This window comes from Gobio gobio, assembly GCF_949357685.1.
Source record: "Gobio gobio genome assembly, chromosome: 22".
Taxonomy (NCBI): Eukaryota; Metazoa; Chordata; class Actinopteri; order Cypriniformes; family Gobionidae; genus Gobio; species Gobio gobio.
In genome coordinates this window covers 31,000,005-31,144,183 of record NC_137118.1, presented here as the reverse complement: position 1 = coordinate 31,144,183, position 144,179 = coordinate 31,000,005, and positions in this window count along the sequence as shown.

Sequence of the window (144,179 nt, the reverse complement as noted above, 5' to 3'; positions counted from 1 at the left end):
CCATATGTGCACAATATTTCAAGTCTTTCAAAGCTATATGATGAAATGAATGTTGTACATTAATACAAAAAAACGTCTGAAACTAATGGTGAACACTGTTAGTTCATTGATATCACTCCCACCATATTCGAGGACCATTTTCTCTGATGAAAGACTTATATGTATACATATGTAATTTTAATTACATTTTTTATTTTCTATTTTAATTTTGGATATATACAGTGCATCCAGAAAGTATTCACAGCTCTTCACTTTTTCCACTTTTTGTTATGTTACAGCCTTATTACATGGGGGGGGGGGGGGGGGGCAAGTATTGCTGCTCAATACTTTGTTGAAGTTAGTCCATATTGATAGGATAGCATCTTGCAGTTGATGGAGATTTGTGGGATGTACATCCAGGGCACAAAGCTCCCATTCCACCACATCCCAAAGATGCTCTATTGGGTTGAGATCTGGTGACTGTGGGGGCCATTTTAGTACAGTGAACTCATTGTCATGTTCAAGAAACCAATTTGAAATGATTCGAGCTTTGTGACATGGTGCATTATCCTGCTGGAAGTAGCCATCAGAGGATGGGTACATGGTGGTCATAAAGGGATGGACATGGTCAGAAACAATGCTCAGGTAGGCCGTGGCATTTAAACGATGCCCAATTGGCACTAAGGGGCCTAATGTGTGCCAAGAAAACATCCCCCACACCATTACACCACCACCACCAGCCTGCACAGTGGTAACAAGGCATGATGGATCCATGTTCTCATTCTGTTTGTAACGCCAAATTCTGACTCTACCATCTGAATGTCTCAACAGAAATCGAGACTCATCAGACCAGGCAACATTTTTCCAGTCTTCAACTGTCCAATTTTGGTGAGCTCGTGCAAATTGTAGCCTCTTTTTCCTATTTGTAGTGGAGATTAGTGGTACCCGGTGGGGTCTTCTGCTGTTGTAGCCCATCCGCCTCAAGGTTGTGCGTGTTGTGGCTTTACAAATGGTTTGCTGCATACCTCGGTTGTAACGAGTGGTTATTTCAGTCAAAGTTGCTCTTCTATCAGCTTGAATCAGTCGGCCCATTCTCCTCTGACCTCTAGCATCAACAAGGCATTTTCGTCCACAGGACTGCCGCATACTGGATGTTTTTCCCTTTTCACACCATTCTTTGTAAACCCTAGAAATGGTTGTGCGTGAAAATCCCAGTAACTGAGCAGATTGTGAAATACTCAGACCGGCCCGTCTGGCACCAACAACCATGCCACGCTCAAAATTGCTTAAATAACCTTTCTTTCCCATTCTGACATTCAGTTTGGAGTTCAGGAGATTGTTTTGACCAGGACCACACCCCTAAATGCATTGAAGCAACTGCCATGTGATTGGTTGATTAGTTAATTGCATTAATGAGAAATTGAACAGGTGTTCCTAATAATCCTTTAGGTGAGTGTATATATATGAACACAGTGGCAAGAAAAAGTATGTGAACCACTTGCACAATCTGTGAAAATGTGAATAAACTTAACTACATGAAAGAGTTATTTTTTATTTAGTACTGCCTAGGGGGGTATTCGAGAAAGCAGGTTTTGTGACATACCTGGGTATGTTTAAGAGTAAGTAAGCTGATAACCTCATCTTTTGGTTCCAAAAACAAAGGTAACTTTCAAGGTATGTAAGTAGCCATAGCAACTCACTCTCTAAACATAACCTGCTCCGGAGCAGGTTATGTTCCAGGGTTAGTTTGCTTAAGAGGTATTCAGATGCGTTTTATATAATTAATATAGTTATTAATATAACCAAATTTGTTTCAGTTATATAATATACAAAATTATCTATTAATTCTAAAGAATTAGAATAAAACATTATAACAAGATAATGTTTAAATGTTAATTCAATTAAAATATATTTATTATTTATTTATTGTCATCTCACACATGGATCTGCATTCAATTAATTAGCATCACACAAACAATATAATCCTTATGCTCAGAGAATCAAGATTACTTATTAAATGAAGACATTGAAAAAATGATTGCTTAACCACCAAATAGGTGGCGATGTACACTAAGTAGGTTATGTAAATCGCCATTAAACAAAAGAAGAAGACGAAGTAGAATGGCACGCTATTTCTTAGCATCTGTTTCCATGGTGAATCATCGATTCGTCGCTCTGTTGAGAATGTCTTGTGTGTTAACCGGGAACATACTCTGAGTTGTCTGAACTTACCCCCGGACTCGTTTTTGGAACCAGCATACCTCGAGTAAGCATGGTTTGGGTTAATCAACTGAGAGTTCAAGGTATATGTGGCAGTAAGTTAACCTCGCTTTCTGGAATACCCCCCTGAATAAGATTTTTTACCTAAAGATGTGTACATATAGTCCACAAGACAAAAAAATAGCTGAATTTATTAAAATAACCCCGTTCAAAAGTTTATGAACCATTAATTCTCAAAACTGTGTTGTTCCCTGGATGATCCATGGCTGTTTTTTGTTTTGTTTTGTGATTGCTGTTTATGAGTCCCTTGTTTGTCTTGAGCAGTTAAACTGCCCAATGTTCTTCAGAAAAATCATGTCCTGCATATTCTTCAGTTCCCTTTCGAGAGTACTCTCGTGTATTGCGTTTTGCTAAACGCTATGTGGGAATTTCCTTTCCTCGAGATTTTGAAGCAAATTTTTATCCTAAAAATACCATGTAAAACGCAGTGCAGCTGCACAGCTCTAAGCAGGAAGCAGCTGTGTGCTGATTGGCTGTGCTGCTGCAACTGCAGGAACCTATGGCGAGACCGCTGGGCGGGACAGACCAATCAGGTCCCTCTAATATTCCCTAATATTAATTTGCATAGCCAAGGGTATAAAAGACCCTGTCTCGCCAGGTTTGTCCGATTATTTCTTCTTCATATCAGCCCGCCGTCGAAACGCTACCAGCAGAACTCCCTGCATCCCTGAGGACGCCGGATTCCCGCCTGGTCTCCACCTTCAGCTGCCTGCTGTTCCAGCTGCGCCATCCAGCGTTAAAATATCCTTTATACTGTGTCTTTTATGTGTGTGTGTGTTGCCGCTGCAACGCCACTTCAAAGAGCTTAAAGCTCTCCCCACTCTTCTCTCACGTCCGCCGCGCTTGTGAAGCGCCGTGGACAGAGAACGCTATGCTTCCGCCGCGCTACATAGCGCCGCGGACATACAGAGCTCTCCCCTTCTCTCGCTTCTGCCACGCTGATAAGCGCTGTGGACAGAGAATGCTATACTCCCGCCGTGCTAATGGCGCCGCGGACATACGGAGCTCTCCTTTCTCACTCCCGTCGCTCTGAAAATGGCCACGGACAGAGAATGCTATACTTCCGCCGTGCTGAGAAGCGCCGCGGACAGAAGTCGAGTGAACTCAAGCCTAAGCTCTCCTCACTCTTCCTCCTTTCTACTCTTCTTCTTCTCTTGCTCCCGCCGCTCTGATAATGGCCGCGGACAGAGAATTCTAGAGTAGATCAGCGAACTCAGGCTGCTGGATATATCGAGAACGTGGCTTACGTCACAGCCGTTCTCGCTGCAGCGCGCGCTTGCTGCCAAGGGAGTTATAAAACTGCCTTATGGCAGCGTGCGCGCGCGCTCTCTCCACAGCGCGCGTTCGCTGACTAGAGCGCGTCCTACGTCATAGCACACGCTCTCTGTCTAGAGCATAACGGTGTCGTAAAATGGCTGCCAAGCCTGCACCCTTTTTTCACTATATCACTTCTCCCGGTCCCCTCTATTCAGGCGGCTGGAGTGGTTCAACACTGTAGGTAATGTGTCCACTACAATTCTCCCAGTTCCCTTGGTTCAGGTGACTGGAGATGTAAATATTGCAATTAACTAGCCTGTGGTCAAACATGCTCGGTTGCACACTAACGCTGTTATGCATTTACCTCTGTGAACTCGCTCACCGGCTTACGCCGTGAGTACTCTAATGTAAGTGGCGCCCACTACACAGTGCGCACCACCACACATTATTTGCAATGAATCAGAGCTTTTTCTAGTGGCCAGGCAGACCCGAGCCTGCAGAGCACGCGCTATCCATGACTGCCAGAGCCCTGCCGCTGAGTGTGCACGTGGACTAATCTGGCAAGAATGCGTCCTTTACAGTCTGCACAACTTCAGGTGTGCGCCGCCTAACATAACACTATCCTACTCAGTGTTACGAGTTCATCTGTAGGCAGTGTGCCAACATCAAAGTTGTACCCCTAGACTCAAGCACTTCCCTATGTTCCCCAGCTCCCTGCACTCAGGCGGCTGGAAACATTATTCCCACAGTTGACGAGCCCGCAAACAAACGCGCTCGCCTGTACACAAGCACCATCTCCCCGGCGACCCAAATAAAGCGTTCGCCCGCAATTCTGCGTTCCCCGGCCCCCTACACTCAGGCAGCTGGAAACCTTATTGCCACAGTCTACGAGCCCGTGAGCAAACGTGCTCTCCTGTACACAAACACAATCTCCTTGGTAAGCGCCAATTCCACGGCGACCCAAATGAAGCGCGCACCGCTATTCAGTGCACGCCGCCTCTCACAGTGCCACTAGCACAATGCAACTGGGCTGTTACTCAGTGACCCGCCCCACAAATTAATTCAACCCCTGGCTTCGCAGGCCGAGGCCTGGCAGGCTATTCCCGGCATTTCGACATGGGTGTCGAACATAATAAAACAAGGTTACTCGCTACAGTTTGTTCGCAGACCACCGTGCTTTCGCACCGTGGTAGAGACAACGGTGAGAAGCGACATGAGTCACATGCTTTGAACCGAAATATCAAAACTGTTAATAAAGGGAGCGGTGGAAACCATGCACCCCTCACAAAGCGAGTCAGGCTTTTACTGTCGCTACTTCCTTGTACCAAAAAAGGATGGTGGTTTCAGGCCCATTCTAGATCTCAGACATCTGAACAAGGCCCTTATGAAGCGCCCGTTCAAAATGTTGAAAATGAAACAAATTTCGTTTCTGGGAACAGCGTTAGCCTCAGTACAGATGAATGTGCGACTGACATCACAGCGCGCGCTCTCTGTTCGGAACTGAGCGGTTTCCCTCAGGTCCGGTGTATACACTCCTCTCAAACACTTTCAGAGGATGATGGGTCTCATGGCCTCAGCGGTGCCAGTCCTCAGACTAGGTCTGTTACACATACGCCCTCTCCAGCGCTGGCTGAATTGCCCCGTTCCAGCTCACGCATGGCTCTTGGGCCGATTACAAATCAAGGTAGACCACAGCTGTGTATTGGCTCTGGTTCCTTGGAAAAATCCTGTCTGGTATCAGACGGGCGTGAGTTTGGGGAGGGATACGAAGTGGAAAGTTATCTCGACAAATGCATCCAACCTAGGTTGGGGAGCCCTTCACGAGGGCAGGCCAATCTCCAATCTCTGGAAGATCTGGCATCCCCGTCACGATCTATGAGCTCTTCATGTCTGGCCCATCAACGGGTACACGAGAACCTCTCTCAAGGTGTATTAAACACTATTTCTGAAGCTAGAGCCCCCGCGACCAGGCGGCTCTATTCAGGCAATGGTCAGTCTTTTCGGACTGGTGTAAAGCACGAAGTCTGATCCCACATAATTGTGAAGTGTCAGAAGTGCTCATTTTTTTACAAGAGCTACTGGACGCGGGTCGTTCCGCCTCCACGCTCAAAGTTTATGTGGCTGCTATTATGTGGCCCCCCTTCAGTCCCTGTATGGGACCTTTCCACGGTCCTGGATGCTATGACAGACTCAACATTCGAGTCTCTGCATTTGGTGAGCTTAAAGCTCCTATCCCTCAAGACCGCTTTTCTGCTAGCAATCGCATCAGTTAAGCGAGTGGGTGATCTGCACGCGCTCTCAGTGAGCGCCTCTTGTCTGGAATTTGGGCCAAACGACTCTAAGTCGTCCTCAAACCAAGACATGGATATGTACCTAAGGTGCTCTCAACTCCGTTCAGAGCACAGGTCATTCACTTTCAGCACTCTCATCATCGTTAGATGAGGAAGATGCTAATTTGCTCTGTCCTGTCAGAGCGCTGAGAATATACATAGAGCGTTCCGCTGGTTTCAGGCAAACTGAACAGCTCTTTGTGTGCTTTGGCGGCCGCACCCGTGGGTGCACGGTTACAAAGCAGACCTTGTCACGATGGATAGTGGATGCTATCTCGCTGGCTTATGAGTCCAAAGATCTCAGCTGCCCTATAGGCATCAAAGCCCATTCTACTAGAGGCATGGCCTCGTAATGGGCTTGGTCTACTGGCATTTCACTGGATGATATATGTGCGGCGGCAGGCTGGGCCTCCCCGCCCACTTTTACCAGATTTTATAATTTGGATGTCCCTGCCTTACAGTATAATACATATTAACCCCTTACGGCCCGATAGTCCGGTCTGGGTTAAGTATTTGTATAAGTCATAAGCACATTCCTTATATGACTCGACTTGTCTGGTCGTTCAATATTCCTATTGGCCCGACTCTGTCTGGTCTATATATATATATATATATATATTGTATATACATATATCTTTGTGTGTTATTCTCATTGACATAGCCCGACTCAGGTCTGGCTCATATTGGGGACTTCTATGAATATCATATTTACGGGCCCACTTAGGTCGGCCTGGGTATGGTTTCTCCAGGCTATCAGCCGTTAAGCGAGCATGGCGTTTTGCATTGGTCCCCCATAGCGTTTAGCAAAAAGCAGCGCTTAGCAAAACGCAATACAAGAGTACTCTCGAAAGGGAACGCTTCGGTTACTTACGTAACCTCGGTTCCCTGAGAAGAGGGAACGAGTATTGCGTTTGCTTGCCGTGCTTAGCTTGCTCAGGGAGACGCTTCAGTCGATTGACCTGACAAACCTGGCGAGACAGGGTCTTTTATACCCTTGGCTATGCAAATTCTGCTGCCCCTTGTGGTGGGAATATTAGAGGGACCTGATTGGTCTATCCCGCTCAGCGGTCTCGCCATAGGTTCCTGCAGTTGCAGCGGCACAGCACGCAGCTGCTTCCTGCTGAGAGCTGTGCAGCCGCACTGCGTTTTACATGGTATTTTTAGGATAATTTTTTTTTTCAAAATCTCGAGGAAAGGAAATTCCCCCATAGCGTTTAGCAAAACGCAATACTCGTAACCGAAGCGTTTTCCAGCATCTTTCGCATTTTTGAACCCTCTCCAGCAGGGACTGTATGATTTTGAGATCCATTCACAAAGGACAATTGAGGCACTCAAACACAACTACTAAAACATTTTGAAACATTCACTGATGCTCCAGAAGGAAACACGATGCATAAAGAGCTGGGGTGTGAAAACTTATTGAATTTGAAGATCAAGGTAAATTGTACTCAATTTGTCTTCTGGGAAACATGCAAGTATCTTCTGTTGCTCCTGAAGGGCAGTACTAAATAAAAAAAAAAGATAGTTAAACAAAATAAGAAACCTCTTCATCCTGCTCAAAAGTTCCTTCTTGTGGACTATGTAAACATTTGTTATGTAAAATATCTTATTCAGGACAGTACTAAATAAAAAATAACATGCATTTTGTATGATCTCTTTTATTTAGTTAAAATTATTCACATTTTCACAGATTATGCAAGTGGTTCACATACTTTTTCTTGCCACTGTATATACATGCATACATACAGACAATAGATATATAAAATCAAATGGAGCAGCCAGTATATTCCTCAAAATGTCCCTTTTGTGTTCCACAACAGAAGATCATGCAGGTTTGAAACAACATGAGCAAAGAATGACCATTTTCATTCTTGAGTGAACTTTCTCTTTAAGACAAACTTAGCAATTGATAAAAATGAACAAAAAAAGAGTCAGAAAGTAGGAAATATGGATGCATTTTCAGAGAAAGATGCATAACTTATTTCTCATATTTATGGCTACAGATTGCATCATTAAACAAGTCCAGAACCATACTTATACTTTACTCTATTTGTCCCTTTAAGGGAAAATTGTTTACAATGCAGGTAAGCTGCATAACAAGATACCAACAAGTTCAAGTACACCACAGAATCCACTTGAGCTTAAGGTTTGTCCAACGTTGATGAGTGCTGTTTCGCAGGACTTGGATCCCATCAACTCTGCTGTATTTCTAACTTCCTCAAACCTCTGTGCTAATTAAGACTACTTCACAATAATGCTTAACTTCACAGACATGACACTGATGCGTTCCGAATGACATTAGTGAATTAACTGTCTGCAGATTTTGCAGCATCTAACATATGAAATGAATGGAGAAATGGAGAAACATGGCAGAAATGTGAATCTACTTACTAATGAGGACCAAGATAGACAGGGCAGACGGTTTGGGTTAGCGCATGCTTTGGAGCGAGTGATTGAGAAAGTTGCAGGATCGTCACTACAACAGTTTTTGCCAAGTCATTGTGACACTGTAGACGGTCTACAGTTATAAAAGTTGCAGCATTAGATGTTAACTCAGTAAACGCAGGTAAAATGAACCACTTCTATTATAAGTCAGTACTGTCAGAAATTGAAAAGTTCTGTTACTTAACAGACACTTTAAAAACATTCGCTTTCAAAAGTACCACTTTTGACAACCCCAATTGCAAACTGGTGTGGTATGACATTCAGCAGTATGGTGCATAGTACAGAATATCATCATTTTAGTATTCTACACTTTATCATTTTATTTGTATGCCATATATCCACTCATTGTTACACCAAAAGGTTTTCCACTTAAATATAAAATATAAATTTTAACATTATGTTCCTGTAGCTGAATTGATAGAGCTCGGCGCTAACAACGACAAGGCCATGGGTTCGATTCTGCTGGGAATACATATACTGATATACTGACAGGAACATACACCCTGATTGCAATGTAAGTTGCTTTAGATAAAATCATCTGCCATATGAATACAGTAAACAGGCTGTTTTTGCTACTGTACCTTTAAGACGCTATGATGTAGAATTGTTTTGTAGCTTTAAGTCTACATCTGTTAGCTTTGAATCCATCTGTGTGATCCTAAATGTTGATTGAAATTGTTTTTAGCCATTGTACGCATTTAACATTTTATCTCTCTTTCTCAAGATACACTATATTGTTAAAACTATATTGCACTGATGTTGGACAAGAAGGCCTGGCTCGCAGTCTCCACTCTAATTCAACCCAAAGGTGTTCTATCGGGTTGAGGTCTAGACTCTGTGCAGGCCAGTCAATTTCATCCACACCAAACTCGCTCATCCATGTCTTTTTGGACCTTGCTTTTTGCACTGGTGCAGTTGCAGTCATGGTGGAACAGGAAGGGGCTATCCCCAAACTGTTCCCCCAAAGTTGGGAGCATGAAATTGTCCAAAATGTCTTTGTATGCTGAAGCATTAAGAGTTCCTTTCACTGGAACTAAGGGGCCAGGCCCAACCCCTGAAAAACAACCCCACACCATAATCACCCCTTCACCAAACTTTACACTTGGCACAATGCAGTCAGACAAGTACCGTTCTCGTGGGAACCGCCAAACCCATACTCGTCCATTGGATTGCAGACAGAGATGCGTGATTCGTCACTCTAGAGAACACGTCTCCACTGTTCTAGAGTCCAGTGGCGGCGTGCTTTACACCACTGCATCCAACGCTTTGCACTTGGTGATGGAAGGCTTGGATGCAGCTACTCGGCCATGGAAACCCATTCCATGAAGCTCTCTAGACACTGTTCTTGAGCTAATCTGAAGGCCACACGAAGTTTGGAGGTCTGTAGCTATTGACTCTGCAGAAAGTAAGCGACTTCTGCGCACTGTGCTGCGCTGACCCCACTCTGTGATTTTACGTGTGATAGTTGCTGTTGTTCCCAATTGCTTCTACTTTGTTATAATACCACTAAAAGTTGACCATGGAATATTTAGTAGTGAGGCTATTTCACAAATGAACTTACTGCACAGGTGGCAACCTATCACCTAATTCAATGAGCTCCTGAGAGCGACCCATTCTTTCACAAATGTTTGTAGAAGCAGTCTGCATGCCTAGGTGATTGATTATATACATATGTGGCCATGGAAGTTATTGGAACACCTGAATTCAATTATTTGGATGGTTGTCCCAATACTTTTGGCAATATAGTGTATATCCCAAAATGAATGATGCCTCATCCTGCACTACAAAGATTTTTTTGGTAAATAAGCTCTATTATGATTGGCTATAAAATATGAATGTGTAACAAAGCTTATCATTCCATTCGTACAAATTAAACAGGCTAGTAATGTGTAGAATTAAAGAAACTAAAAGTACTACATGTCCCACGGTGTCCAGGTAAATGTTTAGATATCATTATCTTTGATAAAATCATTTTACACCTCTTCTGCGAACTGCAAAACTCTGATCCTCCTAAACCATTAGCTCTGAGATAACTTTTACAAGTAGCTTTTAAACATAAATGTCCCTCTCCCACCATGAATCATATTTTATATTGTGCACACAGTCCAATTACAAACTATCTGAAATAGGCTGTCCTGAATCTGTCATTTATCAGCTTACACACCATCACAACACGTTCACACACTCTCTGTCTCCTCGCAGCACCAGCAGGGAATCAGGAAGGAGGAAAATAGAGATGAATGATGGACTGATGTTAGGGTTGGAGCATTCAGATGTCAGTTTTTCACGTTTCAAAAAGGACAAGATGGCAGACGTTTGGGTGGCGGGGCTTTCAAGCCATTATGACTGACAGCCCTGTCTGTCCATCCATATACTCGCAATTTATACGTGTGTCTCTGCGTGTGTCTTTTTTAATTGAACGAATTGAAGTTTCCAGGATGGGAGGAGTGTGTTTTAGTTACACAGAGTAGCGTTTGAGAGTTTGACATTAATCTCCTGTGATGTAGCGTGGCACGATGCAGAGAGGCAGGCCCTGAGAGAGGACCTCAATGAATAAAATAACTAAGGTAATGATATCACGCAAATTATGGCCTCGGGTAAGACGCTTGGTTAAGTTCCTACTCTCTGAACACCCATATTCAAGGTACGAAATTAACTTTTTGCTGTAAATTGAGATGATTTACAGGCATGGGTATTTCTTACTGGCCATGAAACTGTATTTTGTGTTATTTTTCATATTTTCTTATTTTAATGACGTTTTAGTGACAGTGCAGGTCATTGTTGCAACAATAAATGGAAAAGCTGGATGTATATAAGTTGTATATAACTTATTTAAAATATATATAAAAAATAATGTATCAGCTTTTTAATTTATTGTTGTGATTATAGCATAATTTACATAATTAATGTATATTATGAATAATGAAACATGAGAATTAAACAGGAGTATCACTTTATCAAGCTTTATAAATAGTGCAGCCCGAGGCTGTTAAGTTTTGGTCAGAAATATAGTGGCCTGCATGGTCATACAGTAACGTAACTCTAAAAAATCCTGGGTTGTTTCAACCCATGTTTGGGTCACATGTGGACAACCCAACCGTTGGTTTAAATTAACCTAGGTTCCCAAACTGGGGTGCGCGCACCCCTAGGGTTGTGCAGACTGACCACCGGAGGTGCGCGAGAGAATGTTTGTAATGACAGAAAAAAAATTCTCTTTTTAATATTTATGTATTTAACTTAGGTAAACTTCACGTCAGATTATCATGGGCGTCGGATGCATAAAAAATGTGGGTGGGTCCTCTCCAGGGATGTGCACAGGAATTTTGAGGGGCAGTTGCTCTGACCTAAAAAAAGGACACTCCCCTACCAACTCCCCACCACCCCACCCTAAAAAAAAAAAAAACTCACGGGCTATATGAAGGACTTTGAATAACAGGGTCTTTATTAAAAAATATATACACAAAGAAGTAAAACACTGAAATAAAGCACTCAATCACCTTAACTAGGGGAGCGCGGGGCACAACCTAACGCGGGGTTAGTTTTAACCCTTTCCGCACATGCCAGAATGACGAAACTTGGTGTATTTACTAGTTGCCATATCAACATTATTTAGAGAAAAAATAGTGCCAAAATTAAAAAATCTCTGGAAGATATTACTGAACATGTATTTAACCATAGCAAAAGTACATTTCTTACTTAAGTTTAGTTTTCATCTCTGTTTTTTGTGTTTATTTAAAATAAGACAAATCCATATTATTTTAATCTTATATCTGTTATTTAACAGTTGAGATCGTTCTTTAATGCTGATCTAACAGCAGAAGACACGAGCCGCGATTTACATCCCAGTTGTGCAGATGGGGTGTGTGTTCTAACACTACGTTACAATGAACCCCTATTAGAAATATGCCATTATATTCTATACTTTTATGAATTCTTTTGAAAAACCATGAGAAAAGGGTGAATAATGACTGAGTTAATGTTCAGAAATTATTAATTATTATTATGTTTTGAACTATGCTGTATAGCTGTATTTAGCGATGTGTTTGTAGTCAAACTCAAAAATGCTTATATTTTTAATGATTAAAAAATGCCATTATTTTATTTTAAAAAGTTAATAATTGTATTTTGTTGACAAAATATTTTAGTTTGTCTTGTATATTTTTTGGATTATATCAGGTAACATTTTAAGCTGTTATTTGGTCATGTTACAATGTACCCTACCTATGGGGCATGTTGTCACATTTCACTTCCATTCTTTCGGGGTAAATCAAGAAAAAAGCATACACTGTATTAATGAAACAAAACCACATAATTGTACTAGACATGTGTGCAATTAATGTGGGACACAATAAATGCTCACCCAATAGCCAAGTGGATTTACACAAACTGAGAAAGTCAAAAAGCGTTAGGTTGTGCCCCGCTCTCCCCTACTACTAATAATAACATAGAAAAATATGATTTGAGTCATGAAAATTCCTACATGTGACTGCTCCTCCTCATCTTAAATGGAATGTAATTATGAAACATTGCCATTAGTAGGCTAAAATATGAGTCTGATTATTTAATCAATTCACCTACACAGTGTCATGTCATCTTTATCACAGTGTAAAGTCTCTGTATCACCTGCTGGTTGGCTTTTTTGCAGCCAACCCTGCAGTTATGTGCTGCCCTTTGCTGCCTCCCTGAATCATCTCTCCCTCTCCTGAATCCGCCTCTTTTCAGTGGGCATCTTGGCTTCAAACAATACCCAAAATAGTGATAGGATTTAGGCATTTAACCATTTTGAATAAAATAATTAATGTGATGCATTACTTCCATCATTCATTCTTTTTGCTAAAACGAAATTTGAGAAACTAACTATCAGCAGACATGTAGCTTAGTTTGCCTACCAAAAACAAAGTAGCCTAGGCTGCTTGTCTGCAAGCAATCTGTCTGATAATTTAGGCTAAACGTGGCAAACTCATCCTGGATTTATGAAGATTTTAATCATTTTATAAAACTTGATGATGATGATCATCCGTTTGTTATACCTTTCGTTATATAAGATAAGTCGTCTCACCCGACAACCGCGTCAATCTCCTTCTAGTGCCGCTCATGCTCAGCTCAGGTGCCAGTCGCGTGCAGCGCTGTAGCCACGCAAACAGAGTTTGCCCTTCCCCCCTACTGACTTTCACTTTCGGACGGGGGCTCGAATATGGAAGTGAATGAGGCTTTGCGATTTTTAATTATTTTTTTTATTTTTTTTTATTTTATTTTTTTTATCTAGGCCTACGTCAAATTCTGCATCCATTGTAGGAATTTTTTATTTTTTTTTTCACCTCAGAAGGGCAACGTGAGTCGAGAAGGGCATATGGGCAGTTGCCCGGGCAACCTGAGCAACCCCCCTGTGCACGTCCCTGGTCCTCTCTCAGAAAAAAAAATTACTGGAGCCTAGATGCCATTTACATTAAGTACTGTGCAAATATATGGCTTTGTTTGCTAAACGTCTGGTTGGGAAAAACAAAATTATGGAAATCGCATTATCACTGAGAGTGGCAATAGTGTAGGGGTAACCCGCGGTTCAAATCCGCATTTTGCCGAACTCACTCCATTTTCCCATCACATATCAGGTCGGAAAGGCATTTATTTATTTTTTTAAATGAAGAAAATATTAGAAAAGTGTAAATAAAGCATCTAACATGTGTTTAATAATAAGTGTTTATCGGTTAGGGGTAAGTAAACAGACATGTGCTGATTTAGAGACGGTAAAAGTGAGTGGGTCCAATATCATTGATCGTAAAAAGTGGGTGGGTCTTGTCCCACCCACATACAATGGTTCCGACGCCCATGCAGATTATTATTGATAAATAAAAATTTCACATTACAAGCTGTAGTAAATTACTCATATTTTCATTTCATTTTACAAGCGCGTCTGCTGCATCACCCCGCACTTTTCATATTAGGCACTAAGTGTCATTCATTCATTCATTCATTCATTTTTCGCTTACTACATTCATCAAAATGGACACCTGGATAAAAACTGGCACTTATCAAGGGAAAGAAATCAAGGGACAGTGAGCCATCTACATTGGAGATTATTAGGAGACAATATATGTCGTTTTAACAACATAAGATCTTGTTATTACGACAGGCTACATGAGTGGACATACTTAAGTGGGGGGGCAGCGTTTCCATTGGGTGTATTTTCAATTCACAATTTCAATTTGCGCAATTAGAAGGGTAATGGAAACATCGCAAAACTGCAATGGAAATAGTTTTTCGCATTTACAGGTCACTTGGTACGGTGAAGCATTGCTGCCACATAGGATCTATATTTTTTTCCCACTTAAGTATGTCGTAATAATGAGATCTTTTGTCATTAATATATTTTCTCCTAATAAGGACAGTGGCGTAACTTTAAACTAGTAAAGACGGACCCCGGTGCAGCCACACATATCATAACTAGCCAATAAGCCTACTGTAATTAAGACATATATTCATGAAATGTATTAAAACAGAAAGACGCAGTAGTTTCAGTCTTACTCAAAGGCCGCAGAAACAGGCCAGTTACGCACATCAATCCATATCCGACGATCTTGGTTTGCTTCTTATTTATTAAATACAGCCAAATAGATGATTAAATATTGATCAAAATTAAAATACAATTTATACAAAACGAAATTAATTTTAAAGAAAGACTTTCTAGAAAACAAAATTCAACGAAGTGCTCAAAATCCATGTCCCCAGACATATGCGCATCTGATTCTTACTCATGCAGCAAACTTTTCATAATCAACATATGAAATAAAAAAATTACAATATTTAAACATAGCCTAAGTATGAAACTAAATAGGCTACGTTTTCTTTAGCCCTCTGTCCGACGAAGTCATCGGCACTTCTGATGGATTTTTTCCTTTATGACAGAGGAAACAACTCACAATACTAGCCATACAGATAAGATCAAGATATAATTATAATAAACAGTAAACTGTCTACTTTTATTTGTGTACACTCACAATAACAGCAAAGGCCATGACTCAGGGAACGGATTATTTTGCACTCCACTCCAAACGCTGTCTTCATTTTAAAAATATATTTTGTTTATTAAACGCAAAGTTTTTCATTTCAAAGGCATTTCTAAATTCAGTTTATATTTCCAACAAACGAAATTCCAAGCCAAAATAACGAAGTGGTAAAACTTTGAGTTAGCACCATGCAAATTCAAACATTTTGCGCTTCTCTGTATGTGGCAATGCGTCACAATAACCTGGCGTACGTAAAAGTCGATCATTCTTTACAGATGATGGTGTGTTTGGACAGAAGACGAGACAGAGTTCTTTATTAAACTCATAAAAGACAATAGAATAGAAAATGCCACAATTAATCAAGAGCTTGAAGCAGAAAAGAGAGAAACACCCACATACACCTCATATGTGCTGCTCAAGTATAAGGTGCTTTCCTTGCCATCAGTGCTTGGACAACACACACGTCTCCTTCCATTAAAAATAATGGCATCCGGTGGCTGGAATATACATAAACCTAACGTAGCATAATTTTTGGAATTACTTATCACGAGAGGAAAAAATGTGTTTTAGTCGCATAACATCAGTTAATGGAAACGCCATCATTTCGCAATATTTTTTTATCGACTTTCAGAAAATATTGCAAAAGTTTTGTGCAAATCTGTAATGGAAACGCGGCTTGTGACAGGCATTGATTTCGGGTTTACATGGATTGGTGATGCAGAAAGTCCGCAGAAAGTCCAGAAAGTGGCACTTACAAACAAAGCTAGATGCCGAGAATGATTTGAGAGTAATACTGTCATCCATTACCCCAAATTTTGATGATTTGTGTGCAACATGCAGGCCCATCCATCTCACTAAAAAGGGTACAAACTATGAAGCAATAGAAAGTATATATATATATATATATATATATATATATATATATATATATATATATATATATATATATATATATATATATATATATATATATATATATATATATATATATATGGAGGGGTCTGAAATTGTCATCGTAGGTGCATGTCCACTGTGAGAGACATAATCAAAAAAAATATCCAGAAATCACAATGTATGATTTTTTAACTATTTATTTGTATGATACAGCTGCAAATAAGTATTTGAACACCTGTCTATCAGCTAGAATTCTGACCCTCAAAGACCTGTTAGTATGCCTTTAAAATGTCCACCTCCACTCCATTTATTATCCTTATATATATATATATATATATATATATATATATATATATATATATAATAACTGAAATGTTGATGTTTTCTAATATGCAGTGAATATTTGTATTTAGTTATTGCTATTAAACGTGTGATGTTTAACCAAAGTAAGGTGGTGGGGGTGCTTGACAGGTGTCAAACACTAGAAAGGGGTGTGTGCTACAAAAAGTTTGGGAACCACTGGTTTAGAGCGTATGTATTATGTTTTTGATGGTATGAGAGTTGTTAATCCAGACATCTCTATTTTAGACAGCTAGTTGTTCATGAGATTTGTTTGTGTTTCATTCATACCAGATATAATCCATAAACTCTTTAGATCTATAATATTTCTTAGAGTACAGATAAAGCTCTTGTGATAGTAATGAAAGATGCACTCAATTTCAATGTGTCTATGTTCCTGATAAAATTTTTATTTCCTTCCTAAAGCTTTTGCCTTCATTATCAAACGATTTGTCATTGCCGTTTCTCATTGACTTGATGTCTCTTTCTCTGGTTGTCTCACTTCCTCACACAACCTATTTTTATCTTCTTATTCTTTCTCTCTTCTTACACACCTTCTCGTTGGCCTCTATGCAATCTTTTTCCACTTTTCTTCTCACCCTCTTTCATCTGTGCTCTCAACTTACTCTTACATTCACGCTCTCTCAATAGGTGAGGTAAAAATCGACCCATATTATGGCGAGGCTGACTCTATTAGACCCTAAAAACACTTTGTAATAAGAATTCAGTTGTCAAAGACAGATTAGAGATGAGACGAGCTCTCATCCAGGTCGTCATCTCAAACCTGAGCGATCAAACAAAACCTATCTGCTGTAGACAGACAGCTGAGAGACCGTAAGTGCGAGCCGGCGCACACAGAGGCCTTCCGACCTGAGATCAGATTAGCATGGCAGGATAAGGAAGCGGCTCCTCTTTTCAGAGGCTAAATTGCTCTCGCCGATCCCCAGGAGGCTGCAGGCTTTCTCGATAAGTGCTTGGCGACACGAGGAAGGCAAATGTTGCTGTTTCTGTGGGAGGACGATATCAAACTACTGATGCGTGGTTTACCCTTGTTCCACCTCTCTCTGCGTCTCTCAGGCATGCTGTTGCCAATGCAATTTCAACACACCATAGACACTCCAAAGCCACACCACCGGTGGATGGGACCATCAGGACACCCCCCGGGGTCTCCACATGGTGTTACGAGCAAAATGTGCCTATTTAGAGGGATTTTAATTTGACGAGATTTCACATCAAGAGACAAATATAGTGTGTTTACACTTGTTAATTTGTGTGCCAGAGTGTTGCTATATGGTTGTTAAAGAGTTCTGAGGGATTTTTTACCATGCTGTTAGGCGGTTGCTAATATATTCTGGGTGGTTGCTAGGGTGTTGATATATGGTTACTAAAGTGTTAGGTAGCATGTTTAGCATGTTTTTAGGTAGTTGCTACTGTGTTCTGGGTGGCCGCTAGGGTCTAGCTACTGTAGACAGTATGTTTGTGAAAGTGTTTTTAGCATGCAGTTAGGTGGTTGCTAGGGTCCGGCTTAGTTGCTAAAGTGATCTGAGTGCTGTTAAGTCGTTGCTAAGATGTTCTGGGTGGTTGTTACGGTGTTGCAATATGTTTGCTAACGTGTTGTGAGAGAGTTTTGCAGTTAGGTTATTGCTAGGGTCTGGCAATATGTTTGCTAAAGTGTTCTGAGTATTATTGTTTTTTGCTAAGATATTTTGGGTGGTTGCTAGGGTGTTGATATATGGTTGCTAAAGTGTTAGGTAGCATTTTTAGCATGTTGTTAGGTAGTTGCTATGGTGTTTGTTCTGGGTGGTCGCTAGGGTCTAGCTATACAGTGTGTTTGTGAAAGTTTTGTGTGTTTTTTTTAGCATGCTGTTAGGTGGTTGCTAGGGTACGGCTTAGTTGCTAAAGTGATCGAGTGTTTTTGCACGCTGTTAAATTGTTGCTAAGATGTTCTGGGTGGTTGTTAGGGTGTTTCTATATGGTTGCTAACGTGTTGTGAGAGAGTTTTGCTGTTAGGTCATTGCTAGGGTCTGGTTATATGTTTGCTAAAGTGTTCTGAGTATTACTTTTTCATGTTAGGTGGTTGCTAAAATATTCTGGGTGGTTGCTAGGGTGTTGTTATATGGTTGTTAAAGTGTTCTAAGTGTTTTTTAGCATGTTGTTAGGTGGTTGCTAAGATGTCCTCTGTGTTTTCTAGGGTATTGCTATATGGTTGCTAAAGTGTTCCGATTGTTTTTTGGCATATTGTTAAGTGGTTTGCTAAGATGCTCTGGGTAGTTGCTAGGGTGTTGCTATATGTTTGTTAAAGTGGTTTGAGTGTTTTTCCATGTTAGGTGGTACAGTATTTAGATGCTCTGGGTGGTTGCTAGGTACAAGTGTTTAAAGATATTTTTAACATTGTTAGTTTGATGCTGGCTCTGGCTATTTGCTGTAATGTTGTTAGATGGTTGCTAAGATGTTTTGGGTGGTTGCTAGGGTTGGGCTGTATGTTTGCTAAGGTATTTTGAGTATTTTTAGCATGTTTTTAGGTGGTTGCAAGTTTCTATTATCGTCTGGTTCCTACTTCTGAGCTACCTGCTTAGATTTCTTCTTCAATGTTTTTTTTTTCTTTTACCATTTTATCATAGCCTGGCGTGGCCATACTCAATTCTAGTCAGAATTTGAGTCTGGTACCGCTCCATTGAGCTTTGATTATGGGGCGTGTTTCAACCGAGCCAGGAAAGACCTCAATTGGATAGACCCACAACCAATCAGAGCAACGGAGCGAAGCGTAACGTTAGTTGTCAAATGTCAACAGAACTCAACTGCACTGTTACCAAGTCCGTGTTTTTCTCCATGTCCGCGGGTTGAAGCGACCCCAATTATGTGATTATATAAACCCAGGAATGCGAATTTTAGCAGGCAACCTTGCCAAAATAACATATTTTGCCAACCAAACGTTTTGAGTAGCAATTGTGCGCGACATTGCAAAAACACTTGGAAACCCTGTCTGCACGCACGCATGATTAAGTAATGTTACAAGAAAAACATGAGTGTAAACGATCTTTGCAGTAATAAAATAATTTAAGGATACACAGAGTACTTACCAACACGATCATCGTTTCTGAGAGAAATAGTGAAGGTGAACGCATATACGAACAAGTTCTCCGTTTAGGATAAGAGCAAATTCAACCCAAGAGCCTTCGATGACGTGGATGATTACGTTACTGTTGATCATCTGTCCATCATCGTCTAAAGCCCGCCCTGACAATTTCATTGGTCCGAACAGTTTCTGTTCGGGCATAATTCCTCCGCTATGGAGCGAGTCCAGACCGAATTGCCCGAGCAAAACATTTTGTGGGCGGGACTAAATTCGGCTGGCATCCAGGCTAATTTTATCATCCACCAGGTGAAAATTATAGGTCCTGTCACTTAGAAAAATACCAGCATCTCTCCCCAACAAGCGACACAATGTATCATTCTTGTCTATAGCACGACATGCTAACAGCTAGTTTTTTTTTTTTTTTTTCAAGAGTGTACATTCTCTAAAAGTCTTCCAGCTTTTCTTTCTAAAATGTCTTGATATGGAACGTATTGTCATCAATCAGCCCTTCAAGGGGACCTTCAGATGTAAGATAATAAAGCTCAGAGGTTTAGAAAGAGGAATAAGATTTATAACATCCTCTGTGAAAGTGCGACATAGTGCTGTAGGTGTCAACAAGTAAAGTGCTGTATGTGTTTTGTACATCTCTACAAAGAACTAACATGATAGTTCTTTGTAGAGATGTACAAAACACATACAGCACTGTCACTGTGGTACTGTGATGTATACAATGGTATCATATTCATATACTGTATTGTACCATAGTATTTACATGAAATATAGTAGGAATCTGCTGCAGAAATATTTTCTTAATCAGTTGTGTGTCTTGTTTTTATATTTTCTATATATAAAACAAGGGTTTTTTGGCACTGTACCTTGGTATTGCATTAAGTACCATGTAAAAAAAGCAGTATTTACATTTTTCTGTTGTATTAACAGTAACTTACTCACTATTGATCAATTTCCTTGTATTGTACAATGATTTTTCATCATGATATTTCAGTTATTAATAATTATACCAAAGTATGATTTGCCCTTGATTTGTATAACACCTCTGTTTCTTTTTCCTCTCACATTGACCATCTCTTGAGGACAGAGGGGCAGGTGACATTTACACCCGGGTTGGCAGCTGCTGCCGGGCACACACTGACAGCAGCTGTAATGGGCATTTCAAGGTGGCATTTTTACTTCTAGCTTGCCAGCCTAAGAACAGATAAAGGAAAAGTGAAGAAATAGGAAGAAAATAATGTTTATACTGAGTGATGTGTCTCTCTCAGGCATCATGGAGACTTATGCACTGATTGTGTTTGGCTAGTGGCCTGTACACATAGACAGTAATCTTTTTCTTAACAGACAGGTAAATAAATGTACAAGCTCTTCCTTTATCTGTCTTGGTCTCTCATTCCGGAGTTTTCTTTTTCTTTCTGCATTCCTTCTCTCTATCACTCTATCACATACGTTACAGGCCCCATGGCCATTCGTGCAGTGTTTGAAGTGATGCAGTTTAACTAACCACATCTAGTGAAAAGAGTAAATTCATGTTTGCTGGAGCTACAAGAAAGTTGCTCAAACTCTCTTAGGACTGCTGCATTTTACATTCATGTTCTTAGCAGATGTTATCTAGTGCATGTTTACAGACCATCAATCAAAAACTAGTGCAGGTGGAAAGCGTGAACCCAAAGTCTACCAAACTTGAACGAATAAAACAAACAATATACTGACTTTTTTGTAATGCCCACAATGTAATATTTTTTAATTATCTTTATTTGAGGGCCTTTCTCAGGGTGTAAAGGAAAAAAATATATATTTTTGATATTTCTTTAACCATCAATTTATTTAAGATGCCAGTTTGCCTAATTTCAAAACTTTCAATTTTTAAAAATAAACTGCAGGCCTCAACATGTTTTTTTAATTTTTTTTATTACAAATCAAATAAACCAATTACAAATAATAGCACACAATCCAATTGCAATGCAATCCAACTGACAGAAATCATTTGACGGAGAACTTTAATCATAGCACACATTGACAGGTTATATGCATTTCATTTGATTGATTACTCCAGTATCCCATGATGTAATTAATACACATTTTAAATTGACAGCCATATGGAACTTTTTAGTTGGTTTAAATTCAATTCATCCTATTCTGGTGTTCTTTAACAGCTGTATTTGTAAAGTGTGGAGAATAGCTACTCACTGTTCATTTCGTGTGTTTGGGGAAACTCATCTGAGAAGACTTCTATTTACTCAAGACAAACCCCAAGATGTATGTTACACTGTTTGACATTATAATTTCAGTCATTAAAAACTCCCAAAAGTAGATTTTTGTGTTAAGTAAGCTTTGTTTGCCTATTTTAATTATTTTTTAATCTAACATATTTTGTGTGTGTGTGAATGTAATAAATGTACATTATCACTACTCAAACCTCACTGTGATTATTGCTCACAGTATTTAACTCTTTACCTGCCGTTGACAGAATTTTCCGTCCTTTATAACACACCGTTTCATGCCATTTAGAAAATTTTCCAAGTAGGTATAGCTGCAGACCGGAGATCTCCAAAATTGCTGTGAACTCCAAAAGTGGGCAGAACCTCCAAAAGGGGGCGGGTTCTCCACATGCAAAAACTTTCGCCATTGGCTCTGGTTTCAGCCAATTGACTTACAAGTCAATGTTAAAGATTGTTCCCTTTCGTTCAGTCACTCCACACAACGTCAGTTACTGACGAATGGGGGTTTCGCCTAGAAGCCTATCATCTTCGAGATCTTAGAAAATGGCCAATGGCAATGCCAATGCCATGGCATGCGGAATTTGCATGCGTAACTCTGCCCCACCGCGTGGGTATATAAGGAAGTACGCAGGCAATATCTTATTATGTTTCTGCTTCGGAGTCAAGAGCATCTACTCTTCACTCCTCAAGCCTTCTGAGTTATTGTCAGCTTCTTCGAGACGATCAGCTTTCCAGTTCGGTGTTGGTGTTACAGCGTGTTCCAGTGATCGCATTCTTCCTGCCTGCTGATATGTGCAGTGGTCTGCATCCAGCTGGTGTGCGTTTCCCTGGGCACTTCGGCATCAACTGTGAAGCTTCCTCTCCTATAAGAGCTCACACGTGGCACGTCCTTTTCAGGATGTCTCGCCCGTGTGCTTCTTGGTGCGGTCGGTCTCTGCCGCCTTCCGATGGGCACAATCACTGCCTGACGTGCTTGGGCTTTCAGCACGCTCAGGCAGCGCTTGTGGATGAGTCATGTTCCCACTGCAGGACATGCCCATCTCGGTGCTACAGTCAAGACTCAATGAGCTCCGTCCCGGAGCAAGAGTCCCCTCTGCCACACCCCAATCTGCAGTCTCCATGAGAGGCGGCACTTTGGCTGGTGGCCAGGATGACGGTGTGGAACAAAGCCCCGACGCTCATGCCCCGGGCCACACCGCCCTCTAGCGCGCCGCACCAGCCTTGCATTCAGGCTGAAATATCGTGGCTGGCTCCTGCTGTCCCGACTGTTTCGTTTGGTGCACCGGAAGACGAAGAGATGTCGATCGCCGCATCTCAAGGTGGGCTGGAGTCCTCCGAGGATGATGATTCGGCTGTGATGCCACCCTCGGATGTGCCAGCATTGCCCGAGTCGGACCCGGAGTTGACAGCCATGCTTTCCCAGGCAGCCGCGAGTCTCGGGTTGAAGTGGAACCCTTCGCCCCGGCCTGAGCGCTCGCGGCTGGACGATTGGTTTTTGGGAGCGCCGCGTGACACCCGTCAGGCCACGCCCCCAATACCTTTCTTCCCGGAGGTGCATGAGAAGGTCCTTGTTGTCTTCCCATGACCATTCGGCGGCCTCCTCCGCCTTCTCTGCCCTCGATGGGGCCGCGGCTCATGGGTACACTGGGCCAGGTGATGTCCACAGCTGTGGTCCAGGAGAGACACCTCTAACTCAACCTGGCCAATATGCAGGACGCCGAGCGGACTCGGTTCCTCGACGCCCCCGTATCCCAGGATGGGCTATTCGGCGGGGCAGTTGAGAGCTTCGCCCAACAGATCTCAGCCACTCAGAAGCAGACTGAGGCTATTAAGCACATACTGCCCCGGCGGCCAGCTGCTGCCTCCACCCAGCCGCCGGCACAGTCAACTCAGTCTGCTCCCCCCCGAGGGCGCCCTCCTACGGCTCCCGCCCCTCCCGCATGGGCCCAGCAGCAGCCTTCACCCGGGCTGCACCGTGGAGGACGCTGCAGGAAAGCGCCCCAGTTTGCTCCAGCCCCGCAGTCCGCGGAAAATCGCCAGGCTAAGCGGCGCTCCTGACGCGGATAGCTCAGGGATGGGAAGTTCTTTCCGGGAGATGGCAGCAGGGCCACTCCTTCCTCCGGTGGAGGGCTGGGGGAGAATCTTTTGTTCCGCTGCTGGCCCCCAGGTCAGCAGCACCCTAATGTGGTTAAAGAAAGAACTGACACCCCCATCCCTGAGCCCCCACAGACCGGTGACAGCAGTGTGGGCCGCCCCCGGGCCACGCCACTCTCGTCCCTCTCTGTCGCCAGCCTCCTCTCAGAGCAGACCCCAGTGGAACGTGCGTCCTTCCCAGGTCTCCTCTGTCAGGACGCAGCGGCTGACTGTGCCCCCACACCAGGACGCTACGCCTCCCACCTCTGGGCCAGTCACGCTGCCTCGCTGCCCCACCCGGGGTACGTCTGTGGTCCGAATGACCCTGCTGGTGCAGTTCCTGGGAGCCTGGCTTCAGCTTCCGAAGACCATCAGGCTCGGCTACGCGACTCAGTTTGCGCAGGCTACTCCCTGCTTCCGGGGAGTCCGTTACACCATGGTGGGGGCCAACGCCCCTGTCATGCGTGCGGAGGTTGCCACCCTACTGGCGAAGGGTGCGATCGAGCTTGTCCCTCCAGCCAAAATGAAGTAAGGCTTCTACAGCCCCTACTTCATTGTACCCAAGAAAACCGGTGGGTTACGGCCAATCCTGGATCTGCGCATCCTGAACCGATCCCTTCACAGGCTTCCGTTCAGGATGTTGACAGCGATACGCTTTTTTTTTCCGAATGCGTTCGTCCAGCTGATTGGTTTGCAGTAGTGTTGTTTTCGTCAACGAAAAGTATGACTAAATATCTTCGTCAACGAACCTTTATAACGTGACGAAAACGAGACGAGACGCAACGTAAATGCTGGTCATGTGACGATGACGAATAAAAACGAGACTAAATGTGGTTCACAAAATAAAAACTATGCTAAAATGTCTCTTCATTTTCGTTGACGAAAATGAGACGAGACGAAAAGTCGTGTTTTTATTTTGCAGTATTTCTGTGCGTCTCATTCAGGGGCTGCATCAGGTCTCACTGCGCAGACGCAGGTGACATCACTCTCTTCAAACCCCACTCGCGCGGCGTCTCCGGTGAGTGAACGGGTCCTTTGGCCGGCCAGTTGGGGTTCGTAAGCCCTATTCGGACGGTAATTGTTTGTCCTGCGGTCGTAAGGTGTCTTCATCATTTACAGGGGCTAGTCAGTGATTTTATTGTCGTCTTAATACAGAATATCAGTGTTTTTCTCCCACCACCCGTGTAAAAATCTCCGGCCGAATTACCTAACTGAATTACTGTTTGACAAACACCAAGGTCGTGTGGTGCCGTCTGAATCCACATCTCTGAGTTTTCAATCACTTCAGAATTCACGGTTTATATCCTTTTTGGCCACTGCAGAGCACCGTGCGGTTGTGCTTCGATCTGGATGCATTTTAAAGATCTAGACTTTTATTACTGAAATATTGGTAAGTATTTACAAGAGCAAGATATTTCATCACCGCTCAAAGAAAGAAAGAAAAGCACGTAAACATTTGAAATGTGCCGTTATAACGGCAGCAATTATATATGTTAAAATAACCGCAGCATTATGAATACCTCATAAGCGAATAAGAGGCTATATTCACTTATTTCCACTCATTTCCATGTGGAATAAAATTACATCCTTTATTTTGAGATAAAATACAAGACAGAAAAACATTTTAACTATAATGTGGGTCTAATTTTATACATATTTAAATAATAATTTGGATATTATTTTCCTATTATTAAATTAAATATGCATTTATTCTTATTAAGACATTTGGAAAAACTTTTATTGAAGTGGAAAATAAAACGGGTGTTGTGGAAATAGATGGGGAAAAATGTGGCCACAAAAATCACAGGAAAAAACACCACAAACCTTAAGAGACATCTCAATGTTTTTATTTATTTTATTTAAATGTATGTGTGTGTCCTTTTAACATGTTTAGTTGGTAAAATAAATATGTTGTAACTTCAAATCAGAGCGTCTTCCGTGTCTGGAATGGATGTATTCTTGAGTCTAAGGTAACAATAATATAATAAGATAACCTTGTTTGAAATGGGTTTGGCTAAAAGAAGATTTTGGTTTTGTCTATAATACGTACTTATACTACATTGACTGGGTTAAATAGAATTGCATTACTAAAAAGAGACTAAAATACAATTTGCATTGAGTAAAACTTGACTAAAATGTCATCAGTTTTCGTCGACTAAAACTAGACGAAAATAGTCATAGATAATTCTGACTAAAATAAGACTAAAATGCTCAGACTTTTAGTCGACTAAAACTTGACTAGACTAAAAAGAGTATGACTATGACTAAAACTAATAAAAACTAAAATGACAGCTTGACACAAAGACTAGACTAAAACTAAAATGAAAACAGGCCGCCAAAAACAACACTAGTTTGCAGCGATCGACCTGAAGGACGCCTACTTCCATGTCTCCATCCTACCTCGACACAGACCCGACACAGTATCAGTACGCGGTCCTCCCATTCGGGCTAGCTCTGTCCCCTCGCGTCTTCACGAAGGTTGTTGAGGCAGCCTTTGCGCCACTCAGGCAGCACGGGGTTCGCATCCTGAACTATCTCGACGACTGGCTCATACTGAGTCACTCTCGAGAGTAGGTGTGCGAACACAGAGACCTAGTGCTCCAGCACTTAACCCATCTGGGCCTTCGGGTCAACTGGGAGAAGAGCAAACTCTGCCCAGTGCAAAGGATCTCTTTTCTCGGTATGGATATAGACTCGGTCACCATGTGCGCGCAGCTTACCAGCGGAGCGCGCGCAATCACTGCTGACTTGCCTCCGTCAGATCGAGAGCAAGAATGCGGTTCCACTGAAGTTATTTCAGAGGCTCCTGGGAATATGGCATCTGCAGCCGCGGTAACGCCGCTCGGATTGCTTCATATGAGACCGCTTCAGCACTGGCTTCACGATCGAGTCCCGAGATGGGCATGGCAGTCGGGCACGCTCCGGGTACAAGTGACTCGGCCTGCCTGCAGACACTCACCCCGTGGTCAAACCTCAGCTTTCTACGGGCAGGTGTGCCCTTAGAACGAGTTTCCAGGCATATTGTTGTATCAACAGATGCCTCTGCCACGGGCTGGGGTGCCATGTGCAATCGAGTTGCTGGCAGCCGACGAGCTCTCACGGTCTCAGCCACTTCCTGGAGAATGGAGACTCCATCCCCAGACGGTCCAGCTGATTTGGGAACAGTTCGGCGACACACAGGTAGATCTGTTTGCCTCCCACAACTCTTCCCACTGCAGCCTGTTCTATTCCCTGACAGAGGGCACGCTCGGCTCGGATGCACTGGCGCACAGCTGGCTGCGGGGCCTACACAAGTATGCGTTTCCCCCAGAGAGCCTTCTCGCACATGTTCTGTGCAAGATCAGGGAGGACAAGGAGCAGGTCATTTTGGTTGCCCCGTACTGGCATGGTCGGACCTGGTTCTCAGAACTCCTACTCCTTGCGACAGCCCCTACCTGGCCGATTCCTCTGAGGAAGGACCTCCTCTCTCAGAGACGGGGCACCCTTTGGCACCCGCGTCCCGATCTTTGGAACCTCCACGTGTGGCTCCTGGATGGAACGCGGCAGGTTTGAGTACCCTACCACCTCCGGTGGTGGCTACCATCACTTCCGCTAGGGCAGAGTCTACACGACACGCCTATGCGTTAAAGTGGAACCTCTTCATCACCTGGTGTTCTTCTTGCCAAAAAGACCCCTGGAAAGGCCTGATCGGGTCCGTGCTCTTGTATCTCCAAGAAGGGGTGGAATGAAGGCTGTCTCCTTCCACCCTCAAGGTTTATGTGGCCGCTATATCAGCCTACCACGACCTTGTGGAGACCAAAAAGGTAAGTCAGCACGACCTAGTCATCAGGTTCCTGAGCGGAGCCAGGAGACTGAATCCTCCTCGCTCTCCCCTCGTGCCCTCTTGGGACCTCGCAGTAGTTTTAAATGCTCTGCAGAGGGCTCCCTTTGAGCCATTGCGGTCAGTAGATCTTAAGTTCCTGTCAATGAAGACAGCGCTCCTGATCACTTTGGCCTCCATCAAGAGGGTCCCCTACCTGCAGGCATTTTCGGTTGACGAAGCGTGCCTGGAGTTCGGGCCGGGCAATTCTCACGTGATCCCACGTGGCCTGGATATGTGCCCATGGTTCCCACCACTCCGTTCAGAGACCAGGTGGTGAACCTGCAAGCGCTGCCTTTGGTGGAGGCAGACCCAGCCTTGGCACTGCTCTGTCCAGTACGCGATCTCCGCGCTTACGTAGACAGGACACAGTGTTTCAGGACCTCAGACCAGCTCTTTGTCTGTTATGGTGAGAAGCTGAAGGGAAAGGCTCTCTCAAAGCAAAGGTTGTCCCACTGGATAGTGGACGCCATTGTTTTGGCTTACCAGATGCTAGGGCGTCCATGCCCCCTTGGGGTTAGGGCTCACTCCACCCGGAGTGTAGCCTCCTCTTGGGCTTTAGCGCATGGCGCTTCGCTGACAGACATCTGCAGAGCTGCAGGCTGGGCGACACCTAACACATTCGCAAGATTCTACAATCTCCGAGTGGAGCCTGTGTCCGACTATGTACTCGCCTCTACTAGTGGCCGGTAATGGACTAGGCTCAGGTGTCTTCGCTTGCTCGCCATTCCACTCCACGGACTGGATACGTGCAATATATTCCTCAGGTGAGCTTTCCGGAAGCCCTGAGCTCCTCCAGCACTGTCGACGCTGACACCAGTAAGTCTGCCCTCTCGATCCCAGACCCTCTCAGGCCAGGTGCCTCCGTGTGCATGGTTCCCCTCTGGGCGACCCCCACACATCTATTTCCACCGTAAGCCTCCTTGAGCAGGTGTTTTTCCCTTGGCAAGCCCTTGCCTCCCTGGGGTTAAAAACCCACCTTCGGCTGGTAACCCAGAGCTCTCCATATGCAGCCCTTAGCGGGTCATATGTGTATTCCTAAATCCTCCCTACGGGCAGGCTTCTTGGCGCATTTTGCACCTGGAATATGCTTCCCAGTGTACCTTGGTATTCCTGTGATAAGTGGGAGTCCTTCGTCCGTACTAGTCTTACGACAGGGTACTCGCACTTACACAGGGCACTGGAAGACAGCTGAGTGGCGTGATTACATTGGGACCCCCATTCGTCAGTCACTGACATTACTCGGAGTGACTGAACGAAAGGGAACGTCTCGTTCCCTGAACTATACCGCTGGAACGGCCAGGAGTTCAGTCTTGGCTCCTCAGCAGGTAAACATAATGCGATATTGCCAGCGTACTTCCTTATATACCCACGCGGTGGGGCGGAGTTACGTATGCAAATTCCACATGCCCATGGCATTGGCATTGCCATTGGGTGTTTTCTAAGATATCGAAGATGATAGGCTTCTAGGTGAAACCCCCATTCGTCAGTCACTGACGTTACGTCTCTGTTCCCTCCTCAGGGAACGAGGGTTACATACGTAACCGAGACATTTCTAGTTGATGTAAACTAAAAAAAAGTTACAAAAGTATGCTATATAAATAAATAAATCCTATATAAATAAATATGCTCCATGAGAGAAGGAGCCGGTGGCATTCAGACAGGAGTTTGAACCTCTGCTGTCCCAGTGCAGCGCGTGAGAACATTTTACTCTATTGCCGCGGTGTCCCGGATTGAGATTCACAGGGTAGGAGGGGGTAGTGACGCTGGGTGCAGCTAAAAAGTTTCCATTGTTCGGTGAGTTACGGATGGCCTGACTTGGCAATCTCATGTCGCATAATCTTATTACATGCTTTCTCTCCTGAAATGTTTTCTTTTGTGAATTTTACTAGGGTGTAGGGTAGGTTTAGGGGGTTAGCATTTGTTGTAGCAAAGCATTGTGTAGAAAATCAGCAGTGCAATTGACATGACCAATGAAATCTTTAGAATCTGCTGTGGGGCGGACTTTGCGCGAGCTGGATTGGGGGAGCTTTGGGGTGTTGATGGACTCAATCTAATAGATCTGAATCATCAAATCATCATTCTGAATCTGATCCGGATGTATTATTTGATCAAAACACGATTTTTCAGTTTTTTTCTGTTGCTTTTTTATGAAACTTACACGCATTCAAGTGTTAAAAAAAAGAATGCATGAAGCTAGAATAAAACCTTGTTTTTTTTTTTTATGTTCACTTATTATATCACTTATATAATAAACTATTCTGGGGGCCATGAAAGCTTTGTGAAAATGATAAAATGCTGGAGCTGACTGGCAACTTTTGAATAAAAGCTGGCGCGGAGAGTTAATTCATTCCGCAACATGAATAATACCTATTTTTATATTATACTATATGTATTAGCTATTTTATTTATATTAAGTTTTTAAGCAATTGGACTCATGATTTTTTTAAATAATAATTTTACTTGTAACGGTTTCACAATTTTTTTTATTAATATATTTTTTTATATTTATGTTTGCTAATGTTAGTTTATCATTAAAGAAGTTTTGTGCATTCGTTTTGCACTTAAGAAACCACAGCTTAATTGTCAAATCAAGTACATTACTGAGCGAACTCGTCTTAATTATATTCTTGCATTCGCAAATTGTGTCGTGATGAATCTGAAAGGAAAGCAGAGCTTTGGCTAATTTTCAAAAACCCATTTGTGTTTGTTATTTTCAAATAATCATCTTGTTTTGCTTGCCATTGAAGCAGGATGGGCGTCACTGTAACTGTGCTGACATCATAAGCGCTGCTGGATAAGGCTTTTGTTCTGGGACGTGTTCTGGCTTGTGATATAATCAGGCCTGAACTGTATCTGGGGAGATGAAGGTAAGATAGCATCTCGGAAAGTTCTGCCGCAGATCTACGGATCTGCCGTGCTCATACATAATGAAAAGCGGTGGAGAAACGCAGCCACTCTCCATACCGGCCCGCACCGGTGGACAGAGCAAACTCACTCGACTTCCCACTGGGAAATAGAAGAAAAAAGAGAGAGAGAGAGAGAGAGAGAGAGAGAGAGAGAGAGAGAGAGAGACTTTTGACTTTTAAAAACTCTATAATTCACAAACATCATAAATTAAAAACAAAGCAAAAAATTTTAATAACATTACATATTACCAATTAAATACCAGATTCCCTGTTTCGCTTATAGTAACCAATGCCCCTCCAACACCCCATCTCCATTCAAAATAAAGAACATTGTTAGTATGCCAATAATAAGTATATTCAATGACCACTCTTGACTTCACTAGAGACTTAAATAGGGTCACCATATTTACATCCTCACCAGCATTTTTACACTGATGTGTCTTAAAAATGGCTAGTTTAGCTTGCCCTATTACTTAAAAATCTTGTAAAATTTTCCTAAAACGCCTAAAAAAAAGCATACCCAAAGTAAATTGCATGCTGTTCTTGAACCATTTGGAGTATATGCATAGTTTTGGTCTCTTTTGAAAGGTGACAATCTAAGGTTTGTTCCTGAACAGTCAGAATGTAAGTCATACTGGTATTGAGTAATAGAACTTTAAACAAACTGAAAAATGAAAAATGAAAATTCCGCCAACATTTTTTTTTGTAAAAAGATGGCTGCAGATGACTATAGTATCTCTCCAACCAGCCCCCCGTCAACCCCCCCCCCCCCCCCACACACACACACACACACACAAAAACATGAAAGGAGGAAGGTATCACGAATTTCACCACAGAACATTACTTTACTTGTATAGTATAATATAATATATAATTAATATATCATTTCTATAGGCCTATGCAATTATTTGTTATTTGTTAAATTATATAAAATTATGTAGATCACTTTTACTATTTACATAAGCTGCTTATACTATTTATGTAAACTGCTTTTATTAATATTTAATTGCAACTTTAAACAGGTCTAAGGAGTTTGTTGTTTTCATGTAGCCTTGGCAACTAGCCGACCTGAAAAAATATGCACATGAAATGAAACTTGTTTACCTCAACCATAACATGTCAGTTACAAACTGTACAGCGTGCAAGATTGTCATTATATTTATACTTTCGTTTTTTGGGGCACTCTCCCTCTGCCATGGCGCTCCAGTTTCTAAATACACTGAACTGATTCATTCGGTTCGGGAGAAGAAATAAAAGCCCGCCCACACTGACAATTGATTGGTTGACTTACCGAAACAAGCCAATCAGGATGCTCTCCGTCTTACATGCGCTTCATTAGGTGCACACTAGCAAGGTCTCTCGCTCTCTCTCGCTCTCTGCCGTGCGCGCGTGCACAGTTTGTGTCTCGCATGCACGCTCTTGCTCGCTCGCTCTAGATTGCGGGAGAATTTAACTAATTTGCGGGCATCAGGGAGCCGCTATAAATATGCGGGAGACTCCCGGAACTTCCGGGAGACTTGGGATGTCTGCTATAGCTGGGAGGTATTAGCTGGAAATTACAATGAGATCACAGCATGAAGCCTTACCAAGTCCAATTTCACATTTGATAACTATACCTTTAGAAAATGAGTGTTTTGCACATGCTTATCTAAGTTTATGTCTAGGCGCTTCCCAAAAAAATCCACTTGTAGACTCCAAATGACCCTTTGTAACCATTGACACATACAATGCTGATATTCTTGAATGCTTTGATGTACAGACATACTTTTGAGCTCTAATGAAAGGTTACACTTAGAGCTGTTCTATTCCTTATCCAGATTTAAAATATTTGTGTGAATAATTTCTGAAACATAACCATTATAGTGTTTTTATAGTGTATATTATAGTGTTTTTCCAATTCTTGGAACTAAACTTTGTGCAAATAAAGACAAAACAAGTGCTATGGTATTTATAAAACTCTTAAATATTAAAATTCACACTAATATATAATAATATATAATATCAAACTATTTGCACACTTTACATTTCACTCTCTCCCCCTCCCCCCTATCTGTACAACCTCCTGGTGGAAGGAGCTCTGGAACTGAGTAGGGTCTCAATGACCCCCGCCGACAGGCCCTCTCCTAGGTACTGGGCTCCCTTAGGGGCCAGACCCAGAGATCCCACACCTCTGGCCGAAGGTAGAATATCGTACCCCTGGCCTGAGATAGCAGGTCCCTCCATGTCCAGCAGGTCGATGATGTCGGAGAACCATACTCGAGTGGGCCACCGGGGTGCTACTAAGAGCAGGCCGATGCCCTCCCGGCGGACACGTTCCAGAACTCCCGGGAGCAGAGCGATCGGGGGAAAAGTGTACAGACGCGCCTCGGCCACGTCTGTGTCATGGCATCCAGTCCCAGCGGGGCCGGATGAGTGAGGGAGAACCACAGCGGGCAGTGGGACGTCTCTTGAGACGCGAATAGATCCACTTCCACCAGGCCCAACCGCTCGCACATAGCCTCCACCACCTTGGGGTGGAGTCGCCATTCCCCGGGCCTCAGCCCCTGCCTCGACAGGATGTCTGCTCCCTGATTTTGGTCCCCGGGGATGTACATCGCCTTGAGGGATGATAACCTCCCCTGGGACCACAGGAGAACCTGATGCGCCAGTCTGCAAAGAGGGCGCGACCTCAGGCCCCCCTGGTGGTTTAGATACGATACTGCCGACATGTTGTCGGATCGTATCAGGACATGGTGGCCGCGGAGGTCCGGGAGAAAGCTCCTCAGAGCTTTGTAGACCGCCAGCATTTCCAGGCAGTTGATATGCCAGGAAGAATGCCGGGTCCCCCACAGACCTCTGGAAAAGCGGCCTTCCATGACCGCGCCCCAACCAGTGAGGGAAGCGTCTGTTGAAACGGATTTCCGGCAACAAGACGCTCCCAGCACTGGCCCCTGGGACAGGAACCAAGGTTTCTTCCACATGACGAGGGAACGAAGGCATCTGCGCGTTACCCTGATCATACGGAAAGGATTTCCCCGGGGGGAAAACCCCTTGGTTCTCAGCCACCACTGGAGGGGTCTCATGTGGAGCAGGCCGAACAGAATCACGTTGGACTGCCATGAGACCCAGCAGTCTCTGAAACTGCTTCACAGTGAGGCTGCGGCCCAGTTTCACTCTCGAGACCATCGCCAGTATGTACGTTAAGTATTTTAAAAATTGGCAAGTGTACACTGTTGTTGCTCTTATATCGGCAACCCAATATAAATAGACTATTAGTATATGAGAAACCCAATTTAGCAATAATCTTCTCCAATAGTTCAAACAATGAGCAGAGTCTGAAACACTCACTAAACATATGAAAAACAGTGTCAAGTGCATTACAAAAAGGACATATTGGTAAAACGGTCTCATTAAGCTTTGAAATAACAGAATTTGAGGCAACAATGCAATGCAATAACCTCCACTGAAGGTCCCCACATCTCTTAGAGATAAGAGATTTGTACAGTAATCTCCAGGATGGATATACCTCATCAGAAATAGACAGCCAAGACCTCCATTTAGTGTCCAGTCTATGTTTCAATTGTCCATAATGTACAGATTTAACACAACCATGATATAACTTTTTTTTCTCTATACAATGAAAAACCAAATCCCCATAACCTTTCAGAATGTGTGTTTGACTTTTATCATCATCAAATTCCCAATCTTTAAGAACAACCTTAAACTCAGGAAATGTCTGAGAAATAAAACCATTCAAAAGAACATTGTTAAAAAAAGAAGTCAGCATCGTAGGGAAAGAAATCTTAAAATTCCTAATTAATCCCTCCACAATTCTATCCTAAGTTATCCCAATTTGGTCAGCTAGTTCATGTGCAATTCTCCACTGGCCTTTCGTTAAATCAATCAAGTCCATAACTTTAGTAATGCCAGCATTCAAAAATTTGGCAATTATAGATGATGATACAGTAGATGGCATTTCAAAAAGAGGATTAAAAAAAAGATGTTCTGCAATACCATAATGCTCATCCTCCTGTCTTAACAGTTTAAACCAATCCCATGATTTGAACACTGATTCATAAAAACTGAAAGGCAAAAAATTTGTCTTCTCCACAAAGGATTTCTGCATTAAGAACAACTGCTTGTCAAGACCAATTCCTCCAACACTCTTGAGTATATACAGACCAAAAACAACCCAAGGCACTTGATCTGAAGAATACAGGAGTTTCTGTAGTGTATGCAGCCCCTACCCTCCCTCTGCCACAGGAAGATAAAGGACACCTGGAGGAAGCCAGTGGCAACCGTCCCAAAAAAACTTTACAAATGCTTTTTGAACTCCAATAATTAATTATTTGGGAGGATCCAAAACAGTGCATTTATGCCATAGCATCTAAGCTGCCAAGTTGTTAATAACCAAACATCTCCCTCTAAAGGAGAGTTGTGAAAGAATCCATCGCCACTTCTGAATTCTACAGATCACCCGATCAGATAGCCCTTCCCAGTTCTTTTCGGTGTAACTTTTAGTCCCAAAATAAAGACCAAGTACTTTAAAGCCATCTCGGGCCCATCTGCACTGCTGTGGCAGCTGAGGAGGTCCTACAGATCGCCAGTCTCCCAATAGCAAAGATGCACATTTCCCCCAGTTAATACATGCAGATGAAGCTTGCTGAAATCTATCTAAAGAAGATATCAATATTGTAACATCTTCAGAGTCTTTTATAACTATTGTTATATCATCTGCGTAAGCTGTTAATTTAACTGGATCTGCACTGGGGAAACTGGGAACATTAACACCACGTAGTTGTCTCCTAAGTGAAACCAGTAGAGGCTCAATAGAATTGCATACAGAAGCCCTGAAAGAGGGCACCCTTGCCTTATTCCCCTGGTTACAGAAAAAGGCCTAGTTAATGAGCCATTAAGTCTTAAGATGCTGTAAATTTCAATATATAACAATTTAATGAGAGAAACAAAATAAGGACCAAAAACAAAGGCTTCCAGGGTCTTAAATAAATATTGATGATCCACCCTGTCAAACTTCTTTTCTTGATCCAATGAAAGAAAACCAATGTCCATATTGTGCATTTTGCAACTGTAATAATTGTCTCTCAGCAAAAAAAGATTATCAAATATTGATGTCTTGGGGACACAGAATGTTTGATCTTTATGAATGACTGATGCCATATATTTTTTTTTAAGTCTATTAGTCAATGCCTTAGATAAAATCTTGAAATCTGCACAGATCAATGATACCGGGCGCCAGTTCTTTAGACACCCAAGATCACCCTTTTTTGGGATTAATGTTAGAATTGCCCTTCGACAACTTAAAGGAAGAGTCCCTTGATCGATGCATTCGAGAAAAACATCATAAAGGTCATGTCCAATTAGATTCCAGAAACACTTGTAAAGATTCTGCTGAGAGTCCATCCAACCCGGGTGATTTCCCAGCACTCATCTCCTAAACAGCTTGTGAAAGTTCTCCAAATGATAAAGAACTGTCTAAGTCATCACGCTCCTCTTCAGATAGCTTAGATAAGTCACTTAAAAAATTCACCAGTTGCTGCTTCTTCACATGTTTCAGAGGAGTATAAATCTTTATAAAAGGAAAGAGCATAACTTTGAATGTCCCGTTGGTCAGTTGTAACTCTACCACATGGAATCTTCAATTGATGAAAAATGTTCTGTTCTCTTGAAGTCCAAAAAAGAAAACTGTAGGATCATCCATATCATTCAACTGGGCAAACCTGGTCCTTGAAAGTGCCATTTTTCCTCGTTCCTCCAATAAGTTCTTTAAAAGGAGCTTATCTCTTGCAACAGAGTCAATGGAAGATGAATTATTGTGGGTATAGTCACTGCTTTGCCCAAGGATGTCTTGTTCAAGAATCTTGAATCTTGAAGAAATGTTTTATTTAAGGGCTGTAGTACTATGTGCAGTGTACTGTTGGCAAAAATACTTAATTTGTGCTTTACCAATGTCCCACCATTGACTCAACGGCTGAAAATGGCATCTCTCCTCTCTCCAAGTTTTCCAGAAAAGATTAAAAGAGTGAATAAAGGTGCAGTCCTGCAATAATCTATTATTAAAGTGCCAATGTGATTTAGAGAATCCAGAAAATGAGACCGAAACTACAATAGATAAATAGTGATGATCCGAAAGAAAGGATGGCGAAATCAAGCTACTAAAAAACCTACCCCTATTGCTTTTTACAACATAGGTTACAAAACGGTCAAGTCTAGCTCCTGACATATTATTAGAATTAGCTTTTAGCCATGTATACTGTCTGACCCCAGGAAAGGCCTCCCTCCACAAATCAACTAAATTGTGATCATTAATCAATTTCCTTAAACTCTCAGCAGAATATGGGTGAGGTTCATCATGATTCCTGTCTAGGTCTGGATTAATTACAATTAAAATCACCACCAAGTACAATGATATTTCCCTGAGGACACTGTGATAATGCATTAGAAAGTATTCTGAAAAACATGATGCGTTCTTGACCAACATTTGGTGCATACACATTAAAAAAGGAAAAATGTGTATCACCCAAAGCAATATCAGCTCTCAGAATCCGACCAGGCATTACCTCAACCATGTCTGCTTGACTACTGACACTTGGGGAAAAAAGGATGGCAACACCTGCACTGAGGTTTGTTCCATGACTTAACAAAACATTGCCTTTCCAATCACCAATCCACTGTCTCTCATTCTGATGATCTGTAGGCCTATGTGTTTCCTGTAATAAAGTCACACCTGCCTCTTTAAGCGCAAATAATCAAATAAAGCTGCTCTCTTTTCTATACCCCGACAACCATTGATATTAAAAGTCCCAATATTTAAGGTTGTCATAAGGAAAGAAAAGAGGGGAGGGGGGGTGTAGAAAAAGAAGAGAGAGTGTAGCGATGGACAACAGGATGAATAGGAAACAATAAGAGAAAAAACAGGCCCCCTTTGATGCATGTTCTCGGTGGGACACTGGCTTTTCAGATTTCTCCTATTTAATTACTCAGCAGCTTGTGATTTAAAAAAGAAAGAGCAGTACAAAAGAAATATGTAATTATTAAGGTTTAATGCATACACAACACCCTGAAGACACCAGCTGTAATGTGCAATCCTGCAGAAGCATTCCGTGCTGAGAGGTGCATGTAGATTAAAAACCATGAAACCTGCATTTTGTTTGCTTTGTAACCCTGAAGGATTCTTCACTCTTACACACTCTTTAACATTGTTCTCTGCATATATGCCTATTTGAAATGGTTATTTTTTTGTGAATGAATCAGCTTTAAGTAAACAGATCATTCTTGTGAAGTTCCATACACTGATTAATATTGTTCATTCACTGAAGTATCTCTTTTGCAGCGTGTTTGTTTTCCTTTCCTGTCAATGAACAACTTGCTGAGAAATGTTTGTGAATGAGAGTCTGTTGAACGAAAGGTGGCTTGTCAATCAGTCAGTTTAGCATATAGGAATCAATGTTGTTCACAGCAATGAGAGAAAGGGGGTTGAAGAACTGTATCAGTATGTGTTTTTGAAGGAATCAACTTCAAAAACATCTCTTTCTTATCCCTGACGTTGAGTCTGCCTGGAAATATTTCTATGATGGTTTTATATCAATCATAAATAGACATGCACCTTTTAAAAAATTCTGTGTTAAAGGTAGAAATAACCCCTGGTTCTCCGAAGCACAATCTGCTCTTATTCGTGAGCGTGATGTTGCTTGGGCGAAAGCCAGACAGTCTGACCTAAGCTCTGACTGGATTTACAGTAGGCAGCTTCGGAATAAATGTACAGTCGCTATCAGAAAGGCGAAGGCCAATTATTTTATTGCAAATTCTACTTTTAATGCAAATAATCCCAAGAAATTTTGGCAAAATAGAAAGCTGATAACAGGTAGTAAAAACACCTCTAGCTTCCCTTCTTGTATTAATATGGATTCCTCTAGTATATCAGATAAAGAACAAATGCTTAATTGTTTTAATAAGCATTTTGTTGCCTCCGGGTTTTTATTCGAATCACAAAATTATGTATGTTCTGATCCTGATTTTATCAATGCTGAAAGTCGATTAATAAAGGATGAATTTAGATTTAGACAAATCAATAGTTCTGATGTTTATAAAGCACTCAAATTGCTTGACACAAGTAAATCACCAGGCCCTGATTGTGTGGAATCTGTTTATTTGAAATTAGCAGCAGATTTCATTACAGCACCTCTGACTTATATTTTTAATCTTTCATTGAATACCGGTGTCCTTCCGGAAATTTGGAAATCAGCATTTGTTGTTCCTCTATTAAAAGGAGGATATTCTATTATATTAGATAATTATAGACCAATTTCAAAGCTCTGTGTTTTATCAAAAGTATTAGAAAGCATTATCAGTGATCAGCTGACATGTTTTCTGAATGCGAACAAAGTGTTGTCTATTAATCAATCTGGGTTTCGTAAAAAACACAGTACCACAACAGCTGTGTTGAAAGTTCTAAATGATATGTGGGCTCGATTGATAATGGTGATTTCTGTGCTTCTCTTTTTATTGACTTTTATCAAAGGCTTTCGACACAGTGGATCATAAAATATTATTGCAAAGATTGAGGAGCGTTGGTTTATCAAGTGACGTTATTCCCTGGTTTAAGAACTATTTAAGTGAAAGGACACAGTGTGTACAATCTGATGGTAAACTGTCTGATTCATTGGTGATTGCTATAGGTGTTCCCCAGGGATCTGTGCTGGGTCCGCTTTTATTCACCATTTATATATGTCTTGATTACAACATTCAGGATGCCAACTTTCATTTCTATGCAGATGACTCTGTCATGTATTGTAGTGCCTTTTCTGAACAACAAGCCGTTCACAAATTTCAGTCAGCCTTTGATGTTATTCAGTCACGGATTCACTATCTTAGACTTTTAATAAATGCGGATAAAACCAAGTATATGTTGTTCTCAGGTTCTAAAAAAATGTATATTAATTTATTAACTCATCAGACCTTACAAGGTTCTGTGATTGAATTAGTAAAAGAGTACAAATATATTGGCATTATTGTTGACGATGTCCTATCTTTTAGCTCTCATATTACTCAACTGAAGAAAAAATTTAAAATAAAGCTTGGATTTTATTTTAGGAACAAGTTTTGTTTTTCATTCAATGTACGAAAGCAACTGGTTGCTGCTACTTTTTTACCCGTGCTCGACTATGGTGATGTAGTGTATCAGTTTGCCCCTTCATATCTTCTATCCTCTTTAGATGCTGTTTATCATGGTGCTTTGAGATTTATATCTGATTGTAAATCCTCACATCACTGTACGCATCACGCATCACACGCATCACTGTATACTGTATAACAGAGTAGGTTGGTCTTCTTTGCTTAACAGAAGAAAAATGCACTGGTATTTAATTATATATAAGGCCATTCTAGGGATGTTGCCGTCTTATCTTTGCTGTCTCATAAAACAGAAAATTGTTGAGAAATACTTTCTTCGCTCACAGAATTGTTTTACTCTCTCTGTACCTTTTGTTCGATCGGTTTTAGGCAAAAATACTTTTATGTATGCAGCTCCTACTGACTGGAATTGTCTGCAATCGAAATTGAAATTACAAAATTTGCTGTCTTTGGATCATTTTAAAACAGTTATTCGACAAATGGATACCGATTCAACGATATGTAACTGTTTATAGTCTGTTTGTGTTGTAATTTTTTGCGATGAAACTGATGTATTGCTGCCCATTTTGGCCAGGACACTCCTGTCAAAGAGATTATTAATCTCAGAGAGTCTTTTCTGGTTAACTAAAGGTAAAAATTAACTAAATGGAATACATTATGTAGATACAATTATGGTTTTATTTTAATTTAATATTTAAAATAATGATTGCAAATGGAGTAATTTAATTTAAAATAGTTTTATATTTTTAATTCAAATGATTTAATTTTAATTTAATGGTAAAATTTCAAATGATTTAGGGTTAAGGAATTTTACCAATTGGAAAAAAAGATGGGACTAACAATAAAACAGGAGTTTTTAAAATGAAAGATAATTTGATTATCCTACTAATAATGAACATATATATTAAAGGAGATCATTCAACAGGTTTTTTTTTAGTTTTTTTATTATGTGGCAATTTCTCAAATGTATGATCTCTCTCCCACTCTGTCTGTCTCTCCTGCTGTCTTGTTCTTTGTCTCCATCTCGCTTATCCTTTGCTCTGTTGTAACAGTTCTGAGTTCCATATATTCCTCTGAAGGCTTGTTCTGGAAATGCTGTGGGAGGTGTGTCTGCTACCATTATCCACATTTCACAGCCCCGTTTCAATATTCAAGGCAAGCGCATAGGGAACAGGGATAGGCAGCAGCCTGATAGGATTGTTTCCAGAGTCCATATGCCAGGCCAAGAGATTTCTGCCTCTTGCCTCCCTAGTGTATGTTATTGTGTGTGTTACAGATCAAGACTTTTACTAAAACCCAACTTTATCGAATTTGCACTGTGCTTAGCATTGTTGGTTGTCGGTAAGTTGTATTGGCAGAGTGTTTATCTTATTTATGTTCAAACACACAAACTCACAAAGCTAAAGCATATACTGCTTGTACAAGTTTAGTGAAGTGATGCACCATCACAAAAAAAAAATGTTTACCTTTAACGCAACATACTTCAAGTGAAATGTCAAACAAAATCAGGCCAAAACTAAGTTATTTTCTTCTGTTCAGTCCGTTGAGGTCAGACGTCCATGAGTAAAAACATGAACACACTAGAGAGCGGCTTTAAAGTAGAAATTGAAGCTGTAATTCTAATTGAAAGAGAGACTTCTTCATGTTTAATACTTAAAAGCTGCTTGATTTTAAATAATCTATTGTATAAGTGAATCATGACATGACTTGATTGGAGTCCCGAATTGCAGAGTATTTTAACCAAAAGCGAAGAATGAAAAAGAACTTCACTATGAGTATATCGGGGCCTTTAGCTTGTGACTGGAGTAGTAACCTTAGAGGTTTGTGTACTATCTACTCATAAAGAAGGATGCATATTATTATCTTAAGATACAAATATGCACCCTTTGGGTGTAGATAAAGTGTTATGGAATTAATGTTTTCCTTGAGGGACAAGTTTACAGTTTATGCCTAGTTTAGGCTTACAACCAGGGTTAGGTGCTTCTACATCAGTGTTATTCACCTATAATTTCCGTCTGATTTAGGGATAACTTATGGGTAGGGTAAAGTTTAGGGGTAGGGATATGGTTAGGATGAAATTTTCGGACAGGAATGTTGTTCCAGGATCTTTTTTTTTTCTGACAGTGTTCAACAAATGAAACAACTATTACATATGGAAATAGTTTCGAGAAATTATGATGTAATTAAAGCTACACTATGTAACTTTTCCGTCCACTAGAGGTCGCCTGTTCAAAACAAAGGCGTAGTTTGATGACGGCACGTTTGAGCGCAGAATCTCGGGACATGTTGTCTTCAGCTCACAGCCGGTGGGAAACAGTCAGGATAGGACTCGGGCAGAAATCATGTTCATGGATGCGTTTATTAACATTACTGTAGTCTGAAGCAGAGCAGGACCGAGTGTTGTGGAGCTGAGCAAGGCCGCAGGAGCGATTGAAGACCGGGACTGTTATTATGGCATAGTCGCTGGCGGGACTTTTATTATGACACGGTTGCCGGCGCCACTTCCTCTTTTCCAGTCATGAGTTTGAGGTAACGCAACTCTGTTTATCGTATTAGATATATCTGAGTGTGTTGAAAAGGAAGTTATGACGTTCGCTCGGCGGCTGCTATGACACTTGTTCACAATGCAGTGAGAGTAAAGTGTTTCACTGAATAAAACCGGAAACCGAGGGTGACGCAGATATGACGCAATCGACAGGCGACTCCCTCAAATGCATAGCTCACACGTCCCGGTTCCTTGGTTAAAATAGCAATTTTCTCACGATTTACAAATAGTTGAAAACATTTGGGATATTCTAAGTACTCAACTGAACAAAATATATAACACTGGCCTAGTGGTTTCTGGATATTTTACTGCAAAAATCCTACATAGTTCACCTTTAATGTTTTATTTTATTTTATCCATATGGTTCAGAACCATATCATCCTAAGGTCAGTAGGCCTGTGAATCTAAAGACTTTTTTTTGTTCTTGCCCTGGGGGAAAGTGAAAAGACATTTCCAAAAGATTTGAGTATTTTTAGAAATAAAAACATGGCAAGCTGTTGTGTTATTATTTATTTATTTATTTTGCACTCCATAACTTTGCAGGTAAAATACACAGATCAGGCATAATATTTTGACCACTGACAGGTGGAGTTAATAACACTGATTATGGGATATACAGTATTAGGCAGCAAGTGAACATTTTGTCCTCAAAGTTGATGTGTTAGAAGCAGGAAAAATGGGCAAGTGTAAAGATTTGAGCGAGTTTGACAAGGGCCAAATTGTGATGCTAGACAACTGGGTCAGAGCATCTCAAAAACTGCAGGTCTTGTTGAGTGTTCCCGGTTTGAAGGGCCAAGGCTCATTGATACATGTAGAGAGTGGCCTGTGTGGTCTGATCAAACAGAAGAAGTTAATGTTGGTTTTGATAGAAAGGTGTCAAAATACACAGTGTATCGCAGTGTGTTGCGTATGGGGCTGCAAAGCCGCAGACCAGCCACAAAGCAAAAATGGTTCAGAATGACGAGTTTGAGGTGTTGACTTGGCCTCCAAATTCCCCAGATCTCAGATCTGTGGGATGTGTGGAAACAACAAGTCCAATCCATGGAGGCCCAAACAACTTACAGGACCTAAAGGATCTGCTGCTAACATCTTAGTGCAAGAAACCACAGCACACCTTCAGGGGTCTAGTGGAGTCCATGCCTCATCGGGTCAGGGCTGTTTTGGCACCAAAAGGTAGACCAACACAATATTAGGTCATAATGTTATGCTTTTTCATTCTAAAGGGCTTTGGTTCATTTGCCGCCAGTGTTAGTATTTTTCACTACCATTCCCCATTTATTCAAAATGTTTCTCAGTGAGTATAATTACCTATTTAATTCCCAGAATAAACGTTCCATTTAGATATCGATAATGGTATCAATATCTGTGATTATTAGCCTCTCTAATCCTTGGTATTGGTCGGATCGAAAGTTAAATAAGAAGTATCTCCTGTCCCTAGTGATTATCCTGTATTCAGTTAAGATCAGTTGACGTCATTGGCTCTGTACTGTGAGAATGACTCCGGTGTTTTGACTCTTGTTATCAGTGTGCACTATATAGATTTACACCCATGATGCTCAGTACATACAAGTTCCTTCTCAGAGGAAGTGTCCTAGTCTCCTTCTTGTTTGCTTCACTCTTGCACAGTCCCTTCTGGCAAAGCAAACAGTGTCCCAGCTTCCTTCATCCTGCTCGTTCATGCGTGCTCATGGTGGCCTGTCAGTGTCCTATTAGTCAAATACTGTCATCATCAGAGTTTATTAACATGTGAAAGGTCACCTGCATGTCGGCTGCTAATTGCTGCAGCATTAAACATCCTATTGATCGGCTGATGAGCTGAAATGTGGCAGGACGCCATGATGCACGTAGATATCGATAAATTATTGACCCTGTCTGCACATAAATAAAGCCAAACGGTCTGTCGCATACTATCGTACATCCTTATCAGCAGATCCAGCCGTACCGTGAGGGTCGGGTGTGATTGAGATATATAGAGGTCTTAAAATAGCCCTTAAAGATGACAGCGCTGATAGAGCTTCACACAAGATAAGCATGTGACTTCATGTTGATCGATGGCAGGGAAATAAAGTGTAATCATAACGGAGAACGGAGACAGGATCTGTCTGTGTGGTACATTGTGTCTGAGCCCCTGTCCGTCAGGAGCGCTGGGACTGACATTATTTGCTCTGTGTTTACATTTATAATATCTCTTTAATAATAATAATAATACATTTATTTTATATAGCGCCTTTAAAAGTAGCTTTCTCAAAGCGCTTTACAAGCATACATAACAGAGAAAAACAACACACTTTAAATACAAATACAATAATTAAAAAAAAAGATAAAAAAAAGTAATCAAGTAAAAGCAATCCTAAAATAGAATGTTTTGAGAAGAGATTTAAAAGTCACTAATGTATTTGCTTCCCTGATATCGGCCGGGAGAGAATTCCAAAGCTTAGGGGCATAGGATGAAAAAGCTCTATTACCCATAGAATGAAGCCGTGTCTTGGGAACAACCAAGAGACCACTCTGAGAGGAACGCAGATTGCGACATGGTGTGTAAGGCATTAGTAGATCAGACAAGTATTGAGGAGCCAGATTGTGCAAAGCCTTATACACTAACATAAGTACTTTAAAATCAATACGCTACCTGACGGGGAGCCAGTGCAGAGACTCCAAGACAGGGGTAATATGATCACTATCTCTGACCCCAGACAGAACTCTAGCACCTGAATTTTGTAAAAAATTGAAGTTTGACAATTGATGATTTGGATACTCCAGCTAGAAGGCCATTACAATAGTCAACACGTGAAAAGACAAAAGAGTTTATCAACCTCCCAGCAACAGAGAACAACAACATAGGACGTAGACGTGCTATATTTCTGAGGTGAAAAAAGGATGTCTTAACCGTATTCAGCACAAAAGGCTCGAATGACAGCGTGGCATCAAATATGACACCAAGATTTTTTTATTTGCTTTGAAACTCCAAGGCAACACCATCAACAGACAAAGTAAGAGAACCAGCCTTGCGCCGTTGATGAGGAGAGCCGAGGAGCATAACTTCCGTTTTAAAGCTGTTTAGAGACAGAAAATTATTAGACATCCAATCCTTGATCTCAGTGATACAGTTCGAAAGATGAACAACGTCCACATGTTGACTTGGTCTTGAATGGATGTAAATCTGCGTATCATCAGCATAAAAGTGATAGTTAAGGTCAAGCAATCTTAGTAATTGACCAAGTGGGTAAATGTACATATTAAAAAGTAAGGGACCCAACACTGAACCCTGTGGGACACCAGTATGAACAGAACCAACCTTGGACCTATGGCCATCCTTAAAAACAAATTGACTGCGGTCAGTAAAATAGGATCTGAACCACCTAAGAACTGTCTCAGACCAACCAAATAGATTTTCAAGACGATTAAGTAACAGCATATGATCAATAATATCAAAGGCTGAACTAAGATCCAAGAGAATGAGAAGTGACAGGGAATCGGAGTCGAAAGCTATTAACAAGTCGTTAGTGACTTTAACCAACGCAGTCTCAGTGCTGTACAACTTCCGAAACCCTGACTGATGGGGCTCAAATAAGTTATTATCAATTAAATGTTTGTTCAATTGGGCCGCAACCACACCCTCCAAGATTTTAGCCAGGTACGGGCGATAATTTGCAAGAATGTTCACGTCAGGTTTTGTTTTTTTTAAACGGAAGTGACAGCAGCAGTTTTAAATGCTGCTGGCACCACACCAGTTGACAAAGAGTCATTTATTATAGCAAGAACTGAAGGACATAAAGGACCAAAGCAAGATTTAAATAGGCTACAAGGCATAGGATCAAGTACGCAATTGGAAGCTTTCATACCAGAAACCTGCTAGCAGAGCAACTCAGAATGTAATAAAGTAAATTTGGAAAATTGAGTGCCGGGAAAACATAATGTATTAAAGGTAGGGTAGGTAAGAATGATCTAAAACACTTTTGTCCAGATTTGTTTAAACTTTCTTTATATGTCAATACATAATTAAAATGTAAGTACTCTGAAAAAGAGAGTATAAAAATGGAGTGACTCTAGACTTTTTAATCTGCATTAACACTGCTCATTATTTTCGTCCGGGACGAAACAAGTGATTGGCTTGGGCGACTGTCACTCTCTCTCGCTACCATGGCTACCACCCCTTTTGCTACAGGATCTGCCCACATGCGCGCAGCCGCGCACCCGTTTGATTTGAGGAGTTCAAGACGCTGTATTTCTGCTGGACAGGTAGTCTTTCATTTTGATTATACATTTTTTTGGTTTATGTTTTCATGAAGCATGTATCACTAGCACACGTAGCTGCCTAATATAGCTAACATAACATTACTTAGCATAAAGTTACAATGTTATACACTTAGCGAGCCATTAGTAGAGATGATAAATACTCAATATACTTAGCTCAAGTTGATCGCTGTCGTGTTGAATTTCGCAAAATGTAACTTTAGATAACAAAATGCATGTGTAAAAGCTAGTACACCGCATCCAGGAACTTTTTTTTAGAACTAAGTTAGCTTTAGCTACTAACGTTACCCTCTGTCTAAACTCTTTTACCATGTTCACTGGGAACTTTACCTGCAAGTTTATTTCCGCCTTTGGTTTGTTTTTATATTCTCTACCTATGTTTACTGATGTTTTTATCTTGTATCTGTGTGTGTCGTAGACACTGTGTTGTGTGTGTATTTTAAACTTTACCAGTATCTGTATTCTAGCTTGATAGTGAGTACTAAAAGACATCTTATTTGTTTATATTCATAAGGATAAAGTTAGATTTTTATTACATGTGATTCTGACATGGGGCCCTATCTTGCACCCAGCGCAATTGACTTTGTACACCGACGCATGTGTCATTCCTATTTTGCACCCGCGCAAAGCGCGCTTTTCCCTCCACAGAAGCACGTCGCTAAACTAGTGAATGAACTTGCGCTACCTGGGCGGTTCAGCGCAAAAAAGGAGGCGTGTTCCGGCGCAAACAATCCCTGGTGCTATTTTGCTGTTCCATTAAACAATTGCGCCACTGACCAGAAAAAACCTAGTCTAAAGTCAGTGGCGCGTTGCGCGTTGTTCATCATGCTATTTTAAGGGCGCATGCTTGACCATAATGTATAGCGTGCACAACGCGCATACACTTTGCTCATGTAATCTACACAGATGCAACAGTTATTTTTGCAAATCATAAATTGTTACACTAAAAAATATTAACACATGAGATGACGGAAATCATTGTGGTGTGCCACGAAGATTTGAAAAAATAGGCATAAATCTAGCTTACAAATTATTCAGGCTAATTGTAGTCTAATAATTAAGGAGACCTGTTTGCCCAATAGTGGCAACTTCTGGCAAGACATATATGTATATAAGGACATCTAACAAATTGGTTTGTCCGTCAAGAACCAGGAAAAAAAATCGGTGAGGGTGGACGCAACGATGTCCTCTGCTGGCGTCAGGTCCTGAGTAGAGGCAGATCCACCTACCGTTACACGGCGTGCCCGATTGATGCTGGCAAACTTGGACTTTCCCCGTCTTCTGATGTCATTGTAGCGCTTGCGGCACTGGTGCAACGTCCTGGGGATGCCAGCTGATGAAACAATTGTGGCTATTTCCTCCCACGTCTGTTTAACCGACGCTATTTTGGGTGGGTTTCTCCCATCCCCATACAACACAACTTCTCTGTCTTTCACTGCTCTTACAAGAACATCAGTCTCCTCGGCTGTGAACCGCTCCTGGCGTGCGCCTGGTAAATACGCCATAATAATAGCAATCCATAATGGAACTTGCGCACCTGCTTTTACAGGGAATGTTGGATGACGCTCTGATTGGTTTATTCATGTTACGCCCAAACCACACCTATGAATAATGAAGCTACTTCAGACCAACCCGTTTTAGATTTGCGCCGGGGCGCAAGAGCCATTTATCCCGCCGGGAAAATAGCAACAGCGCCGAGACCCGCCCACAAAGTTACTTGCGCTTCGCGCTTTGACACTTGCGTTTCAGATCGTTAAAATAGGGCCCATGATGTCACTACATGCACTCCGCTCCTTCTTCTCCGGTAGTCTCAGGTAAATAGACTGAGCGGTCGGCGTAGCGCGTTCATGTGTTTTGGGGGCGTGGCTTTGGAAAGAGCCCAGAAGGGAGAAGGTGGAGTGAATGGAAATAATGAGCTGTCTTTAAAACAGTCGTGAGATGTCCACAGACACTCAATTTTTATACTTTTTTTTTCAGAGTACTTACATTTTAATTATGTATTGATATATAAAGAAAGTTTAAACAAATTTGGAAAAAAAGTTTTTTTAACCAATTCTTACCTACCCTACATTTAACTATAAGATCTGCGGACCCAGAGGAACTACACATATTTGAGCGAACATTGTCAATTTTTTCACTGAAAAATTTGAGAAACTCATTACTCAACCAATCAGATGAAGTCAGAGAAGGATCACCATCTACATTAAGAAGACTGTTAATTGTATGAAAAAGCGGTCTTGGATTGCTTTAATTACTCTCAATAATTTGCGATAAATATGTAGATCTTGCAGTTTCAATAGCAACTCTATAGTGTGCCAGGCCGTTTTTCCATGCTTGGTGAAACACGTTTAAACCGGAGCAATGCCATTTTCGTTCCAATTTCCGACATGCAGCCTTCTGTAGACGCAAATCATCATTATACCACGGGGCTGACTGAATAAATGAGACATTACGTGTTTTTATGAGAGCAAAAGCGTCCAAGTTGGCTGTAAGAACATTGTTAAATATAGAATTGTTATCCTCAAGAGGAGCAGAGGACATAACGTCTAAAGAAGAGACAATCGAATTTGCAAAAGTTGCATGATCAATTGATTGCCATTTACGGAATGAAATTGTTTGTGAAGTCTCTCTGCTAGAATGCGATATCACAATATTAAAGAAGATAGCTAAATGGTCAGAAAGTCCAACATCCACAACAGAAAAATTAGAGGAGAAAGAATCATTTGCAATAACTAAATCCAACGTGTGACCTTTCCAGTGAGTGGGTACATTTACAAACTGCGAAAGATTAAAACAGTCTAGGAGTGATAAAAAATCCTTGTCCATGGCACAGGCTTTCTGATCTACATGTATATTAAAGTCACCCAGAATCAAGATTCTTTTAAATTTGACAATTAATATAGACAGTAGATCGGCAAACTCAGACAAAAAGTCCTTATTCGGTTTAGGAGGTCTATAGATAGTGACCACAGCAACATGAGGGACAGCATGAGAAGCAGATACATTTAAAACAAGACACTCAAATGTTTTAAAAGAAGGTACAGACACAGGGTGTATCTTGAATTGCAGTTTATAGACCACAATGATGCCACCACCCCTACCTGTGGTCCGCAAGACATCAAAGAGTCCAAAGCCCGCTGGAGTCAGCTGATTGAAAATAAGACCATCGTCCTGTTTGTGCCAAGTTTCCGTAAGAAGAAACAAGTCCAGTTTATTGTCCATAATAAAATCCGACAGAAGCAACGATTTATTGTTCACAGAGCACACGTTTAATAACGCGGCATTTAAAGGGCTTGCAGACGCCGCAGCACAGGTATTCCACTCAGATGTCAGAGCTGATAAGATTGTAGAATCAACACCGGAATAAAACAGACTTCTAGTCTTTCTTCGTCGACAGTTCAAAATTGGGATGGAAGAAGACGATGAAGAGGGGATATAGTTTTGACCTGAGCCCCGGTGAATGTATCGCTTAGGCCGCAGTAATCCAGCCCTGTCACAGGCCCTGTTCACACGAACACGGGCATTTTCAAAACCGCAGCTTTTTCTACGTGGTTTGGCTGTTCGTCCACACGCAAACACAGTATCCGGTTACTGAAACCGGACTTTTTTGAAAACTCCGGCCAGGGTGAAGTTTTTTAGAAACTCCGGTTACAGCGTTGTCGTGTAGACGGTGAAACCGGAGATTTCGGCTTGTTAAGTCGAAATGTGCGCCGTTATCGCTTTTGTTAATACATGAGTGGAATCTATGCAATGGCGGACGTAACTTTTAATAACTCTGCTAACAGCGCTTATTACATGTATACAGATACATGCGCAGTTATCTCATTGTATTGCAGAACAGAGGCGCCAGAATACAAAAATACAACATAGGAAGGCAAATGTGTGAAGCTTCAGTCCACTTGGGCCCTGCCCCTGTGTATATACAGTTACCTGTCACTGATTCCAAAGTAAACTTGCAGAAGGGTTTCACTGAGCCCATGGTATCCCTCAGTGCATCGGTGCCGTGGATGGGACCCATGTGGAAATCAAGCAGCCAATCATAGCGCGGTTTTGCATTTTCATGTGGACGGAGATTTTTTTAAAACCGTGCTTGTGTGGATGTGATTGTTTTTTAAAACGGAGGAGGAAAAACTCTGGTTATAAAAATACCCGCGTACGTGTGGACATGGCCACAGTGACCGTAGGTGTCTTTAGCCAGGTGATAATTCCGCTTCAGGGATAACAGCTGGCGGAAGGTATACCTTAAGGCCATATTCATAGAAGCCGTGTCCGCACCAGCTCTGAATAGGCCTACCCTTGAGTCCACAAAGTCAAAGGAAAGCCTCCAGACCAACAACAGCAGAAGTAAAATCCCGGCGTATATGAATGGAATACACCGCATCACGACAGATGGTGCGAGAGATAAGACAGCGGATGCCTTAACAGCAACTTAAATACACTTAGATAAACTCTAGATGTTTGTTATAAAACATCTAAATATCAGAATGGGATCTAAATATCAGAAAGTATCTGTTCGGAGAGCGGAGCGGCAGCCACAACGCGCCAGCGTACCCAGCTCAGCCGGAAGTTGACCTAAGGCTTAGCTTTATTTCAAGCCCTCTTGACAGGTTTTTTTGTACAAACTTTGCTGCCATCATGGCACATTGCTGGATAAGCACCAACTGTCTCTCTCTCCTCTCTTGGTAAAGTTCAGACATATTTGTCAACCTTAAAGGGGGGGTGAAACACTCATTTTCAGTCAATCGCATGTCAATCTTGTGTACCTATAAAGTAATATTGTATCTTTCATATCTCAGAAAAGTCTTTAGTTTTATTATATTTATAAAAGAAAGATACACTGTACAGAGTCTTTCCGAAAAAAGCAGAGCGGCTGGGGGCGTATCGTTCGGGCGGAGCTAAAGAATCACATTGCGTTGAGCTATGCATGTTTACATAGAAAAACAATGGAATCGATAGCTAACAACACAAAGACATTTGAAGCATTTTTACTCACCGCCTGCTAACAACACACGACCGTGAACCTTAATCGCTGGGATTGCTCCATCTTTCAGCATTAGGCGAGCTACAAATCCGGAGTTGAACTGTATCTTGTTTATAAGCCATCATCGCAGAAATTCAGGGAACAAACAAACACTTGCACAACTCCTTTGCTACTCCAGAAAAACATGATTGTCTTGCCATGACAACCAAAAACACACATCTTTGGTGACATTGTTGATTTCGTGTAAAAAGCTCAGTATGGATGAAACAGAACCCCCCCCCCCCCCCTAAACTCCCTTGTTGCCAGTTCTTTCCCTTACCTACACACTGGCTATCTTTACAAACATCCATGTTTCTTCTCTGTTTTGTGTATCCATGTTTTTAGTGGTGCATGCTAGGCAAGGATCATTGTTACTAATGATATACAAATATTTTGATAATATTAACAATAAATAATAATACTGTTAAGGGTTAGACATTTGTTTAAATGATTAAATTACAGTGGAACTCATCCTACACTGTTAGTTCTACACAAATGACACCGCAAAACAAAATCGTGCTGCTTGTTTAGAGTTCAGCGCTATAATTTTAATTTGGCAAATAATAAAACATGTAGACGAAAGACTCCTAGTCTAACACAACAGGCTTCCATGTTATTTTTTTCTGTCCTGACTCATGACCAAACGACTGCAACATGACAGTTCTATATGCTTGGTTTCCGCTTCTGTGCTAGTTAGCCCTTCCCACAGTGAAATCCTATTGGTCAAAAATCCAGCATCAAAAAATAACAGTATATTAATGTGATTGTAATCGAAGACTGGTTGCATGACTTGGGGGAAAATTTGTATTGTGATTTTTTTTCTGATTTAAAAAATATATATATATAAATTTGCTCCAAGTTGCACAATTTAGCCAAAAGGTTTGTGATTATATATCAGTATGAATATAGTGATAATAATAATGATTATTATTATTACTACTAAATCAAAATATTAAACAAAATATGAAATATTACTATTGTCATTTTTCACTGTGAAATAAAAATAGAAAAAAAATAGAAAACTATAAAATTGCAATGCTAATATTTATGGTTGTCTTAAAAAACATTAAACCATGGCGCTTTTATTTTGGTAGAAAACCACAGGGAGTCCTTAAATCTATTCTTTTGTTGACAACAGCTGGTTTATAAGCATTCTTGTTAGGTTTGGAAAGATGGTTGGTGCATGTTGCCTTCCGAAATCTATGTTATAAGCAACCCAAACTCACAGCACATGCAGAGATGAGTTTGAACTCATGCTGAAAACACCGGAGCATGAGCTTCACACGTGTAAATGAACACAGTGCCTCGCTTTACTCGGAAACATGAAGCACATATTAATGAAATCGCAGCCTTCGTGATTTGATAATTGCATTAAGCCATATTGCAATTTTGGTTTAATTTTGATTAATCATGCAGCGCTAGTGAACCTTCTCACATTCTCCTGGTTAAGAGACAGATTTGCATTAAAGGAGGAGTTTCAGTGGATGGTTCTTTTGATCGGATCAGTACGCAACCACCCAGAACACCCTTTGCAACCACATAGCAATGCCCTGGCAACCATCCACAACACTTTGTCTTCATACCGATCAGTTTTGCATGCACAATATGTACATTTTCTTCAGAAAATGTAAAAATTTGTTTGTGTGTGTTGTCTCAGCAGTGGTTGACAAGCTGTAATCAGCCTCAGGATTTGAGTCCCTGCAGGGTTTTTTTGTTGATATTTGCATCAGGCAGTTATTATGAAATAACTGCCTGAAATTATCAACGAGAGAACAAAGAAACAAATGAATCAAAAACTGTACAGAAGAAAGGCCTCCAACGAGGCCTAAGAAAGCTGTGTCTTTGTGTATGCGCTGTTGATGGCCGGCTGATATTGATCATCACATCTTTGCTCTGCTCTGGTCGATGCCATGTACGGGATCTAATATCCTCCTATTTTCTTCCAATGCCACATTTGAGAATTGCACCCAAAGGATTAAAGCCTTTGCTGAAGGCTTTCCACTGACCACAGGAAATAATGTCATCTCATTCCTGACTTTAATGTGTTCCCATAGGGTATACATTGTCCTCTGCAGACAGTTTTTGCTGGGCTTTGCTACTTTTCTGTTTTCAACAGGGTCAGCTGAACCACAAAGACTGAATGCTTGATCAATCAAGCTAATTATGGCTTAATTAGGGAGCTTGTTCTAAACTGAGTATTTCACAATAACATGCCAATAAAAGAACCCCAAGACAAGCGTTTAATCGGAGAGGCATGACTACACAATGGCATAACACTGCATTGGGATTTTTTCACCATCAGGCATGTTCATTATCTGTATTGATGGCAGTTTCACCACAAGGCTGATTTACTGATATTGTGCAAGTAATAATAATAATAATAATAATAATAATAATAATAATACATTTTATTTATAAAGCACTTTACATTTTAAAGGAAATCTCAAAGTGCTACAAAGGGAGGGAGGAAAAAATAAAGAAATAAAATGAAGCAGCTAGAGCAATTAAGAAATTAAGTTAAAATCAGCTTCCAACTAAAATTATCAGTCCTCAGATGACGCGACGTGACGCGACAGGGCGCACAGCTGTCCAGATAGAAGCGGGATGGTTTCACCAGACCGGGAGTAAACAAACTTTCGCCGAGCTCTTCTGTGGATGTTACGAGGCCGTCGTAGGAGTCCAAGTTCTTGAATGACTGATAAACATGATGGAGCATTGTAGTTGTTATATTCCATCAGTTGAGTGGCCGAGTAGTTCAATATACCAGCCACACGGACTCCACGTATGTTGTAAACCGCCAGTCACAGAGGCAATAAGCAGAGCAAGTGAAGAACTCGGCACCAAACAATCATCAGTGACATGACTAACAAGTTAGTGAGATCGAGACCAGGAGAGGTGGATCATGGTAAACGCCAGAAGGAGCTATGAGGGCTGGTGATGTAGACAGCAAGAAAAAGCAGTTGGCTGGTTAGCTTCATACACAGACACTTGCTACCAACCAGTGATGCGCGGGTTGATCCAAAATGAGCGGGTGCCCGCGGCCACCCGCGGTTACCCGCGGTTACGAGTCATCCAAAAATATTTTTAATGATAATCGGGTCACGGTCGGTCGGATCGTCAATAAATCCTTATTTACCTTTTGAATGTTGAGCGTTATTAACTTTTGAATAAATGCTGACGCGGGACAAAATGCCCGATTTCCCAAAACGTTGAACTGAGCAATGCCATTGTACCATTTTAATAGGCTACTTTTAAACGCATTTAAAGTCAGTTTTATGTATTTTCTGAGAGGGGGCGGGATTTTTGTTGGGAAAGTCGGGGGAGAGACGCACACTTCGATTAGACTGGATAAACACATGCAGCATCTTAATTGTTAAGAAAATTAAACGAAATAAATGAATAAATCAAGCCTGTATTACATAACACTAGGCTATATCATACAGCATTCAGAAAAATAACAGTTTGCGCTCCTAAGGGCTTTCACACTTTTCCAAATGTTTTCCAAATGTGGGCTGATGAATTCTTCAAGCCGGGTCGAAACATAAACATCGCGTTCATCAATAATATGCATCTGGAGCTGAAATGGAAAATGATGGGCCGCCTCAAGAACTGCCTGCTCTCGCCGCTGCACCTCTGAGCACCACGCCAGGGCCTGAAACATTTTCTCAATGGCCCAATGAGCTACGATGAGCATTTACTACTTTTAAAAAATGCGGGTCAGGAAGCGGGTCGGGTACAATATTTTCTTCTTTTTTTTGCGGTCCGAGTTGCGGGCGGGTTAGTTGAAAACGTCGGTCGGGTGCGGGTTGTTTATACATTGACCCGCGCATCACTGCTACCAACTGTAAACAGGCGAGTGGAGTCATCTGAGATGGTAAGATCCTTGGAACTGTCCCAATTATAGCTCTGAGTGATTTTACTGGTTATGGCCATTAAAAATATATAATTAAAAATAAAAACATTACAATTAAAACTTAAATGAGGTGGAGAAGCGGCAAACAGACATCGCCAGCGTCCTCTCCCCCTCGTTGCTAGGCAACTACTCAAGTGATACATGCTTAAGAAAAAGACCAGACTAAGGTGATTTGCTGGTTTTTGCTGATCAATAAATAAGATGTTTTGATGGGGTTTTTTGGGGGGGAACTTGATTGATTTATTAGTCAGACTTCAAGACCAGATACACACACACGATGACAATTTCAGACCCCTCCATGATTTCTAAGTGGGAGAACTTGCAAAATAGCAGGGTGTTCAAATACTTATTTTCCTCACTGTATACATATATATATATATATATATATATATATAGTTCCCTTTCGTTCAGTCACTACGACATACGTTAGTGACTAACGAATGGGGGTTTCGCTTAGAAGCCAATTACCTTTGAGAATATAACAGCGCCCAATGGCGTGCCAATGCCATGGGGATGCGGAATTTGCATGCGTAACTCCACCCCACCTCGTGGGTATATAAGGAAGTACGCTGGCAACATCGCATTATGTTTCTGCTTTGGAGCCAAGAGTATCTCTTCACTCCTTCACGCCTGCTAACTGAGTTTGTCAGCCTTCGAGACGATCAGCTTTCCAGAGACGTTGGGTCTACGGCACGTTCCAGTGATTGCATTCTGCCTGCCTGCTGATCTGCGCAGTGGTCTGCTAGACAGCTGGTGTGTGGTCCCTGGGAACTTCAGCGTCTCTGCGGATCTTCCTCTCACAAAAGAGCTTGCACGTGGCACGTCCTTTTCAGGATGTCTCGCCCGTGCACTTCTGGGTGTGGCCGGTCGTTGTTGCCTTCCGATGGGCGCAATCACTGCTTTGTATGCTTGGGCGTTCAGCTGTTCACTGCGGGAACATGACCATTGCGGTGCTGCGGTCGAGACTTAATGATCTTCGTAAAGAAGTGAGAGTCCCCTCTACCACACCCCGATCTACCGTCCCCTCTGGCGGCGGTACTTCGGCTGGTGGTCAGGGTGACCTGAGGGTGACGGTGTGGAACAAAGCCCCGACGCTGATGCCTCGGGCCACACCCCCCTCTTGCGCTCCGCAACCCGTGAGCGTCCAGGCGGAGATTGCGGGGCCTGCTCCGCACCAGTCCTCTGAGGATGATGACTCGGCTGTGCTGCCGCCTTCAGGCTGGGGATTGAGTGGAACCCTCCACCTGATCCCGAGCGCTCGCGGCTCGATGATTGGTTTTTGGGAGCCCGCGCTGACACCCGTCAGTCCCCGACCCAAATACTTTTCTTTTCCGAGCTGCATGAGGAGGTTGCGCGGTCCTGGAAGTCCCTGCTGTTTTCCCGCGACCGTTCGGCGACCTCTTCCGCCTTCTCCACCCTTGATGGGGCCGCGGCCAAAGGGTACACTGGGGTCCCCCCAGTTGAACGTTCTGTAGCGATGCAGCTGTGTCTGCAGAGCGCTTCAACCTGGCGAGGTGATCCTAAGCACCCCTCCAAAGCCTGTCGTTTTTCGTCTACTCTGGTGGCGAAATCATACAGAGCTGCGGGGCAGGCTGCCGCCTCTTTGCATGCCATGGCGATCCTCCAGGTCTACCAGGCCAGGATCCTCAAGGACATGCACGAGGGTGGAGTTGATCCGGGGCTCTTGGACGAGCTGCGTGCCGCCACCGACCTCGCCCTCCGGACGACGAAGGTGACCGCACGCTCCCTGGGTCAAGTGATGTCCATAAATGTGGTCCAGGAGCGACATTTGTGGCTTAACCTGGACGATATGTGGGACGGAGAGCGAACTCGTTTCCTCGACGCCCCCATATCCCAGGCTGGCCTCTTCGGCGGCACGGTTGAAAGCTTCGCCCAACAGTTTTCAACCGCCCCGGCGGCCAGCTGCTGCCTCCACCCAGCCACTGGCACAGTCGCCTCAGCCTGCTCGCCGCCGAGGACACCCTCCTAAGGCTCCCGCCCCTCCCACCCGGCCCCAGCAGAAGCCTTCATCCGGGCCGGGTCGTGAAGGTCGCCGTAAGAAGGCGTCCCAGTCCGCTCAGCCTGCCCCGCGCCCCACTAAACGCCAGGCCAAGCGGCGTTCCTGAGACGGACGCTCAGGGATGGGAAATTCTTTCCAGGAGATGGTAGCAGGACCACTGCTTCCCCCGGTGGAGGGCCGGGGGAGAATCCTTTGTTCAGCTGCTGGCCCCCGGGTCGGCAGCACCCTAATTTGGTCAAAGAAAGAATTAACACTCCCATCCCTGAGCCAGCAGAGACTGGTGATGACAGTGCGCGCCACCCACGGGTCCCGCCACTCGCATCCCTCTCTGTCGCCAGCCCCCTGGCAGAGCAGACCCCAGTGGAACGTGCGTCCTTCCCTGGTCTCCTCTGTCAGGATGCAGCCATTAACCGTGCCCCCACGCCGGGACGCCCAACAGCCTCCCACGTACGGGCCGGTAACGCTGCATCGCTGCCCCACACCAGGTATGTCTGTGGTCCGACTGACCCCGCTGGTGCAGTTCCTGGGAGCCTGGCTTCAGCTTCCGGGACTGTCCCGCTGGGTCGTGAAGACCGTCAGGCGCGGCTACGCGATTCAGTTCGCGCAGGTTCCTCCCTGCTTTCGGGGAGTCCGCTTCACTATGGTCGGGGCCAATGCCCCGGTCATGCGAGCGGAGATTTCTACCCTACTGGTGAAGGGTGCGATAGAGCCTTTATCTACCCCGAGATAAAGTCCGGGTTTTACAGCCCCTACTTCATTGTACCCAAAAAGACCTGTGGGTTACGACCGATCCTGGACCTGCGCATCTTGAACCGATACCTTCACAGGCTTCCGTTCAAGATGTTGACAGCGAAACGCCTTTTTGAATGCGATGTTCGTCCGGACGATTGGTTTGCAGCGATCGACCTGAAGGACGCCTACTTTCATGTCTCCATCCTACCTCGACACAGACCGTTCCTACGGTTTGCTTTCGAGGGGCGGGCATATCAGTACGCGGTCCTCCCATTTGGGCTATCTCTGTCCCCTCGCGTCTTTACGAAGATTGCCGAGGCAGCCCTTGCGCCCCTTCGGCAGCACGGGGTTCGCATCCTGAACTACCTCGACGACTGGCTCATAATGAGTCCCTCTCGGGTGCAGGTTTGCTAACACAGAGATCTAGTGCTCCAACACTTAGCCCGTCTGGGCCTTCGGGTCAACTGGGAGAAGAGCAAACTTTGCCCCGTGCAGAGGATCTCTTTTCTCGGTATGGATATCGACTCGGTCGCCATGTGCGCAAAGCTTTCGAGCGAGCGCGCGCAGTCACTGCTGACTTGCCTCCGTCAAATCGAGAGCGAGAGTGCGGTTCCACTGAAACGATTTCAGAGGCTCCTGGGGCATATGGCATCTGCAGCCGTGGTAACACCGCTCGGATTGCTACATACTGTATGAGACCGCTTCAGCACTGGCTACGCGATCGAGTCCCGAGATGGGCATGGCGGTCTGGCACGCTCGGGGCCTGCTTACAGACTCTCTCCCCGTGGTCGAACCTCAGTTTTCTACGTACCGGAGTGTCCTTAGAACGAGTTTCCAGGCATACTGTTGTGTCAACAGATGCCTCATCCACGGGCTGGGGTGCCATGTGCAATGGACAAGGACAGGACCCCAGCGCCTTCTGCATGTCAATTGCCTCGAGTTGCTGGCAGTACGGTTCGCCCTGCACCACTTCCTAGCGTTGCTGAGGGGTCAACACGTACTAGTCCGGACAGGCAACATGGCCACAGTTCGTGCTGTCCACATCCCTGGAGACCTGAACCGTGCAGCCGACGAGCTCTCACGGATTCAGCCACTTCCTGGAGAATGGAGACTCCATCCCCAGACGGTCCAGCTGATTTGGGAACAGTTCGGCGACGCACAGGTAGATCTGTTTGCCTCCCAAGACTCTTCCCATTGCAGCCTGTATTATTCCCTGACCGAGGGCACGCTCGGCACGGATGCACTGGCGCACAACAGGCCGCGGGGCCTACGCTTATATGCGTTCCCCCCAGTGAGCCTTCGCGCACGGGTACTGTGCAAGATCAGGGAGGACAAGGACAAGTTGGTCGCCCCGTATTGGCACGGCCAGACCTGGTTCTCAAGACTGCTACTCCTTGCGACAGCCCCTCCCTGGCCTATTCCTCTGAGACCGGACCTCCACCCTTAAAGTGTATGTGGCTGCAATAGCTGCCCATCACGACCTCTTGGGGGACAAGAAGGTAAGTCAGCACGACCTGATCATCAGGTTCCTGAGGGGGGGGAGGAGACTGAATCCTCCTCACTCTCCTCTCGTTTCCTCTTGGGACCTCTCAGTAGTCTTAAGTGCTCTGCAGAGGCCTCCCTTTGAGCCTTTGCGGTCGGTCGATATTAAGTTCCTGTCGATGAAGACGGCTCTGCTGACCGCATTGGCCTCCGTTAAGAGGGTCGGGGACCTGCAGGCATTTTCGGTTGACGAAGCGTGCCTAGAATTCGGGCCGGCTAACTCTCACGTGATCCTGAGACCCCGGCCTGGATATGTGCCCAAGGTTCCGACCACCCCATTCAGAGATCAGGTGGTGAACCTGCAAGCGCTGCCTTTGGAGGAGGCAGACCCAGCCTTGGCATTGCCCTGTCCAGTACGCGCTCTCCGCGCTTACGTAGACATGACGCAGTGTTTCAGGACCTCAGACCAGCTCTTTGTCTGTTATGGTGGAGAGCGGAAGGGAAGAGCTCTCTCAAAGCAGAGGTTGTCTCACTGGATAGTGGACACCATTGTTTTGGCTTACCAGCAGCAAGGTTGACCATGTCCCCTTGGGGTCAGGGCCCACTCCACCCGGAGTGTGGCCTCCTCTTGGGCTCTAGCACATGGTGCCTCGCTAACAGACATCTGCAGAGCTGCAGGCTGGGCGACACCTAACACATTCGCCAGATTCTACAATCTCCGAGTGGAGCCAGTGTCCGACTATGTACTCGCCTCTACTAGTGGCCGGTAATGGAACAGGCTCAGGTGTCTTTGCTTGCTCGCCATTCCACTCCACGGACTGGATACGTGCGATATTCTCCTCAGGTGAGCTCCCCGAGAGCCCTGAGTTCCTCCAGCACTGTCAACGCCGACATCAGTTCAGTCTGCCCTTTCGAGCCCAGACCCTCATGTCCGGCCAGGTGCCCCGTGTGCATGGTTCCCCTCCGGCGACCCCCACACAAGTATTTCCACCGTAAGCCTCCTCAGCGAGCAGGTGTCTTTCCCTTGGCAAGTCCCTGCCACCCCTAGGGTTAAAAATCCACCTTCGGCTGGTACCCTAGAGTTCTTCCATATGCAGCCCTTAGCGGGTCATATGTGTACTCTCTAAGTCCTCCCCATGGGTAGGCATTTTGGCATATCTCCACTGGAATATGCGTCCCAGTGTACCTTGGTATTCCTGTGATAAGTGGGAGTCCTTCGGCCCTTATATGGCGGGATCTCACACTTACGCAGGGCACTGGAAGAGTGGCGCTGTTATATTGGAACCCCCATTCGTTAGTCACTAACGTACGTCGTAGTGACTGAACGAAAGGGAACGTCTCGGTTACGTATGTAACCCTCGTTCCCTAAGGAGGGAACGGAGACATACGTTCCGATGCCATGTCATCTGTGCTGCTGGAAAGCGGAGTTCAGATCTTGGCTCCGCAGCAGATACATAATGCGATGTTGCCAGCGTACTTCCTTATATACCCACGAGGTGGGGCAGAGTTACGCATGCAAATTCCGCATGCCTATGGCATTGGCATGCCATTGGGCGCTGTTATATTCTCGAAGGTAATTGGCTTCTAAGCGAAACCCCCATTCGTTAGTCACTAACGTACGTCTCCGTTCCCTCCTCAGGGAACGAGGGTTACATACGTAACCGAGACGTTTCATATATTGTTATGGGTTATTTTATCACTTGTCCCTTGACCCCTGTCTGACCGCACACTAGAACTTTTGAAACCAGGACAGAGAGAGAAAGAAAGAAAGAAAGAAAGAAAGAAAGAAAGAAAGAAAGAAAGAAAGAAAGAAAGAAAAAAGAAAGAGGGGTGATCGAAACATGCCAAGAGCTCTCATATAGCAGCTCTAGTGCATTCCATGTTAGATGAAGGCGCTTTTGGATTTAATGAAAATTTAATAAACACATTTTCGCTCTGGCTATAGGCATTCATCGCTTCCCTCTTTATGCAAGCATTCTGCCCTTCCCTCTTCCTCTCTCCTGCATTTTTCCTCGGAAAATAGATCTATGAGTGATTTTTCTATCATGTTTCTGTTGGTCTCTGTAGAATGGAGAATAGATGATGGATCCACCCATAGTGTACGTGATGGATCTATATACACTCCTGGGCAAAAAAAAATATGGCTCAACACTAAACTTTTAATTGTCTTAACCACAAATTATTGAAAATTAAAAAAATTAACTAAATGCAAATGCACTATTTTAAAAGCCATGTGATTAATCTCAATGAAACACGAGTTCATTGTGATGCTCTAGAGCGGTGTCTTTGAAAATCTGGTAGGAAATACATTATTTATTAAACAATAAATACATGTTTACCTCAGTCATGTATGGGGGAAGAGGAGTCTTCTTACTTTTTTGTGGAAAAAAAATCCAATACACCTGCTAATATTAATTGTGAACATTGTCTTAAGAAAATTAAGTCATATGTTGATCATGCTATTATGTACCGTATTTTGAAAAGTCTGTATCCCCTGGGATATGTTGCCAGATAGGATATGAAAAAAGGATTATCCACATTGCATTTTTAACTAGATATTTTCTTGCAGAGTTTCACACAGCTCTTTTCCAACCCTGCACCTGCAGGTCTACTGCAGAGTCTATCTAAACAAAGTCTTCGGGATACATAGAAAATTATAAGTTGTATCATAAATTACATTATATGATTGATTAGGGATGGAGCTAAACCCTACAGGACAGTGGACTTCAAGGTCTAGAGTTTCCCACATCTGAGGTTGAAGACGAAACAGTTCAGCAGAGAAAAAATATAAGAAATGTATATGCCTCAATTTTAGGACATGTGTCATACATGCAGCATATTTTACTTTTAATCAAATAAATCACAGAACATTGATTACTTTTTTTTTTTATATACCTAAATAGGGCAATGTCCTGAGAGATACAACTCATAAAATCCAAACAATATTAAATATTTCAAACATTTCTTTGGATATGTTTGACTTAAGTCCAGATCATATAAAAAGTGACATGGAATGATTTTTTGATTATCATTTTCTACTCTTGCCTGTTTTAGGGTTAAAAGACCATGGTCCATGGCTTGAGCCATTTTTTGCCCACGAGTGTATATCCATACATATGTAGATGAATAGGTTGAATCAGTGTGGAGTGAGAGAGAACATGAAGGTGACTTTAAGCTGGGCCACTGAACAGATGCTCAATAATTATCCCTTATTTGCATCCACAAAATCTCAGCAATCTTAATTTCAATCCTAGCAACTCATAATCTAACAGCAGATATTGCTTACAACCTTTGACCTACTTTGTATCCAGAATGAATCACATCAATGGAATTACTGACAACGTTCATATTATGATTTTAGATTTCATGGATGGATGGATGGATGGATGGATGGATGGATGGATGGATGGATGGATGGATGGATGGATGGATAGATGGATAGAGTTTGACAGGTTGTCATTTGGCTCAGCAAAAATTGTATTTTTGTTGGCTGAATTTGTACGTCATTCCAGTCAGTGTAATGCTGGATACATTTAAATGGATACATTTAATGAATATGATGAAATACTGACTAAATTTAAAGGATATTTCCTTCTGTGTAACTGTGTAAAAACAGAGCACTTGTACTACATCTACATCATAATCTGACATATTGTATTTGCTATAGTTGCAGATAAATATTTTGTATACAGAGTGATATTGTTTTTCCGATCACTTCACTGCAATTTTGTCCTTCAGCACTCTTAAAAGGATTCTACGCTGGATAATGAGTTTTTTGGGGGGGTCCTTTATGATATAAGTCATGGTTGAATTATAGATAATGTTTTAATGACTATAATCTAATGAATTTTCATTTTTTTCATTTCAATTATCTGTAACTAACAGCATCACATAGCAGTCCGAAAATCCAGTGATGCAAAGGATGTTTTCGTCAAAAGAATGAATGGTGTACAAACTATGTGAAATTGAATAAATCGTGTACATCCTTATCTGGCATTTTATTTGCTGTTCAGTCACAGAAAAGGGTTTTACATGCAGGAAAGAGGGCCGAGGACTATGTATCTCTATTATTCAGTAGTTTGTCGATATTTAGCTGTTTGGCTTCAGTCAGCATGTTTTACAAAGCAGGAGGCACTCTTTCCCACAGGCACTGCTGAAGAATCTCCTTAGGTACTGGTTATGTAATACCTCGCTCTATAAACTGCTGCGGACTGAAAATGACTGTTAACCCCTCCTCTCTTCCTAGCTATTTCTGTCTCTCTTTATATCTTCATCTATCTTCATGTTTAGCTTGAGAAACAGCAGTGAGATCTAGCAGAAAACAGCCTAGTGATTTCTTTTGAGGACTCAGCCAATCACAGTATCCTGCCTGTTGTGCTCAGCCAATCAAATGCAGTCGGCAACCAATCAGCAGGTATCGCTCACCAAAGCTATCAGGCTTGAACATTGAGTTTAAGAGCTGCAGAACAATAAAGCCAAGAGAGACGTTGTCACATCGGATCATACAAAATTATCTCAAAGACACTAAATGCCATGAATAAGTCAGTCACCTCCATGAAAAATGAAAATGTGACTCGTTAAACAGTCGTTTGAGGTTTCAGCCCTGCAAATACCTCATCCTTCATGGGAAAAGGGTCTCTTCAGTTCTTTCTAAGAGCCTCAACTTTGTGCTGTGATGCCTTTTTTCTTCTTCTACCAAAGTCCCTGCTGCCTTTGCTCTGGTTGCCCAGGTGATTTTTCAATTTCAATAATCTTAATAGTAATAGTAATAATAGTCTTTCTGTGTTTCTGTGTTCTGTGTGACGTCACAATCTATAATGCAACCGTTACTAAGACTAAAGCAACATTTGTCTGAATTCTGTATTTGAACTGAAGTAGAAAACATGAACAATCACAATCAAATGTCATAAATCTGACGCTAAATAAATTATAAAATGTATACTATTTGTTATAAATTAATAGATTGCCAAATAAGACCAAATATTTATAGTTTAAGTTTTTGTTTTAATTTAAAAGTTTTAATAATTGTATTATGTTTTTGTAATTATTCATTAGCTTTTTAATATTTATATATATATAGCTTTAATTTCAGTTTTAGTAATTTTAGTACCTCAATTTATTAAAAAAATTTGCCAAGACAACATTTCTTATTTGTTTAATTATATATATATATATATATATATATATATATATATATATATATATATATATATATATATATATATATATATATATATATATATATATATATATATATATATACATACAGTGGGGAGAACAAGTATTTGATACTGCTGGTTTTGCAGGTTTTCCCACTTACAAGGCATTTAGAAGTCTGTAATTTTTATCATAGGTACACTTCAACTGTGAGAGATGGAATCTAAAAAAAAAATCCAGAAAATCACATTGTATGATTTTTAAATAATATGTTTGCATTTTATTGCATGACATAAGTATTTGATCACCTTCCAACCAGTAAGAATTCCGGCTCTCACAGACCTGTTAGTTTTTCTTTAAGATGCCTTCCTGTTCCCTTTCGAGGGAACTCTCACTGTTGAGCTGTCTGCATCCCAGGATGTGGATGTGCTCAGCATCGAGGTGGATGACGTTGAGGCTCACTCATCACCTCACATACCCGCTTATGAGGAGCTCATTGAGGTTGTGACTCGTGCGGTGGCCAGACTAAACATCAGCTGGCCACCAGAGATGCAGGAAGCGACAGTAGTTAGAAGTAAGCTTGATGAGCGCTTTCTGCAGCACCAGTCTCAACCTCAACGCCAGGGTTTGCCATTCTTACCCGATTTGCACAATGAGTTGTGCAAATCGTGGAACAAATCACACTCGTCTCGCATCTCTAATCCAACAGTGTTGGATTACAGCAATGTTTTGGGGGCGGGACAGAATGGCTATGGGAGAATGCCACGGGTGGAAGAGGCTTTGGCCAGTTACCTCTCTCTCGATGCGGCGTCCTCCCTAAAGACCCCGGTGCTGCCCACTAAGCCGTGTAGAGATACATCGGCAATGGTGGGCAGGGCATATATGGCGGCAGGTCAGGCTGGTGCATGTCTGCATACCATGGCTTTATTGCAGGCAAAGAGTTCTCTCCAAGGGGAAATCCATTCCGTATGATCAGGGTAACACGCAGGTGCCTTCGTTCCCTATCAATATGGAAGAAACCTTGGTTTCTGTCCCAGGGGCCAGTGTTGGGAGTGTCATGTCACCGGAAATCCGTTTCGACAGACACCTCCCTCACTGGTTGGGGCGCGGTCATGGATGGCCGCGTCTGTATGCATTTCCCCCGATAGCTCTGCTCCCGGGAGTTCTGGAGAGGGTCCGGCAGGACGGGGTCAGTCTACTCCTAGTAGCCCCGTACTGAGTGTGGTTCTCAGACATCATGGTACTGCTGGCAGGTCCTCCATGGCAGATCACTCTGAGGAGGGACCTGCTGTCTCAGGCAGGGGGCACAATATTTCAGCCCCAGCCAGAGCTGTGGAAGCTTTGGGTCTGGCCCCTGAGGGGCCAAGTTCCAACTTGGGATCTGACGGTGGTTCTCAAGGAATTGGCTTCGGCCCCCTTCAAACCACTCGAGTCTGCGACAGATCGAGTTCTGTCGCTAAAGGTGGCGCTGCTCCTTGCTATCACTTCTCTGAGGAGAGTGGGGGACCTTCAGACCTTGGCTATTACGCCAACTTGCCTGGAGTTTGCCCCTGGCGGAGTTAAAGCCATCCAAATAGTCGTTCTTATGACACAGTGAGAGTTCCCTCGAAAGGGAACGTCTAGGGTTATCCCTGAGAAGGGAACGAGACACTGCGTCGCCTTGCCAGGCCTCTCCATGCCTGGGAGTGATTTGCTTCAAAAAGCTAGCACTGTTGTGACTCGGCGTCCCTTTATACTTCCAGGTATGCCGTCACATACTACGTCATGATGTAGCACCAATCAGGATCGGTCTTAGTTTTATTCATTGTTCAGACGCGCAACGTTAAGAGTCGTTCTTACGACGCAGTGTCTCATTCCTTCTCAGGGAACATGGGTTATAGTCATAACCAGAGACGTTCTCCCTGCCGATTTTGCAGGTTTGCCCACTTACAAAGCATGTAGAAGTCTGTAATTTTTATCATAGGTACACTTCAACTGTGAGAGACGGAATCTAAAACATTGTATGATTTTTAAATAATTAGCATTTTATTGCAAGACATAAGTATTTGATCACCTACCAACTAGTAAGAATTCCGGCTCTCACAGACCTGTCTTTAAGAAGCCTTCCTGTTCTCCACTCATTACCTGTATTAACCGCACCAGTTTGAACTCGTTACCTGTATAAAAGACACCTGTCCACACACTCAATCAAACAGACTCCAACCTCTCCACAATGGCAAAGACCAGAGAGCTGTGTAAGGACATCAGGGATAAATTTGTAGGCCTGCACAAGGCTGGGATGGTCTACAGGACAATAGGCAAGTAGCTTGGTGAGAAGGCAACAACTGTTGGCACAATTATTAGAAAATGGAAGAAGTTCAAGATGACAGTCAATCTCCCTCGGGCTGGGGCACCATGCAAGATCTCACCTCGTGGGGCATCAATGATCATTAGGAAGGTGAGGGATCAGCCCAGAACTACACGGCAGGACCTGGTCAATGACCTGAAGAGAGCTAGGACCACAGTCTCAAAGAAAACCATTAGTAACACACTACGCAGTCATGGATTAAAATCCTGCAGCGCACGCAAGGTCCCCCTGCTCAAGCCAGAGCATGTCCAGGCCCATCTGAAGTTTGTCAATGACCATCTGGATGATCCAGAGGAGGAATGGGAGAAGGTAATGTGGTCTGATGAGACAAAAATAGAGTTTTTTGGTCTAAACTCCACTCGCCGTGTTTGGAGGAAGAAGAAGGATAAGTACAACCCCAAGAACATCATCCCAACCGTGAAGCATGGAGGTGGAAACATCATTCTTTGGGGACAGGACGACTGGAGGATGAATGGGGCCATGTATCGCGAGATCTTGGCCAACAACCTCCTTCCCTCAGTTAGAGCATTGAAGATGGGTCGACCCGAAACACACAGCCAGGGCAACTAAGGAGTGGCTCCGTAAGAAGCATCTCAAGGTCCTGGAGTGCCCTAGCCAGTCTCCAGACTTGAACCCAATAGAAAATCTTTGGAGGGAGCTGAAAGTCTGTATTGCCCAGCGACAGCCCCGAAACCTGAAGGATCTGGAGAAGGGCTGTATGGAGGAGTGGGCCAAAATCCCTGCTGCAGTGTGTGCAAACCAAGCCTGCAGCACTCCACTCAGAAACTGAAGCCTACGCGCCTCGATCGCCCCCCGGTGGTTGGTCCCAGTATAGCTCATAAGCCCACCCCTCCATGTATTAAAATGGACGCGAGACAAACTAAACAATTAAATTACACTTAAAATAATTGTTTCCTAAATATGGTTTCTGTCATTTAAGGCAGTTTTTATCACAATGATTTCATTTCAAGTGTTCGTTTTTTTAATAAGTTCAGTTTTAGTTAGTTATTTGAAGCTATAAAAACGGAGGGTGTGACGTCATGATTGACAGTTGAGATTGACAGCTTCTCTGAGTGAAGTTGTCACTGAGGCACTAACAGACTTTTTTCTGGATTTTTGGGAGGAAATTGGAGCTTTAGCTTGAATTTATACATTTCCATAACTGTTTATTTCACACCAACATCAGTGTTTCCCACACATAGACTAATTCGTGGCCACTGTAATTTCTCCCCACTGTAAATGATATATATAGCTGGATAATGCATAATCTAATGAATGAAGTCAGGGATTCATTTTCTATAACTAACAGCATCAGATAGCAGTAAGATGCAGTGACTTTAATCAACAAGATATTTGGCTTTTTTTGTAATTTCAAAGCCAAATATCCAAAGTTTTTAGTGGAAAATGTTGAAAAGCAGTGATCTCATATCAGAGTCTAAATAAAGGCGTACAAGTGAATGTTAAACAAAGACATTCCTGGGAAAAAAGCATTATGCAAAAGTGTACTTCCACGTTAAAATTTCTCATTGCTTTGCCGTCTTAATTTGTGCACGTACACATTTGTGTGTGTGTGTGTGTGTGTGTGTGTGTGTGTGTGCACGTGCTTCTGTGCATGTCAAGCTAATCAAAACTGTTCTGTTTTGATGTGCTAGCTCTCTGTGGTGTTCTGCTTGAATGGGCTTCTGAAATCAATTCCCGCCCTTGATTGTAACCTGCCTCGTTTTATTTATGTAATTTTCTCTCTCTCTCTCTCCCTCTGACGAAAGCTGATGGAAAAAGGCGAACCGTTTTGACTTGACATTTCCAAGAGATTCAGCCGAGACGCATTTGTCTAGTTCAGCCCGATTAGCGCCATCTGCAGGTGCGTCTGATCCTATCGTAGGTTTAGCATTTGATTTATGTGGGTTCATCTTGATGTAACGATCAGGATTGGGTGAAAATGAGCGTAGAAGGCAGCGCTTATAGGACAGCATGAATCATCAACAGAAATCTGACAGTATGCACCAATTTCATCCAATTTGCATCCTGCAAGCATGTAAAGCAACCAAATCAAATGTTACAGAGTTTTCCTTTTCATCTCAACAAAAGGAATCTTCCTGGTTCACTCCGGCAGTACGGGTATGTTTGCAAAGCAAAAGGAGTTGTACATCACGGCTGGCCGGTTCAGTAATCACAAAGCTCACAGACTCTTCCTGTCTATCTCCCACACTGAGAAAGTGAGTGAGAGCGACAAGAAGAGAGGATGAAACAAATAGAGAGAGACAGAGCAAGAGAGAGAGAAATCCAGTAATGTTGAGATGGGTCTTGTTGTGGTCAAGTCAAGTCACCTTCATTTATATACTGTAGCGCTTTTTACAACACAGATTGCTTCAAAGCTTTACAGTGATAATAGGAAATTAATTTAGTTTTTGAAGAAAAGTTTTTGATTAATTTCTGTTGTAAAAACTGATTAGTTATTTAATTTGGTGCCATTTAAACAACACCATCTTCAATTAAAACAGAAAACCCCCAATGCGTTCCGGACCCCATCCGCACGGCAACAGCTTCTGGTGGCCCAAGAATGCAAACCATGAAATAGGTTTGACATAGTTTTGAAACTATAACATCATCATCCCCTAGCAAACCCCTAAAAAGGCAAATCCATGAAAACTGTGACAGCTTGTACGCTAGCATTACGTGTTCAGCCTATAGGCAAGCGTGTTTGAATACGTATGTGTGCATATGTGTTTTTATCTGTATAGAGGGGAAGGGAAGGAGGCCTTCACAGGGGAGAGTCTAGTTGACAGAGTCTAGTTGACAGAGTCTCTGCTAACACTTCAGGGTTGCGTTGGTCGTGTCTAGGCGCAGGTCCACCATCTGATCTGGATCCGGCAGACTACAGTAAACCTCAGGATAAACAGAGAGACTAACATTAGCGTAGATGCCATTTTATTATGATGTAACGAGTACATCAGGTGTTATGGGAAGTGTTCCCAGTTCCGGCTGACCTAGTTAATGCAGCCTAAAACATTCATTTAACTGATTTGAATAATAGAAATTGATAATGTTTTATGTGTCAGAGACTACAAAGTATAGAGATGTGTCTAGATTTAAACTGGCATAGTGTGTCTGCTTCCCGAACAATGCTAGGAAGACTGTTCCAGAGTTAAGGTGCTAAATAGGAAAAGGATCAACCACCTGCAGTTGATTTTGATATTCTAGGTATTATCAATGGGCCAGAGTTTTGAGACCGCAATAGATGTGATGGCGTATAATGCGTTAAGAGCTTGTTAAAGTACTGGGGAGCTAAACCATTTAGAGCTTTGTACCACGTCATTGGACTATTTTCTGTAATCTTCTTTAAAGCTACACTGTGTGATATTTTCCCCCATCTAGTGGTGAAAAGGTATATGACCATCCAGTGAATTTTAGTTTCTGTTCCTGTCAATTCCGATTTCGTTTCAACTCCTACGGTGGCCGATTTAGTCCAAGATTAACATGGCTTCCAGTTCGACCTCGTGCACATTCGACACGGTGCCTGTGGGATATTCTGTGCGCAGTGGGATGGTTGGAATTCAACTGGCCTAATTATTCGGCTAGAAAGAACTGCAGCTAATCCAGAGTGAACTTTGATGATAGTAATGTTTATTCAGTCATCCAATTGCAAGGCATAAAAAGGTTTGCGTGGATATGTACATAAATGTGGTTTCTGTGAGAGAACAAATAAGGATGGTAAATATAAGTATAGTTATACAGTTCTTAACTATGTATGTATAAGTTACATTTGTATAATGTAACCGTAAACCAGAGCTTATTGTACCATATATAGGCGCTAAAGGCAGCTGCATTAAAAGGAGCGGAGCTGCCGCTGCTAACAAGCGGTGTCCGGTTACAAAAGTGTGTGCGGCGCTTTAACGTTAGCACTGCAGTGCGCTCTGTATAACAATTGTTAATATGCCGATCAGACCTGATACATATTTCCATCAACATACATTACAAGCAAATATTTTCTATAAACGAATAAACATTGTTGATAACAAAATAACTGAATGATTATTCAAATAGGTGAGCATTACTATTGTATGTTGACACAAAAATACTTCTGAGGTGACATCAACTGAATTACGCGATGACACACTCTGAAACACATCTACAATGACAATAACTATTATTACTTACGGAGTTATTAACGCACAGAAATACCACACAAGGAAAAACAGACTTTTGAGGAATAAACAAGCCAGGAAAACTCCGTATAACTCTGTTACTGGACGCTGCTGAGATGAAAACTCTCTGCACATGCACCAGACAAGTCTGAACAAGTTGACGCGCACATGCGCGAGGCAGAGAATTTTGTACAGTGCCATCGAGTATTAAAACCGGTTAAAACGCGAAAAGCGAAGCTTGAATTTACGGGTATGTCCCTCTTTGGCTAATGTACTTTCAAGATGGAGGGGCAACATGGCGACCACCGTTAGATCCCATTACCTTATGTATTTTCAATGGCATATTATAAACTTATGAGAATACTTTATTACTTGAAAGAAGTAAATATACATTAATGAGCACATATATTTTTGAAAGAACTAAGTGTTTTTAGCTAAGAATAGACTAAAAAAGTTACACAGTGTAGCTTTAACCCCTTGCCTGTCACCCCCCATTTTGGCAAGTGGGGCATTTTGACATACCCCAAATAAAAGGGCTGCTGCTCGCAAGTCTTTCTGAATATACACACAAGTAACATATATCTAGAAAGCCAACTCTTAAGAGTTTACAATTTAAGACTCAGAATTACTCAGACTGTTATTAATATGGATATACTGTATATAGGCTCAAACTAGTGCTGGGCGGTATGACCAAAAATTAATATCACTGTATTTTTCAAAATTATATCGGTTTCGCGGTATATGACAGTATTTTTTTTCCCCTATGCATGACCGGGTGTTAACCACATTTTCTACTAATTGAGAGAGGAAATACTGCAGTAGATTGACTAGAATGCCCTATTTTACTGTCATAATGAGTGAATATTGTAGAAAAACTCCACACTAGAATTAATACAGGTTTACAAAGCCCCACAAAATGATGCTGTGGGTAGACAACAACAAATAAAACACACACCTGCAACACGCTCATTACAGACACATGAATATTAAAATATGACCATGGAGATAGAAAAAAAAGAGTTGAGGGCACCTTTAGCATATTAAAAATCTAACCCTATAACAACAAACTGCCAAAACGAGGGAGAAACGTGGAAGAACATTTAAACGGTCTAAGGATATTTTCAGTACCGAGCACTGTAGTCTCTGAACAAATGACACACGTAAGTTTAAAACAGAAAGAATAAAGCAGTAAAATTTTTGCCCATTCTTCTTTGAATTGTCAGTCTATTTATTAACTTACATCGTCTTCTGTGTAGCAGAATAATCCCAACCCCATCGCGGTCGTGATCAGACGTACAGTTCAGCAGTGTTAATTTTGAAAGCAAATTTTGATTTAGTTTTAGTCATAGTCTTTTGACTAAAATGCCATTTAGTTTTAGTCATATTTTAGTCACCTGAATTGTTTTTAGTTTTAGTCTAGTTTTAGTCGTATATCTCTTTATATCATAAGATTTTAGTCGACTTAATCTACTGTAGATTTAGTCTCCTAAAATCTAATGAGTTTAGTTAAATTGTAATACATTAAGCATTTAAGATCCATTTAATTTTTACATAATTTTGTTTTTGACATTAAAAATACACAAAAAAGAGAGCTCAATTCACTTTTTTTTTTTTTTTTTTTTTTTTTAAACATCGATATAGTTTTTATAACTTTGTATTTCTTTTAGTTAGTAGGCCATATCAGGTAAAGCTAAAGCTTCAAATAAGTTTGTTTATTTATTTATTTATTTATTTTTAATTTCAGTTAACATTTATTTAATTTCAAGTAATTATTTTTTTTAATGGTTTTAGTTAACTATTATAACCCTGATACTTTATTGAATATGTGTCAAATACTGGTCTTTCCTCCTGACTATGAATTAAATGGGAATTAAATGAAATACAGTTTTTTATTGTGTAACCAAATACGAATATATAATGCGTGACTTTTAAATTATAAACAAGCTCGAAATACACCAGGACTCTTATTTCGAAATGTCTGCTGCGCCTCTGTTGCAGAGCCATAGAGAGAGAGAGTTGCGACAACGGAAGTTCAAAACGCTTGATAGTCACGTGATTCATGTAGACCTCGAATAGTTCCAGGAAGTGCTTTGACGGGCAATTCAAATTGATAGTCACAGTGACAGAACTGCGATTTTTGGTAATTAATAGTCAATAAATGCATTGATTTTTAATAATTTTATTACACATCGACATGTGTATGTAGCATGAGTATGTAGTTACAGCGATGTTGTTTTTAAAATATAATTTTTTTTAATGATGAATAATCTACACAAGCAGGCTTTAATGTACAAGTTATTTTGATTAAGATGTGCTGATAATTTAAAATCTTACTGATTAAACGTCTTACCTTTTAAAAGTGCATCACAAACGGTCTGTTCTGCTGTAACTCTATGGTGCGGCTGCTACTTCCGGGAACTATTGAGAGTCTCCACGAGCCGCCATTGCTGTATAAAAAAACTTTCCATTGGAGTCTATGGAGTTGTCGCAACTCTCTCTCTCTATGGCTCTGCTCTGTTGCAGTTGCAGCTGCTCTTTCAAGTTCAGGAGATAAAATATGCATTGTTACAACCGTCTAAAGCATATTACTATATAATCATCATAAAGTAAACATTGTCATTATTCATCAGCATTAGTTCATATACAATTGCGTGGCATAAATGTGTGTTATTCATTGATTGTGAGCCGCTCTGGAGCACTGTATTGGGGATGCGTGAGCCTGGAGAAGCACAACAGCGCCGTGTTTTCCAGCTGTTAGATCAGCACGTTCGAATCAAATGTGCGCATCTGTTACATAGGACATCAGTTTTGACTGGATCTCTTCCCTAATCGACCCTCACTAACATTTTCGTCTCGTTTTTATTTGTTGACGAAAATGACAGTAAGTTTTCGTCATAGTTTTAGTCATCCAACACTAGTTTTTATTTAGTTATCGTGTCGTTTTCGAAAATTATGACGAAAATGATTCGTCAACTAAATTAACACTGCAGTTCAGTGTCCTTAGCATACATTTCATTTGAAGAAGACGTGATGAAATATGTGCGCATACAGCTTCTGGTTCATGTTTAGAGCACTAGAGTATATGAAATAGGTCCATAAATAACTTAAACACGCTCGCTCCAGTATATGATCCATGTGGAGAATGCAGTTAATCTCTTCACGGTGCTCTGCGCATAAACCGTTCTCTCTCACGCGTCGCGTGTAGTATGAATTCTCCGCTGTATTCAAAGGCTGAATCCGAAATCGCCCCCTATAATCTCAAATAGGGCATTATTTGAGTGGACAGCCATTTGTAGTGGTGTCCGAAACTATAGTGGACGTTAATGAGTGCACTCATTCAATCTCACATTGCACCGCAATAAGTTTACAGCCGATGTACACACAACGGCTGTCCAAATTCACTCACTCGTTTTCATTCACTCTTTCAAGTGAACAATATAAGTGGATAACGTAGGGAATAGTGAATGAGGCTTTAGGGGTTGATTTCAGACTTACCATAGGCTATGTTGCAATCTCAGCTGTGCTCTCACTACAGTGCAACAGTGAAACGGGACCCCTCTCAAACAGTGGCGCTCTGCGGCGTGTTCCGAATGTTGGTTAAGCGACACATACCAGTATTGCGTTATCATCAAAATTTATATCATAACAAAAATAAATACCGGTATTCGGTATGAACCAGTATACCGCCCAGCACTAGCTCAAACATTACAACAAAAATAAAAAATATTAATAATATATTTTTAAATGTATAAAAATACTATGTGAATGTAGTATAACAACTTATAACCACAACTAATGTGAAGCCAGTGTGGTCATGCTTCATTTCAAATCTGAGGATGAAATCCCTAAAATTATGCATTTTATGAAGCATATTATAAGACTATGTCATGTGAGTTTTTAACGAATGTTAAGATGCTATCATTATGTTATTGTGATAGCATCTTATCTATAAAACACATACTTGCAGTCTACTAACTAGTCTTTCAACTGCTTAATTCATACTTAATTCATTGTTTTTATTCAATACACTTTTCACACGTCTGTCATGAATGACTTAAACCTTAAACCAAGTTATCCTTTTATAGTAACTCTTTTGTTTTGGAATTGAGCCATTATAACCTATTCATACATTCTGGATGGCCCACCAACCCATTCATTCCACTTTACATTAAAACGTACTATCTGAAGTCTTTCTAGCAAACAAACAAACAAACAAGAAAAAGCATGCTTTTGGTACCTTATGTGAAATAAAATATAGTTCCTGGCGTGACAGGTGCATTAGAGCTACAGTTAGCATCAAGCTACATAACACAATATAAAAGATTAATACTACACTTTGACTCCAAACTTCCTTTAAGCTGCCAGCGAGTGTTTGTATTTACTTCCGATCGCAATATAATGTGGGTTTCAGTGATGTTCAATGATGTTAAAATGTTATATTTAGCATTTTATATGGAGCTAATCGCTACACCTGTTTAACATGTTACTGGGAACATTCTTTATTCATACGAAAATAGCCTACACCAAATCGCAAGCAAAAAACACACAAACCATATGCCATTATAATTGTGCGTTTATTAGCTTCTTGGTTCACATGTTGGTAATGTTTATCACGGAGAGATGAGAATGAGGAAGTGCACTGAACAGCGTGACCAGAAGGGGCAGGATTATGGTCACGTTGAGTCACGTAAGATGATTGACAACTGTACAGCGAATGAGCGAGCTCAGAGAATGCTCTGAATGCCATTCAGCTCTTAAGATCAGCATAATTCAGTGAGAAATGAATAGAAATGTTATTCTGTATGACAAACATGTGATAATAAATCTATATTTGTCCAAATATGCGCACTGTTTCACTAAGAGCCCGAATGAATGCAGTTTAGTGCATGTATGTGACCATAAATAAAACGGAGAAGACGTTACTGGCTTTTGATTCTTGTTGATATTTCATTCAAAATATTGTTCATTACAGATCAGTTATTTTGCTCTCCTGACATAAATTAAGAAATTAATGTCACTGCAACCTCGTTTTATCATAAACAGTGGTCAAATAACGAAGCTAAGGAGGCTTTAATCTTTATAATTATACCAAGTTTTTTCAGATGAAGTTAGAGTGTGATGTTCTAACGTGCAGTGAATGTTGAACGACAGTAATCTGAGGATGCTATAAGCACCTGAAAAAAGCACAAATATCAGATCATGCCAAAACAGCTCAGACTTCAGAGGGTTAATCGCAGAGTGAACTGATGTGACGTCATTTTAAACAAAATCGGGCCAAAACGAAGTTCATTTGGAGTTTATTTTGGGAGTTCGAAACAGCTTCGCTATGAAAAAGTTTGCTTTGACTGGTGAACAACTTTGTACATTGGTCCATGGCGATTACGTACTGGGAAGTACTAGGTCTGCGCTTCTTTCACATGGATATCTTTTCCGGTTAATTTCTCCTGCTCAGTATCGTAGAGTTTAGACATCCGCGAGTGAGAACATAAACACACTGGAGAGCTGCTTTATAGTAGAAAATGAAGTTGTTCTCCTGATGCAATGAGACACTGACACTGTGTTTCATGTTTAATACGGTAAAGCTGCTTGATTCTAAGCAATCTATTGTATAAAGTGCTATATAAATAAATGTAATGTGATTTTACTAGAGTGGTGAATTTCAGAGATCAGATGTTTTTCTTATGCTTTAAAAAAATGGTTGCTGTTTTCCCAGTTTTGTTGTGTGTTAATTTTGTTATTATACTACAGGGCTGTTGAATGCTTGAATCTGATTGGCTGAATAAGGCAATTATTTTCAAGGAAACACACAGGTCTCTCACACAGGAAAAACTACAGTTCCATATCACTTTGCCAAATGGTTTCAGTTATGTCAAATGTCTTTACAGCATACAACAGCAAAAAACAAAAAAAAACCCACAGCGACACTGACCAAGCAAAGAAATATAAACAATAGGATAAAAAAAGACAAATTAATTCCATGTTTTCCCCACAAACTTACGTTTAATTATGTACGAAACGCACATATTCTCTTTCGCCCGCTCTCTCTGCTCTCCCACTCAAACACACACACATACACTACAGACACACACTCGCATAGAAACGCGTTGTCGATTTTTTTCAATAAAATAGTTTAGCAACGTAAAAGCTAAATTACATTTCTCACTAGCGTGCTGTTCTTACAGTGTGGTATTAGTAGCTGCCCAGCTGGCATTTTAACGTCGATTCACTGTTGAATCAACGTCAAGTGCCAGTGTTGGATAACCGTTGACTTTTGTTTAAATTTTGCAAATCTAATCAACGTTGAAATAGCAACGTCATTCCAATGTCACCTTTCTCAACATAGGTGAATTTGCCAACATTGAATCAATATTGATTTTAGTTTAGATTTTGCAAATCCAATCAACGTTGAAATTTCAACGTTACTATAAAGTCCTGCTTTTTAACATTGTTTATTTTGTTAAACTGTTTTAACTGTATTGAGTTGTTCAACAGTAACACCAAACACCTTGAAATGGATACATAAATACTACGTTTGCGGACACGCAGTCAGCAAGGAAGAACCCAATTGGTCAAATCAGGACCAGGAAGATTAATAAAGACATTTCACTGACGTAAGAAACATGCTTTATTACATGGCTGCAAGTGTGCCAACATTTCACACAACACAATATTACACATGTCGAACTTTAACCTTTAGAAACACGGCCCAAACATTGAACACGGCTGGTTAAATCTTCCCTTCTTGTGACTTCTTTCTGCCACCGCCACCCATCCTCTCTGGTGCATATTTCAAGTATTTGACCATGTATTCATCTACTTTTGTTGTAGTTGTATCAAATGATCTCAAGACAGCGTCTGATGAGGGGGAAAAAACAACAACAACAGATCAGTATTAGCAAACGCTAACCTCTCAAAACTTTTGTGGCCAATGTTCCAAGTATATAAAGTAGTATTTATCAACATGCAAGGTCATTTATAATCATGTGCTTGGGCGAGCAACAAAAGGCAGTTGGTAGTAACCAGTGCTGCCGGTAGAGAAGTTAGTCTAGAGCCCAGAATGGAGTATTATATATAATATTAGAGCATGCTCTGTAGAGTCATCCAACTAAAATAATTTATTTTGAATTATTATTCTGCTTACTATATTCAATTATTTATTTTGTGACAAAACTATTATGTTAAAGCAAACTCACCACAGATTATCTTGTAGAGACGGGTCTTTGTGAAGGCAACCTTCCCTCTTCTTCCTCTGAGGCTCATTATGGCCATCATTGTATTGGTCATAGTTCTGCCATGGTAAAACAGATTTATATTAGAATATTATATTGCAGTCAAATTCATTATGAAAATGTAGCAGAGAGTGAGTAACTGTAATGACTTTGGTCTGATCCTGTTTTGTCTTGTCTCCGTGTTTTGCATGCTTTGTTTTTCTTGCGCACATGGTCTGTGTTGACTAGTTGGCCAGGTGTTTCGCTGTCTTTGTGGTGTTTCTCCTCCCACTCATTATCCCTAATTCTCATTTGTGTTCACCGTTACACCTGTTGCTTATTTCTCATCATTATTCTCCCCTATATTAGATCCTCTCTTTCTCACTTGTTTGTCCGACCGTTGTTGTATGTTGTGCAAAGCTTTTGCTCGTGACCGACTTTCGTTATTGTCAAGTCTTGCCGTGTCGTGCTTTTCCAGACTCCCAGTGCTGTTTGTTTTCTTGTTTTATATTCTTGGTTCTACCTCTCTCCCTCTCGCCCGCCAGACCCTTATTCCTTTGCTACCTGCCCAGGTGATCCCCGCTCTGTGGAAGCTCGGAATCATCGCTTCAGTCCCTCTCAGCGTGCTCACCGCTCTCTTCAGGGAATCCCCTCTCTGCATGCTCTTCGCCATCATCAGGGAATTTCCCCTCTGCGCGCTCATTGCGCCCACCACGCTCATCTGAGAACTCCTCTACATTGCTTCATTTGTGACGTTGGGAACTGTCCTTGTTTAATGGTGCTCACCGGACCTGTGGACATTTGATTTGGATTCTTTTTCTGTTTTTTGTTCCTGCTATTTTTTCCCTGTGTCCATTTCTGAGCTCGAAATAAACTTTTCTGTTACCTGCAACTGAATCCGTATTATTCCCTGACAGAACGGTCGGACCTGAAGATGGATTCAGCAGGTACGGACCAGGTCAGATGGGTGCTTTTCCTTCATTTCCTCCTCCTTCAGTAGACCCTGAGCCCATGCAAGTGGGGCGTCTTCGTCTCACCCCGAAGGAGAAGCAGGATCGTTTGGCTCGGGGCCTTTGCCTGTACTGCGGGAAGCCAGGCCATCGGGCTATTCTGTGTCCTTTAAAAGCCGGAGCCCATCAGTAATCCGGGGAATCCTGGTGGGCGCTATTCCTGGTTTCAACTCACACACTTCACGTACTCTGCTGAGTGTCTCTGTTCAGTATAAGGACATTGTCCACTCCTGTTCAGCCTTGATTGACTCAGGTGCCGAAGGCAACTTCCTGGATGTCTCTGTTGCAGCGCTGTGGGGAATTCCTGCCATTCCCCTTCCCTCTCCTATCTCTGTCCGTTCCCTTAATGGCCTCCTCATTACCTCCATCACCCATTCTACACCTTCCGTAAGTGTTATTGTCTCAGGCAATCACCGTGAGGTAATTGAACTGTACCTCCTAAATTCCCCGAGTGCCCCCATTGTCTTAGGGCACCCGTGGCTGGTGCAGCACAACCCTCACGTGGATTGGGAATTCTGTATTATCTTGGAGTCAGTCTGGTCTTGCGTCGTGTTTGGGTGCTGCCTTGTCTCCTGGCTCTGTGTCTTCTGTTTTTCAGGTTGAGGAGGCAAATCTCTCCGGGGTCCCGGCGGAATACCGTGATCTTTGTCAGGTCTTCAGTAAGTCCCGAGCCACATCCTTACCTCCTCATCGGCCGTATGACTGTGCCATTGATCTCCTCCCAGGCACTTCTCCGCCCAAGGGCCACCTGTACTCGCTGTCTGGTCCAGAGAGAGAGGCCATGGACAAGTATATTCAAGAGTCCTTAAATGCCGGCCTCATCCGTCCCTCTTCCTCACCCGCTGGGGCTGGGTTCTTCTTCGTTAAGAAGAAGGATGGCTCCCTGCGACCCTGTATCGACTACAGGGGTCTCAATGACATCACCATAAGAAACAGGTATCCTCTGCCTTTGATGTCATCAGCTTTTGAGTTGTTGCAGGGAGCTAAGGTCTTTACCAAACTAGACCTCCGTAATGCCTACCATTTGATACGTATACGCGAGGGGGATGAGTGGAAGACAGCCTTTAACACTCCAACGGGACATTTTGAATACCGGGTCCTTCCTTTCGGGCTTACCAATGCCCCAGCTGTCTTCCAGGCCCTGGTGAACGACGTGTTGAGGGACATGGTAAACCGATTTGTCTTTGTGTACCTTGATGATATTCTTATCTTCTCTCCCTCCTTGCAGGTACACACAACACGTGCGTCAGGTGCTACAACGGCTACTAGAGAACCAGCTCTATGTCAAGGCGGAGAAGTGCGTGTTCCATGTTAAGTCTGTTTCGTTCTTGGGGCATATAATTTCAACAGAGGGAATTAAGGCCGATCCCGCTAAGGTAAGGGCCGTAGCCGAGTGGCCAACCCCTGACTCTTGGAAGGCTCTGCAGCGGTTCCTGGGGTTTGCCAACTTTTATAGGCGATTCATCTGGAACTTTAGACTGGTCGCTGCACCCTTAACAGCACTCACCTCACCTAAGGTACCGTTCAGATGGAATTCCCAGGCCCAGGAGGCCTTTGATGTTCTTAAGTCCCGTTTCATCTCTGCTCCTGTTCTCTGTCTTCCAGATCCTGAACGGCAATTCATTGTTGAAGTGGATGCCTCTGATGTCGGGGTAGGCGCGATCCTGTCTCAGCGGTTTTTCCAGAGATGGGAAGGTGCACCCTTGTGCCTTCTACTCTCACCGTTTGAGCCCCGCTGAGCGAAATAATGACATAGGTAACAGGGAGCTTCTGGCAGTCAGGCTGGCTCTGGGGGAGTGGCGTCACTGGTTGGAGGGAGCAGCGGAGCCCTTCTTGGTCTGGACGGATCACAAGAATTTAGAGTATGTCCGTTCAGCCAAGAGGTTGAATGCTCACCAGGCCCGCTGGGCACTTTTCTTTGGGCGGTTTAACTTTTCCCTCTCGTATCGGCCAGGTTCCAAAAATGTTAAGCCTGATGCCCTCTCTCGTCTCTTCGAGGGTCCTGGGGAGGAGTTGACACCTGAAACCATTCTCTCCAAGGAGGTGGTGGTGGGAGCCCTTTCCTGGGATGTCGAGCGACGGGTGAGGGAGGCCGTGGGGGGGGATGAGGTCCCAGGGAGGTGTCCAGGGGGTCGGTTGTTTGTGCCGGTTGCGCTGCGTCCTGAGGTCCTTCAGTGGGGACATGAGTCCAGAGTCGCCTGTCATCCGGGGGTTCGGAGGTCGCTGCCTACCATCCGTCAGCGATTTTGGTGGCCGTCCATGGCCCAAGATGTCAGGCAGTTTGTGTTGGCTTGCTCGGTATGCGCTCAAAATAAGACGTCTAACCATCCTCCTGTTGGTCTGTTGCAGCCTTTGCCCATTCCTTCTCGTCCTTGGTCACACCTGGCCCTTGATTTTGTCACTGGTCTTCCCCCATCGAGAGGTTACACCGTGATCCTGACGGTGGTGGATCGCTTCTCCAAGGCGGCCCATTTTATCCCCTTACCCAAGCTCCCTTCCGCCAAGGAGACAGCACAGGTGGTGGTGGACCACGTCTTCCGGATCCATGGTCTTCCGGTGGATGTAGTCTCCGACAGAGGACCCCAATTTGTCTCTCGGTTTTGGAAAGAGTTCTGTAGACAGATCGGGGCCTCAACAAGTCTGTCTTCAGGTTTTCACCCCCAGTCCAACGGGCAGGCCGAGTGAGCCAACCAGGATCTCGAGCGAGCTCTCCGCTGTCTGACATCAAATAATCCGAACTCCTGGAGTCAGCAGCTACCGTGGGTTGAATATTCCCACAACTCCCTGCCGGTAGCGTCTACGGGTATGTCTCTCTTTCTATGTTCAGTGGGTTATCAACCACCTCTTTTCCCTGCATAGGAACCCGAAGCAGCGGTTCCGTTTGCCTTAGCCTTTGTTCGTCAGTGTCGTCGCACCTGGAGGAGGGCTAAGGAGGCCTTGGCCCGGGCTTCCAGATGGACCAAAGCGGCAGCCGACCGTCACCGTACTCCAGCTCCCCAGTATGTTTGCGGTCAAAAGGTATGGCTATCCACCAAGGACTCTCTCCGGGGGTCTTCTGGCTCCCAAGTTCATTTGGCCATATCGCATCATCAAGGTCCTGAGTCCGGTGGCAGTGCGGCTCATGCTTCCTCACACTCTTGGTCGGGTTCACCCTGTTTTTCATGTGTCCAGGGTTAAACCTGTGTTTTGGTCCCCTCTTAATCCTGTTTCTTCCCCTTTTCCAGACTCCCAGTGCTGTTTGTTTTCTTGTTTTATATTCTTGGTTCTACCTCTCTCCCTCTCCTCCGCCAGACCCTTATTCCTTTGCTACCTGCCCAGGTGATCCCCGCTCTGTGGAAGCTCGGAATCATCGCTTCAGTCCCTCTCAGCGTGCTCACCGCTCTCTTCAGGGAATCCCCTCTCTGCGTGCTCTTCGCCATGATCAGGGAATTTCCCCTCTGCACACTCATTGCGCCCACCGCGCTCATCTGAGAACTCCTCTACATTGCGTCATTGGTGACGTTGGGAACTGTCCTTGTTTAATGGTGCTCACCGGACCTGTGGACATTTGATTTGGATTCTTTTTCTGTTTTTTGTTCCCCTGTGTCCATTTCTGAGCTCAAAATAAACTTTTATGTTACCTGCAACTGAATCCGTATTATTCCCTGACAGTAAGTGGGTGTGTGGGGGGAGTGCATCACAGTAAACATAATCACTATAAACTAGGGGTGTAACGGGACACAACTGACGGTTCGGTACGTACCTCGGTTTTGAAGTCACGGTTCGGTACAGCAGTTTTAAAAAATGGCTTATTTATTTTTTTATTAAACAGTGGTTTACTGAAAAAATTGTGTGTCTGTCCTTAAATGAATTAAATTATAACTAAAAGTATATGCTAAAGATAATGCTGTAAACTATATAGGGAGCCCTTACTGGCACATTATTACTATAATATTAAAGGTTAACAACAGAGCCCAAACTATGAGTCTATATTCAGCTGATATTCATGTTTAGTTATAGGATAATCGACACTCAAGTAACACAGTGTGCAAACATGTAAACTTCACATACGGCAGTTTTTGCATTAACTCCTAAATAAAATAGTTTTTTTCTCCAATTCGTTGTTGAAATATAATCTTAGTGACTTAGTATATATATATATATATATATATATATATATATATATATATATATATATATATATATATATATATATATATATATATAGGCTAATATAGTGCATATATATATAGTGAGAGAGTTGATTTCTCTAGTGAATTAACAGCTGTGGACTGAATCACTTCTGACTCTGAGGTAAATTATGCTACAGGACATTGTTTACAAGCTGTTTGACGTCTTTCCGTGATTGAAACACTGATTGAGCGATTACACGACATATGATATGTTTCATTAAGTGTTATCCTCAACATACCTTACGATATTAATTCATGTTTATTCTTCTGGAAGAGTTGATCGCGTTCACTCGCATGCCGCGGGCGCTTGAATTGACACGCCTATACAGTGATCAGTTGACACATTAAAGAGCGTCAAAACGGCATTTATCGTTTGAATTTCGTGATAAAATGGACAGAATACTTAATATGTTCGTGTGGGAACTCGGATTGAAGTGTGTTCCGCGCTTAAAACAAGCCGACTGTTAAAGATTGCATTCGGAACCGTTCGGTACACACGTGCACCGAACTGAAAGCCCTGTACCGAAACGGTCTGGTATGAATACGTGTACCGTTACAACCCTACTATAAACTAATGCAAAAAAGGAACAAAGTTACTTACGCAGCCATTGACATCTTCACATGGTCTGCAGCATCAACGCCTCCCAATCTCTTCAGATGTTTACTCTGAAAAGGAGCAACAAGAAATTAAAAATATAACCAGAAAAAGTGGTCAGTAGAGTCCAGACCTCCACAAAGCAGGCACATGATGATTTGAGTGGGAATGATCATTTTGCATATATATATCATGTAACATTTGTTGAGGTGTGTTCCAAACATTTTCTTACATCTGGAAGATATGTAGTTCAGACTCTGCAGCTTCAGAGTGCTTCATTTATACTGACAATATTGTACTTTTGATCACATTTAAATTAAATACCTCCGTCCATGAGTAGAATACCCTCAGGAACCCTCACCCTGTCTCTGAGAAAGGGATCTGGAAAGACTCTCTTGGCAAGGGCTGTATGATCTGGTTTAAAAAATAAAAAATAAATAAGGGAAATTGCTACAGCACAGCAGGTATTGAAATTCTAAGTAGTGGGAATTATCATTTAAAATTATTTTTGAATTTTTGCCGTCTCCATTTTTTGTGGTACATCTGGGAGTGAAAATAAAAACTAAATATTTTAAAGCCTTTTTTATAAAGAAAATCATTCAATTTGAAAACAAGTAATAAAAACATTCAATCAAATGAGGTAGGCTGTGCTCGTTTTTTAAATAATATCTTCCACATCAACATGCATTTCAATTTTACAAAAATGTTTTTGTTGTTGTTTTAAGGGTTACAGTTACTTTCAGATTCAAATAGATGGTTGGGTTAGATATGGGGACAACTCACCGTTGAAGGAGACTTTCAGGTTGTACATTTTCATATATCTGGAAAAGAAAAGGAAGAAGAATGTGAAATCTCACGTACGACCAATAGAGACATCCCTAACACCCTAGCACACACAGCGGTTAGCGGTTAAACTAGTCTGTCTGTATGTACGCACGCACACACACACACACACACACACACACACACACACACACACACACACACACACGCCGGCTCCGGTGAAACCAGTCTGCCCGTACACACACACACACACACACACACACACACACACACACCCACCCACACCCACGCACACACAGAGAATGGCGGTTGGGGGTTAGCTAGCACCCCTAGCACTAACGGCGGTTTGCGGTTAAACTAGTCTGCCCATACACACAATATTAATTAACACAATACGTATTAATATATGGGCCAGAGTCAGGCACACTCAAAATTTATTTAGGATTTTTCTAGTCATAAAATGTGACTTCAAAAACGTTTCTTACCGTTTGAGCTGTTACCCCCAAATTCAGTCCGAACCGAACCGGTCCAGGTCGTCAGAAGAATCTGCTAGCCTGACGATGACGACACAGACCCACTTCGCGCATGCGCAAGCTTAAGCGGGTGTTGTCTGGAACCGTCAGAGCCAATAGAATCCAGTTCTAGTCACCGCCTTTGTGTGATGGACAACCACCGTCCTCCAATCAAGCCATTCGCCTTATTCATGTATCAACACTTTTTCAACAGTTAATTGATCAACATTGTTTGGATGTTGGAACAACGTTATTTTTCTACTGATATATTTCAACAAAATGTTTAAAAGTCATGGTTGTAAAAAGAGTGTTGATTTGACATACAAGTCAATTTTTTTTTATATTTCTATGTTGAATCCGTAGTGAGTTCACAACACCACTTCAACTAGTTGGTGTTCAACGTTGTTTTGACGTTGAATTAATGTTTTTTCATAAACGGACATTATTTCAACCACATTTAAACGTTTAATGTCGGTCGAATGCCAGTTGGGTGTCGTCGAACACTGACGTCGAACAGCTGTCGTCGACTGTTGCAAGAGACGCACAATACATGATCTCTCGCTCGCGCGCTCTCTCTCTCTCTCTCTCGCTCTCTCGAATAACTCACTGGCACTGCATTAATAACCGCATTAGCATAAGTTTGCTATCATTGGCTCAAGCCTCCATTACTCCATTACAATTATTTCTTACTTGATAGGAAATCATGCAGCACATTTTTACATATTCATCTAAATGCCGCTCTGGGCAGCATCGGATGTTCGCTAACAGTATTTTGCTGGTCACGTATTTTGAACTTCGCTTTACCCCCTAAGCGAATAATGGAAAAGAGCTTTGCCGTGAGTAGCCTATATCAGGGCCTTTAGTAGTCATTTTATTAATTAAACAATACCCGGCCAAAAAAAGTTGCTGTTTGGATTTAAAAAGTGGTATATAAACAACCATCTAGGAAGACACATCATGGCCATATTCCAGGATGATGCATCTTGATGGAAATAAATGTTGTATTGTTGCACAACATTTGTAAAAGCTACACACTCCATCAATTAGGGTTAGAAGAATTGTTGCTATGACACAATAATCACTGCAATAATGATCCAATCATAGACTCTTAAGCATTTGCCTATTTAATTCCAAACAACTTTTGTTTTTGTTTTTTTTTGGACGGGCAGTGTCCGTGGTTATAATTATAAGTCTATAGTGTGTCGTTATACCATATAAGACTTTAATATTATTTGAATAAAACAAATATATACAAACAACTAATCAGTTTCTCGGTGCCTCAGTATTTTATCTAATTCAATTTCATTCTTTTATTCTCCAGGAAAATTGGCATTTGCGTGGGTGTGCGCACACAGATGCATGTTTCGTAGTTCACAGATTAAATTTGTGAGTAATATCAAACCACTTTCTACTTGAAACTTTTGCAATGTCGCGACATATTTTTCTTTGAACGAGCCAGTGCAGATCGTTGATTTGCATTTTAATACTTTTGGCTCACACCAAGCTTTTAAGAACACATTAGTGGTTCCTGTCAGTTCAAATGGCCCAGTCTTACATAAGTGAGCAACAAGCGACAGGACTTTCCATTATGGCAATACAAACTCTTAAGACAGCTGAACTGCAATGTCAGCTCTGATCTGACTGAACACAATAAACCAACTACCAACTCTCCACACGCTATTACCAGCCCACCACTCTCTAATGAAAACCTTTAGCATCACCCTACGGCAGTGAATGCCAACAGACTGAGACCACATTGACATTTTTGCATTTGTTTAAACATAAATAATACAAAATTAACTTTTGGTGATGCAAAAAAAGTATTTTTAATGAGTACATTATTATATATCAAAAATATCGATTTAACTCTGAATTAATATAAAATGAAAAAATATAGCTATAAGCAACATTACGATATATAAGCCTAATACATTTTTTTTTTTACTTGGAATCATATGTAACACAATATCCAAATTATAATAAAATAGGTCCATATGATTTACTTTAATGCTGTGAAAATTGTAATAATATAATATAATTAATATAATATAATAATATAATATAATATAATATAATATAATATAATATAATATAATATAATATAATATAATATAATGTAATATAATATAATATAATATAATATAATATAATATAATATAATAAATGTAGTCTAAATAAACCTACAATCCTTCACTTACTTTACAGCAGTGTTTTTTATATTATTTGGAAAAATCTGATTATACATTAAACTGCAAAATTTTATGTGAAATTAATTTAATGTGAATATATCTAATAACCATTATAAGATGATTTCATATAGAAAAATATATTATAAATTATAAAAAAAATATAATTGTAAATCCTTTTATTTCATATTTATATATTTTTTTCAGTTCACTTAATATGTATTTCAAGAATATGTAGAATACAATATATATATATATATATATATATATATATATATATATATATATATATATATATATATATATATATATATATATATAAAGATATATATATATATTCAAAAATATATAGTATTCTACATATTAATATATTACTTCTTTCAGTTCACATATCTCAGAAAAGAATTCCACTAGTGGACTTTTGGACATCACTATACCTCCAAACACCTCTCTTCATTTCAGTGACCGTGATCTACTGAGGCTCTAAAACGTATTTTTTTTTTTTTATAAAAAGAATAACCGTAGACGGTGGATGTGATCTTTAATACAGTGTCAGGCTGCGGCAGAATCTATCATTCCACGAAGTGTGGCAATAACACTCAGTTGTTTTCAATGAGGAGAGATCAGTGAGCCTTTAAAAGACACCACTCTTTTATGTTATATTCATGCTTGCAGTTTTTTTTTTTTTTTTTCTCACAGGCCAGCTGTCTAAAAACACCACTGTATAATTGATGTGTTTTTGCAGGCACAGGCTGAGCGCAGACAGCGGGCTATAAACCCCTCTCAACAACATGTTCCTCTACGCCTCTTCCTCCCAGATGGCCTCTATCTCTTCTTCTTTTTCTCTCTATCACACATGCACTATCTATCTACCTCTCATGCATATCTCCTCCTCTCACTCTTTCTTTCTCCTGCTTTCTTCATGAGGACTAGAGGTTAAAGATTAGATTGGTCATCCTCAGGAGAACTGGGTGATTTGTGGCAGCATGTCTTGGTTTGAAAAAGAGACAATAATTATGAGTACCTGTCTGATAAAAATGTGTTTCTCCTATAATAATAATCTCCTATGTGAATGAAGAGAGAAAGCGAATGTTGAAATAATTGTACTAGTAGGGCTGGGTGATTTTTATTAAATATTCACTCACTACAAATGTGAGGATGGTGAAATAAAGAAATATCAGGAATACACTGAAAAATATTGGCTTTGAAACAATTTTCACTTTCACAAATTGCTAGTAAATTTCACAAATAATTACAAAGAAACAGCAACACGTTGAATTAAACGTGAAAATAAAAGTAGAAAGACAGAAATAGCATTTTCTCGTAAAACATACTCCAACAATATTTTAATTTATTAATGTTATTAAATAATATAAAGTTAAATATAAAATAAAATATAACAATCGTTGTTGCTTTTAATAAAAGTGAAAAAGATTTTAATCATTATTTCAGATGTTCTAGTAGCTTCACATTAATACTTTAGTATAGCACACATAACACTTGGTTATGTACTTTTTATTAATTTTTTTTACATGTATTGCATAATTATTCTTATGCAATAATTCTAATTATACATAATTACTACATTAATATCAGCTGATTGGTAGGTCAACATAAACGGATAGTAAACCTTTTTTTTTATAAAGCATTAATCCAGTGAAATTATATTATAATACTCTATTAAAGTAACCAGTATAGAGTCTCCTTGGCCTGTCCTACATGCTAGATTACTGTAATCTCTCCTCATACACTCTACCTGCTTCTCTTCACCTATTGGTCAGTTCGGCTGTAATGAGAGCAGGGGGCTAATGCCAGAGAATAATGTTTTTATGAGCGACAGCAGAGGTCGGAATTAATGGCTGACGAGACAAACGCCTGGGAGACTGGAAGACGCTCCTGAGGGCATACAAATGGCTTCCTAATGAAGCTTGACATTGGTTATAGGTTATCAATGTGTGTGTTTGTGTGTGTGTGTGTGTGTGTGTTCATGAGAAGAGAAAGAGAACAAAAGCGAAAACAGGAGCAAAGTGAATTTTATGTGCTCGCAAGCACTATGAAAATTATAACAACTTGAATTAATTGACTCAACATTGGTGTAAAATGTTGCATGATATTACGGTAATGTACTTCTTTCTGCACCTGCTAACTGCCCTACTCTAGTTTAGACACTATAAATATTGATATCAAGCATGAATATTCTTCCAAAGTAATGAACTGTTTTATAGCGACAGACTATATGAATATGTATATAATTGCTGTGGGGGGATGATATCACACAAGGTAATAGGTATCATGCCACAGGAAAAATAGGATAAGAAAAATAAGTTACTACATTTTGACTACGGTCACAGCAAAAAAGAAGCAATTACCAGTAGTATGTGTAGGTATTTGTATGTAACATATACTAGTTTGGGATTTTTTATTGTTTTTGAAAGTTTCTTGTGGAAGTTCACTGCATTTATTTGATTAAAAATATAATAGTGAAAATCACATTTATATATTTTAATATACACTATATTGCCAAAAGTTTTGGGATGCCTGCCTTTACATGCACATGAACTTTAATGACATCCCATTCTTAATCCGTAGGGTTTAATATGGAGTTTTCCCACCCTTTGCAGCTATAACAGCAAAGTTTAGGAGTGTGTTTATGGGAATTTTTGACCATTCTTCTAGAAGCGCATTTGTGAGGTCAGGTACTGATGTTGGACGAGAAGGCCTTGCTCGCAGTCTCCGCTCTAATTCATCCCAAAGGTGTTCTATCGGGTTGAGGTCAGGACTCAGCGCAGGCCAGTCAAGTTCCTCCACACCAAACTCGGTCATCCATGTCTTTATGGACCTTGCTTTGCACTGGTGCACAGTCATGTTGGAACAGGAAGGGGCCATACTCCAAACTATTCCTACAAAGTTGGGAGCATGAAATTGTCCAAAATGTCTTGGTATGCTGAAGCATTAAGAGTTCCTTTCACTGTAAATAAGGGGCCAAGCCCAACCCCTGAAAAACAACCCCCACACCATAATCCCCCCCTCCACCAAACTTTACACTTGGCACAATGCAGTCAGGCAAGTACCATTCTCCTGGCAACCACCGAACCCAGACTCGTCCATCGGATTGCCAGACAGAGAAGCGTGATTCGCCACTCCCGAGAACACGTCTCCACTGCTCTAGAGTCCAGTGCATCCGACCGTTTGCATTGCACTTGGTGATGTAAGGTTTGGATGCAGCTGCTCGGCCATGGAAACCCATTCCATGAAGCTCTCTGCGCACAGTTTGTGAGCTAATCTGAAGGCCACACAAGTTTGGAGGTCTGTAGCTATTGACTCTGCTGGTGACTTCTGTGCACTGTATGCGCCTCAGTATGCGCTGACCCTGCTCTGTGATTTTATGTGGCCTACCAGTTGCTGTTGTTCCCAATTGCTTACACTTTGTTATTATACCACTAACAGTAGTCCCAATACTTTTGGCAATATAGTGTATTTAAAATGAAAGTTTTTCCTGTAAATGGCAAAGCTGATTTTTCAGCATCATCACTCCAGTCTTCAGATCACATGATCTTTCAGAAATCATTCTAATATGGTGAATTGGTGCTTAAGAAGCATTTATTATTATTATAAATGTTGAAAATAGTTGGGTTGCTTAATAATTTTGTGATTCGCTTTATCTTTCAGAATTATTTGATAAATAGAAAGATTAAAAGAACAGATTTATTTATTTTATAAATAACAATTATTTTAAGTAGAAATATTTTGTAACATTATAAATGTCCTTAATGCTTCCTTGCTGAATAAGATTATAACATTTTTTTTTTTACTTGCAACAAACTTTTAAATGTTTTTTACAAAAATGTTAGATGTTTGCCATTGCATTTAGTGTCAAACAATGTATGTATAATTTGTTCAAATACCTAAAAATACTTGAGATACTGTTACATTAGATAAAAGGTCATAAACCAGCGGGAAAAGATGGATCCTGAAGATGAAAATATCTCACTGTTAGCACAGTGCAGGAAAGCTTCTCTCTTTAGTACCTTAGAAGAGAGCTGCGTGATGCTCTCCTGTTGGCCATTTCACACCAGAATGCTTTCACAGCAAAGCTCGGGGACATGGGGGACATGGTGGGGGGTGGGTGGTGGGTGTTAGGGTTGAGAAAGAGTACAAGCAGCTCACAGAGGAGCGTGTATTAGCAAAAACGAATGGGTTTTGTGTTTGTTGAACTTTATGCATCCTGATGCAGTGACACCATCTCAATCTATAACTACTAAAGCTGTCAGATCAGTATAGTTACCACTGATCCAGAGGTTACAGTGCACACTGAGACAATTAGCATGTTGCAATCAGACACGTTAATGGCGTTTAGTGTCAGTGATGGCAAACCTGCCAGGACACATTTATGTTATTGATTATTTGGTGTTTCCGCAAAAGAATCGTTAATAGAATCATTAATGAACTGCAAATGTGGCTAATGTCTCTGTGTGTTTCACAGAATAATCAAAATGACATGAAGTATAAGTAAATGTGGCTATTTTATTTTGTGAGTGAATTTACATGTTGTTGAAAAAACTCAAATAAATGAAAAGTCCACTTCAGCCCTGATCAAATTAATGCTGGAAATTTCATGTTCCCTTTCGAGAGTACTCTCGTATTACGTTTGCTAAACGCTATGGCGGAAATTCCTTTCCTCGAGATATTGAAGCAAATTTTTACCCAAAAATACCATATACACTCAGTGCAGCTGCACAGCTCTCAGCAGGAAGCAGTTGCGTGCTGATTGGCTGTGCCGCTGCAACTGCAGCAACCTATGGCGAGACCGTGGGGCGGGAAAGACCAATCAGGTCCTTCTAAATTCCCGCCACAAGGGGCAACAGAATTTGCATAGCCAAGGGTATATAAGACCCTGTCTCGCAAGGTTAGTCAGACTAATTCTCCTTCAGCGACTTGCCCTCGCTGAGCTCTCGATCGAAGCCTGCCGTCGACACGCACCCAGCGGAACTCTGCAGCCTGAGGATGTCAGATTCTCCGCCTTCAGCCTGCCTTCCAGCTGCACCATCCGGCATATATCCTTTTATACCATTCTGTGTTTTTTACACATTCAAAAAGAGCCGAGACGTTGTTTCAAATGTCTCCTCGCGGACGAGGATCGGCACATCATCTGCGTCTCATGTCTCGGACGAGACCACACGCAGGCTGCACTCAACCAGGGCGGCTGCCCGGAGTGCGACGAACTGACGCTGCAGACCCTTCGGGCTCAGCTCGCCAGTTTCGACCCGAATCCCGTCCCTTGCTCTCAGCCTCTCGAGCCACGGAAGAAGAAACGTCGCGACCAGAGGCCCCCGGAGCGCTCTGACGAGCACACGCCGGGCATGTCCCCGTGTGCCTCGCCATCGCCCGTATTGTTCGTCGAGGAACAGCACAGCTCCCCTCGTCTGGCGGCTGCTACTGTTTCCTTCGGCGGACCGGAGGAGGAAGAGGATGACAGCCTTTCCCTTGCTGCATCCGAAAGCGGGTGGTCGGATACCGTCTCGGAGCACGCCACTTCGACGCGGACTGCCAGCGGCGCCATAACCTCAGTCGACGCTGAGCTTATGCGCCTGCTCACGAAGGCCGTGGACGACCTCGGCATTGACTGGTCTCAACCCGAGGAGCCCACGAGAAGCCGACTGGATGAGTGGTTTTTTGAGAACCGCCGTCAACCGACCGCTCAGAGGCCCGCTCCCTTCTTCCTAGAAGTCCACGAGGAACTAGCAAAGTCGTGGAAGGCGCCATTTTCTTCTCGCGCCAAATCCTCTTTTTCTTCAGCACTCTCGATGGTCGATGGCGCTCAGAAAAAAGGATACCAAGCCCTTCCTCCCCTCGAGGAAGCCGTCGCTGCACACCTTTGCCCGCCCTCCGCCGCAGGATGGCAGTCAAAGGCTGTGCACCCTTCCAAGGCCTGCCGCACTACTTCCAGCCTCGTCGGTCGAGCATACGCCTCCGCCACCCAGGCGGCCTCAGCGTGGTTGGGTTCACGGAGCGCTTCACCGAAGCACAAAAGGTTTCGCAGGCAATGCGACATTTCCTGCCTAACCAGCCCTGGACCAGCCCAGCCCACCAAGGCGACTCCATCAGCTCACCAGCCTTGCGCGGCTTCTAAGCCCGGACAACGTTCCCGCTCTACGAGCCGCAGCAGACCGACGGAGCGTCGAGGTACCCGACCCAGCAATGTGTCAAAACCTGAGCCTCCGAAGCCGTCCTAGCCAGAGGCACAAAGAGAAGGTGGATAACACCCGCCTCGGCCGGTGTACCACCTCGCTCTCTTCTAAAACGTTCCCCAGCTCCCTTCAATCAGGTGGCTGGGAACATCACATTTACAGCCAACGAGCCCGCAAGCAAGCGCGCTCGCCTGTACACAAACGCCGTTTTCACGGCGACCCATAAGAGTCACAAAAAGAGCTTTTTCTCTGTAGGCAGTGTGCCAGCATTAAAGCATGTACCCCAACACTCAATCACTCCCCCATGTTCCCCAGCCCCCTGCACTCAGGTGGCTGGAAACACTATTCTCACAGTCAACGAGCCCGTGCTCAAACGCGCTCGCCTGTACACAAGCACCAATATTCTATGTCCCCCGGCCCCCTGCACTCAGGCGGCGGGAAACAATTCCCTCATGAGCGCCACCTTGGCGCAAAATTATCGGGCCACCGAGTCCCTGTTACTCAGCGACTCGCCCCACAGATTCATTCAGCCCCTGGCTTCGAAGGCCGAGGCCTGGCAGGCCATTCCCGGCATTTCAAAATGGGTGTTGAACATAATAGAACAAGGTTACTCGCTACAGTTTGCTCGCATACCACCGCGCTTTCGCGCCGTGGAAGAGACAACGGTGAGAAGCGACACAAGTCACGTGCTTCGAACCGAGATATCAAAACTGTTAATAAAAGGGGCGGTGGAAGCCGTTCACCCCTCACAGAGCGAGTCGGGCTTTTACAGTCGTTACTTCCTTGTACCAAAAAAGGACGGTGGTCTCAGACCCATCCTAGATCTCAGACATCTGAACAAAGCCCTTATGAAGCGCCCGTTCAGAATGTTGAGAATGAAACAAATCCTCACGCACATTCGCCCGGGAAATTGGTTTTTCACTGTGGATCTAGAGGATGCCTATTTCCACATACAAATAGCCCCTCATCACAGGCCATTCTTGAGATTCGCCTTCGAGGGGAAAGTATACCAATACAAGGTGCTACCTTTTGGTCTATCTCTGGCTCCCCGCACGTTTACGAAGTGCATGGAAGCGGCGCTAACCCCGCTGAGGCTTCGGGGAATGAGAATTCTCAACTATCTCGACGACTGGCTCATAATAGCTCAGTCAGAGATACAGTTATTAAACCACAGATCTTGGCTTCTCAACCATTTAGAATGCTTGGGACTCAGAATCAACGTGGCAAAGAGTTCATTGTCTCCCACACAGAAAGTTTAGTTTCTGGGAACAGTATTGGACTCACTGCAGATGAGCGCGCGACTGACGTCACAGCGCGCGCTCTCTGTTCAGAACCGAGTGGTTTCCCTCAGGTCCGGTGCACGCACTCCTCTCAAACACTTTCAGAGGATGTTGGGTCTCATGGCCTCTGCGGCACCAGTTCTCAGACTAGGTCTGTTACACATGCGCCCCCTACAGCGCTGGCTGAATCGTTGCGTTCCAGCTCACGCATGGCTCTCGGGCCGATTGCAAATCAAGGTAGACCACAGCTTTGTGTTGGCTCTGGCCCCTTGGAAAAATCCCGTCTGGTACCAGACGGGCGTGGGTTTGGGCACTGTTACGAAGTAGGAAGTTATCTCGACAGATGCATCCAACCTAGGTTGGGGAGCCCTTCACGAGGGCAGGCCAGTCTCCGGTCTCTGGTCAGACTCGGAGAGGAGCCTTCACATAAACTGTCTAGAGATGAAAGCGGTCACGCTATCGCTAAGAGCTTTCCTTCCATACATAGAGCACCACCATGTCCTGGTCCGAACGGACAGCAGGTCGGTGGTAGCCTATATAAATCGCCAGGGCGGTCTGAAATCTATCGATCTGCACACAATGGCGGAAGAAGTCCTAATATGGGCAGAGCACAACCTGAGCTCGCTGAGAGCGACTCATGTGCCAGGCATTCTGAATTTGGGTCCGAACATGCTGTCCAGGGGCAAAGTGTCCCCAGCAGAGTGGTCTCTTCACCCACATACGATTCAGACAATTTGGGGCAGGTTTGGAGAGGCAAAAGTAGATATTTTCGCCTCACAAGACAATGCTCAATGCCGAATATATTTCTCCAAGCACAAGGATGCGTTGCAACCTTCCTCTTTATGCTTTTTCCCCAATCTCAATGTTACCTCAGGTCATAGAGAGGATCAGGGAGAGCAATTGCGCTGTGCTTTTAATAGCCCCGCTTTGGAGAAGTCAACCTTGGTTCTCACTGCTGAGTCAGATGTCAGATACAGCTCCGTGGCCGATCCCGCTGAGGAGAGACCTCCTCATGCAGGCGGAACGGCAGATCTGGCATCCCCGTCCCGATCTATGGACGCTTCATGTCTGGCCCATCAACGGGTACATGAGAACCTCTCTGAAAATGTATTGAATACTATTACTGAAGCTAGAGCCCCCGCGACCAGGTGGCTCTATTCAGGCAAATGGTCAGTCTTTTCGGACTGGTGTAAAGCGCGAAGTCTGACACCACATGATTGTGAAGTGTCAGAAGTGCTCACTTTTTTACAAGAGTTTCTGGACGCGGGTCAATCCCCCTCCACGCTCAAAGTTTATGTGGCCGCTATAGCAGCATATCACATTCAAGTGAACGGACTGTCACTGGGAAAGAACGATCTTATTGTTCGCTTCCTTAAAGGGGCTAGAAGGCTTCACCCACCTCGCCCCCCTTCAGTCCCTATATGGGACCTGTCCACGTTCCTGGATGCCATGAAGAGCTCTACATTTGAGCCTCTGCATTCGGTGAGCTTAAAGCTCCTGTCACTAAAGACCGCTTTTCTGTTAGCGATCGCATCAGTTAAGCGAGTGGGTGATCTGCACGCGCTCCCAGTGAGCGCCTCTTGTCTGGAATTTGGGCCAAACGACTCCAAAGTCGTCCTCAAACCAAGACATGGATATGTACCTGAAGTGCTTTCAACTCCGTTCAGAGCACAGGTCATTTCACTTTCAGCACTTTCATCACCGTTAGATGAAGAAGTCAAGTCAAGTCAAGTCAACTTTATTTATATAGCGCTTTTCACAAAGTAGATTGTTTCAAAGCAGCTTTACAGTGTTAAACAGGAAAATAATGCAGCATAATTTTATTCAGCCGCATAGCCACTCCGGAAAAAACGCTGATGTCATCAGCCCATCTCAACCATCACACAGCGACAGTGTGGGCTTTAGATCAATAATTCGATCAGTAATTTAGTTTAAATGGTTAATTTAGTTTATTATTTAGATTTATTTCGATGTTTATTTGAAAAATTTAGTGTCCCCAACTGAGCACGCCAAGCCAGAGGCAACAGTGGCAAGGAAACCAAAACCCCATCAGGTGACCTAATGGAGAGAAATAAACCTTGGGAGAAACCAGGCTCAGTCGGGGTGCCAGTTCTCCTCTGGCCAATTAACAAACAGCGTATGATTATTATTATTATTCTGGCAGCTTTACAGCTCAGAGGTCATAATAGATCAGAATATTCGAGGGACCGGGGGCAACATGCTGGAGACGGGTTTATTGAGGATGATGTTGATTAAATAATTATTAAAGTGCAATATTCGAATGATCGGAGGCAACACGCCGGAGACGGGTTTATTGAGGATGACATATCGATTTAAGTATTATTTAATTGTAATATTCGAACAATCTCAGTCAACACGCCGGAGACGGGTTTATGGAGATGCCGTGTCGATGAGGCAGTTGCAGGGGGAGTCTAATCACGGTCTCTGCAGACACTTCAGGGTCCTGTGTTGGTCTTCTCTGGGCGCAGGTCCACCATCTGATCTGGATATGACCCGGATCCAGCTGACTGCAGTAAACCTCGGGATAAAACAGAGACTATCATTAGCGTAGATGCCACTCTTCTGATGATGTAACGAGTACATCAGGTGTTATGGGAAGTGTTCCCGGTTCCGGCTGACCTAGTTAATGCAGCCTAACAATCATTTCATTGAAAAAGTGTTTTATGTGTATGCCACAGTAAAGAGATGTGTTTTTAGTCTAGATTTAAACTGACAGAGTGTGTCTGCTTCCCGAACAATGTTAGGAAGACTGTTCCAGAGTTTTGGAGCTAAATAGGAAAAGGATCGACCGCCTGCAGTTGATTTGGATATTCTCGGTATTATCAACTGGCCAGAATTTTGAGACCGCAGTAGACGTGATGGAGTATAATATGTTAAGAGCTCGCTCAAGTATTGGGGAGCTAAACCATTTAGTGCTTTGTAAGTAATAAGTAAGATTTTAAAATGTATGCGATGTTTAATAGGCAGCCAGTGTAGTGTTGACAGAACTGGGCTAATATGGTCATACTTCCTGGTTCTAGTAAGAACTCGAGCTGCTGCGTTTTGGACCAGCTGGAGTTTATTTATTAAGCGAGCAGGGCAACCACCCAGTAGAGCATTACAATAATCTAGCCTTGAGGTCATGAACGCATGAACTAACTGTTCAGCATTTTGCATTGAGAGCATGTGCCGTAATTTAGATATATTTTTAAGATGGTAGAAAGCAGTTTTACAGATGCTAGAGACGTGGCTTTCAAACGAAAGATTGGTATCAAAGAGCACACCCAGGTTCCTCACGACGACGAGGACTTGACAGAACAGCCATCAAGTGTTAGACAGTATTCTAGGCTACTACTTGTGGAGCTTTTTTGTCCAATAATTAAAAATTCAGTTTTTTCTGAATTGAGTTGCAGGAAATTACCGGTCATCCAATGTTTTATATCAGCTATGCATTCCGTTAATCTTGTGAATTGGTAAGTTTCTTCAGGGCGTGAAGAAATATAGAGCTGAGTATCGTCAGCATAACAATGAAAACTAACGCCATGCTTCCTAATGATATCTCCCAGTGGTAGCATGTACAGGGTGAAGAGTAGCGGTCCTAGCACTGAGCCTTGTGGTACTCCATACTGAACTTGCGATTGGTGTGACATATCTTCATTTACTACTACAAACTGATAACGGTCGCATAGGTATGATTTAAACCATGATAATGCAATTCCACTAATACCTACATAATTTTCGAGTCTATTCAAAAGAATGTTGTGGTCGATAGTATCAAATGCAGCGCTAAGATCGAGTAACACTAATAGAGAGATACAGCCACGATCAGATGATAAGAGTAAATCATTTGTAACTCTGATGAGAGCAGTCTCAGTGCTATGATACGGTCTAAATCCTGACTGGAAATCCTCACAGATACCATTTCTTTCTAAAAAGGAACATAATTGTGAAGACACTGCCTTTTCAAGTATTTTTGACAGAAAGGGTAGATTTGAGATTGGTCTATAATTGACTAAATCTGTAGGATCAAGTTGCGGTTTTTTAATAAGTGGTTTAATAATAGCCAACTTAAAAGTTTTCGGTACATATCCTAATGACAAAGATGAATTAATGATATTAAGAAGAGGATCTATGACCTCTGGTAGCATCTCTTTTAATAGCCTAGTCGGTATAGGGTCGAGCATACATGTTGTCGATTTTGATGATTTAACGAGTTTAGCCAATTCTTCTTCTCCTATAGCAGTGAATGAGTGTAATTTTTCCTCAGTGACACTACAATGCTCTGTCTGATGTGATGCTGTAGTAGACGGCTGCATGGTTAAAAAATTGTTCCTAATATTATCAATCTTACATGTGAAGAAGTTCATAAAGTCATTACTGCTGTGCTGTTTACAATCATCAGAAGTTGAAGCTTTATTTTTGGTTAATTTAGCCACTGTATCAAATAAATACCTTGGGTTGTGTTTGTTTTCTTCCAAGAGAGTTGAGAAATAAGCAGATCTAGCAGTTTTTACTGCCTTTCTGTATGTGATCATGTGCTCTTTCCACGAATTACGAAATACCTCTAATTTTGTTTTCTTCCAGCTGCGCTCCATTTTTCTGGCTGCTGTTTTAAGGGCCCGGGTGTGCTCGTTTTACCACGGCGTTGGACTATTTTCTTTAATCTTCTTTAAGCGCAGAGGAGCAACTGTGTCTAAAGTACTGGAAAAGAGAGAGTCGATAGTTTCTGTTGCAACATCGAGTTCTTCTATACTATCTGGGATGCTGAGCAGATGATACTGATGAGGGAGATTATTTAAAAAGCAATCTTTAGTAGCGGCAGTGATTGTCCTGCCATTTTTGAAGCGAGGGGGGCGGCTTTGCAACCTTAGCTAAATTAAGTATACATGATACTAAGTAATGATCTGAGATGTCATCGCTCTGCTGCAGAATTTCAACGGTATCAACATGTGACAATATTAGGTCTAAAGTATGATTATGGCGATGAGTGGCTCCTGACACGTGTTGCCTAACTCCAATAGAGTTTAGTGTGTCTTTAAATGCTAATCCCAATACGTCTTTTCCATTGTCTACATGGATATTAAAATCACCAACAATTAGTACTTTATCTACGGCCAGTACTAACTCTGATAGAAAATCAGCAAATTCTTTGATAAAGTCTGTATTATGCCCTGGTGGCCTGTATTCGATTCGATTGCTCCTGTCTGCCTGCTGTGTCTGTTGCTCTGTAGCTCAAGTCTGTAGCTCTGTAGAGCCTTGCTTAAGTTTGAATCTTTATTTTGATATTTCCTCTTTCTTCTACTGCTAAATATAACTTACTCATCACCATACATTGTTTAAAAATTGCCTATCACGTTAAATTTGACATCGCTAGCTTTTAATCTAAATCACCATCACACGTTAGCATTTCGCTAGCCTGTTAGCTTGTTATCTCTGCACCCGGGTCTCCCTTTTTCTGAGTTCATAACTTGGATTAGTAAATTGTGTCCAGCAAACGATTGTGGTAAGTGGTAAGTTGGATTAATCAACAAACACGGTAAGTCATGTCTTCTCCTGTCATTATCACCTGCACTGCATGTCGCATGTTTAGTGTAGGCTTCTCCGCTAGCGAACAGGGCTTCACATGTGATAAATATAAGGAGATAGTTAGGCTGACGGAGATTTCAGAATTAGAAACACGCATCCATACTTTATCTGAGAGTAGTGAGGATGTAACAGTTTTAGACACTGATTTGGATGCGAATAGCTTAGTGAACTCTGTACATTCTTCGGTTCCGGCTGCAGGGCCCTCGCAGCAGGGAAACTGGGTAACAGTGAGGCAGCATAGTCGCAGACCAAAGAACCGCTTTTCCGTTCCAGTTAGAACATCAAACAGGTTCTGCCCTCTCAGTGAAGCACCCACTGAGTATCCTGTTGAAAGTGCCCTAGTCATTGGCGATTCTATTACACGGAACGTGAAGATAGAGACACCAGCCACCATAGTCACTTGTTTACCGGGAGCCAGAGCACCTGACATCAAAGCAAATTTAAAAGTGCTGGCTAAAGCTAATCGTAAATTCTCTAAGATTATTATTCACGTCGGCACTAATGATGTTCGACTTCGCCAGTCGGAGATCACCAAAATTAACATTAAAGAGGTGTGTGAACTCGCTAGTACGATGTCTGAGGCTGTTTTTTGTTCTGGACTGCTCCCTGTAAAAAGGAGTGATGAGATAGTTAGCAGACTATCATCACTCAATGGCTGGTTGTCTAAGTGGTGTCTGCAAAATAACATAGGGTTCATAGACAATTGGAAAAGTTTTTGGGGCAGACCTGACCTGTTGAAGAAGGATGGCATCCATCCCTCTTGGGGTGGTGCCGCTCTTCTCTCTAGTAATTTGGCACATAGTCTTAGAGCTAAACCTTGACTCACTAGGGCCCAGGTCAGGAAGCAGACAAACTGGCTAAACCGACCGTCTGCTAGCTGTCTCACGTTACCGGAGTCAGATAAATCCCAGCACATAGAGACTCTTTCACCTAGATATTATCATATAGAGACTGTGTCTGTTCCCCGAATTAGTAAATACAAAAAAACATCAAAACCATTCAACAGTAAAAATGTACTTGACGTCCAACAAATAAACAAAAGATATAATACAGATGAACAATTGATAAAGCTTGGATTGCTGAATATTAGATCCCTTTCCCCAAAAGCGCTTATTGTTAATGATCACTGCCCCCCAAGATTATTGTTATAAACATGAGCCGCGTCTGAAAGGTAAAGGGGGAGGGGTTGCTGTAATTTATAATAATATCTTCAGTATTACTCAGAAGTCTAGTTTCAAATATAATTCCTTCGAAGTTTTGGTGCTTTATGTAACGCTATGTAGTGTACATGATAAAAGAAGATGCTAATTTGCTCTGTCCTGTCAGAGTGCTGAGGATATACATAGAGCGTTCCGCTGCTTACAGGCAAACTTAACAGCTCTTTGTGTGCTTTGGCGGCCGCACCCGAGGGTGCGCTGTTACAAAGCAGACCTTATCACGATGGATAGTGGATGCTATCTCACTGGCTTATGAGTCTAAAGATCTCAGCTGCCCTTTAGGCATCAAAGCCCATTCTACTAGAGGCATGGCCTCTTCGTGGGCTTGGTCTACTGGCATTTCTCTGAATGATATCTGTGCGGCGGCAGGCTGGGCCTCCCCGTCCACTTTTATCAGATTTTATAATTTAGATGTCCCGGCCTTAAAGGCTGGGCTTCTTGCTGTGTAACAGATTTAACCCCTTAAGGCTCGAAAAGTCCGGTCTGGGTTAAATATTGTATAAGTCATAAGCTCATTCCTTATACGGCTCTAATTATCTGGCCATTCACTATTCTTGGCCCGACTATGTCTGGTCTATACATATATATTACTACACGTATCTCGTGTGTCATTCACATTAAGGGCCCGACTCAGGTCTGGCTCATATTGGGACTTCATGATATCATATTACGGGCCCACCTAGGTTGGCCTGGGTTTGGTGTCGTCGGCTTTAGAGCCGTTAAGCAAGCACGGCGTTTTGCATTGGTCCCCCATAGCGTTTAGCAAACGCAATACGAGAGTACTCTCGAAAGGGAATGCTTCGGTTACTAACGTAACCTCGGTTCCCTGAGATGAGGGAACGAGTATTGCGTTTGCTTGACCGTGCTTTGCTTGCTCAGGAGTCGCTTCAGTCGATTAACCTGACTAACCTTGCGAGACAGGGTCTTATATACCCTTGGCTATGCAAATTCTGTTGCCCCTTGTGGCGGGAATTTAGAAGGACCTGATTGGTCCGTCCCGCCCCGCGGTCTTGCCATAGGTTGCTGCAGTTGCAGCGGCACAGCCAATCAGCACGCAGCTGCTTCCTGTTGAGAGCTGTGCAGCTGCACTGAGTGTATATGGTATTTTTGGATAAAAATTTGCTTCAATATCTCGAGGAAAGGAATTTCCCCCATAGCGTTTAGCAAACGCAATACTCGTTCCCTCATCTCAGGGAACCGAGGTTATGTTAGTAACCGAAGCGTTTTGTATGGTTTCAGGCTGGTTGATTAGCCGGACTAAAATGGGATTTTTCACCTGACAGACCATCTTGGTCCAGCCGTTTAGGGTTGTATCTACTGCAACAAATGTTCCAAAAACAGAATTGATTTATTTTTCAGCAGGGATCCAGATCCTCTGGAGACAAAAAGTGAAAAAGCAAAAGAAACTGAGGTGACATAAACCAGTAGCTTTTCTTTCTCTGTCAGAACTGTAATTAGAAAAGCCAAGTCTGAACTGAGGATCAGAGAACAGAGAGAGAGAGAAAAAAAAACAGCACATGAAAAGAAGAAAAGAAAGAACAAAGGCAGGAACAGAACACAACAGAGTGAGATGGACACCAGAACAGTTTAGAGAGGGAAAAAAGTCAAGGTACAAGAAAGGTGTGTGTGTGTGAAAGGGGGAGGGGTGGGGGTATTTGAGAGACATGAGAAATACGCTAGTAAGCCAGCTTGTAAAGGTCTTCAGACAGAGGACCACGTCTCACTAAAGCAAGGACACACGTCAAGGAGAAACACTTTTCACTCTCATGCTTAAAGAGGAAGATGCCCTTCAGAATCCTGGAACTTACTAACCACACACACACACACACACACCGTTATGCATAGACTCCTGAATATTTGAACAGGCACAAATTATTGAGCATACTGAAGAGAAATTGCCATATCTATGAGAAAACAGGCCATGGTTTAGTTCATATGTCATTAAATCTGTACTCGCAACACTCTGATACCACCAACTTCTCTCTCTCTCTCTCTCTCTCTCTCTCTCTCTCTCTTTATACATGTATATCCTCTAAGTGTTGTTATATACTCTAAGTGCTGCCTCTGTGAAAATCACTCTCAAAGTCTTGGGGTTTTGATGCCAGAATATAGACTTTGTTAACAGAGATATAAAGTGAGTTGGTTTGCAAAGCAACTCCAGAATTGTGGGCCCTATTTTAACGATCTGAAACGCAAGTGTCAAAGCGCGAAGCGCAAGTAACTTTGTGGGCGGGTCTCGGCGCTGTTGCTATTTTCCCGGCGGGATAAATGGCTCTTGCGCCCGGCGCAAATCTAAAATGGGTTGGTCTGAAGTAGCTTAATTATTCATAGGTGTGGTTTGGGCGTAACGTGAATAAACCAATCAGAGTGTCATCCAACATTCCCTGTAAAAAGCAGGTGCGCAAGTTCCATTATGGATTGCTATTATTATGGCACAGCCGAGGAGACTGATGTTCTTGTAAGAGCAGTGAAAGACAGAGAAGTTGTGTTGTATGGGGATGGGAGAAACCCACCCAAAATAGCGTCGGTTAAACAGGCGTGGGAGGAAATAGCCACAATTGTTTCATCAGCTGGCATCCCCAGGACGTCGCACCAGTGCCGCAAGCGCTACAATGACATCAGAAGACGGGGAAAGTCCAAGCTTGCCAGCATCAATCGGGCACGCCGTGTAACGGGAGGTGGATCTGCCTCTACTCAGGACCTGACGCCAGCAGAGGACATCGCTGCGTCCACCCTCACAGATTTTTTTTCCTGGTTCTTGACGGACAAACCAATTTGTTAGATGTCCTTGTATACATATATGTCTTGCCAGAAGTTGCCACTATTGGGCAAACAGGTCTCCTTAATTATTAGACTACAATTAGCCTGAATAATTTGTAAGCTAGATTTATGCCTATTTTTTCACATCTTCGTGGCACACCACAATGATTTCCGTCATCTCATGTGTTAATATTTTTTAGTGTAACAATTTATGATTTGCAAAAATAACTGTTGCATCTGTGTAGATTACATGAGCAAAGTGTATGCGCGTTGTGCACGCTATACATTATGGTCAAGCATGTGCCCTTAAAATAGCATAATGAACAACGCGCAATGCGCCACTGACTTTAGACTAGGTTTTTTCTGGTCAGTGGCGCAATTGTTTAATGGAACAGCAAAATAGCACCAGGGATTGTTTGCGCCGGAACACGCCTCCTTTTTTGCGCTGAACCGCCCAGGAAGCGCAAGTTCATTCACTAGTTTAGCGACGTGCTTCTGTGGAGGGAAAAGCGCGCTTTGCGCGGGTACAAAATAGGAATGACACATGCGTCGGTGTACAAAGTCCATTGCGCTGGGTGCAAGATAGGGCCCTGTGTCTCTTATATACAGTCTTATATAGGCCTACAAATTTCCATACACTCAATTCCAAGGAGGAGTCAATGCATTTCATATATGCTACTACAGTTCATTAGCCTGACAAGCCAGACCCACATCAAGATGTTGGGTCTGGGAACTCACCATTGGCAGGGCTCAATCCAAGCGGTGGGATAAATGGTTGTCTTTCAAATTCCCTATGCACGCAATAGGATAGTGCTACAACCAACCAGACCAACGAAGAAGATGAAGCGGAGCTAGTTGATAGATTAAACTTTCACCATATCCAGTCGGCAAACCTCTGAACACATCTTCCTTTCTTAAGAATGACTTCAGTGCCGTTCTTTGTTCTTTTCTCAAAGAAAAGCTTAACTCCAAGTCTTCTAGAGTCATGGCCAAAGCCGATTCGAAAGACCACTGTTCGCCAGTTTCTTTGTTTACAAGTAGCACATAGAACCGCTGCAATTCTGCCGTCATTATGTTAAGCCCGCCCACTGACTCTATACACGATATGATTGGCCTGACCAGAGTTTGGTTTTTCCAGCTCGCAAGCCAACGGAGAGTTGCTAGACTACCCTGGCTGCAAATTAGATTTTCTGCCGCTAGGGTGTGTCTAGATTTCTAGGCTAACAGCTATTGTAATAACTCCACATAATGTAAAAACTGCAAACATGTTATTGTTATTGTAATACATAATGTACATAATGTAATAATTTTCTCAAAATGTAATATAATCTCGAGCTCATAATGAAATACAAATTTTTACATTATGAGAAATGTATTACATTATAAACTCACCAAAACATTATCATATTTTCATTACTATAATAGCTTTTAAAACATAAAAATATTAACTATGCAAGAAACATCTCATGGATGCTTTGGGACGCATCCTCAGTGATGTGTCCTGGGATCATTGGGTGTTTCGGGTCTCGCAACATCATACACCCTCACCCAGGCGACCCAGCCGGGGTTGATCAGGCCCCGACTTGCGTCCCAGTAGCAGTCCACGGATCAGCCCTCTTAATCCAAAGCCACCTTGTGGCCTTCTCAGCAGCTTCGCTCGCGGATTGAATGGCCCTCTTCTTGGCTGTCCCTGTAATGCCCAAACGACAGAGGATTTTGCACAGTGAACGTCCTGCAAAGCCTCTACAGCCGACTTCTATAGGCTCATAGAAGGTTTTCCAGCCTCTCTCCCTGCACCCCTCCACCAGTTCCTGGTACTTAGCGCGTTTCCTCTCATTTGCTTCCTCAATACGCTCTTCCCAGGGCACTGTAAGTTCCAGCATGATCAGATGTTTTGAAACCTCAGAGGTAACTATCATGTCTGGTCGGAGATTTGTTGTTGCAATGTGCTAAGGGAACCTTAGCTGTTTTCCCAGGTCGACCTGCAACTGCCAGTCCGAGGCTTTGTGGAGAAGACCTGTTGTTAATTGTGGTCGTCCCTGGGGTTTCTCTCCAGCTTTGATGAAGGGGACTGCCTTCTTTGGTGAATGATGGTGTTTGCTGGTGCTGATGGCTGAGGCTAAGCTCTCAGCAATTGCCTTAAGCACCTGGTCATGGCGCCAACGATAGCGACCATCAGCCAGAGTCTTTGGGCAGCTGCTGAGGAGATGTTCTAGAGAGCCTCTTCCAGAGCAATGTAGGCAGGAAGGTGTCTCGCTCTTCCCCCAGACATGGAGGTTTGCTGGGCTTGGCAGGGCATCGTAGACAGCTTGTACCAGGAAACGGACCAGATGGAAGTCTGCTTGTAAGATATTCGCCCAGGTTATCCTACGTTGCAGTGTACTCTCCCACCTAGTCCATGCTCCCTGCTGCCGAAGTCCCACCGCCCTGCTCACTCGCTCTTCCTCGACGCCTGCTCTGACCTCTTCCTGGAGTAGTTGGTGCCTTTCCTTGCCATGGACCTGGCTGACCAGAGACTTTGGGAAGTAGCCTAAGCCCGCTCTGCCTGTCGCCACAGTTCCCACCAGTACCTTTTGTCTTAGGCATGGCTCTGCCTCCTCCACTGCTTTCCCAGCCTTCCATTTCCTTCCTGTCCTCACTTCAATGCCGGCTGATGACACCTTGCAGTCCCTGGAATCCCTATACTGTAGGGCTTCTCTGGTGCGTACCACCATGAATTCTTCAGAGAGGCCACTGAAGGGCAACTGCAGGATGTTACTCATCCCATACAGTGCCGCGCTGGTAAGACTGCGTGGAAGGCCCAGCCACTTCCGAAGAAAGCCACTGATCTTCCTTTCTAGGGACTCAACTTTTGTCATTGGGACTGCATAGACCAGCAAGGGCCACAGGACTCGGGGTAGGATGGAATGCTGGTAGATCCAAGCTTTAAATCTACCAGGCAGACCAGACTTGTCAACCTTGGTGAGCCAAGCTCCAAGTTCTTTGCTGGACTTCTGGATGGCGGCAGAGTCTTTCAGGCTGGAGTCAAAGAGCTTCCCCAAACTCTTGACAGGTTGCTCCGTGATGGTTGGGATGACAGTTCCTGAGATGGAAAAACGGAACTTGTCAACCACTTTCCCCCTCTTCAGCACCATGGATCTTGACTTGGAGGGCTTGAACCTCATCCTTGCCCAGGTGATGAGTCTCTCAAGTCCCTGGGACCGATGTTGTTGTGATGGTAAGGTCATCCATATAGGCCCTTATAGGGGGCTGTCGTACGCCTGACTTGGTTAAGGGCCCTCTGCATTCCACCTCGGCTGACTTAACCACCATGTTCATGGCGAGAGCGAAAAGAATAACAGAGATGGTGCAGCCTGTTATTATTCCTTTCCCAATACGATGCCAGTCTGATGTCCCTGACCCAGAAGTGACCCGCATCCTGAAATTATTGTAGTAATCCAGGATCAGGTCCTTAATCTTACTGGGAACATGATGGAGGTGTAGAGCGAGCTCGACCAGCTTGTGTGGTATGGACCCATAGGCGTTGGCCAGGTCCAACCACAAAACAGCTAGGTCGCCTTTGTTCTCATGGGCCTTTCTGATAAGTTGTGTAACTACACCCGTGTGTTCCAAGCAGCCAGGAGCTCCAGGAATCCCCCCCTTCTGCACTGAGGGATCGATGTAGTTGTTCTTGAGGAGAAACTCTGTCAATCTTCGCGAGACGATGCTGAAAAACACCTTCCCTTCAACACTCAGTAGTGAGATGGTTCGAAACTGGTTGATGTTTTTCGAGTTTTCTTCTCACCTTCAAGATCTTCCACAGGTGCCGGAGAAGCTCTGGGCAGCGCTTATATACCAAATAGGGTGCGCCACTGGGGCCTGGGGTAGATGCTGAGCGAGCTGCCTTGATGATCTCCTCAACCTCCTTCAGACTTGGCTCCCTCTGGTTGAACTCTGTTGTAGGGGGGGCGGGGCTGATGAGAGATTTGTTGGGCTCCAGCTCTTGCTCTCTCAGGGAATCGCTCACTGTGTCCTGGAGAAAGCGATTTACTTCCTCTGTTGAGCACTCAAGGTGACCACTGCGCTTGTCCCCGAGCAGTTGTTTTGTGAAGCCAAAGGGATTGGCGATAAAGGCTGCTCGCTTCCTGGCTCTCTCTCTCCCCCGTCTCCGGTCCCACTCTGCTCTGCGTAGGGTCATCAGCTTCTTTCGCAGGATGTTTTGCAACTCTGCTAATGGTTGTTTCTCCTCATCAGTAGCTTTCTTGTGCTGTTTCTTGAGGGTACGCAGCTCCTGACGCAGGTGATGTATCTTGGTAGCCCTGCGATTCATGGAGTAGGGGGTAGGCTTGGTTTTTACTTTCTCTACCCGACCAAATCTTTCTGAGGCATAGCTGCCGATGATGGTAGTCATTGTTTGGAGTCGGCTGTCAGCATCTCCTTTGGCTGTGGCTTGGATAATGTTGGACACATCCTCATCAAACTGCAGCCACTCACTCCGTTTGCTGGCTGGGGGCCACTTAATCTGCTGCTGTGGAACTACTCTGCTGGGATTGGGAGGTTCTGGTACGTGGAGGGACTGGGCTCTGTGGGTTGCCTCCTGGCCGGGCTCCTCCTGCGTCTCACCAGGTTCAAGACCTGTGCATTGCACCTCACTTTTCCAATCCAAACATTTAATTCTGGCCTGATGGATTTTTAGGCCACGATGATTCTTGCACAGCTTTCCGCACAAGCATGTCACATTCGTCGTCTGTCCATTTGCATGGGTTGTTAACCTTTGGTCCGTCCGATTGGAGATCTTATCCCCCCCCCCCTCTGGATCTCCTGGGGGTATCTCTCTGTAGGGCTTTCCGTAGCTTATTTGGGTTCTCTCTCACGAAAGACACAGGCTGGGATGCTAACCCATACTGTCCCGGGTGCCGTCTTTCCGAGCTGTCAACTGTCTCTCCAGTAGTCGACCAAAGTATTCCCTTAGAGTACATTTTTAAAAATCTAATTCCAGTCTTAAACTACCTGAGAAATGCAACAGATTTAAATATTCATGCTTAAATTATTATTATTATTATTATTAAACCCAGCAATTGTATTTTTTAAAATGTACTGTAAAGAAATACAGATGCTTTATGTTTAACAAACATATAATAATAATAATAATAATAATAATAATAATAATAATAATAATAATAATAATAATAATAATAATAATAATAACAATTGTATGAAGAATATATACATGTAAATTATGTGTAATACATATAAATTATATGAAAATTAAGACTGGTTTTAGATTTCTAAAAATGTACTGTAAGGGAATACTAATATTTTTTATGTTTTAAAAACTATTACAATAATTAAAATATGACATGTTTTTGGTAAGTTTATAATGTAATAATTTTCTCATATTGCAAAAATTGTTATTACATAATGACCTCAAGATTTTATTACATTTTAGAAAGTTATTACATTATGAACACTTTATTATAATAATAATGTTATACTTATGCATATTATGTGTAGTTATTACATTATGACGGTAGCACAAAGAGTCGTCTCGGTAACGGAGACATACGTCGGAACTGACCGACGAATTGGGATCTGTTTCCAGAGACCGACCTACTTCGAGTGATTAAAACAAGCCAATGGACATTGGCATGCGGTTCACACATTCCACGCACCGCCCCGCAGTGGGTATAAATACGGAAGTGGAATACCGCATCATAGCTTTTCAACTGAGGAGCCGAGATAAGTGACTCAGCCTTCAGCTGAAGCACAGCACCTGGCGACGGGAAGTACGTCTCCGTTCCCTCCTTCAGGGAACGAGGGTTACATACGAAACCGAGAGGTTCCCTTTCAGTCGGTCACGTTCGACGTACGTCGGAACTGACCGACGAATTGGGATCCCTACCAACACGCCAGGATGCTGGCCCTTCCAGCGTCCTGCCTGAGCTCGCTGGATCACTCCTATGTTAGAGTGGAAGTCAGGGCTCCGGGCAGGGAGGACAGTCACTGCTGTTCCTGCAAGACCCACTCAGTGTGACTATTGGATGACGCTGGGAAAGCGTGCCCGTCTCGGGAGATGGTACGCTGCGGAGCCACATCCTTCAATGGAAAGAGAGGTGGAATACACATAAGGACTAACCTAACAGGGTAGTGCAACATATGACAGTCTCTGGGGTGGACCCAACCTGGTTCCAGGGGGGGAAAGAACACGCCCAGAGACGACAGAGGGAGCTCTGTCGAGGGAAAGACACGGGGCTAGCCGAGTAGGGTAGCTGGTACTGTGGAGAATACACATATGGGGTAGCCGTGAGGGGACCGCAACATATGGAATCCAGCCTACACACACGTTCCACAAGCATACGGGTGCAGGCCTGGCGTCAGGTATGGAATAGGGCTTGGTTGCATGGCATATCACCAGTGACCTCAGGCTATATTAATACTAAATAGTTAAAAACTTGTATATTTAGCGTGAATCACCATCACAAGGAATGTATCACTCAAAAAGCCTCTGGGAATGTTTAGAGCAGTGAGGAGTTTTTCATTGCATTCATAGGAATAGTTGCCCCCACTGTACACACACACACACACACACACACACACACACACACACACACACACACACACTTCTAAAAATACACACTTGCAAGTTCACTTCTTTCATTCTCTTCCTCAGTTCCCCCACAGACACGCACACACACACACACACACACACACTAATCCATGTGATTGAAGAGCTCTCAGAAAGGTAATTAAATTTGCCAATGATCCACTGTGCTGGGTACACAAGCCTGCGTTCTGTGGAGGGGAACAGCGGAGCAGGACCTCAATAATAGTGGCGAGCTCATTTATCAGCTCATGCAGAAGATTCCCTCATATTTCACTACAGCTTTTTAAGACACTGCACGAGGCTGATCTATGTGGCCTATACACTTAGAGAGCACAGGGTTTACTCTGCAGACCCTCTGCGTATATTGACATAACGGTTAGCAAACAGTTGTTCTTGTTTGTTTTGTGTGTCTTTGAGGGTGGATTTATGCTTTTTGAATCGATTGTGAAGATCACCTGCTCAGCTCACCAAAAGTGCAGATGCTAGGCTAACTTTCACAGTATGAAAATTCGATTTTCACAAGCTGCTTTAAGCTGATTTTTTTTTTAAATGCATATAGGGTATTGAGCATACAGCATTACAACCAGGGTATTGAGCATACAGCATTACAACCAATCGAACTGGCTCTCCTATACTGCATGCAACTTTGGGAATTCTGATTCAGTTTAGTGAATCGATTATTTTAGGTGTTTCATGTAAATTAACTAGCTCAAAAAACAATGCACTAAAAAATTCCCTTGTTATGTTTCCAAACATGTTTTTAGTTTAACTATTTTTAATTTTGAGTAGCATGTCGTTTTTAGAGCTAATTTGAACTTCCCTGATGTGATGTGTATAGATGGATTAGTAGTGTGGTGTTAACAGTGACATATTTGCCCCTATATAATGTTGAACTCCATGCTTACAGAACTAATTCATAATTTGCTTAAAGGGGACCTATTATGCAAAATTCACTTTTACAAGGTGTTTGAACACAGATGTGTGTCCACATTGTGTGTTAACAACCAACCTATAATGGTAAAAATCCACCCAATACTTATGTTATAATCCCCATCAATCATTATCAATTTCATATTTTCTCCTACTCCTAGATAAGAGTAGGAAAACCCAGCCCATGACTGTTAATGATCTGCATTTTTAGCATAGACACACCCCTGAGTGAGAAGCACAGAGACCACCATTTCTGCTTACTCGCTGTATCAGCTAGATGACAACTTAGATACTCCTGAAGGATTGTTTCCAGATAAGTGTGCCATAAGCATCAGACGTTCAGACAATGGTCCGTGGGTGTGACATCTGAGGCTAAGACTAGTATTGACCCATCCTCGTTGGTGAAGCAGTCATGAGTAAAATGATTTGCGGAAATATATAAAATTTTACAGACATTCTTAGGCACATTTCCTTCAAAAAATGAAATTCAACCATCCGAGCATCCAAGCCACTGAGGATACCGTGGTATGAAGGAAATGTGCAGAAGAATGTCGGTAAAATTGTATATATTTACGCAAATCATTTTACGCATGACTGCTTCACCAACGAGGATGCTTATGGCACACTTATCTGGAAACACTTCAGGAGTTTCAAAGTTGTCATCTGATTGGTTGAATTCAGGATGTCCGTGAGATGTGTGTGTTGCATTCTTTGACGGTCCGCCTGAAAACAAATGGCACGACTCAAACTCCCTCATGGAAGAAGAACGCTGTTGTGTTTACAACTGTTTACAGGATCAACTAAACCCTGGATTTATAAAAGTATGTGAAGTTTGTGGCTCTATTGATGCAGTAAACTTGAACAATGTTTTTGAATAATTTATAGATGCACAGCGGTCTGTTATTGCAGGGAGATCAACTTTACATTTTCACGCCCCTAAACATGATGCAGAACAAAATAAACTGTGATTGGTTTCGTTACATGTCAGTCAAACGTCCTCTTGGGTGGTTCTTGACCAACGCTTATTGCTATAACATCATATCCAGAACAAGTAAAGATGGCACTTCATATTTTGTGAATGTTTGCAAATTTCCTTTCTGAATGAGCTTTCTAGAATGCTGTGCAACTAATGATCTGAGCTGAAACTTCACAAAGGGGCGGATTTAGTGATTTGGGGGCCCCAAGCAAAATACAGGAATGGGGCTCTATACAATTGCACATTTATAACCTTGAGGTTCCTTTCACTGTTTGATGATTGCTGCACGACCTTGTCCCATAGTTGTGTCCAATTTTTAGATTTTTCATGTACAGTACATGCTATATATAATTGTTTTCGTCATGCAGATCCCTTGTTCACGTGTAAACGGGTAATAACAGTATTAGAGTAGGTTGGACACTAGGTGGTCATTTGTGGTAATTTTTTACTGCAGTCAAAAATCTCTCTCTCTATTTCTGTTCTGTTACGTGATAGAAAGTCTAAGGCCTTCTGAGGGCATATGTCAAACCCATCTAATCTGCTGCCTGTTACCTAAATGAAACGTGGCTAGAAGACAGCTACAGTGCAACAGTCCTCGATGAAACAGCCCCTCCTAACTTTACTTTTATGAGTGTCTGCAGAACAGAGCAGGGTGGAGGGGTTGCTGCTCTTTTTAAAGATGTCTATCAATGTAAGCAAGTATCATTTGGTGACTACTTGTCTCTAGAATATCTGGGCATTGTGCTAAAAGGTGCTCCACGCATCCTGCTTATCATTATTTACAGACCTCCAAAATATTGTCTAGCCTTTATTGATGACTTTACAGAGCTGTTATCAGCAATCACATCTGAGTTTGACTGTTTTGTTATTGCTGGGGATTATAACATTCACATTGACAATGCTGAATCCAGTACAACAAAAGATCTCATGACTGTTCTTAACACTTTTGATTTGACACAATATGTACACGGACCCACACATGATCGTGGACACACTCTAGATTTACTTATCAGTAAGGGGCTAAACATTTATTCGATAGTTATTAAGGATGTGGCACTGTCTGATCATTTCTGTATTTTCTTTGATATATCAATCTCTCCTGCCATTGAAACTAGATCTGTCTCTGTCAAAAAGAGATGCTTAAATGAGAACACTAGTGTGCTGTTTATGAAGGCTATGGGCCCTATCTTGCACCCAGCGCAATTGACTTTGTACACCGTCGCATGCGTCATTCCTATTTTGCACCCGCGCAAAGCACGCTTTTCCCTCCACAGAAGCACGTCGCTAAACTAGTGAATGAACTTGCGCTCCCTGGGCGGTTCAGCGCAAAAAAGGAGGCGTGTTCCGGCACAAACAATCCCTGTTGCTATTTTGCTGTTCCATTAAACAATTGCGCCACTGACCAGAAAAAACCTAGTCTAAAGTCAGTGGCGCGTTGCGCGTTGTTCATTATGCTATTTTAAGGGCGCATGCTTGACTATAATGTATAGCGTGCACAACGCGCATACACTTTGCTCATGTAATCTACACAGATGCAACAGTTATTTTTGCAAATCATAAATTGTTACACTAAAAAAAAATTAACACATGAGATGACGGAAATCATTGTGGTGTGCCACGAAGATGTGAAAAAATAGGCATAAATCTAGCTTACAAATTATTCAGGCTAATTGTAGTAATTAAGGATCAGACCTGTTTGCCTAATAGTGGCAAGACATATATGTATATAAGGACATCTGACAAATTGGTTTGTCCGTCAAGAACCAGGAAAAAAAATCGACTGAAAAACTGAAAAAACTGAAAGACTGAAAAAAAAAAAGACTGTGAAATCACCTTTACCATAATGTAGCTAAGTACATTAAAAACCTTAGTCTTCAACTTACCAGTTAAGTTGAGCTTGCTCATATTTTTTTCTTTTGCACAGTGAGATGGAGTATGTCTTGGGACAACGAATTAGACGCCGGAGGGAGAGGGTATACCGGCCCAGACAGACCTATCTCTCCCTCAGTGAGGAGGAATGCATAAGAAAGCTACGCCTGACCCGACAGGCTGTGACAGACATCTGCCATCTCCTTGCAGATGAGTTGGGGACTGATGCACAATGTCCCTATGTCTTCCCCGTGGCAGTAAAGGTTACAGCGGCATTGCATTTCTATGCATCTGGGTCGTTCCAGCACCCCCTTAGCTCCATTGGAGGCATTTCACAATCTGCCATAAGTTCGGCTATACATGCAGTTACATCAGGTTTAGTCCGACATGCTGGGGAATACATCAAATTCCCCGTCACACCTAACAACCAGGAAAGAGCAAAGCAGGCATTTTGTGCGAAGTATGGGTTCCCTGGTGTCCTTGGTGTTATAGACTGCACCCATGTGCAGCTACGTGCCCCATCAGAAAACGCACTTGTATACATCAACCGCAAGGGAACCTATTCAATCAACGTACAAGTCATTTGTGATGCTTATAGTAAAATCACCCATGTCTTTGCGAATTATCCTGGCTCGAGCCACGACTCATTCATACTGGCAAACTCTACCATTCCTGCCATCTTCGAGGGGAATCCCCCGTTGGATGGGTGGCTGTTAGGGGACAACGGGTATCCGTTAAAGACATGGCTGATGACACCATATTTGATGCCAGCCACAATTCGTGAAATGCAGTTTAATAGAAAACACACACAAACACGCTGTGTAATTGAACGAACGTTCGGCATACTGAAAATGCGCTTCAGGTGTTTGGATAGATCAGGAGGCACTTTACAGTACAGTCCTCAAAAGGTCGCAGCATTCTTTGTGGCGTGTTGTGTTTTACACAACATTTCCATAAATCAAGGTTGTGTTGTTGACATAGATGAGGAAATATTAGAGGACTTAAGGAGACGTGATGGTGAACTGCATGTGCCGATGCCACTTAACCCAAATGCCCCAGCAGCAGCACGGGAGAGGAGAGCTTATTTGACAGAAGAACTGCTGCATCGTCTATAGTGAGGTAAGCAAATTTATCTCGGTCTAATGTTATACTACATTGCAAAAATATAACCATACTCGTGATTCAGAGAGAACGAGTCCAAAACATTCAAAAGTATTTATTTGTGAAATTTCTTTGTATTTTGTCAAAAAGAAAAATCAAAAGCAAACAGTAATTGATAAAAAAAAAATACAAATGGAAAATGAGGTTAAAAATATTTAAACAGAACAAGTTTATTTCTTTTTCCCTCCTCTGGTAGTTTTGCGACGCGCGCCACGGCGGGATTGGACACCTGAGGGTCCGGGAATGGCATTGCGCGATGTGCGTCTGGTGGAATGGGTGGATGGAGATGGAGTGGGGGAAGGAGGAAGAGGCACAACAGGAGGTGGTGGTGCACCTGAAGGGCCACGCTCCATGGCTGCAGCAATCCTCTCCAGGCTTGAGGAGATGCGCCCGAGAGGCCGCAGCAACATCGCCATCCGGTCAAGACGGCCATTCACACTTTGCCACATCCCAGACAGCTCCCGCTCCAGCATTTCAAATCCGGTTTGCTGGAGCTGCAGGAAGGGGTGGTCCTCCGGTCTAGCAATGCTGCCACGGCGTGTAGTGGGTCTGGACCTTGATGGTTGCGCTGTTCCCTCCTCAGATGACCCGTGCGCACGGCTTGCAAGGCCAGGGTCTTCCTGCGAAGCTGTTGTTTTTCTTTATTGTGTGGCTGCGTTAAATGTTTTTCATGTAAATAACGATTAAAATATTTTCATAAGAAACCTTGTATGTGAATTTGTGTACCTTGGGGTTCGACTGCTTGCGTTTCTGATTGGGTGCCGATTTCAAAACCCCCAAATCCTTCAACGCTTTCAGCGGTGAGGGTGGACGCAGCGATGTCCTCTGCTGGTGTCAGGTCCTGAGTAGAGGCAGATCCACCTCCCGTTACACGGCGTGCCCAATTGATGCTGGACTTCCCCCGTCTTCTGTAGTCATTGTAGCGCTTGCGGCACTGGTGCGACGTCCTGGGGATGCCAGCTGATGAAACTGTGGCTATTTCCTCCCACGCCTGTTTAACCGACGCTATTTTGGGTGGGTTTCTCCCATCCCCATACAACACAACTTCTCTGTCTTTCACTGCTCTTACAAGAACATCAGTCTCCTCGGCTGTGAACCGCTCCTGGTGTGCGCCTGGTAAATACGCCATAATAATAGCAATCCATAATGGAACTTGCGCACCTGCTTTTAAAGGTAATGTTGGATGACGCTCTGATTGGTTTATTCACGTTACGCCCAAACCACACCTATGAATAATGAAGCTACTTCAGACCAACCCATTTTAGATTTGCGCCGGGCGCAAGAGCCATTTATCCCACCGGGAAAATAGCAACAGCGCCGAGACCCGCCCACAAAGTTACTTGCGCTTTGCGCTTTGACACTTGCGTTTCAGATCGTTAAAATAGGGCCCTATATCTCTAACACCAAGCATATCTGCAGAATCTGTTGATTTTCTCCTTGACTCTTTTAACTCAAAAGTTAAGAGTGTAATTGATGATATTGCTCCTGTGAAAGTCAGAAAAAAGAGTGGCAGACAAAAAACACCTTGGAGAAACTCAACAGCAGTGCAATTAATGAAAAGACAATGCAGGAAATCTGAACGCATGTGGCGAAAGACAAAACTTGTAGTCCATTACAACATTTATAAAAAATTTCAATGTGGAACTAGGCAAAGCTAGACAGACCTTCTTTTCAAATATTATAAACAGAAACATAAACATCACGCGCACTCTTTTTGCTACTGTAGAGAGACTAACAAACCCTCCGAGTCACATTCCCAGTGAAATGCTCTCAGACAGCAAATGCAGTGAGTTTGCTTCCTTCTTCTCCGAGAAAATCAATAATATCAGAAATGCGATCAGCACATCGTTGAGTTGCTCTGGGGTGAGTCAGATCAGACCACAACCTCAGAAAGTTACTATGACTGATTTCGAAGCAATTGATTGGTAAAATTTTAGAAGAAACGGTACAGCACCTTAAAACATCAACCTGCGCCCTTGACACACTCCCCACTTCTTTTTCCAAAAGTGTGTTTAACTGTTTAGAAGTAGATCTCCTAGAAGTGGTAAACGCCTCACTTCTTTCTGGGACTTTTCCAAACTCCCTAAAAACCGCAGTAGTAAAGCCTCTCCTGAAAAAGAGAAATCTGGATAACTCCATACTGAGCAACTACAGACCAATCTCAAATCTCCCCTTCATAGGCAAGATCATTGAAAAAGTTGTTTTCAGTCAGCTGAACAAATTCTTGAACTCAAACGGATACTTTGACAATTTTCAATCTGATTTCCGACCGCATCACAGCACAGAGACAGTGCTCATAAAGATAATAAATGATTTTCACCTCAATACAGATACAGGCAAAACATCAATTCTGGTACTATTCGACCTCAGTGCTGCATTCGACACTGTTGACCACAACATACTTCTTGACAGGCTAGAAAATTGGGTTGGGCTTTCTGGAATGGTCCTCAAATGGTTCAGGTCATACTTAGAAGAGAGAGGTTATTATGTGAGTATAGGTGACTATAAGTCTGAGTGGACATCCATGACATGCGGAGTCACACAAGGGTCAATTCTTGCACCACTCCCATTCAACCTGTATATGCTGCCACTCAGCCAAACAATGAAAAATAACAAAATGGCTTACCACAGCTATGCTGACGACACCCAGATCTACTTAGCCCTATCACCTAATGACTACAGCCCCATTGACTCTCTATGTAAATGCATTGATGAAGTTAACAGTTGGATGTGCCAAAACTTTCTTCAGTTAAACAAAGACAAAACTGAAATCACTACATTTGGAAACAAAGATGAAATTCTCAAGGTGAACGCATACCCTGAGGCTAAAGGTCTAAAATCAAAAAATCAAGTCAGGAATCTTGGTGTGATTTTGGAGTCAGACCTGAGTTTCAGTAGTCATGTCAAAGCAATAACTAAATCAGCTTACTATCATCTGAAAAATATTGCAAGAATTAGATGCTTTGTTTCCAGGCAAGACTTAGAGAAACTCGTTCATGCTTTTATCACCAGCAGGGTGGACTATTGTAATGGTCTTCTCACTGGCCTTCCCAAAAAGACCATTAGACAGCTGCAGCTCATACAGAACGCTGCTGCCAGGATTCTGAGCAGAACCAGAAAATATGACCATATCACACCAGTCATCAGATCTTTACACTGGCTTCCAGTTACATTTAGGATCGATTTTAAAGTACTATTACTTTAAAATTAAATCAATCAATGACCTAGGACCTCAATACATTGCGGATATGCTGATAAAGTACAAACCCAACAGATCACTCAGATCATCAGGATCAAGTCAATTAGAAATACCAAGGGTTCACTCAAAGCAAGGAGTCTGCTTTTAGCTATTATGCCAGCCGTAGCTGGAACCAGCTTCCTGAACAGATCAGATGTGCTCCAACAGTAGCCACTTTCAAATCCAGACTAAAAACACATCTGTTTAGCTGTGAATTTACTGAATGAGCTGTGCCACTGTACGTCCGACTGATTGCACCTTATCTTATGCAGTTACTGAACGAGCTCTGTGCTTTGTCCGAACTGCTTGCACTTTAATTATGTGTTTCAATTTAACCCTGTTTTATTTTTATTTTTAATTATACTTTAAATTTTTTAATTGTAATTATTATTATTTTTTATTTTAATTTTTTTGTTATGGCTGTCTGGGTGGAAGATGTTGAGAGACGGGGGAGTGATAAATCGAAATCCCTCCGGCGCGAGGACGATCCGTTTAGATCTGCTCTGACGGATAGATCTGTATAGCCTTGGTGGTAAGAGGAAGGACCGTGTAGATCCGCTCTGACGGTCGAACAAAGTATATATAGCCCTGGTGTTCCGGTCCAGGAAGATTTGTCTGTAAGGGTAATGTTTAAATGCACAGTTACCTGACAAATATTTTTTGAGTACTCCCTCCGGTGCGAGGAAGACCCGTTTAGATCTGCTCTGACGGGTAAAACATCTAGAGAACGCCCTCAAGTTAGGCCACGAAGATTTGTCTGTAAGGGTACTGTCTAAACGCACAGTTACCTGACAAATATTTTTAAAGTAAACCTGACTCTCCATTTTCTTCCACCCCATAGGGGATTTCATCTTTATTTTTTATTCTCTTTTAATTCCTATTATAACTGTTATATTACATATATTTTTATTTTATTCACTTATGACTATTTTAACTTCATTTCTGTGTAAAGCACTTTGAATTGCCACTGTGTATGAAATGTGCTATACAAATAAACTTGCCTTGCCTTGCCTTGCACAATTGTTTACACAACACAAGACTAATTCTGTCTAATTCTAAACTGTAAAATAAAATTTGGAATTTGAAAAATGAAAAATGAAATTTACTGTGGAATGTCACAGAATTTGTAAAATTTTGGATGAATAAATCCAATGCAAGTCAGTTCACTTCAATCAAATTGCGATTTAAACTACTAGTGTGTGTGAATATTAAACGGCAAAAATACTATTTAAATAGGAATCCTGCATGTTTTGTGTCTCTGTGTGAATGAATTGTGCTTCAATAGTAAACAAAACTGTGTGTCTGCGGCTTGCAGCATTTATTCTGTGACATTTTGTTTTTTATGATAGAATTCTGTGATCCTGTACGCGTTTTCTGAATCGCGGAAATCATTGGGCCCTACACTTTCTTCAAGAAGCACATTCAACGCGGATGCGCAGATGGTTGTCATGGTAATGAACAACACAGCAACCGATTGTGCATCCGCGTTGAACTTGCATCTCGTATATCAAATTTTAGGGGGCCCTTGGCTTTCGGGGGCCCTAGACAGTCACCTACCTTTGCCTAATGGTTAAGTCTGCCTCTGCACAGACACATTCTGGGGACACCAGAGATTTATATTACATCTTGTGAAAAGGGGCATAATATGTCCCCTTAAAGCTTTTAACTAAAGTGACTTACAATACACAATTATGTTGTCAAATTTATTGTACTTAACCACTGCATAATAGCATATTATATTATGATAAAACTAATAGTATGTGTTTATGGGCTAAGATAATATGCGTGGCCTCTCTGTGTGTGTGTGTGTGTGTGTGTGTGTGTGTGTGTGTGTGTGTGTGTGTGTGTCTTATTTTACGTGAGGATGGAGTCACTAGCCAGTGCCGCCTGGTCTCTAATAGATCGGCCCATTTAGCATTTATTAGCATTCATTAGCATTCATTAGCTCCATTTCCAGCACTGATGGCAGTGATGGGAACTGCATCTAACAAGTCTTTATTCCAATGAAAGTGTGGGGTAAATGGATAATTGATTTTGAAAAAGCCTTTTCGACAAATCGTAGCAATAAATTAACTCTAAGTGAATTGGGCAGGTTGGAAAGGTGCATAATGGGCTGGAGGAAAAGGAAAGATTGAGAGATTGGATTTTTTGGCTGAGCTCATTTGAATAATTTGGTTAAATCTCAGCCAGATGTGGAAGGCAGATGTGAAAATGCTCTTACAATTCTTCCTCTATCTTTATTTCTCTTCTTGGCATCACTTATGTAAATCGGAGCTATGGTGCCATTTTTAGAAAGTTGCTGCCAAGTGTGTTTGAATATGTGTGTATGAGTGTATGAACGATTAGGGAGCCGTCTGTTCTTATAAAAAACAAGCCTCTGAAATCATAAAAACTGTGTAAACTTCACTTTTGCACTGTTTTTCTCTATTACCTCTAATGCTAATGTTGATATTTCACTTCTCTTCAGTACACACCCTGCTTATTAAATTTAATTATTTCATATCAAACTGTCATTGTGAACCAACTTGTATACATTGTGAGCAAGTGTACTACTTTCTGAAGCATGGCTCTGAGCAAAAATGTGTGTGTATATTATAGGTGGTCTTTGGAATACAAAGCCAGTAATTAAGTAAATGTATTAATAAAGCAAATAGGGTTCAAGTTTAATCTAATGTGAAGTTGGAGCTTCACCAAGACCACCAACACAAGGTTAAGTGAACGGTGCAGTTGTGTGTTGGAGACAAAAGACATTATATCACATTTATTAGTAAATTTTCACAAGTTTATATAAGACATTTTTACCAGTGTGGCGTGGGCACTTAAGCCCTTTCATATCCCATGATTTGGACAATTTGGTGTCATGATCCAAACACTACAGTTTTGTCACTTCCTGTGAGCGCATTAACAGATTGGAAGGTGTAAAAGACATGAGTGGATTTTATGAAACACTTCTGACTCACAGCAGAGAAATAAATAAATACAAAGATAGAGAGATCTATCTATTTATTCGATTACAATTACATGGAATTGTGAGTGCTCTGTTCTAAATGGTGGATAAAAGGAGCGAATGCATCCAAATGAACGCAACGCTCACGCAGATTGAGCTGAATGATAAATGATAATGAATAGCGAAACAAAGAACGAGTCATATCCTGGGGGGGACGGGGGGTCATGTACATGTAACAACAGAAAAACGTCACTTCGGCTAGCGTTTCCCAATTGATTTCACTTCGGCTAGCGTTTCCCAATTGATTGACTGTCATCAGCGCTAAAACTGTGCCAAACTGGGAAAGAAAGAATGACTTGAAACGATTTCAATAGCTTTTGTCAAATCATGCTTTGATCAGTACGATGAGTCACACAAAGGGAAAAACGATAATCACCATGTCTGACTAAAGATGTGACAGTGGGTTGGCAAATTTGAGACCATTTCATTCACCCTTTCCTCTGTTTTATTTTTCCCTTGTCTTGTTAAAGTGAGCATAATAGAGTTTTTCCTGCCTCCCTCCCACCCTCCCACTTTCTCGGCTCTATGAATATGTCTGCGCTCCATCTCTCTTTGCAATCTTGGCATAATTCAGACATAACAAATGCCAACTTGTACCACCAGTCTTTTTCATAACTTCCTTGTCTTTCACTTCGCTATTATGCTGTCACTTCTTTTTATCTGGCTGCCGACGTCAGTTTCTGCCTGTTTGCATTTATATTTTTGTGTGCTGATGAACCTGATAGCCCATCCGGATGAAGTGACACAAAGCAAAGATGACATTGATTTAATTGCTAGCGATACCCGTCCAGTGAAACGTTTGTTACTGAATTACATGCGCTCTAGGTTGTTATGTCCCTATACACTGATTAACTTACTTTAATTAGAATTATAATCAAAGCACTTGTGCATGAAACACAAGCTCAATTTGCTGAATTCAGAGTGGTGGACAGATATCGATCTGTCATCATATTCACCATTGCGATGGTGGAGAACAATGTACCGGTATATTGATGTGCTGTATTTTTTTTCCTGTGGTGGCCTTAAACACTTTAACGAACATTTCACCTAAAAAAAAAATATATATATATATATAAACCCATATGCATTTCTTTCTTTTATACGTATAATTTGAGTGTCTCATTTCTGATTACTGCTGCATCCTGGAAACACGTGTCATGTACTTTGCAAGCAAAGCCCACGAAACCACAAAACAAACACACATGGAAAAGACCGTAAACACACATTCACTCACGCGCATCAAGCAGACAAGCGAACCATCCCGCTGGGACTGAGGTCAAAAAAGCACAGGCTATAAAAAGCTATCCTTGTGTTTTGCTAAACATTGCTGCCAATCAGAACACACAATTTAAAAAAAAAAGAGAGACAGAGAGACTTATAGCAAGGCCGTAACCATGTCTTGAACATTTGGGGGTGACCATGGTATTTCCTCCCCCGGGGGGTTAGGGGGTGATGGTGTATTGTTTTTGTTTTTTTAATAAAATGAATTACATAATTAAAAGATTAAAAGGGATTAAGGGAATAACTAAAAAGAAAAGCTAAAAATGTCCAGGTCTATTTTAGTTATTAAGTAGCCTAATCAATTTAAACTATTTGCAAATAGGCCTAATATTTGTTTACAAATATATTCACTCTTGTGTGTATATCTAATATTTCAAAAATGCACATTCAGCTATGAAATACAATCATATTAATCAAATAATTGCATGTTTTTTCAATAAAAAATGAAAAATAATAAAAAAGTTTATTAAAAGTAGTTCGCATCACTGAACATTACTGTCGGTCGCTGAATATTTCAATCATAAAACAGTCGTAAAATATTAAATGTTTAGCTACTTACCACAAACTCTTTCACTGCTAAAACGAAATGGGAATTCACACTCATCTTCATTGAACAGTAAGATCCGCCTTCTTTGATTTGATTGGCCAGCTCACTCATTCTGACAGGTATAAGCACTGTTAGACGTGGAGGCAGACCAGTCTGTAAAATGTAACTTTTATTTGGCAATTTCTAATTATAGGCGGGGACTTTCCCCCTCAATGTCTATTGTGGTTGCAGCCCTGACTTGTAGTAGTGTGTGTATGTGAGAAGGAACGTGTTTGTGGGGTTTTGTTTAACAAATCTATTTTTGAATGGATCTTTTAAAGGTAGGGTAGGTAAGAATGATCTAAAACTCTTTTGTCCAAATTTGTTTAAACTTTCTTTATATGTCAATACATAATTAAAATGTAAGTACTCTGAAAAAGAGAGTATAAAAATGGAGTGACTCTAGACTTTTTAATCTGCAATAAACACCGCTCATTATTTTCGTCCGGGATGAAACAAGTGATTGGCTTGGGCGACTGTCACTCTCTCTCGCTACCATGGCTACCACCCCTTTTGCTACAGGATCTGCCCACATGCGCGCAGCCGCGCACCCATTTGATTTGAGGAATTCAAGAGGCTGTATTTCTGCTGGACAGGTAGTCTTTCGTTTTGATTATACATTTTTTTGGTTTATGTTTTCATGAAGCATGTATCACTGGCACACGTAGCTGCCTAATATAGCTTACATAACATTACTTAGCATAAAGTTACAATGTTATACACTTAGCGAGCCATTAGTAGAGATGATAAATACTCAATATGCTTAGCTCAAGTTGATCGCTGTCGTGTTGAATTTCGCAAAATGTAACTTTAGATAACAAAATGCATGTGTAAAAGCTAGTACACCGCATCCAGGAACTTTTTTTAGAACTAAGTTAGCTTTAGCTGCTAACATTACCCTCTGTCTAAACTCTTTTACCATGTTCACCGGGAACTTTACTTGCACGTTTATTTCCGCCTTTGGTTTGTTTTTATATTCTCTACCTATGTTTACTGATGTTTTTATCTTGTATCTGTGTGTGTCGTAGACAGTGTGTTGTGTGTGTATTTTAAACTTTACCAGTATCGTTATTCTAGCTTGATAGTGAGTACTAAAAGACATCTTATTTGTTTATATTCATGATGATAAAGAGAATTACATGTGATTCTGACATGATGTAACTACATGCACTCCGCTCCTTCTTCTCTGCTAGTCTCAGGTAAATAGACTGAGCGGTCGGCGTAGCGCGTTCATGTGTTTTTGTTTTTTGTTCACTCCTTATTAAAGTCGGCATAAATGGAAGCTGCAATTGTCTTTTATTCCCTATTTTGATGTATATCAGAGTGAAACGGCTTCTCAAACAAGAAAAAATTGCAGGGCAGGACTTGATTTTGTCCATGAGGAGTTGATTGGATGGTTGTGGTTTGTTATTGCTGTGATGTCATGTGAGTGATAGGTTGTCCCGCCCTCGCTCCAGTAAACACGTCATCAGAGAAGAGATGTCACTGCAAAAGTTATTTTGATTAAAGATTAATTGGCCACATGAATTTTGTAAAAAATAATGATGTGGACAGATAAATCACTTATAATAAATACTGCAATATTCCATTAAAAAATGATAATGGTGACTTTACATTGCTCACTGTTTTTCTAGAGAAATTATGGCGCTATTGTGAACATTTTTTATTTGATTTGTATTTGACCATTTAACTTGTTTTGGTCAAAAAAACATGTTTTTAATTAATCATTTGAATGAATACAGAAAAAGGCTCGTTTGTCATCAACTGATGATGTAACATGCAGAAAGGGCCACTGAATAAATCTGAAATTCATCTTCTTGGTGAACAGATTCAATCGATTCACTTGAATTAATCAAAATGCCTTCTAACGTGTGTGCATGTGTGTGTGAAAAGGAGTGTGTCTTTGAGTCAAGCTGGTTGGAGGAGAAGATCAAACATGTTGGGATTAGAGGTTGTCCTGTATGCCGATCTCAGCACTTATGTCACAGCAGGGCCAGAACAACGTCCAAATACATTTGTCACACACCATATCTTTATCTGTAACACTCATCAACACACTGTTACTGGAACTAGTATATACTCCCTTTCTGACACAAACAAATGCATCCATGTCAGTTTAGACAATTGCCATGATGTCCTCAGTGTTTGCGTACATAGGGATTTTATTCCTTATTTCATGGTAGTGGTAAAAATGTAAAGAACATAAGCAAGATTCATATTATAATCAATAGAATAAAATCATTTTATTATGTTGCAGTTCCTAATAAAGTTATGACCATCTCCTTCCTTTTACTCACATTTAGCACTTGGTGAGTGTTAATTTTGTGACTCTGTATGCAAATATGTGTGATGCATGGTTTTCGATGTACTTTAAGTGGGTCACTGCCTGTCTCTATCCGCACTGTGGCGAACAGAAGGAGCCGTGTTGTCATTTCCTCTGCAGCAAAGCTCAGGAGTAATTTCATGCATTTCCAAATGTATTTACTTGGATGAGAATTATTTAATTTATTCATTTATTTATTGCCGTTCTCAAGAGCAAATTAAAAAGTACAGCTTGTTTATTGCATGTGGAAACAGGATAAAACACAGTGCAGCAGGTTCTGTCTAACTCTTGCAGTATTTAATCTACTAATTTCTGTTCCTGTCAGAGCCCTGGATAGAAGCCATCCTTCGTTGGGAGCGTGCGAAGACTCTTCTGCTGAAGAAGGTGGAATATGAGACACTGCAGTGGCCCAGATTAGACATGGAACAGGAGATAATGCTCAACAGCCGCATAATGAGCTCCCTTTGGAAGATAAACGTAGGGATGCATGACTGCAGTCACCTCTGAGATGTCTGCTTTTGTGCGGGGGTCAAAACATTTCAGAGTTTCTGGGGTTCAAGGACACTGAGCCTTTGCTAAGCCCTGACTGGTTCAAATTTAATTGTCATAATTTATGTAAGTAAGTACAGCTTTATTTATATAGCACCTTTTAAAACAGTGTTTACAAAGTGCACACATGCATTCCACAGAATACATGTGTGCATTCACAAAAACAAAAAAAACACATACATACATACATACATACATACACACATAACAGAAGTAAAATAAAACAAAATACAATACAATAAAATAAATAAAGGAAAGTGCCTAGAGAACAAATTAGTTTTGGGATACTTTTTAATTATTTTCCCGCCAGCATTTTTGATCATTTTCACAAAATGTTCATGGCCCCCAGAATATTTTGTTATATGAATATCCGAAGATGCAAAAGAAAGAACAGACCCTTTGCTTTTAAACAAAACAAATAAATGTATTCTAGCTTAGTGCATTCGTTTTTATCAACACTTGAATGTGGTTTCATAAAAGTAAAAAAAAAAAAAAAAAAAAAAAAAAAAGCAACATTTTGAGAAAATCATATTTTTGTCAAAAACGTCTCGGTTATGACTGTAACCTTAGTTCCCTGAATAGGGAAAGAGACGCTGCGTCACCACATTGGGAACGCCCCTGCGTGATTGCATCGTGAAGCACGTATGTAATCAGTCCAATAGAGAGACGGAACGTCATGGGCGGGTGACGTCATAGACCCGGAACTATACAGCATACCGGCAAACACACGCCCTCAGCTTCTGAAATAGGATGAAACAAGGCGCTTGCGGGCATGCGGGGAGTATGGCAGGGTGACGCAGCGCCTCGTTCCCTATTCAGGGAACTAAGGTTACAATCGTAACTGAGACGTTCCCTTTCAAGGGAACTCGAGCTGCGTCACCGCATTGGGAACGAGACTATACCCACGGCCCCATAGGAGCCGGATGCCCGCTTGTGTCATAGTCAGGGCGAGCACCCGAGCCCCAGGAATAGCACAGACGTCGAGCTCGAAGGACCTGATGAAAATGAGCGGAGAGGAACATACTGCCGCATCACAAACATCCTGCAGGGAACCCCTGCCAAAAATGCCCAAGACGCAGCCATACTCCTGGTGGAGTGGGCCCAGACAGCCAAAGGAGAAGGCTGCCCGGCCGCCACATAAGCAAGTGAGATAGCCTCGACTACCCACTTGCTCATCCTCTGCTTCAAGACTCGACGGAGGCCTGTAACAGCAGATAGTCTTCCTGGTCTGACGTCAGAAACGGAGGACAAGAGGCCTGCAGTGCTAAGGGTCTTGCAGGATTAGTGGGAACCTAGGAACATGAACCAGCCTAGAATGTAGGAAGGCCTTAGCCAACTGGGAGAAAATTCCAAGCACGAGGGTGCAACAGAGAGCAACTTCTCAAAAACTTCCTTGAGCAGCTCAAAGGGAGCCTCGGAAAGACCTTGAAGGACCACAGAAAGGTCCCAGGCCAGCACCCTGGTGCGTACTGCAGGTCTCAACCTCAAAGTGCCACGGAGGAAACGAGTAACCAGAGGGTGTCGCCCCAAAGAAACACCACTAAAAGGAGTGTGGTAAGCTGCAATGGCCGCCACGTACACCTTAAATGTGGAGGGAGCTAACCCAGCGGAGAACCTCTCCTGCAGTAACTCCAGCACTGCGCTCGCAGGGCAGTTAATTGGATCCCACAAGCGATCTCTACACCATAAGGTGAAGAGTCTCCACTTCAGTGCGTACAGTTTCCTCGTGGAGGGAGCTCTAGAGTGTAGAATGGTCTCAACAACCTCGGTTGAGAGACCAGAACTTAAGAGCTGGGCCCACTCAGAGGCCAAGCCCACAGTTTCCACAACTCTGGGCAAGGGTGTACGAAGACACCGCCCGCCTGAGAGAGAAGGTCCCTCCTGAGCGGAATCTCCAGGGGTGAGCCGTCGAGGAGAGACACGATGTCCGAGAACCATACTTGGCCAGGGCTACTCGCAGTAGATGGTCCCCGTCCCGGCGCACTCTCCCTAGAACTCCCGGAAGCAGAGCAATCGGGGGACATGCGAACAGGGGCAGCCTTGGCCACTCCTGTACCATAGCATCCAGTCCGAAAGGAGCTGGAGGTGCTAGGGAGAACCACAGACGACAATGAAAAGTCTTGTGAGTGGCGAACAGGTCCAAATGAGCCCTGCCAAATCTCTCCCAAAGGAGCTCCACCACCTCGGTGTGAAGTCTCAATTCCCCGGGCCTCGGCCCCTGTATCGACAGGATGTCTGCTTCCACATTCAACCGCCCAGGGATGTACATAGCTCTCACCGAGAGTAGTTTCCCCTGGGACCAAAGGAGAATAAGGGGCGCCAGTTTGTACAACTGACGAGACCTCAGACCCCCTTGATGGTTGATATAGGAGACCACCTATGTGCTGTCAGTGCGAACAAGCACATGATGGCCCCTGAGATACGGCAAGAAGTGCTTCAGAGCCTTAAACACTGCCAACATTTCTAGACAATTTATGTGCCACGAATGCTGGTGCTCCTGCCATAAGCCCTGGGCCGAGCGACCACTCATGGTCGCCCCCAGCCCGTAGGGGAGGCATCCGTGCTCAGAGATTCCCGCTGGCACAGTGCCCCCAGTAACGGGCCTAGGGCCAGGAACCAAGGATCCTTCCACATGACCAAGGTGCGGAGACCCCGCCGCATAGCCTTGATCACACGAAAAGGACTTCCCCTCAGGGAAACCCCGGTCCTGCCTGCCATAAGCCCTGCGCTGAGCAACCACTCATGGTCGCCCGCCAGCCCGTAAGGGAGGCATCCGTGTTCAGAGATACTCGCTGACACGGTGCCCCCAGTAACGGGCCCTGGGCCAGAAACCAGGGATCCTTCCACATGACCAAGGTGCGGAGACCCCGCCGCATAGCCTTGATCATGCGAAAAGGTTTCCCCCTTGGTCTTGAGCCACCACTGTAACAATCTCATGTACAACAGGCCACAGCACTGGACGCTGCTGCCATCAGACCCAACAGTCTCTGAACTGGTGACAGTGAGTGGCTGATCCAGCTTCACCCCTTTAAATACGTAATCTCTGAACTGGAGAAAGAACGCACTTCTTGGATGAGAGCCTCAGTCCTAACCTAGGCGAGCTGACAGTGCCAGTCACCAAAAAATTGAGAATGCGGATCCCCTGCATACACAAGGAGACTAACGCCCCGTCCATGCACTTCGTGAACATGCAGGGTGAAAGTGCAAGACCAAAGGGAAGCACCCGAAATTGGTGCGTTCTCCCCTAAAAGCGAACCTCAGGTACTTCCTGTGCTACGGAAGGATAGAAACATGATATAAGCAGATCTATCGTGACAAACCAGTCCTCGGACCTGATTGAGACACGATGTATGGGTGTAAGCATCCTAATATAAAACACACAGATCTAGATTAGGGTGCAGCCCTCCATCCTTCTTTGGCATAACCAGAGCCAACAAATTTATAATCTGTAAGACCCACTAAGATATATCTGGCAGATTCTCCCACTCTGACAGAAATCTAGTAAGCGTACCAGCCCCTCGAGACTGGCCTCTGATGTACTCTGCACCGCGAGTGCAGCGCCCTGAACGGCTGACCGGCAGGGAACAACTGACTCGACAGCGCCACCTTCCTCCTCGGAGGGCACGAGCCATCCTCGGATGACCCGCGAGGGCTCTCCACGCCCCGGCACTCGGGCGGGGTTGGTGGATTGACCCTGTGAGGGCACCGAAAGCAGACGGGCACCGTATGCTGAGGTGAGCTCCGTCTGCCCCCGGGGGGGGGACCGCCCTCACCGCCCTGGGCCCACTGGTGTCAGGGCTTCTTGGACACAGCCTTCCTTGAAATAATGACGGCCCTCAGAACCGTCTTAATCTTGGGAAGCTGCACCTGAGGGCGCCACCCACCGCCCCACCCTCTTGAGGGGGAGTACGGGTGGGGACACACTGTTTCGCTGCGCCCGGTGTGAGGAGCTCGCACCCGGTGTCTTCTGCTCCCGCACCACAACAGATGAGACCTGGCGTTACACACCCAGGTCTTTCAGCAGGTCAGCTTAGCATGCACAAAGCCATAGTGAGCAGGCATGCGGCAGCCTGACCCGCTGCCGAGTACGCTTTGCCCACCAGGACTGCTCATAAACCGTATATGCAGTAAATTAAGTAATATAAATGCAGAAAATGCTCTTAATGGCTTGGTAGGCAAAGTCTGGGCTCAATGGCCAATGCCAAATCGGGAGAGAGATGGCTCGCAAGCGTCTCCTCCACCCTCGGCACCGAACCATAACCATGTCTCATCAGACCCGTAATATTATTCTATACACAGATGTGGGGGGCTGGAAATTTACTTAGGCATGGACCGCTCCCATAATCTCGACATCTCGGTGTGGAGATTAAAGAGAGATGGCAAGCCCTGCTATGGAGGCTGAATAGAACAAAGAAACAAAGAAAGCGCTCATAAGCCTGCTTTAACTGAGGCGCGCTCCTGATATAAATATATACACATAAGATATAATGAATATATACCATAATATTTAACTGCTTATTCACCACCTCCAACTCCTCTCTTGTTTCTGCTTCTTCACGTCTTTTGATCTGGAGATTCTCTTTCAGAAGATGTGTCATAGCGCCCCCTGCTGTGGAATAGTGAAAACACGGAAAGCCGGAAATTTCCGTCAATGGCAGGGAAAGAATTAAAAGTGCATAATGAGTTGATTGCTCGTGGGTTGTCAGGCGTTCCATAGCTTGTGACCGAAATGACTAAAGGCTGACTCGCAAATTTTTAGCCGTGTTTTTGATACAACCAATGAGTTACTAGAGAAAACTTGCATAACTCCATATTGTCTGGCGAAACACAATAACTCACTGAGAGAACAGTTTTTCCACAGCCGATGTCCCACTGAGTTAATCAACTGAGAAGGGCCTTCATTTGCATGTATTTACCTTGCCCCAAATATCCCCCATCTTACTCCACTTCATGTTGAGAGATAATTTAGAATTCACCCAAAATCTATTGGATTTAATGTCAATTCTCACTATACAGTATTATATGTGTTTGATATCGTTTGAAATGTCTCAGTGCGAATGGTACAAAAATCTCATAACCACATAAGTATACAAGAAGTTAAAAAGAGTTTTTAGAGCTTAGAGATATTTTACTTATGACGGTGGGTGTGGCTTTTGGAGCCATTTGGTATCTTCTTCCAATCCAGGCAAATGGGAACTTGATCCAATTTAAATTCCCTTTGTTATCATGTATTTCCATTTGAAAGAGGTTTCGGTCTGGTCTGAGTTACTTAAAGCGATACAGCAATGAGTTCGGGGCGCAATACTATTAACAAGGTTGGCCCGTAATACAGAAAACGCTCTGTGTTATGTAATATTAAAAAAGTCAGGAAATCTTTCACTCTTTAGGCTATTTCGGAATATTTTATGTTATGTATGAATTATCTTTGAACTGATTATGTAATTGGCATTATACATTTACCTGACTGTTAATAAAATTGTTACATTTTGATCCTTTCTGAATTACTCTATAATTATTAACTATCTCCAGTACGGAACAATATAATTGCAACAAGAGGTTAAAACAGAATGATTAGCATTTGTGCAGCTGCTTCTGCACTCTAAACCTTTGTATGCATTTCTTTGTTGGAATGTTGGTAACCAAGCAGTTTTGGTGCCTATTGATTTCCAGACAAAAAAGCTGAGACATTTCTAAAAAATATCTTCTTTTGTGTTCCACAGAAGAAGAAAAGTCAAACAGTTTTGAGTAAATAATGACAGAAGTTTTATTTCTGGGTGAACTATCCCTTTTTTCCAACCTTAGCAACTGTTTCCAATTTTATTGGAAGATGTGTTCTCAAATTTTCTAATATTTACAATTCATTCCTATTCATTTTTCCTATTCATTTCTTATATGAACTTCTATACAGCTTGTCTGAATGAGCAACAGTAACCAAGGGGGCGGAGCTTAGAGAAGGGCCAGTTGCAGTCAGTCATCAACAATCAAAATTAACCATTCTTTTTTTTATGGACTATTGCAGTATTTATTATAATGATTTATCTGTGCACATTAATATTTTTTTCTAAAATTCATGTGCCCTCGTAATCTTTAATCAAAATAATTTCCCATCCCTCTAGCAGCAACATCTCTTCTCTAATTATGTTTTTACTTGCGCGAATGGGACAACTTGTAACTCACATTACATCACAGCAATAGCAAACCACAACCATCCAACAATCCAATCAATTCCAGATGGACAAAATCAAGTTTCGCCCTACATTTTGTTTTTGTTCAAGAAGCCGCTTCACTCAGATATATGTCACAACAGGGAAGAAACCTAATTCTGTTCCATACAAACAGTGCAAGTTGTAAAGTACATTTATAGTAGTATGAAGCAGTCAAAAACTTATTTTTGACCAGGATGGTCAAATGGACAAGAAATGATGGAGATCAGAAAGTCATCATTTCCTGGGCAAAAATAAGAGTCCTTCCTACTTAAAAACACAAATTTAGTGAAGCACTAAAGAAATGCTGTTAATTTAATGAAACACATTTTTGACTGCTTTATACTTTGTCATCATTCTGTCATCATTTACTCTCATCCTCATATTTTATTATAATTATTAATTCTGTTTCTTCTTTGTTTCGTTTGTATTAAAAAACAGCATAAAAGTGATCCATATTGAACTGCAACAATGTTTCTTGTGTTCAGCAGAATAAAGAAAATCTAATGGATTTGAGAGTAAATCATGACAGATTTTTTCATTTTGTGAACTATCCCTTCAAGAGCTTTTGTTTATTCCTCTCATAATAATGCAACTTCATCAATTGTCGAGTTAGCTTGAGAGCCATTTTTCATTTTAATGTGTTTTCCACAGCACACTCACCAAGTCCCAAAAATTGAAACAAGCTTCAATTATGTCAAGAACCCGTTTGGAGGCTTTGGCTTGTAATACAAGCTTTACAAAATGAGATACTGGTCATATTATGCAGCTGATTTAGCCCTCTGTTGTCCAGTTCCTCATATCTTCCTGAGTGCATAGCATTCTCTTTTTTTCAGTTCTTATTGCAAAACCCACATTAGGATGAGATAAACACACAGCGCTCTGCACATCAGTCCGAATACAAAAACGGAGGACGTGTTTATAGATGCTAAGCCCTTATTAAACAAACATCTGTTCAAGAGACACACACTCTTATGCGCTCACTGAATGGCATGTGATGTCCTTTCATAAGAGCACTAGCAACTCCCATAATCCATTGCTTGTGTCCCAGCACTGGGCTTCAAAAATGTGCAGATGAAGCAGCACAAACACACACACACACACACACACACACACACACACACACACACACACACACACACACACACACACACACACACACACACACACACACACACACACACACACACACACACACACACACACACACACACACAAACACACACACACACACATAGAATGTGTCCTGGTGGCTTTAAAGGGGGAAAAAAGTTCTCCTTTAAAATTTCCTTTACACATCTCTGGACACTTTTCTCCTCTTTTCCAGAGACCGTTTTCTCAGAAATGGACAGAAGTAGGTCATGCCGTGAACAGAAGAGGCTTGCTTTAGCAGACCTCAGCTGCGAGCTAAATGCACCTGTCCAGGCCTTCACCCCACAATCTCACCTGTCTCTTACAACAGCTGTTTAAATGCCAGCAAACGCCAGAGTGGAGCTAAAGGCAAGTTATAATTGCATTTCATGTCGAATTAGGAACAGAGAGTCAGGCTAACCTTAATTATATGCACAAAGGTTTTCACTTTTCAGGAAATAAAATGGCACATTACAGAAACATTTTCAGGTCAGAATCTCTAGATAGACTCTTTATATACATGTTTATGGAAAAGTGATTTCAGGACTACTGATCAAAAAAGGTTGGTAACACTTGGGGCCCTATTTTAACGATCTAAGCGAATGGTCTTAAATGTGCATGGCGCAGGTGCACGTAGGGCGTGTCCGAATCCACTTCTGCAAGTTTAACGTTGGAAAAAACGGTCGGTGCGCCAGGCACACATCCCAAAGGGTTGTACCTAGTCTTTTAATGAGTCATGGGTGTGTTTTGGGTGTAACGTGCAATAAACCAATCAGAGTCTCATCTCACAATCCCTTTAAAAGCCAGTTGCGCTTGCACCATGGAGTATTTGCTATTTACATGACGGAATCTGCGAGCAGAAAGACTGAACGCTTCTCCAAAGTGGAATCCTTTTATTTTTAATATTTAAAAATGTTTGTGTGCTGCTGCCTGTATTGTACACCCGCCTATAGGCGCATATTACTAACGCGCCCTTTAAATAACACAAAAAATACTGCGCTATTAACTTTAGACCATGTTTTTTTTGGTCAATGGCACAGTCGTTTTCAGTTGCCTCAAAATAGCAATGCGCCAACAAGACTAGCACGGCCATGGGCAAAGAGATGGGCGAGAGTGCATTTGCTATTTAAACAACGTAGCGCTGGATGTGAAAATGATAACTGCGTTGGGCTGAAACTAGTAAAAAACACTTGCATCCTAGCATTGCATTGCACCGGGTGTATGATATAAGGTCTCAATAAGGTCTCATTGTCAACATTAGTTAATACATTTACTAACATAAACTAACAATTACAGCATAGACCGGAAAAAAATATGAACAACGCGACTTCATTCTCTTCCGCTGAAGAAAAGTGAAGCCATCGGAGGTCCAAATATGGCACTGACATCTTGCACAGATTTGGGACTGAGTCTGCGCAGTAGTGATCTCTGGACAGGAGTCTGCACAGTAGAGAGCAGGAAGTAGAGCCGCAATATCAAAAGCCCGCCCACACTCTTGCAGATGCAGAACAATTCATTATGTTGCAGTGTTTCCCACAGATTAGAAAACAATTTGTGGTGGCGGGCGGGGACATTGGATGGGGGGGTGGGGTGGATTGTGTTGGCACAAATATCGATTTCGATCTTGATTCAGTATCAATTCGTATGTATATAGCCTACTGTACATATAAGGAAAATAAGTTTGTCTTTTTAGCACTATTTCTTGGGTTAAATTATATTAGCTTGCATTCATTAATATTCACTTGTGTTTGCTTATATAAATATCATTAAAAATATTAGGATGTAAGTTAACTTTTTAAAATTTCACATTTAAAGAAATCTATTGTTTGATCATGTCTAAATATGCAAATGCAAAACATAAAAATAAGTAAGAAGTTATGATCTGCAATACTTTTTTGAGCAACCAGACATGTATATTTATTAAAGAGCCATATAGGCACCTATAATGGGTAAACCATGGCACTACAAATGAACATTATTATTTTTCCGGCCACAAAATGACTCTAATTTGCCTCTTTGCATTGGAATTCTCTATTTTAACCTTGATTACTACACTAATTGTAACATAAATAATAAAACATATTTTAAGTGGTCATTAATGGACCATAATTATTGCACAAATAGTAGGCCTATTTAGTACCAAAAGACATCCTCAAAATATTCAATAAATATTATTAAACTAAAATATAGAACATTTATTTAATTGAAAAATAATTAAGGTGTATGGTCACATTTGACCACCAATGAGTATGAGTGTGACCAATTAAGCAATGAGGGCTAAATACAAGAAAAAAATTAACATTAATGTTAACAATGTTGCAACAATGTTGCATCTCCATCACTCTCCCTTAATAAAATTATCCTGTAAATATGGTTGACGTAATAAAAAATTGCTGCAAATACCTGTATAGTAAAACTTGTGTATCAGCTTAAGCCATTCAAATGCATTGACAGAGCGCTGGTTTGTTTAGAAGCTCCGTGAACCCTGTGACCACGTGTGTCACCGGGAGATTAGAGCATGTCGCAACTCTGTTTTTCAACGCTATATATTGTTTGAATTTTGTATTCAATTTTAAAAGCTTAGACTTTCATACCAAAAGCAGGTTTGGCAGTTTGACGTGAGATTTAAAAAAGTTAATGAATAACGACGCGCAATATGCCGGTGTTGATTCTGTGGCGCACTGCCACAAATTAGTCTATGTGTGGGAAACACTGTGTTGGTGTGAAATAAACAGTTATGGAAATGTAGACATTAAAGCTAAAGCTCCAATCTCCTCCTGAAAATCCCCAAAAAAGTCTGTTGGTGCCTCAGTGACAACTGGTTTAAATCATACCTATGCGACCGTTATCAGTTTGTAGCAGTAAATGAAGAGATGTCACACCGATCGCAAGTTCAGTATGGAGTACCACAAGGCTCAGTGCTAGGACCGCTATTCTTCACCCTGTACATGCTACCACTGGGAGATATCATTAGGAAGCATGGCGTTAGTTTTCATTGTTATGCTGACGATACTCAGCTCTATATTTCTTCACGCCCTGAAGAAACTTACCAATTCACAAGATTAATGGAATGCATAGCTGATATAAAATATTGGATGACCGGGAATTTCCTGCAACTCAATTCAGAAAAAACAGAATTTTTAATTATTGGACAAAAAAGCTCCACAAGTAGTAACCTAGAATACTGTCTAACACTTGATGGCTGCTCTGTCAAGTCCTCGTCATCAGTGAGGAACCTGGGTGTGCTCTTTGATACCAATCTTTCGTTTGAAAGCCACGTTTCTAGCATCTGTAAAACTGCATTCTACCATCTTAAAATATATATCTAAATTACGGCACATGCTCTAAATGCAAAATGCTGAACAGTTAGTTAATGCGTTCATGACCTCAAGGCTAGATTATTGTAATGCTCTACTGGGTGGTTGCCCTGCTCGCTTAATAAATAAACTCCAGCTGGTCCAAAACGCAGCAGCTCGAGTTCTTACTAGAACCAGGAAGTATGACCATATTAGCCCAGTTCTGTCAACACTGCACTGGCTGCCTATTAAACATCGCATACATTTTAAAATCTTGCTTATTACTTACAAAGCACTAAATGGTTCAGCTCCCCAATACTTGAGCGAGCTCTTAACATATTATACTACATCACGTCTACTGCGGTCTCAAAATTCTGGCCAGTTGATACCGAGAATATCTAAATCAACTGCAGGCGGTCGATCGTTTTCCTATTTAGCTCCGAAACTCTGGAACAGTCTTCCTAACATTGTTCGGGAAGCAGACACACTCAGTTTAAATCTAGACTAAAAACACATCTCTTTACTGTGGCATACACATAAAACACTTTTTCAATTAAATGATTGTTAGGCTGCATTAACTAGGTCAGCCGGAACCGGGAACACTTCCCATAACACCTGATGTACTCGTGACATCATCAGAAGAATGGCATCTACGCTAATGATAGTCTCTCTGTTTTATCCCGAGGTTTACTGCAGTCAGCCGGATCCAGGCCGTATCCAGTTCAGATGGTGGACTTGCGCCCAGAGAAGACCAACACAGGACCCCGAAGTGTCTGCAGAGACCGTGATTAGACTCCCCCTGCAACTGCCTCATCGACACGGCATCTCAATAAACCCGTCTCCGGCGTGTTGACTCCGATTGTTCGAATATTAAAATTAAATAATACTTAAATCGATATGTCATCCTCAATAAACCCGTCTCCAGCGTGTTGCCGCCGATCATTCGAATATTGCACTTTAATAATTATTTAATCAACATCATCCTAAATAAACCCGTCTCCAGCATGTTGCCTCCGGTCCCTCGAATATTCAGATCTATTATGACCTCTGACCTGTAAAGCTGCCATAATAATAATAATAATAATAATAATAATAATAATAATAATAATAATAATAATACTACGCTGTTTGTTAATTGGCCAGAGGAGAACTGGCACTCCGACTGAGCCTAGCTTCTCCCAAGGTTTATTTTTCTCCATTAGGTCACCTAATGGGGTTTTGGTTTCCTTGCCACTGTTGCCTCTGGCTTGGCGTGCTCAGTTGGGGACACTACATTTTTCAACTAAACATCGAAATAAATCTAATTAATAAACTAAATTAACCATATAAACTAAATTACTTATCTAATTATTGATCTAAAGCCCACACTGTCACTGCATGATAATTGACTGATGACATCAGCGTTTTCTCCAGAATGGCTATACAGCTGAATAAAATTGTGCTGCATTATTTTCCTGTTTAACACTGTAAAGCTTCTTTGAAACAATCTACATTGTTAAAAGCGCTATATAAATAAAGTTGACTTGACAACTTTACTCTTTAGCACGCCGGAGATGGGTTTATTGAGGATGATGTGTCGATTAAAGGTGGGGTAGGTAAGAATGATCTAAAACACTTTTGTCCAAATTTGTTTAAACTTTCTTTATTTGTCAATACATAATTAAAATTTAAGTACTCTGAAAAAGAGAGTATAAAAATCGAGTGACTCTAGACTTTTTAATCTGCAATGCTGTTTTTCATGTTTACCCCCCAAACGCGACTTTTACCGGAGAAACACGATTGGGCTTGTTTTGGGCTAGTTTTGAGTAGCAATTGGGCGGATTTTGTTGTGAAAACCTGGCAACCCTGGCGCACCCGTTTGATTTGAGTTCAAGAGGCTGTATTTCTGCTGGACAGGTAATCTTTCATTTTGATTATACATTTTTTTGGTTTATGTTTTCATGAAGCATGTCTCACTAGCACACGAAGCTGCCTAATATAGCTAACATAACATTACTTAGCATAAAGTTACAATGTTATACACTTAGTGAACCATTAGTAGAGATGATAAATACTCAATATGCTTAGCTCAAGTTGATCGCTGTCGTGTTGAATTTCGCAAAATGTAACTTTAGATAACAAAATGCATGTGTAAAAGCTAGTACACCGCATCCAGGAACTTTTTTTTAGAACTAAGTTAGCTTTAGCTACTACCCTCTGTCTAAACTCTTTTACCATGTTCACCGGGAACTTTACCTGCACGTTTATTTCGGCCCTTGGTTTGTTTTTATATTCTCTACCAATGTTTATGTTGATGTTTTTATCTTGTATCTGTGTGTGTCGTAGACACTGTGTTGTGTGTGTATTTTAAACTTTACCAGTATTGTTATTCTAGCTTGATAGTGAGTACTAAAAGACATCTTATTTGTTTACATTCATAATGATAAAGTTAGATTTTTTATTACATGTGATTCTGACATGATGTCACTACATGCACTTCTTCTCCGCTCGCCTCAGGTAAATAATGCGCCTTTCAGCTGATCGTGGTCGGCGTAGCGCGTTCATGTGTTTTGGGGGCGTGGCTTTGGAAAGAGTCCAGAAGGGAGAAGGTGGAGTGAATGGAAATAATGAGCTGTCTTTAAAATAGTCGTGAGAGGTCTACAGACACTCAATTTTTATACTTTCTTTTTCTGAGTACTTACATTTTAATGATGTATTGATATATAAAGAAAGTTTAAACAAATTTTGAAAAAAAGTTTTTTAACCAAATCCTACCTACCCTACCTTTAAATAATTATTAAAATGATGTGTCGATTAAATAAACAGACAAGGAACAGGTGAGCACACAATTAGTTAATTAACGAGGACTAGACAAGGACTAAACAAGGGGGCGTGGTAACAGGAAACAAGGAGGCAGGACACAGGGAGCACATGGCAAACACAAACCAAGACAGAGCCATGTGTTCACGCACAACACAAACAATGACACACTAAAAAGACAAGACTGACAGAACAGTCAGATTAGAACCCTGACACATATAATAAAGTACCATGTATTGTTACTAATGTAAATATATATTAAATTATTATGGGATCTCCTTCAATGATTTCAGAATCTTCACTTTTTTTTTTTATCTATATTTTTAAGATATATTTTATTTTAACAAAATGTAATGACAGTATATTTATTGAACAAAAATGTATTATTTTATTTATAAAAAAATAAAAAATAAAAAAATAAACCAAAAAAGTGATTGTTTTGAACAAGTATTAACTTGGACATTATTAAAAAAAATTATTATGATTTTTGCTGAAGTATTTGTTTCAATACTGTGATCCGTTCAATACTCAATCCCTTTTCCCCCATCCCGGTGTGTGGGGCAAAAGGCCCACCTTGCCACAGCAAACATTTATAAGATTTTTAAACAAAATAATCCACTTTTATAATTGATTTTCACACAAAATCTGTTGCTTCATCAATGTTCAATACAAACATATATATATTGTTTCTGCAATCATATACTGTGGGAGTATAGTAAAAGCACATTTTCTTAAGATTACTTATTTATACCAATTATACCATACTGGTATGTGCACAGATTTTATTTTTATTTTATTTTATTTTATTTTATATGGAGTATAATCATCGAGTTGCACAAGCTGCCAAATGGCCCTCTCACTCCCTAGTCTCTCATATCATACTTTCACTCTTCCATCTCCTCCTCTCCTCCTCTAGATCTCGCTTGTATCTCTCTCTTTCTCTGTGGTTATTTTCTGTGTTTTCTTCCTCCACCCTATTATTACAGAGATCGTTCTTGTGACTTAACTTTTGCTACACTCCCTGTTCTCAGTAATGGCTTATTTCCGTTTGTTTCCAATCCGTAATGTGTCTGTCGATAGCAGCATTGCTGACCTCGGTCGGCCCTGGCTCAGCGTGCCTGTCACAAGGAAGAAAACTCCCCCTCCTCCCTGAGGGACCCACTCAATACGCCGCCTAACTAGGGTGTTGTCTCTCCCTAACAGACTAATTTGCCTCCGTGTGGGTACAAGATTTACACATTGGGATCCTTGCACCATGGTGGTCTCAAGTGTACTAGCGGCTCATGCAGGGCTAGGGTCAGTCGTAAGCTGTTTGTGACTGTCAATCAAACTTAGCCACTCTTTCATATACTATATACTTTCAATATTATTGCCATAACTGCAGAACAATTTATTTACCTTTACTGAATACATTTACTCCCCTACTTTTAAGATAATCACTTGCTTATTGACTGGTTTCCGGGCAGGATATGTTTGTGCAACTGGTGGAAGACATCCAGGAATTTGAAATCGTTTTGAAAGGATCTATTATTTTTAGGGATGCACGATATATTATCACCCAAGTACCATACCAGGTATTTATGGAAGCGAGTTTACTTCTCACAAATCTGACTTTTTTTCTCAGAATTGTGTGATATAAACTCACACAACTGTGAGTTATAAAGTCAGAATTTCTAGATATAAAGTCACAATTGTGAGTTATGATCAGAAATGCATGATATATACTTGCAACTGCGAGAAAAAGTCAGAATTGCAGGAAAAAAAGTCAGAATTGCGAGAAAAAAGACAGAATTGCGAGATATAAAGTCGCAATTGCATGTTCTAAAGTCAGAATTATGAGATTTAAACTCACAATTCTGACTTTTTTTCTCAGAATTGCGTGATGTAAACACAACTATGAGTTATAAAGTCAGAATTGCAAGATATAAAGTCACAATTGTGAGTTATAAAGTCATAATTGCGAGAAAAAAGTCATAATTGAGTGATAGAAGCGTGCAATTGTGAAAAAAAGTCATGATTGCGAAACATAAACTCCTAATTTATAACTCCTAATTGCGCGTTTATATCACGCAAATCTGATTGCAAAACCTGAATTGAGAGAAAAATTATTTTTAAAAAATTTTCTGTGGTGGAAACAAGCTTCCAAAGGTATTGGTGAATATTTTATAGACTTTTTTAAATCAAGCGGAATTGGATATTTAAAGGTGTCACTGGCTTTTTAAAAAATTGTATACTCTATACTTATGATGTTTGCGTGGTTTTAACATTCAAAAACATCATAATGAATAAGTAATAGGCTATTTTCTACCATGGTTTTAAGGCTTTCTCCTAAAATGCTCTGTTTTTATGGGCGTGCCGCACTGGAGACTTGGAAGTAAATGCCCATGGCTAGGTTTGGATAAGATTTGCATATTTAATGAGCTTCAGCTCCCCTGTCAGTACATGTGGGAATTGTTTTGAAAGCGTGTGGGAAAACGGCGACTGGAATGAATCGCCCACAGGGCTTGCAAAAAGTCTTCATCAAACAAACACAATGATTTATCTGTTTATCTGGAATGTAAATTACTTGGCCAGCCCGATCGGTGGATATAACCATGAACCGCACACACACACACACACACACACCTCACTGCAGAGTCAGACAAATCACTTCCGCAATTGTATTTTTCCTTCAAATATCAAGTCAAGAGAGTGAACAACGGACACCAAGAAAGGAATGTTATTTCACTGTCTAAGATTCAAGTCTCTTTGGTCGGAGCAAGATGGCGGTGTATCTGCTTTTAATGAATTTCACATAAATACAGCAAGGTTTGTTAACTCTGCTTATAGAAAATGAAGAACAAAGAATGCGCATCAGCTGAGTTTTAATCTTTTACGATTTTAATTAATCTATGAAGCCACAGTAAACTGTATCATTATATATTAGGCTAATTGTTATATTACAATGCTAGCTTACTTTGTTGTAAATGACAAAGCCTGACAGTGTCACTGGTAAATACCTGTTATATTCAACTACAGACGTTGCAGCCTTGTTTCTCACTGACACGCCCCCAACTCTACAGATCGGGGCTTAAAGAAAATCTCGAACTTCCCACTGGTATTTACGACTTCATGGTGGCGACATGATTTCTCAATTCATGACCCCATTAATTGTGCATGCTAATTTATTCTAATTTTACATATAAATTATCTTTGCCGTCATGATGATTTATTAACACTGTTAAATGTAATTTTTAGCTAAATAAATTAATGAAATGAAATAAATAAAAA